Genomic DNA, 144179 nt, shown 5'->3' on the forward strand with positions numbered 1-144179 from the left:
TATTCACAATAAAAAACGACGAGAGGGTGGACCAGTGCTCACACAAAGCCTACTCACAGGCGAATGACGCAACCGACAGGCGTGAAAAAACTCACGCATGCGCCGAAGGTTCAAGCTTGTCTGATGCAATCACACGTGATTCAAATCCATATGGTTTTTGAAAAATAAAAAGGTCGGATACTTTCTAAGAGACCTCGTATGAAGGGATTATTAGACATATGAGGTCTGTTAGAAAAGTAACGGACCTTTTTATTTTTTGCAATCACCTTATGGATTTGAATCATGTGTGATTGCATCAGCCAAGTTTGAACCTTCGTGCGCATGCGTGAGTTTTTTAACGCCTGTCGGTTGCATCATTCGCCTGTGAGCACGCCTTGTGGGAGGAGTGGTCCAGTCCCCTCGGCAGATTTTCATTGTGAGGGAAATGTCTGAACGGCTGGAGCAGCGGTGCATCAAATTTTTCCAGAAACTGTGAGAGACAGCCAGGTGGACACCATTCGGAAAATTCAGATGGCTTTCAGGGACGATTTTATGGGGATCACACAGATTAAGGAGCATTACAACCGGATTAAAGACGGCCCACAGCGGCTGAGCGTGCGCTGCGCTCTGAGCGGCCATCAACAGGCTGAAACGACCAGATCATTTCCAAACTGAATGCTGTGTTGATCCGGGACGTCGTCTGACTACCAGAGAAATGGCAGAAAAGGTGGACATCAACACTTTCCCGGCACATTCCACTGTTAAAGGAGATTTTGTCATGAAAACAGGAGTGGAGGAATTCGCCACGGAGCTGCTAATGGCGCGGAACGAAAGCACCTCTGTGTTGGTCTCACAGGACATGTTGTAACATGCCCAGCTCTTCGACAATTTCTCGGATACTCACTCGACTGAAAAGCCACCCAAAGCCGTCTGAATCTTCCGAATGGTGGAAGACCTGAGCATGTCCCGTGAGACTTCCAACACGGAGGTGCCTTTTGTTCTGCGCCATTAGTGGCTCCGTCCTGACGTGCGAATTTCGCTGCACGTCTTTCATTACAAAATCTTCTGTAACAGTGTAATGTGCCAAAAAAGTGCTATATCCACCTCTCTTGCCATTTCTCTGGTAGTCAGATGACATCCCGGATCAACACAGCCTTCACTTTGGAAATGATCTGGTCGTTTCAGTCTGTCGAGGCCCGCGTCGAAGCGCGGGCACACCCTCAGCCGCTGTGGGCCGTCTTTAATCCGGTTTGTAATGCCTCCTTAATCTGTGTGATCCCCATAAGATCTTCACCGAAACCCATCTGAACCTTTCCAAAATGGTTTCCACCTGGCTGTCTCTCACAGTGTTCTGAAAAAATGTGATGGAGCAAAGCGGCAGTCGCTCCACCATTTTCCTGACAATGAAAAATCCGCCGAGGGGGCTGGACCAGTGCTCCACTCAAAGCCTGCTCACAGCGAATGACGCAAACGACCAGGCATGAAAAAAAACTCACTCATTCGCAAGAAGGTTAAGATTGGTCTGATAGCAATCAATGATGATTTCAAATCCATACATTATTGCAAAAAATAAAAAGTTGTTCTTTTCTAACAGACCTGTACAAACATATTGATGAGCATTCAACATCCAAACTGCATACGTTTTTCTCTGGGGAAACAATGCTTCCTCAGAAACATCAGTGACTTTTTGAGCTATCTTTACTGCTTATCAGTGGACTTTCCTCACTCTCACTCGGTTTATCTTTAAAAGCTTGCCATACTGGGTCCTTAAAGATTGTGGCCCGCATCTTTACTTGTTCCACTGAAATGAACAAACAAAGCAAAACACACATCTCTCTTTATCTTGCTCATACAGTAGTGTTCAGAATAATAGTGGTGCTATGTGACTAAAACGATTAATCCAGGTTTTGAGTATATTTGTTATTGTTACATGGGAAACAAGGTACCAGTAGATTCAGTAGATTCTCACAAATCCAACAAGACCAAGCATTCATGATATGCATACTCTTAAGGCTATGAAAAAATTAGTTTTCCTGTACCTAAATTATTAAACTTAAAGCCGTACGGCATTTCAAGTTTCACAAAACTGACAAAATTTAGTTCTACCAAATCCAAGCATGTGGGCTTATTTTTGCAATATAGGGCAGCCTAGTCTCGTTTGACCCCAGCGTGATATGTGATATGGTCATCTCCCTGACTAAGGCCCTTCTCCCCCAATCGCTCAGTTTAAATGCGTAGACAGTGCTAGGTGAGTCTGGTGGATCTGAACCTCTTCTATTTACAGATGATGGAGGCCACTGTGCTCATTGGGGACCTTCAAAGCAGCAGAAATATTTTTATACCTTTCCCCCTTTGTGCCTCGAGACAATCCTGTCCCGGAGGTCTACAGATAATTCCTTTGATTTCATGCTTGGTTTGTGCTGTGACATGCACTGTCAACTGTGGGACCTTATAGATGTGTATCTTTCCAAATCATGTCCAATCAATGAAATTTAACCCTAGGTTGACTCCAATTAAGCTATAGAAACATGTCAAGAATGATTAGTGGAAAATGGATGCACCTGAGCTCAATTTTGTGCTTCATGGCAAATGCTGTAAAGATTGACTGAAAGGACTAGCTGTTCTATATCCCTCTTTTTTTCACCTACTTCCTTCAGGGATGGCCTGTACAAAGTTTACCAATGGGACACATCATCAGTTGTGTACCTCAGCATCATTGGGTGTTTTGGCCATTATCAACAGACACCCTCTGCTGAGGCGGGCCCACCACAGGTTGATCAAGCCTGGGTGTGTTTCCTATGGTTAGCTGTTAGCTTTAGGAGCCCAGATGGTGTCATTCCTCTTTAGCCACAACCAATGGCTTGTCCTCTCAGCAGTATCGGCCAGCTTTTTAATGGCCTGTGTATGAGCCTGCCCCTGACTCCAGTCTCCCTGAGGAACTTTGATGTGGTGCTGGCCACGAAGGCCCTGCATCCCACCTCTACTGGGCACAACTTTATCCTCCAGCCTCTGTCTTCGGCCTCGGCTGCTAAATCACAGTATCGCAACATCTTCTGCTCGTAAGCTTCCTAGATGGTGTCCTCCCAGGGAACTGTTAGTTTGACGATGTTGGCAAGCCAGCAGGACTCAGACCAGAGACCAGAGAGGGGAAAATAAGCTTCTGATCCAGATCGGCTCGCATCTGCCAGTCTCTGGCTGACTGTAGTGGACCGAGTATACTGTATACTTCAGTATGAATACTTACGTACACGTGATTCCTTAGTTGTTTTTAAAAAAATAAATTTTCAAAAAACAAAACAAAACAAAAAAAAAACAAACTTTTTTCACATTGTCATTATGGGGTATTGTGTGTAGAAATTTGAGGGGAAAAAAAGAATTTCATTCATTTTGGAATAAGGCAGTAACATAACAAGTGCTGTGAAAACCAGAGGTGGGACAAAGTCACTGTCAAATGATTCTCAAGTCATCGGTCTGCAAGTCTCAAGTCAAATCTCAAGTCAACTTTCAAACAATTGGTGGTCATTATGACTTGAGACTTGACTTGGGACTTGACTTGCAAATTCATGACTTGAGAGTGACTTGCTGGTGACTTCTTCCCACCTCTGGAATACTTTCTGGATGCATTGTATGATTCTCTGCACGGCCTTTTTATCTTCTGCAGAGCTGCTGCCACACCAGACCAGGGTGCCTTGTGTGAGGATGCTAATTGAACTGCGGTAGAATGACACCAGGAACTGTTGTGACAGCTTTATGTCAGTGAGAGTTCTCAGGAACTCTCACTTACTATCTCACAGATCTCATCTCTTTTTGTGCCTTCTTGACAAGTGCTATGATGTTTGTCATCCATGAGTGACCCTCCGAAACAGGGGCGTAGGTTTGCATATGGACCATAGGGACAAGTCACAACCAATATTTTGGGATGGCAAAATAGTCCCTACCAATATTTAGCATTTTTGTTTATATAACAAAATCATTCATTTTTTGCGAACTCGATACTATAATTTTAGTCGTCACGTTTTGTGTTTTCGACGTGCCAGAGTGACAGGGTTACCCATGTTGCAATTTCATTGGCTCACGTTCTTCTCACATGGACGTAAACAAAGCGCATCTCGTGGCAGGCAGTGCTTCATTTGTAAAGTGGGAGGTCCCGGAGCGCAGAGGATGGGTAGCTCCGGTGCAGTGTTGCCAGATGTACGATAATTATCGTATTTGTACGATAGTTTTGCCATCTGTACGATGTACGATCTATAATGGGAAAAAACCCAATATGTACGATAATTTCAGTTGGTTGCCCAAACACGCATCTCTCTCTGACACCCAAGAATCATTTTGCAGGCGTTGCACTCAGGCGGCATCAAAGACACAACACACACAGCCCGCACCCTCTCTATACAAAGTAATGAGTTCCCATCCAATCTCTGCAGGACAGGACAGGAAGATTCCCCAACCAACATCTTTTTTTTTTTTTCGAAACTGTATTTCAACAAATGCAATAACAAACGAACAAAACACAAGAGCAAAGAGATATACAAGAAAAATAAAAAAAGTTCAAGTTCCTTATGGAGGTGTCAACATTTTTTCTGTGTTCAACAAAATCTGCACAAGTGGCCATGGCGTCGGATGACGACAGCGACCTCAAGGTTGAATTCGACTCTTTCTAGTCTGGTAATTAACACGTTTGTGTTACTTCACAGTCTGGTAGTGCATTTGCTTGTGCATTTGCGTTCTTTTTGTGCCATAGTTTCCCTATTAATATAATTACTGTTTAAAAATGTGACATAAAATTCTTTGTAAATTTAAAAAAAAAAAACGCTAAAATAGCTACGTTGTATGCGTTTTGTTTGTGTACGATAATTTCTCCCAAAATACGATCATTTTGAGGTTTTGGTACGATAGTTTCATATTTCATATCTGGCAACACTGCTCCGGTGCAGAAAAACAAGAAGGGCGGGGGGGAGGGGTTGCGAACAAAGCTGTGCGCCACACTTAAAATAAACTGCACACCCACACAAACACGCACACACACCTTCACAAATGACACTAACATCCTGCCTTTTCCTTAAAAAATACATTTATGTTTGCTGTCTGTCTATGTACTTTTCTGTCACTTTTGCGCTCTTTTTTCATACTTTTCCCTCGTTTCAAAAGTCACCGAACGCACTTTACCGTAATATATGCAACATATAGCATACTGTTGGAAAGCACGGGTTCTTGGCTTGCTGTCAGTGTTGAAATTTTTCAGAGTGAGGGCTTACATGAGAACTTACGGTAATGAGAATCAGCGGCGCACTAGTGTGAAACTTCCGTGTTTTTCCTCTGCGTTATGACATCACAGGCTTACGTTTACCGTAATACACCATATATATAATTGGAAATCCCCTTTTTTTTTGGCAAATTAGGTTGCCAGATACCTACAACTGCATTATTGATGAAGAGAATAGATGAATGAATGAATGAATGAATGAATGAATGAATGAATGAAAACTGTTTATTTCGAACATTTGATACAACAACAATTACAAGATAGATCAGTAAAGACAACAACAAAAAAGTTCCTACTGTGTACCCAACATGTCCGAAAAGGGGTAGGGTGAAGCATCAGCTTATTTATCCCTACCCCTTCTTCCCCACAACCAGTAATACCCTTTGCCACATATACACATAGATTCCTACACAACTAAACCGATATCAATATATATATATATACATATACATACACACATCAACATACATACACATATACATACACATATATACACATGTACATATACACATATATATACACAAACATAAATATACACCTACACATACCTACTTACATACAAATACTATATATTTACAAGCCGAAGCAAAAAACAAAAACACCCTAACCCTCATTACCCTTCCTCCTCCCTATACCAGAAAAAAACATATTTTTGTACCGCTGTTTGAACTGGTTCATGCTTGGACATTGCTTGAGCCCCACTCCCAATCTGTTCCACATCCTCACCCCACAGACAGAAATACAGAAACCTTTTAATGTTGTTCGTGCCCACTGATGCTTTAAATTAAATTTCCCCCTCAGACTGTAATCCCCTGATCTGTTAAAAAACATATTTTTAATATTTGCTGGAAGTAAATTGTTTATTGCTTTATACACAATTTGTACTGTTTGAAAATGAACCAAGTCTGTGAATTTTAAGAATTTGGATTGTAAAAATAGTGGATTTGTATGATCTCTATAGCCAGTATTATGAATAATTCTTATAGCTCTTTTCTGCATTACTGATAGTGATTGTGTTGTACCTTTATAAGTATTACCCCATACCTCTGCACAGTACTGTAAATATGGTAAAACCAGTGAGCAGTAAGAATGCGGAGTGAGTTGTGGTCCAGAATATGTTTCGCTTTGTTTAGAACTGAAATGCTTCTTGACAGTTTACTTTGTATATGTTTTATATGAGTCTTCCAGTTTATCTTATCATCTATTATCACCCCCAGAAACTTATTTTCATGTACCCTTTCAATATCTACCCCCTCGACTTGTAACTGAACCTGTATGTCTGTATTACAATAGCCAAATAACATGTATTTTGTTTTACTTAAGTTTAATGATAATTTGTTTCTGTCAAACCATATTTTCAATTTTCCCATTTCTATACTGATCCTTCTCAGTAACTTCTGCAAATCCCCCCCTGAACAAAAAATGCTTGTGTCATCTGCAAATAATACTAATTTTAATATTTTGGAAACATTGACAATATCATTTATATAAATTAGAAACAGTTTTGGACCCAATACTGACCCCTGTGGGACGCCACAAGCATTGTCCAAGCATGATGATGTATATTCCCCCAACTTCACAAACTGTTTTCTGTTACTTAAGTAGCTTCTCACCCAGTGCAACACCAACCCCCTAATCCCATACTGTTCAAGTTAAGTTTATTGATTAATATGTCATGATTGATTGTATCAAAAGCCTTTTTAAGGTCTATAAATATTCCAACTGAATGTAATTTGTGGTCTATGGCGTTTGTAATCTCCTCAACTGATTCTATTAATGCAAGTGATGTTGAACTATGTGCTCTGAATCCATATTGACTATCAGTAAGTAATTTATGTTTATTTATGAATTTGTCTAATCTATTATTGAATAACTTTTCTAATAATTTGGAAAATTGTGGAAGCAAAGAAACAGGTCTATAATTTGTGAAGTGGTGTCTATCCCCAGTCTTATACAGCGGCACAACCTTAGCTATTTTCATTTGATTGGGAAATTTACCGGTTTGAAATGATAAGTTACAGATGTATGTTAATGGTTCTACAATCCATTCAATGACCTGTTTTACCACCACCATATCAATTTCATTTAAATCGGTAGATGTTTTATATTTACAATTATTCACAATGTCTATAATTTCATTTCCATCCACTGCTGTGAGGAACATTGAACAGGGATTTCTGTCTATGAGATTATTATCCCAATCCTCAGATTGGGAATCGGGAATTTCTTCTGCCAAGCTTGGTCCAATATTTACAAAAAAATTATTAAAACCGTTGACTACCTCATCCTTATTTTCCTTCTTGACATTATTATCATGAAATACTGAGGGTAACTCTGTTTTTATTACCATTTTTGATAATGCTATTTAATATATCCCATATTCCTTTAATATTGTTTTTGTTATTATATAATATGTTACTATAATATTCCTTCCTACATACCCGTATAATATTAGTTAATCTATTTTTGTATTTCTTATATCTATTTTCTGCCTCTTTAGTCTTTAGTTTTATGAATTCTCTATACAGTGTATTTTTCTTATTACATGGATTTCGTAACCCTTTCGTCATCCATGGTCGAGCTTGGATTTTTTGTTTTCTGTAGTCTTGTTTAATTGGACAATTTTTATCATATAATGATGTAAATATTTGTAAAAAAGTTTCATATGCACTATCAACATCACTTTCACTGTAGACCTTTTCCCAGTTTTGCTCCTGTAAATCCTTCTTTAGTGTGTTCATGTTTTCCTCTGTCTGCACTCGCCTGTATTTTATTTTCTCCTCTGGCTGATTCCGCCGATGGTTTCTATTATAAACGATGAAAACTGGTAGATGATCACTAATGTCATTGATTAATAATCCACTCACAGTGTTATTCTCAATATCATTGCTGAATATATTATCAATTAAGGGTGGCACTATGGGATGTAATTCTGCTTGGCCTGGTGATTTTTGGATATAAACTCATACTGTACATTATACTGATAAATTCATCTGTTATTTTATGCTTATTTGGATTGAACAGATCAATATTTAAGTCACCACAAATGAACACAGTTTTTTGATTAGTTTTTGAGACATTTTTCCCATACAGTCAGTGAATGTTTCAATACTAGATCCTGGTGCTCTATATATACAGCTGACTAATACATTTTTGCTTTTTTCTTCACATATTTCAATAGTTATACATTCTAATAAGTTATCAATCACAGTTGTCATATTGTCTACTATTTTATAATCATGTTCTTATCCACATACACAGCCACTCCTCCTCCACTCTATTTTTTCTGTTTACACAATTAAATTCATATCCATACCAGTTCAAAATCCATTCCTTTATCTTCATTGATCCATGTTTCTGATATAGCAATTATGTTAAATATTTTTTAAACTGACTTAAATATTCTTTAATGTTGTTAAAGTTTGCATATAGACTTCTGCTGTTGAAATGGATTATTGATAATTTGTTATCCGTTCTAATGATCCGATTAAACTGTTCATCTGTATAATAGCAACAACTGTCATTGATATTTGAGAAGAAATTATTGTCCGGGTCTATATCGTGCTCCAAGTCCAGTACATTGTGGTCTGTGTATTTAAATATTCTCAGTTCTACTTTTCCATGATCAGCAATCCTTTGAGTTATATCCTTCTTGTCTCCAGATGTAGATGAATAGGTAGTAGATGAATAGGTTCCTCTGGTCTGTGTCATGGTGTTGTGATGTGTTTGTGTCCTCATACCTTATTGGTCATATTTGTCCAGATCCTCGCTTTAAGAAACACTATTGTTCATATTTGTCCAGCTCCTCGATGTTCCTTATTGCCATGACTTTTGCTTGTTCTTGTTATACATCTTGTTTGCAAAAACCTTTTGCAAAAACCTTTTTTTTTTTTTTTTTTGTTAGCTCCACAAGTATTTTTTTTTTGTTGTCTTGTTCTCTCAGGTGTAGGCCTATAGAATAGATTCGTGATTTTGGGTGCAATTTTGTTATTTAAGCTATTTGTTTGTTTGCCTACACACTTAATATTGTAAATAAAGTGTTAAATTATTCAGCATTATGTCGTCATATGTTATGTATTATGCTGTACTTGTGCATCTAATGGTATGAGTGGGTTAGGGGGTGATGGTGGTGAGCAGGGGGGCCGGGGGTGGTATTGTCCCTACCAAAGCTGAGACCAAACCTACGCCCTTGCTCCGAAATATATGTATGCTCTGCTATTTCAAACTGGGCAGTTAACCCATTGATGTGCAGTGTTACTAGTCACAATTTTGAGTTTGTATTGTTGATGTTCAGTATCAGATTATTCTATGTACACCACTCTGTCAGTCTCTGTAGGCAGACTCATTGCCCTTGGTGATCATCCCCACCATGGCCATGTTGTCTTGTGAATTTAACCCTCACCAGTCCACATAGTGAAACTAAAATGTATGTCTGAGCAAAATGTGGACCCAGCAGACCTACTTGTTTTTTTATTTATTTATTTATTTTTTATAGTGTTAACATTTTTTGTTAAATTTATTTTAGGTCACTCTTACAGATATCTAATGAGATACGGTCCACTTTGCAACTATTTTGGGACAAAAAAGAATATTGTGTCTTGCAACTAAACCACACGTCATTTTGAAAGAACTTAAATATTTTTTTCTCTTCTTTGAAAACAATTTTCCAATACAACAATTCAATACACACCCCTACACACCAGCTCTGATGAAAGCATTCTGGCTGAAAACTGCTCTGGCAGTTCAGTAGTTATGAAAAATTGACAGAAAGGTCAAAATTCTGAAATGAAGTCCAACCAAATCCCATTATATCAAACTGGAGTCCAAGTGGGCTCCATAAGAAAACATATTATGGAGCCACAGTATTTAAAAAAAATGAATCAAAACAAGTGAAATTACAACTATAGTAAAAGTAAGTCCCTTCGGCTCCTCCCTTGTTTTGCTGTCGGGGTTGCCACAGCAAATCCGAGATGGACCTGCATGTTAATTGGCACAAGTTTTAACGCCGGATGCCCTTCTGACGCAACTCCGTGTTAGGTGGAGAAATGTGGCAGGGGGTGAGATTTGAACCGGGAACCTTCGGCACCAAAACCAAGTGCACTAGCCACTTGGCCACCACCCCTACTAGTGAAGTTACAATATAGTTGACAATTACATAAAATTTCAGCTGTATACATTTAACAGTTCAGAAAATATATCACAAAATACATCCTTGGAGTCCACTTGGACCTCATGTGCACTGAATAGAGTTACCTGTAATGTTGGTGTTATGAAATGAATCACAGCTGTGGATGTACAGAAAGTATAGGAACGGGCTCAGTACGCAGCCTTGTGGGGCTCCTGTGCTCCGGGCTCAAAGTGGAGGCGTGGTGCAGGCCCATCCTGACTGACTGTGGCTGGTTTGTCAAGACAACCCTTATCCACAGACAGATATTTTTCTGTCACAATCTCAGTGTGCTGGGTAAGACGGTGCTAAGCACAGAACTGTAACCCACAAGCAGCAGCTGTGTATACGCCTCTTACTATCCCAGTGTGTATTCCATGCATATTTATGAATGTTCTAAATTTTCACTAAATGGTGTTTGTCACTTGTCTTAAGCTGCTGTCAACACGAGAGATTATTAGGGAGCCAAAAGGTTAATACTTTTAAAACAAACTTAAGACTTGTTTTTCTTTAATTTATCAGTAATATATTTTATATTAGGTTCAGTTTACATTGACATCTGATGGTATTCAGTTGACCACAGCTATGGTTCGTTTTGTGAAGTATGAGAACGTGCAGTGTGGCACACATCACCACATCCACCACAAAACAGAACAATCACAGGCAATCATGGCAACCACCCAGGCACACAACTGATCCACCACCACCTCACTGTTTACTTTAAAAAAGAAGACTTGCTGAAATATTTATGTGTAATATGGGCTTGCTTTTCATTTTTGCACTTTAATTTATTTATTAATGGGGGGGCTATAAGAAACCCCACAATTGATTTTAGTTCTGTCATATGCAACTTCTTTAATAGAATCAAAAATAAGATTTAATTTGTTTTGTATTTTTTTTCTGAAATAGGATTGTTTACACTTTTTCTTGTTGACCATTAAGGAAAAAAATCAAATAATATGTAAACAAATTACAAACATTCAGCATTTTTGCAGCAACACACACACACACACACACACACACACACACACACACACACACACACACACACACACACACGCACACACACTTTCTTTCAGCTCCTTCTGCTCTGGGTTTCAGTAAAGGAATACAGCTTTTTGTTTTTGTTTTGTTTCTGAGGCGTGTACATAAAGGTGTGTTGGACACACCCACTGAGCCCTGGCGTTGCCACACAGAGAAAAAAAAAGTATATCACGCTCTAAATTCAAATATTTGTGTATGACACATTATTGTTCCCACCGTTTGATTAAATTTTGCACATGAGATAAATAATTAAATAATTGAAATGGTGCATATTTTCAAAATCTGTAAAACCAAACTCTGATCTGTTGTACTCTCTACATGCACATAGACATCTCTCTGAGCAAACAAAATCTATTCTGTGCTCCATAAGTGTATTTCTGTGTTTGCTGTTGTCTACATAAACACACAAGATTAATGCCTCTCACTCAGTGTGTTGTTTGCTGTTTTCATTTCGAACACACTGTGCACACCAGCTTCTCACAATGCACAGTACAGACTCTGTATTATTTTGTGTGTATGGACTTATCACAGTGTGGTAACAAACTGTATATTGTGCACACACAGTAACATATTGAGCGCTCATGCTGCGTTCATGTTGGTGGCAGAAAAATCTTCACAACGTTTATTATAGCAGAATTCCTGTTGTCTGAGAGTTGTTTGTCTGAGACAGACAAACCCAAGCAGAAAAACCCAGCCAGAGAAATCACACCCTAAAGAAACACTAAAACCTAACTAAGCATAGCAAAACAGAAACACATGATAAAAAGTCCAGATCATGACAGATACAATAGAGTTTTAGCATTTTGCACAGCATTACATTAAAGCAGGAAACCCTGACTCTGCTGGAAGCTAAAATAGTTAACTTTTTGTGAGATTATAAATTAACGCCTTTCTGTAATATCATACAAATTATTCACCTTTACTTGTTTAAACTCAGCCACATTCTGAGTGCCGGTCCCAAGCCCAGATAAATGAGGAGGGTTGCGTCAGGAAGGGCATCCGGCGTAAAACAAGCCAACCAACTATGCAGACTAAGAATCGAATTTCCATACCGGCCCGGGTTAACAACGTTCGCCACCGGTGCTGTTGCCCAACAGGGTGCCGGTGGAACCGATGCACTCACAGCAAAAGGTGGCGATATTTTTCCATCAATCTCTTATTGACAACAATGGAACACTCGGTTTTCTGTCTGCAGATCAGATCTTTGGTGCTAGATCTCTCGCACATCCTTGAATATTGATGATTGTGAGTTTGGTTCAAATGAGTGGTTTCTCAGGGAGATCAGAAGGGGACATCACGCTTGTGATCCAAGACGGTGTCGTGGATGTGTCGAAAACACAAGCTCCCACACCTGACCTGACTCCATGTGAGTTGACTCTCAATCACCAATTCAATAACCAATCAGCATCTGTCTGCAAAATGCTGCAGCCAGACTTTTGACACGAAGCAGAAAGTTTCGACCACATTATGCCCATTTTGGCATCCCTTCACTGGCTTCCTGTCCCAGTGAGATCAGAGTTTAAGGTTCTGCAACTAGTCTCCAAAATTGTTCACGGACTGGCACCTCCCTACCTAGCTGACCTAATTAAACCTTACGTACCGGCCCGTGCTTTGCATTCTCAGGGTGCAGGACTACTTTGTGTCCCTAGGGTGAATAAAAATCTGCAGGTCATAGAGCTTTCTCTTATCGTGCCCCTGTTCTGTGGAATGATCTCCCTGTGTCAATTAAACAGTCAGATTCTGTGGAGACTTTCAAATCCAGACTTAAGACGCACTTATTGTCCCATTCATATGGCTAGCATACTGGTATAGTTTTGTTTTCCGCTTTTTACTCTTTTAATTCATTTTATTAGGAAACGGTGCGTGCCGCGGCCTCAACTTTACCTAAATTCTGGGTCTTTCAGTGAAGCTTAGGGCTAGTGGCCAGCGATCACCTTAGCATTTCTTTTGTTTTTCTTGTTGATTCATGCTGGCAAATTATACAGTATTTCTTGTCTTTCTGATGCCTGATTCTGTTTTTTTTTTTCTCTCTCTGTTTAAGGTGCAGCTCCATCCAGAGATGGGAGTTGTATTTGTGCTGGCGATCCTCCTGTCCTGTGCACCAACAGCATTTCCTGTATATTTGTTTTGTGAATTGTTCTGTAATTTATGTCTGTAGCATGGCCCAAGCAGAGAGTCACCCTTTTGAACCTGGTCTGCTTGAGGTTTCTTCCTCAGAGGGAGTTTTTCCTTACCACTGTTGCTCTGGGGTTAGTAAGGTTAGACCTTACTTGTGTGAAGCGTCTTGAGGCAACTTTGTTGCGATTTGGCGCTATATAAATGAAAATAAATTGAAATTGAAAAATTGCATTCCCACATAATAAAAGCAAAACTAGGAGTACGAGGTCTGTCAATAAAGTAACGGTCCTTTTTATTTTTTTCAAAAACTATATGGATTTCATTCATATGTTTTTACGTCAGACATGCGTGAACCCTCGTGCGCATGTGTGAGTTTTTCCACGCCTGTCGGTGATGTCATTCGCCTGTGAGCACGCCTTGGGAGGAGTGGTCCCGCCCCCTCGTCGTATTTTCATTGTCTGGAAATGGCGGAATGAAAAGGACTTTTTTTCCATCAGAATTTTTTCAGAAGCTGTTAGAGACTGGCACCTGGAAACCTAATCGAAAAATTTATCTGGCTTTCGTGAAAATTTTACGGGCTTCACAGAGAATAAGGTCTGTTACTGCAGCTTTAAGAACCCCTTTAAGGACGCTCGGCGCGCCACTCTCCGAGCTGCGACGACGCGGCACAAGCCACCGACCATTTCTAATGGATGGCTCTGTGGATACGAGACCGTTGTGTGCTCTTTCTCTGGTTATCACAAGAGCTGGACATCAGCCATTTTCCGGCAGATTTCACTTTTAACAAGAGATTTTGTCATGGAAAGCCGTGCGGAAGGCTTCGCGCGTAAAGACCAATTCGCTTTGGAAGCGAGACAAAGGAACACCTCCGTTTCGGCGTGTCAGAGGACAAGTTTGGACATGTCCAGCTCTCCACAATTTCACTGATACTTACTGGACTGGTAAGCATTGAAAGCCGTGATAGACATCAATCAATCAGTCAATCAATCAATTTTTTTATATAGCGCCAAATCACAACAAACAGTTGCCCCAAGGCGTTTTATATTGTAAGGTAAGGCCATACAATAATTATGTAAAACCCCAACGGTCAAAACGACCCCCTGTGAGCAAGCACTTGGCTACAGTGGGAAGGAAAAACTCCCTTTTAACAGGAAGAAACCTCCAGCAGAACCAGGCTCAGGGAGGGGCAGTCTTCTGCTGGGACTGGTTGGGGCTGAGGGAGAGAACCAGGAAAAAGACATGCTGTGGAGGGGAGCAGAGATCGATCACTAATGATTAAATGCAGAGTGGTGCATACAGAGCAAAAAGAGAAAGAAACAATGCATCATGGGAACCCCCCAGCAGTCTACGTCTATAGCAGCATAACTAAGGGATGGTTCAGGGTCACCTGATCCAGCCCTAACTATAAGCTTTAGCAAAAAGGAAAGTTTTAAGCCTAATCTTAAAAGTAGAGAGGGTGTCTGTCTCCCTGATCTGAATTGGGAGCTGGTTCCACAGGAGAGGAGCCTGAAAGCTGAAGGCTCTGCCTCCCATTCTACTCTTACAAACCCTAGGAACTACAAGTAAGCCTGCAGTCTGAGAGCGAAGCGCTGTATTGGGGTGATATGGTACTACGAGGTCCCTAAGATAAGATGGGACCTGATTATTCAAAACCTTATAAGTAAGAAGAAGAATTTTAAATTCTATTCTAGAATTAACAGGAAGCCAATGAAGAGAGGCCAATATGGGTGAGATATGCTCTCTCCTTCTAGTCCCCGTCAGTACTCTAGCTGCAGCATTTTGAATTAACTGAAGGCTTTTTAGGGAACTTTAGGACAACCTGATAATAATGAATTACAATAGTCCAGCCTAGAGGAAATAAATGCATGAATTAGTTTTTCAGCATCACTCTGAGACAAGACCTTTCTGATTTTAGAGATATTGCGTAAATGCAAAAAAGCAGTCCTACATATTTGTTTAATATGCGCTTTGAATGACATATCCTGATCAAAAATGACTCCAAGATTCTCACAGTATTACTAGAGCTCAGGGTAATGCCATCCAGAGTAAGGATCTGGTTAGACACCATGTTTCTAAGATTTGTGGGGCCAAGTACAATAACTTCAGTTTTATCTGAGTTTAAAAGCAGGAAATTAGAGGTCATCCATGTCTTTATGTCTGTAAGACAATCCTGCAGTTTAGCTAATTGGTGTGTGTCCTCTGGCTTCATGGATAGATAAAGCTGGGTATCATCTGCGTAACAATGAAAATTTAAGCAATACCGTCTAATAATACTGCCTAAGGGAAGCATGTATAAAGTGAATAAAATTGGTCCTAGCACAGAACCTTGTGGAACTCCATAATTAACTTTAGTCTGTGAAGAAGATTCCCCATTTACATGAACAAATTGTAATCTATTAGACAAATATGATTCAAACCACCGCAATGCAGTGCCTTTAATACCTATGGCATGCTCTAATCTCTGTAATAAAATTTTATGGTCAACAGTATCAAAAGCAGCACTGAGGTCTAACTGAACAAGCACAGAGATGAGTCCACTGTCCGAGGCCATAAGAAGATCATTTGTAACCTTCACTAATGCTGTTTCTGTACTATGATGAATTCTAAAACCTGACTGAAACTCTTCAAATAGACCATTCCTCTGCAGATGATCAGTTAGCTGTTTTACAACTACCCTTTCAAGAATTTTTGAGAGAAAAGGAAGGTTGGAGATTGGCCTATAATTAGCTAAGATAGCTGGGTCAAGTGATGGCTTTTTAAGTAATGGTTTAATTACTGCCACCTTAAAAGCCTGTGGTACATAGCCAACTAACAAAGATAGACTGATCATATTTAAGATCGAAGCATTAAATAATGGTAGGGGCTTCCTTGAGCAGCCTGGTAGGAATGGGGTCTAATAAACATGTTGATGGTTTGGATGAAGTAACTAATGAAAATAACTCAGACAGAACAATCGGAGAGAAAGAGTCTAACCAAAAAACCGGCATCACTGAAAGCAGCCAAAGATAACGATACGTCTTTGGGATGGTTATGAGTAATTTTTTCTCTAATAGTTAAAATTTTGTTAGCAAAGAAGTCATGAAGTCATTACTAGTTAAAGTTAATGGAATACTCAGCTCAATAGAGCTCTGACTCTTTGTCAGCCTGGCTACAGTGCTGAAAAGAAACCTGGGGTTGTTCTTATTTTCTTCAATTAGTGATGAGTAGAAAGATGTCCTAGCTTTACGGAGGGCTTTTTCATAGAGCAACAGACTCTTTTTCCAGGCTAAGTGAAGATCTTCTAAATTAGTGAGACGCCATTTCCTCTCCAACTTACGGGTTATCTGCTTTAAGCTACGAGTTTGTGAGTTATACCACGGAGTCAGGCACTTCTGATTTAAATCTCTCTTTTTCAGAGGAGCTACAGCATCCAAAGTTGTCTTCAATGAGGATGTAAAACTATGACGAGATACTCTATCTCACTTACAGAGTTTAGGTAGCTACTCTGCACTGTGTTGGTATATGGCATTAGAGAACATAAAGAAGGAATCATATCCTTAAACCTAGTTACAGCGCTTTCTGAAAGACTTCTAGTGTAATGAAACTTATTCCCCACTGCTGGGTAGTCCATCAGAGTAAATGTAAATGTTATTAAGAAATGATCAGACAGAAGGGAGTTTTCAGGGAATACTGTTAAGTCTTCTATTTCCATACCATAAGTCAGAACAAGATCTAAGATATGATTAAAGTGGTGGGTGGACTCATTTACTTTTTGAGCAAAGCCAATAGAGTCTAATAATAGATTAAATGCAGTGTTTGAGGCTGTCATTCTCAGCATCTGTGTGGTGTTAAAAATCGCCCACTATAATTATCTTATCTGAGCTAAGCACTAAGTCAGACAAAAGGTCTGAAATTCACAGAGAAACTCACAGTAACGACCAGGTGGACGATAGATAATAACAAATAAAACTGGTTTTTGGGACTTCCAATTTGGATGGACAAGACTAAGAGTCAAGCTTTCAAATGAATTAAAGCTCTGTCTGGGTTTCTGATTAATTAATAAGCTGGAATGGAAGATTGCTGCTAATCCTCCGCCCCGGCCCGTGCTACGAGCATTCTGACAGTTAGTGTGACTCGGGGGTGTTGACTCATTTAAACTAACATATTCATCCTGCTGTAACCAGGTTTCTGTAAGGCAGAATAAATCAATATGTTGATCAATTATTATATCATTTACCAACAGGGACTTAGAAGAGAGAGACCTAATGTTTAATAGACCACATTTAACTGTTTTTAGGTCTGTGGTGCAGTTGAAGGTGCTATATTATTTTTTCTTTTTGAATTTTTATGCTTAAATAGATTTTGCTGGTTGTTGGTGGTCTGGGAGCAGGCACCGGTCTCTACGGGAGTGGGGTAATGAGGGGATGGCAGGGGAGAGAAGCTGCAGAGAGGTGTGTAAGACTACAACTCTGCTTCTCTGTCCCAACCCTGGATAGTCACAGTTTGGAGGATTTAAGAAAATTGGCCAGATTTCTAGAAATGAGAGCTGCTCCATCCAAAGTGGGATGGATGCCGTCTCTCCTAACAGACCAGGTTTCCCCAGAAGCTTTGCCAATTATCTATGAAGCCCACCTCATTTTTTGGACACCACTCAGACAGCCAGCAATTCAAGGAGAACATGCGGCTAAACATGTCACTCCCGGTCTGATTGGGCAGGGGCCCAGAGAAAACTACAGAGTCCGACATTGTTTTTGCAAAGTTACACACCGATTTAATGTTAATTTTAGTGACCTCCGATTGGCGTAACCGGGTGTCATTACTGCTGACGTGAATTACAATCTTACCAAATTTACGCTTAGCCTTAGCCAGCAGTTTCAAATTTCCTTCAATGTCGCCTGCTCTGGCCCCCGGAAGACAATTGACTATGGTTGCTGGTGTCGCTAACTTCACATTTCTCAAAACAGAGTCGCCAATAACCAGAGTTTGATCCTCGGCGGGTGTGTCGTCGAGTGGGGAAAAACGGTTAGAGATGTGAACGGGTTGGCGGTATACACGGGGCTTCTGTTTAGGGCTACGCTTCCTCCTCACAGTCACCCAGTCGGCCTGCTTTCCCGGCTGCTCGGGATCTGCCAGGGGGTAACTACGGCGGCTAAGCTACCTTGGTCCGCACCGACTACAGGGGCCTGGCTAGCTGTAGAATTTTCCACGGTGCGGAGCCGAGTCTCCAATTCGCCCAGCCTGGCCTCCAAAGCTACGAATAAGCTACACTTATTACAAGTACCGTTACTGCTAAAGGAGGCCGAGGAATAACTAAACATTTCACACCCAGAGCAGAAAAGTGCGGGAGGAGACAGGAGAAGCCGCCATGCTAAATCGGCTAAGAGCTAGTAGCTACGCTAAGCTAGCGGATTCCTAAAAACACGCAAAGTGAATAATGTGTAAATAATTTAGAGGTGATTCAGCAGAAGGAGTGCTTTAGTTAAGGCACGTAAAGATTACACTGGGAAACAAATCGACATGTCCAAACTTGTCCTCTGGCACTCCGAAATGGAGGTATTTGCGCGTAAAGACCGATTCGCTTTGGAAGCGAGACAAAGGAACACCTCCGTTTCGGAGTCTATCTCGGCTTTCAATGCTTACCAGTCGCAGCTCGGAGCGTGGCGCGCTGAACGTCCTTAAAGGGGTCCTTAAAGCTGTACTAACAGACCTTATTCTCTGTGAAGCCCGTAAAATTTTCACCGAAAGCCAGATAAATTTTTCGAATGGTTTCCAGGTGCCAGTCTCTAACAGCTTCTGAAAAAAGTCTGATGGAAAAAAGTCCTTTTCATTCCGCCATTTCCAGACAATGAAAATCCGATGAGGGGGCGGGACCACTCCTTCCCAAGGCGTGCTCACAGGCGAATGACATCACCGACAGGCGTGGAAGAACTCACACATGTGCACGAGGGTTCAAGCATGTCTGACGTAAAAACATATGAATGAAATCCATATAGTTTTTGAAAAAAAAAATAAAAAGGACCGTTACTTTATTGACAGACCTCGTAAGTTTAAATCTTCCTGTTTATTTCTCTGACTGCATTTAAAAAACAAAACAAACACATGACCCAAATAAATAAAGAAGAAATGTGTAATTCACAATCAAAGTGAGAGTAGTCAGAACTTAAGTTTTTAATTTTTCAAACACAGTGATAAAACACTTATTTCAACCTCCACCAACTGACAGGAGGAGTTTCAACACATCAGTGACATCATAAACATATGTGTTGATATTTGTGATGTCATTAGGTTGGCTCTTAAAATACATGGAGAGTGATAAAAGCGTCACATAACTCATATTGTCATAAAAGACAGATAAACTTTGATTGAAATCCAGAAATGTAAAAAGTACTACCCCAGTCTCAACAACATCTGGAAAATTTTATTAAAAATCAGTCATCTGCATTAGAGTTATCATACACATTAGACAGACAGGTAGAGTTGATCACATAACCTACTCACTTCATTGTTCGTGATAAATTTAAAAATGAAAAATGCCAACATTATCCAACTGTATGTGAATATTTTTTATATGATTGAAAGGTTCAGCTTCTATATTCTATTTGGACAAATAGTTTGTCTATTTCAACACAGGCAAACCAGCAGTGTGTATGTGAAAAATGTTTAATTCATCAAAGGTGTTTTTAATTGGCAAAAAAAACAAAACATGACAGACTGGGAAATATGATGGCTTCAGGATTGTTTTCTTTAGCTGATGAAACTGAACAAAAGGAAAAACATTAACAGGTGATACTTCACATAGAAAGCACAGTAACAGAATTATTTTTTTCATCTGTACTATTTTCATTCCTTTTTAAAAGTGCAAACAGTCTTTAATAAAAAATAAAAAAATAAAAATACTGAGGTTGCATTCAGAGAAGTTGCAGTGAAATGGAGAAAGGGCACTGGTGTAGTTTCTCTGTGCGTATACTGCCATCTAGTGTTGGGTAACAAAACAGCATTTTGCTGCAGATTCAATTTTTGCTTCATTTTTGAAACATGAATGCAGAAAACTGCACCTTGCTTCGTTAAGATGCCTCAGCTGTTCCCTGTGTAGAAACTCATGAAATTTTAGCAGAATCTCCCATGACATCACAGGGAACTGCTCCAACAAGAACAAATGTGGCTCCTCTTGGTGATGTACTTTGGTGGCGAGAAGACTTAAAATGTGCCCATTTATAACATAAAACACTATACAGTGCATCTGGAAAGTATTACATTGCTTCACTTTTTCTACATTTTGTTATGTTGCAGCCTTATCCAAAAATGGAAGAATTTTTTTTTTCAAAATTCTGCACACAATACCCCACAATGACAAAGTAAAAATGAGGTTGTTGTTTTTGTTTGTTTTTTCAGATTTTTGTAAATTTATGAAAAAACAAAACAAAAAACTAAGAAATGTTTCTACAGCTTAATTGGAGTCCACCTGCGGTAAATTCAGTTGATTGGACATGATTTGGAAAGGGGCACACCTGTCTATATATAAGGTCCCACAGTTGACAGTGCATGTCAGAGCATAAACCAAGCATGAAGTCAAAGGCACATGGCAGCTGAAGGACTCTCATACCATGAGAAACAAAATTCTCTGGTCTGTTGAGACAAAAATTTAACTCATTGGCATGATTGCCAGGTGCTATGGTTGGAGGAAACATGAAGCATGGTGGTGGCAGCATCATGCTGTGGGGGTGTTTTTCAATGGCAGGAACTGGGAAACTAGTCAGGATTGAGAGAAAGATGAATACAGCAATGTACAGAGACATCCTGGATGGAAACCTGGTCCAGACCAATCTTGACCTCAGACTGGGGCAACAGCTCATCTTTCAGAAGGACAATGACCCGATGCACACAGCCAAGATCTCAAAGGAGTGTCTTCAAGACAATTTTGAACTTGAGTGGCCCAGTCAGAGCCCAGACCTGAATCCGATTGAACATCTTTGGAGAGATCAGAAAATGGCTGTGCACCGACGCTCCCCATCCAACCTGATGGAGCTTGAGAGCTTCTGCAAAGAGGAATGGGAAAAACTGCCACAAGATAAGTGTGCCAAGCTTGTGATATATTCAAGAAGACTTGAGGCTGTAATTGCTGCCAAAGGTGCATCAACAAAGTAGTGAGAAAAGGGTGTGAATACTTATGTATACGTGATTTCTTAGTTTTTTGTTTTTAATAAATTTGCAAAAATGTTTTATGTTGTCATTATGGGATGTTGTGTGTTCAATTTTGAGGGGAAAAATGAATTTACTCCATTTTGGAATAAGGCTGTAACATAACAAAATGTGGAAAAAGTGACGTGCTGTGAATACTTTCCAGACATGCTGCATATCATGGCAATTTTGAGGCAAAATGGAAACCTTGGAATTTTTTCTTAATATTTGTTAGTTTTATTCAGGGACAGAGAATTCTTAGAGAGAATGGCAAAATTCTGTGACCCTTGTGTTCAGTCAAATTCAGCACCAGTGACCCAGGCAGCTTCTTTCCTTCCAGCATCTGCACTAATTGTCTATGGGTCGTCAACATTTGGAAGTTGACCAGGTTTCTCAACCTAAACAGGAATAAAATAATTGTTTACGTCACTGGTTTATCAATACAATTCAAATGATTTATATAACACCAAATCTAAAAATAAGTCACCCCAAGGCACTTCACAAGGGTAAAGTCTAACCTTACCAACCCCCCTGAGCAAGCATGTAGATGACAGTAGTAAGGAAAAACACCCTCCAGCGTGTTTTTTTTTCTTTTTCTGAGGAAGAAACCTCAAGCAGACCAGACTCAGGGGGGGTGACCTACTGATTAGGCCATTCTAACGGTAACAGGGATCAAAGAAAGTAGAACAAAGAATTTTCAACCATGAAAAACAGGATCTGAAACAAAAACTCCAGAAGTCCAGTTATAGATTATTTTAAGTGCCATCCTCTAGGCTTATGGTCTACACTTTCCAAAATCTACTCTGAATATTTCCATTGAGAGTTGCCTGGGTCACAGCTCCTCTTCAAATCAAAGCCTCTGTGTCATACTGATAACTGTTCTTTCTTTTGGCCCTCATATCAGTAACATCTCACGTACTGTCTTTCCATTCCTACCCCAGTCACATACTGCACCGTCTACTGTAACACCATTCTCACGGAATTCCAAATAAGCTCCTACGACGGCTTCAAATCCTCTTCTGCTGCTAGAGTCATTAAATGCACTAAATCCATTGATCATATCGCACCACGTTTCATTCAGCTCCACTTGCTTCCAGTTTTGCAAAATTCTACTGCTTACTTTTAAGTCCTCTAAACTGGCTCCCTCATATCTGTTGGACCTTATCCATTCCTACACTGCTTCTTGTGCCTTACACTCTTCCTTAACTGTTCTACTGTACATCCCCACATTTAAACTCGGTGCTTTTGATGCGGGATCCTTCAGCTGCTCAGCATCATGACTTTGGAGTTCTTTACAGCCACAGACAGGATTTGAACAGTGTTCAAATCCCGTCTTAAAACACATCTGCTGCTCCTCATCACACTATATTTTGTCTATGCCTCTCCACTTGATTTTAACTTTTAGTCTTAACTCTGAATTATATCTGTCTTTTATATTATGTATTTTAGAGTGTCCTTGGGTGCTCAGAAAGGTACCAATAAATACATTTATTTATTATTATATCTGCCAAGGATGAAAGAAAATCATTCGTGTTTATCTATTTATTTGTCTGCCTTAGTGTTGTGAAAGTGTAGTGACATGGACCCACAACAGGGGGCGCAAATGACCGGCCAATAGATGAGCCAAAAAGGTAACAATTTAATGTTGTGAAATGTGCACAACGAACATACAGACAATCTCAGAATATAATTACAGTCCAATCACAAAGGTGACGTGTGGGCAGGCTCGAGGATAGAAGACGTCTGTCCTGAGAAGAGCCGGAACCACACGATTTCCGCAGCCACAGAACCTGGTGAATACTGGAGCCGCCAAGTCCCGAATTCCCAGGTGATCACCGTCCCCGACTGTCGGATCTGGTACTGCTGGCGAGAACAAAGACAGTTAAGTGTGGGTGTGTGTACACCCAGTAACAACAGCGGTGGGAATGCCACCTCCACCTCTCACTCAATACTTGCAGTGCGTCCTCAGAGGAAAAAGAGTGCAGTATTGCACAGCCTCCACAAAAGGACCGGTACTCCTGCAAACACTCACAATAAACAGATTTTCAATATTACCACAAAGGCTGAGGATATTACCTCCAATGAAGTATGATATCTCGGCGATGAGGTGGAGATGACGTCTGGGTTTTATGGAGTGAGATGATGAAGAATGAGTGACAGCTGTCAGGAAGTAATGAGTAACAGCTGTCACTCCCGGCTGTGTCCGTGGCGGCAGTGCCCTCTCGTGCCTGAAGCCCGCACTTCAGGCAGGGCGCCCACTGGTGGTGGGCCAGCAGTACCTCCTCTTCTGGCGGCCCACACACAACAGTTAGCAGCATTACGTCAAAACTATTGCATAGATTCTGATGAAATTTTTATCACAGATAGATTTTAGGCCATGGAAGACTTCATTAAATTTTGGTGTCATGTTTCGGCCCCAGTCTGGCCCAGTCATGTTTTGTCTCCTATTGTTTTTATCTGGTCATTAGATTTTAGTTATTTCTCTAGTCTCGTCATACTTTGGTTCTGATTATCTAGCTCCTGTGTGTAATACTTTTGTCAGTGGTTTTATTTTCTGTTTATCAGTTATTTCCTGTTTATCTTACCTTAGTCATGTGTCTACACTGAAAAAAAGAGAATGTTTGAACCAACTTTAAAAAGTGTTACAATTTGTAAAAACCTGAATGAATTAAGTTGTTTGCACTTAAGTTTGTAAGTGAGAGTTGATTTAACTTTCAAACTTAAGTTCAAACAACTTAATTCATTCTTTGAATGAATTAAACAACTTAATTCATTGTTTGAACTTAAGTTTGAAAGTTAAGTTTTGAGTCTGCATTTGAATTCAACCTCCTTCTGTGCCACGCCTACCCAGTTTATAACATTTGTGTTATGTTTCGGACGCGGTCGGAGCACCGACCCAGCGTAAAATAAGCAGAGCACGGTTCAAAGGATAACAGAATTTAATAAACATAACAGTGAGTGACGTGCTAAACAACTAAACAGTCCGCGGTCTGGTGAGGTGAAAACACGGCGCGCTCTCAGCAGCGCAAACGGTCCGGAGCCACAGCAGTTCGGACCCAGGGACCCCGCCGACACCCCCCCAGGTGGCCGCGATAAACCGAGTCTGTGAAGAAAGAAAACATGGAGGTGAGTCCAACTCCACACAGAGAGACACAACTCAAAGGTGCACGCAATCAGCAAACACTTCCTGGCTTAAATCTATACATCAGCTTCTTACCCTGTAGGCACGGAACAACACAGTACAAATCTCCACTGCAGCAGAAGCTGATTAGACAATTAGCATAACGTGACAGCTCACTAACACAAGGTGTGAGGGACACCAAATCCACTGTCATTACTTCATAAAAGTCATCAAAACCTAATTACCTCAGGAAGTGTGCTGAAGAGCGTGAGACCTCACCCAATCCTCCTTCACAGACTGTGGCGTCAAACCTGGAGCGGTCTCTGCGTCCGTGATGGTGAGATTGTTCTCCTGACGTCGATCTCACACGTCTGCTCACAAGGTCGAGTCTCTGGCAATCACACACTGTGCATTCACGGTTTAAATGCAGCAATCTCTGATTATAACAAAATACACCACAGCTGTGAGTCCTGATGACCTGCACGTGATAACAAGCCTCAGGTGTTCAGGGTGAGATCCTGATGCTCAGCCACTCAGTCCTGAATGCATACCACCTGGTGGGAGAAACAGAAAACAAAAACCAAACCAGCCAAACACCCCAGCCCACAACAATTTGGGGGTGATCCAGATTCTGGATCAAGATTTCACTTTTAGTGAAGCAGATAAGTATGATTTCTGGCCAGAATTGTTCACTTGGTGATGCAAGCATCAAATTTGATATGAATGTTCTTCATAAATCAGTGTTTGAGAAAAAAGTGCTGGCCACTTGAAAATCCAATATGGCGGCCAGGTAGGGGTCAATGAAGAATTACACAGGGATCAAAATCTAAAAACACTCCAATCATATTGAAAAGTATAACACATTATTTGTCTGATCATAAATATTCCAAAAAGGTATAGTTTGGACTATCTATGTCTGACTGTTATGGAGTTATGGGGTAAAAACAGCAAGAATGGTGACAAAGGTCAGTTTCAGTTTGTATAGGGGTCAAAAGATAAAGTTGCATCAGTTTTTGTAAAATGTGATGCAAATTATTCGTTGAGTTAATAGGGTTTCACATCTGTCACATGCCATAGAATCCAGTGGACGTCGACATTGTTTGACATTTACTTTGCAAACCAAGCATTCAGCACAGTCAAAACTATTCCATTTATTAATCCTATTAGTTCAACCAATAATTTGCACCACGTTTTACCAAAATTGGGGCAACTTTAACTTTTGACTGCTGTACAAACTGAAATTGACCTTTGTCACCATTGTTGCTGTTTTTATCCCATAACTCCAGAACATTCAGTCATAGATCATCCAAACTATACCTTTTTGCAATCTTTGTGACCAGACACATAATGTGGTATAGCTTTCAATATGATTGGAGCATTTTTATATTTTGACCCCTGTGCAATTCTTCATTGACTCCTACCTGGCCGCCAAATTGGATTTTCAAGTGGCCAGCACATTTTCCTCAAACACTGATTTATGAAGAACGTTCATGTCAAATCTGATGCTTGCATCACCAAGTGAAGGATTGTTTCAGTTATCTGCTGCACTATTTATATAGGCTTTGAAGGATTACAACAAAGCTACTTCACGGATTTTCGCCAAATTTTCACCACAGATGGATATTAGGGCATGGAAGAGTCCACTGAATTTTGGAGGTGATCGGGATCTGGATTCTGGCTTGGGATTTCATTTTACAGGCTTTTCAGGATTATGTCAAAACTATTTCATGGAGTCTCACCAAATTTGCACCACAGAAAATACTGTTGTGCTCAAAGGTTTACATACTCTGGCAGAATTTTTTTTTCTTTTTTTTTGGACATTCTGCAGAGAAAATGAATGATAACACAAAAACTTTTTGTCACTCATGGTTAGTGGTTGGGTGAAGCAGTTTATTGTCAGACAACTGTGTTTAGCCTTTTTAAATCATAATGACATCAAAAACTACCCAAATGCCCCTGATCAAAAGTTTGCATACCCCTGTTCTTAATACTGTGTGTTGCCCCCTTTCAATGACAGCGTGGAGTCTTTTGTGGATGAGGATCTCTGATGGTAAAGCTGCCACTGAATATGTCTTGGACTTTATTTACATCAATTATGAAGAAATACAAACAGTATGGCACTCTATGGTAAATCTACATGGAGTAGACAGTTCTCAAAACTGAGTGACTGTGCAAGAAGTTGAAGAGTGAGGAAAGCCACCAAGACAACCCACAAGAACTTATAGGCTTATGGCCCAGTCACACGGCACTTAACGAAGGGTGACGAAGCCCTGACGAAGGAAAAAAAATAAACAATTTGTCAGAAAACGTTGACGAATGAGCCGACGAATTCCAATCACCGAATATCCAACGAATCATGAGCGCAAAACGAACAAAGTATAAACGAGACAAAACGTTAACGTTGATGCTTTGAACGACAGGTGAAACCGAAGCTTCGACGCTTTGAACGACAGCTAAAAACAGCGATCACTCACCAGCCCGGTAGGTGGTGGTAAATGGTTCCGCCATTGAATACGAATGAAGAAGAAGAAGACCGACGAAGGCCACGCCCACACAAAGGCGAAATGATTGAAACGTCTGTACATAGTTGATGAAACGTTCTTAACACTATATTTACTGTATGAAAACGTTTAGGTCGTCGAGGCGTTGTTACATATTTGTTAATTACTCGTTCAGCTGTCGTCATGTTCATTCAACCGAGGTGAATGAAGAGTGAACGAAAGGCTAACGTTACAAAAACTAACCAAACGATAACAAACCGTCACAAACGACGGCGAAATGAAATACGGACGAATTGAGGTTTTCGGTGGTGTTCGTTGAAGATTTTCGACAGTTTAAAAATCCTGATGAAGTGACCGCTGCCAGAACGAAGCTGACGAGGGTTAAACGATCAATCAATCAATCAATCAATCAATTTTTTTATATAGCGCCAAATCACAACAAACAGTTGCCCCAAGGCGCTTTATATTGTAAGGCAAGGCCATACAATAATTATGTAAAACCCCAACGGTCAAAACGACCCCCTGTGAGCAAGCACTTGGCTACAGTGGGAAGGAAAAACTCCCTTTTAACAGGAAGAAACCTCCAGCAGAACCAGGCTCAGGGAGGGGCAGTCTTCTGCTGGGACTGGTTGGGGCTGAGGGAGAGAACCAGGAAAAAGACATGCTGTGGAGGGGAGCAGAGATCGATCACTAATGATTAAATGCAGAGTGGTGCATACAGAGCAAAAAGAGAAAGAAACAGTGCATCATGGGAACCCCCCAGCAGTCTACGTCTATAGCAGCATAACTAAGGGATGGTTCAGGGTCACCTGATCCAGCCCTAACTATAAGCTTTAGCAAAAAGGAAAGTTTAAAGCCTAATCTTAAAAGTAGAGAGGGTGTCTGTCTCCCTGATCTGAATTGGGAGCTGGTTCCACAGGAGAGGAGCCTGAAAGCTGAAGGCTCTGCCTCCCATTCTACTCTTACAAACCCTAGGAACTACAAGTAAGCCTGCAGTCTGAGAGCGAAGCGCTCTATTGGGGTGATATGCTGTGCCCAGTGCATTATGGGTATTCACGTCAGAAGAAATGCATTTGAGACGCTCTGATCAGGCTCCACAGGGACAGCAACATTAAACTCTTTGTATATTGTGCCTAAAACTCTCGTGAATACATTCTCTGGATTTATAGATGTTGTTATTGTGTTTGTTTTATGTAAAAATGCCAGAAGAAGCCCAGGTTGCTTCTCCAAAAGCCGAAAAGTTTGTTAAATTGTGATTCAGGCTGTGCGATATAACCAGCATCAAAATGCATAGAACACTGCCACCTACTGGCTACCGGTTATATCACAGTGTTGTCGACCGCAGGATTTTAAAATTATCTGTAGGTTTCCAAAACCTGAGACACCACACACCTGAAGATAAAAAAAATCATAAATCTGACAGGTTTAGTTGTACAGTGTGTGCTGTCAGCCACACGGTATAAACAACACACACAGATTTCACACACAAACATTCCCAGGTCAAACCACCTTGCTTTCTGATTGGCTGCATGTCACATTTAGCTCCTCATGTCCTTCTGTGAGGAGGTGTGTGGTGTGTTAACACCACACATGGCAGGAATATCTGATAAGATTATATTTAGCGTCATCACAATTGTCGGGGCATCCTTAAGATTGTCAGAAGGGGAAGATCGGCCTAATTATCTTGCCATGTGAACCAGGCTTGATGTTATGATGCCTCACAGAGTGACTGATTGATCTGTTATAACATCACACCGAGCCACTAACCGGATATTATGATGCCTCACGGAGCGACTAATTGATGTGTTATGACACTGCACCGAACATGTTTTCACTATTATTTGATTTCTTTGTGCGACTGACATCATTATTCAAGTATTCAAACAGCGATTCCTATCGCCACGCAACTCCAGCAACCACACACGAGAAAGTTTTTTGACAGTTTTTGTTATTGAAAGAAACCTTGTCTCCCTAACCAGATAGAGTTGTGATGTCATCACGTGGCTTGATGTTATGACACCTCACGGAGCGACTGATCTGTTATAACACCGCACCGAGCCGCGGACCGATCGAATGTTATGACGCCTCACGGAGCAAGTGATTGATCTGTTATAACAGCGCACCGAATGTTTTCACGATTATTTGATTTCTTTGTGCGACTAACATTGTTATTCAAGCATATCGCCACACAATTCCAACACACGAGAAAGTTTTTTGACAGTTCTTGTTATTGAACGATACCTCGTCTCCCTATCCGGATAGAGTTGTGATGTCATCACGTGTGCGCTTAGGTGCTATCTAGCGGGATGTTGAAAATTTCTTTCTTTTTTTATACAAATGAGAACAATTACATATTTTACAAAAGCACATTTATTTGTAAATACCAGCACGTTACATTGATTCACTTGTGTTGGTTTTTACATAGAATGAATGAATCAACCAATCAGTATGAGTGGAGGCTTAGTTTACCCATAATCCCTTTGGTGTGTTAATGTTCAAATCTTCAGAATTAGTGCATTATTTTAAAATTAACAGATATGTGTTATATATCACTTTGTACATTTTAAGAGTTTACATTAATGCAGTTATTCTATCCGGAATAATTTTATTTATAAAGCAAAACCATAATTCAAACCTGCTTTCCATATCAAGACCTCTGCCTCATCGCTGGACCACTGTATCCTGTCAAGGTAAATGATGCTTTCCTACAGCAGGGGGCAGAGCACACAAAGACAGAAGCGCTGGCTGTTTGGGTTTGTGATTGCCGTTGGTTAGAGGTGGGTGATTCCGGGAATTTTGGTACTGATCCGATACCAAGTAAATACAGGCCCAGTATTGCCAATACCGATACTTTGTCATATTTTAAGCTTCATAGATCCAAAGGATCTAATAGACCTAGGATAGAATTTCTCCAAACATTGTATGTGACAACAAAATACTTTATTATCACAAGCAACATTTTTGTTTAAAAAAATATCACTCAACACAACTTAAAACAAAATCTCCTGAGGTAGAGGGCTGACAAACCATAATACAAGGGTGCGCTACTCCGTGTTGTGTGATGCAGCACGGAGACTTTGATGAATCTGTGTGCGCAGCAGTCAGTGCGTGCGGGAGAGAAAAAAAGCTTGAGTATCGATCTTTTTACACGAGGATCGTTCAATATCAATACCAGCGTTGTTATCGATATTATTGATATTAGGATCGATCCGCCCACCTCTACCGTTGGTTCTATTAGAAGATTCGGTGGTGTTTAAACTAAAAAATCATCTTCTTAGTAGCTGAGAGTGTATGGGAGGCAAAATTGAAAGTTATTGGTTATCTGTAGCTTCCAATAAGTTTTTAGACAGTTTATCAGTTTAGCGTTAAAAAAGATAACTTTTCAGTTAGCTGATTACCAGTTATCGAAGCTAACTTTTTGGTTAGCTGTGCCCACCACTGGGTAAGGCACACTGTTTGGCCACATCCTTATTCTGGTGTTTTCCCCACACCTGCTCCTATTCTGTAGCTCATCACCAGGGTGTATATAAGCTTCACTGGTTGCACTGTTTCCTCGGCAGATCGTTGTGCCTTGTGCCATTGCTTCCAGCTCTGTTCCTTGTGTTTCCTCACGTTGCCTGCTTCCTCGTGTTTTTTTGACCTTCTACCTGTTTTTTCGACAATGCCTTCTCGCCTGATGTTCCTGATTTGTTTACTTATTTTTTGACTGCCTTTCTCTGTACCAACCCAGCATATGCCTCAAGTCTCTGACTACCAAGCCTGATAGAATGATCTGGTCACGATGGACACAGCAAACTCTAATGCTTTCCAGCTGTCTGTATGCCATCATAGCCGTCAGTTAGCTTGGCAGGAAGACCGTCTTGCCGCTCTAAACTCAGGGTGTAGCGACCTAGCTAAACGAAAGACTCATTCATGTCTTCTGTAAGCTCACAGATGGAGCAACTACAAACCCCCATTTCTGTGATTAAAAGCCTGACCGTTTATTTTTTCAAACTGTGTTCAGACTCGGACCTGAAGCCTGATGTGCACCTGTTAAATCAGACACAAACCACCGTAATTTCACACTTTTCTGCTTTTACTCCTTCGTCTGCCATCATATTTGAATAGTTTTTACAGCGCACACACTGAAAAATTGATCAGAAAAGGTCGCACATTTACAGCGCAAAGTTGTAAAAGAGGAAAATGTACAGCGTACCTTTGATTTGGAGGTGATGATTGTAGATGAAAGCTTGTTAAGGGTCATAGTAGTCCAGAACAAAGCATAATCCAGAGATGGAGAACTATAAAACTGTCTGTAACTCTGTGTCATTGCATGACACAGAGTTACAGAGCTGCAGCTGCATAAATCAGGCATTAAATTAATTAAATAAATCATCATAAATTGTAAATTTATGTAAATTTTATAGCTTAACTATTTTTACATTTATTTTGATAGTACCTGTACCTGGATGTGTTGTCTCTGGATTATGCTTTATTCTGGACTAATTTGACCCTCAACAAGCTTTCTATCTACAATCATCACCTCCAAATCAAAGTGTCTGATTTAACAAGTGCACGTCAGGCTTCAGGTCCCAGTCTGAAAACGGTTTGAAAAAATAAATGGTCTGACTTTTAAACACAGAAATGACTCCTCTCCCACTTTCCACAAATCGCGGCCTCATTAATGACCGGGTCAAAATTTTGGGATTTTTTTTTTTCTGCCAAATGTATTTGCTTGAACTGCTGCCCCCGCGACCCGACTCCGGATAAAGCGGAAGAAAATGGATGGATGGATGGATGTATTTGATCCATTATCAAAGTGTTATTTGCGTGCGCACTGTAAAAACCATTAAAATATGATGAGAGACGAAGGATTGAAAACAGCAAAGTGTGAAATCACAGCCTTTTGCTCAAATTCAAATTTCAAATTTATTAATTTATATAGCGGCAATTCACAAGAGATCATCTCAAGGCACTTCACACAACTTAATAAAAACAGAAAAAACTGAATTAAAAATTTAAAAACACAATAAAAAGACAAAACCATAAAAGAATACAAGAATAAAAACACATCATTACACTAATGATAAAACAAGGAAAATAAATGAGTCTTTAAACGTGATTTAAAAGTCTCCACAGTATCCGACTGTGTGCCTGGAGATCGTTCCACAGAGCTGGGGCATGGTAGGAGAAAGCTCTGTGGCCGGCAGACTTTTTATTCACCCTGGGAACACATAAAATGCAGGGCCCGAGGTGGTACATAGGGGCTTACCAGGTCAGCCAGATAGGGGGGTGCAAGTCCATGAACAATTTTATAAACTAATAACAGTACCTTACAATCTGATCTTGGAGCGACTGGAAGCCAGTGCAGGGATGCCAAAACTTTTTGCTTTGTGTCAAGGCAGCAGCATTTTGAACCAGTTGAAGACCCCTAATGCTGGACTGTGGTAAACCAGAAAATAGATCATTACAATAGTCCAATCTAGAAGAGACAAATGCATGAATCAAAGTCTCAGCATCAGCCATAGACAGGATGGGACGAATCTTCGCTATATTTCACAAATGGAAGAAAGCAGTCCTCGTAATGTCTCTAATGTGGAGGTCAAAAGACAACATAGGATGAAAAATTACCCCAAGATTCCTCACGTTAGCCGTATGGTGTATAACACACAAACCTAAGCTAAGTGCTAGCTGATCAAATTGATGCCAATACCTTGCTGGACCAAGAACCATAACTTCAGTCTTATCAGAATTTAGAAGAAGGAAGTTACTAGACATCCAACTTCTCACTGACGCAAGGCAATCTTTCAAAGATTTTATGTGAATGAGATTACCAGAGGTTATCGGCATGTACAGTTGGGTGTGATCAGCATAGCAATGAAAGGGAATCCCAAAACGCCACAGTATATTCCCAAGGGGTGCTACATAAAGGGAAAAAAGCAGGGGGCATAAACGGATCCCTGCAGAACCCCAAACTTCATGTCCGTAAGATCAGAGGAAGTGCCATTGCGCAACTCACAGTAAGAACGACTGGACAGGTATGACGTCAACCATGCAAAGGCAGTTCCAGTCATCCCAAAATGATTCTCCAGCCTACTGAGTAAAATATGATGATCCACAGTATCAAACACAGCACTAAGAGTGTAGTGGTATCCGAGTCCATTGCTCGCAAAAGGTCATTCACAACTTTAGTAAGTGCTGTCTCTGTGGAGTGATATTTTCTAAAAGCAGACTGCAATGGCTCAAAAAGATTGTTCCCAGTAAGGTAGTCCTCACTTTTACCAGGATTTTAGAACAAAATGATAGATTTGATATTGGTCTATAATTTTCAGTACACGTCGAGATTGGATTTCTTAAGTAATGGTTTAATCACTGCAGACAAAACATTTAGGAACAGCTTCAGAAGTTAATGAGAGATTTATAATTTCCAGCACAGTCGGCCCAAGAGTGGACCACAGGTCCTTAAACAGTTTTGTTGCTATGGGATCAAATAAGCAGGTTGTGCTTTTAGTAGACGTCACGAGCTTCGTCAGCAGCGCGCCTAGCGAAATACCATCAAAATCTGTAAATCTGGGTAACACCTGAGTGGGAGCATCCACCTCCATAGCAGTATGCGGTGGTTGGACCAAGCCCTGCTAAGATATGCTCAACCTAATATCCTCAATTTTCTTCTCGAAATACTCCAAGACGTCCTGTGCTGAAAAGGGAGAGTGAATAACAGGTGGCCGTCCATGAATGAGAAATGCTACAGTTTCAAACAAAAACTTTGAGTTATACTTGTTTTTCTTGATCAAATCAGAATAATAGACCTGTCATGTAGCCAGTAGCACATGCTTATAAGATAGCATCACGCCATGCAAGGTGGAACACCTCTAATTTGGAACTACGCTCTATCTATTTTGCTCTATCTGAGGATTTAACAAGTGCACGTCAGGCTGCAGCTCTGAGTCTGAACACGGTGTGAAAAAAAATAAACGGTCGGACTTTTAATAATGTAAATGTCTCCGGTCCCACATGCGAGGAGTTTAATGGAAATACCTTGCGATTGGACGGGACATTTTATTGGATGTGAGCGAAAAATCCGCTGTACAAAATCAGTTATATGCAATGTTTCTTACATGGAAGACAGTACAAAAACTTTGGGACTTTTTTGTCCAGTGACTGCAAATATCTGGTTTATACGACGGTTTAGGTGAGTTTTACTGTACAAGGGACTGAACAATAAATTTACCTCTCAAAGCTTTGACAATGAAGTCATCTAATATCCCACACGGCTGACTTTATTTTCCCAAATTTTTCTTCTGTTCAAATCTGAATGGAATCTGTACATCTTGAAGCCCTTGTTGTGTCTATTTGTGCATCCAAATGCACAACAACCCGCCATTTTCAGTGAATAAATAGATAAAATAGCTGCATTTTCATGCAGACACATTAACAGTCAACTCTATTTTGAACCCAAGATGGCACCATGAGTCACGTGACCGATTTTTTTTCGACTCGTCATGTCGCTATTCTATTTAATCAAGGCACTCTACTAAAAATTAGTCCACCCTGCCTTCACTGCGCATGCGTCATCAGCCGTGGTTCACAGATTATCACCTTGTTTCTGCGTAAAACTGCACTCCAGTCATCATCTATCTCAGCGACAGATATCTGAAGTTTTTGTACAACAGTCATTTCCACATAAATTCATCATTATTTCATCATAAAAGACAGATGAAGCATCACAGCGCCATGGCTACACGAGCTGCTAGCTGATGCGTTCACTGCGCATTGGTCATTTCAAAGTGTCACTGAGTATTGCCTCGTTTCTGCTTAAAACTGACTTCACAGTGGTTTAAGATGTTTTACCTTGTCATTTGATGGTTAATAATCCTATTAATGCATATGATCGCTTTTGCTGAAGAGACTGTCTTAGACCAGTGGCATATCTCCGAAACAACGCATGCGCAGTGGAGGCAGGGTGGATCAATTTTTAGGGGCGGACCATTCAGTCTGCGACACCGGCATTCTCCGCTGCCAAAAGAAAAGTGATCAGCCTTCAGACTGGTAAATCTGAGAAAGTTTTGTCACAGTATCAAACAAGCACCTACGACTTTTCTTATTGTTTTCTCTCTCTCTCTCTGTCTCTCAATATACCCACTACTTTACAAAAAAGATTAAATTAGAAGAATAAATATTTAATAACCCAGTAAATAAATTACAATCCCTGTAAACACCTTGTAATTGCCGATTTGATTTATTAATTATTGAAATTATACCACATAAACCAAGAAAAGTTCATTATTATAAATAGCTAATGCATAAAAGTGCTAACACATATTACTATTGTGGTTCATAAGACCTCTTTGGAACACCAGTGGCTGTGTGTGTGTTTCTCCAGGTAAAACTGGAGTTGCATCAGAAAGGGCATCCCGCATAAACCTTGTGCCAACTACCAATGCGGATCTGGCTGTATCTGCTGTGGCGACCCCGAACACAAAACCGGAGCATCCGAATGGACAACAACTATTGTTGTTCATAACAAGATAACATAATCAACATGCTCTACAAGGATACGATAACTATAAAAAGGTATATACAATGATACAAGTAATAAAATATTCTTTTTACAGCAATAAAAGTTAGTCATTATTATAAAATACATAAATGGATGTATTTTGCCCTCCACCTTGTTGTTGAGTTACACGTCTCTTCCTGCAGAGGGCGGTAAGAAGCCCAGCAGCGATCCAGCTCTTAAAACGAAGAAGCCAACTGTGTCCGCTTGTGACGTGTGTGGTAGTTGTGATATTAGCAATAGTGAGCTTTGTCCTTACATTTAGGAGGCGAGTATGTATTTCAGAATTAGGTAGTCGCTATTAATGTGCGCTGAGTGTAAACATATCGTTATTTTTTATTTCACATATCCACAGTCTGGACGGCAATGACCGAATTAACAGAGAGTCTGACCAAAGAGGGCTGGTAGGTAGCGCTGTAGTTAACCACACTCAGCTAGCTAAGTTTGTGTCGGGTAACAATAGTGCTATTTATTACGTTACTGTGATAAGAGCTAGGTTCCAAAATGCAAGAGACCACTTTTGGGCGCCTATTTGTAGTAATATTTCTTGTCAGGACCAAGTATTGAGCAGTAGATAACTGGCTTGTCACCCGTAGCTCTGTGCTAGCATCTGTACTGTTAAACAGTGTAAACAAACACCAACCGATTTTATACGATCAGATACAATAAAGACAGCTGAAGAGGCTAATGCAGACCTCAGTTAGATTCAGCTATTATATTACTCTTCAATCTCTAAACGTGCCAGTAGTAGACATTATGAACATGATTGTGCAATAAAAAACAAAACAAAAACAAAAAACGACTACTAAACTACTTTAACCACAACCACTAACTCTAATCATAACCATGTCAAGGCTGAGCTACATAAATAGAATTTGGGGTTATTAATCTGGCTTCATACAAATAGCTACTTCTTATATAACACACTGAATTAATTCCTCTACGCCTAAAGTTTAGTAATGCTTCACTGCACACTCCACGTCTCTAAAAAGTGTCCCAGAATAAGATTATTTTAAACACCAAAGAGGGACAAGGTTGGGCTATAAGTATTTTTACAGAGGCACAAGTTAATATCTTGCCTATATGTGCACTACATGAAATGAACTGAAATAAGACCTGTAGACATGAATCTTTAAGGGGTTCAACACAAACTTTACATTAACCATTTTGGAAACGGGTAGCATTAGTTCCATTCTTTCATTTTTCAGATGCAATAATAATGGACAAACACAGAATTCTGAACATAAGAACTAAAGGTGTATTCCCTTTTCAAATTTTCACAAGCTTCTTGGTAAAATCTTGCTGTTATTAGCTACCTTCATGTCTGAGGTATATGGCAAAACTATAGCTAATTTTATTTCTGGTAAGGTATTTGTTTTGGGGGATTCCTTGGCAGGAAAAGTGACCTTGCTTTGAGATCTTGCAGGCAACACTGGGGAAGTGCAGGTGCAAGCTGTTAAGCATTTGATGGATGGATGGATGAAAGAAAGAAAGATCACAGCAAAAAATTCATTCATTCATTCATTAATATGTTGATTGAACTGGTCGCACTTGGAAGCTAAGGCACTTATGATGTCTTGTATCTCAGATCATATATCATGGGGAATTACCTGAACTTTTGGCAATCATTTTAGCAGAGTTGAACCGAAGCCTAATACATTTATAAATTCTATATTTCTTGAATTGGTCATTTTGACAGAGTCCTTGATTTTAAAAACTGGTGTCATGGTCAGGCTGAGATGTCCCTCACAATGTCAGCTACAGAATGATATATACATATATATTCTTTTTTATGTAAAAAAAAATGTGCCTATCTCCCCATGTGACATGTTTTTCTGTGTAACGAATATGCAGCGAGCATGTCTTTTAAGTTTAATTGCTAGACACGTGCAGAGCACTTCTTTAACCAGATCTAATATACGTGGACTGAGTGTTTGGAAAAAGTGTGCTCAGCTAGTGAAGTACTAACAGACACCTGATTGAGCTAATCAGCTTGTGACAAAGCAGGGAGAGATGGAAAATGTATATGAGGTCCTTGAGGACCAAGTTTGGGAAACACTGGTGGAAATGATCCATTTCTGCATGATTGCTCCTATAAAATGCGGCATCAAGATGTCTAATAGTTTTTAATAAATTGATAGCTGACTGCCAGTGATCACGGGTGCTAATGATCTTGTACTCTATTTTACAGATGTAATAAATGACAGAATTTAAAATGTCATCATCATTTGGCTCAGTGACACTGTAGACTTGTCTGCTAGTCATACCTTTTGTTTTAGTTTTGGTTGACTGATACAGTGCATCAGGAAAATATTCCCAGTGCTGCACTTCTGCCACATTTTATGTTACAGCCTTATTCCAAAATGAATGAAATTATTTTTCCCCTCAAAATTCTACACTCAATACCCCATAATGACACACACACACACACACACACACACACACACACACACACACACACACACACACACACACACACACACACACACACACACACACACACACACACACACAGAGTAAGTCACTTGTACGTAAGTATTCACAGCCTTTGCTATGAGGCTCAAAATTGAGCTCAGGTACATCCTCTTTCCACTGATCATCCTTAATTGGAGTCCACCTGGGGTAGATTGAGTTGATTGGACATTATTTGGAAAGACACACACCTGTCTACATATAAGGTTCTACAGTTGACAGTGCATGTCAGAGCATAAACCAAGCATGAAGTCAAAGGAATTATCTGTAGACCTCTGAGACAGGATTGTCTCGAGGCACAAATGTAGGGAAGGGTACAGAAACATTTCTGCTGCTTTGAAGGTCGCAGTGAGCACAGTGACCTTGATCATCCGTAAATGGAAGTACTTCGGGTCCACCAGGACTCTTCCTAGAGCTGGTCGCCATCAAAACTGAGCGGTTGGGGGAGAAGGGCCTTAGTCAGGGAGGTTACCAAGAACCCGTTGGTCACTCTGCCAGAGCTCCAGCATTCCTCTGTGGAGAGAGGAGAACCCACCAGAAGGACAACCATCTCTGCAGCATTCCACCAATCAGGCATGTATGGTAGAGTGGCCAGACGGAAGCCACTCCTTAGTAAAAGGTACATGGCAACCTGCCTGAAGTTTGCCAAAGTCATGAGAAACAAAATTCTCTGGTCTGATGAGACAACGATTAACTCTTGTCAGACACCATGTTTGGAGGAAACCAGGCAGTATCACTACAGTGAAGCATGGTGGTGGCAGCATCATGCCATGGGGATGTTTTTCAGAGGTAGGAACTGGGAGACTAGTCAGGATTGAGGGAAAGATAAATGCAGCAATGTCCAGAGACACCCTGGATGAAAACCTGATCAAGAGCGCTCTTGACCTCAGACTGGGGCAGAGGTTCATTTTTCAGCAGGACAGTGACCCGAAGCACACAGCCAAGATATCGAAGGAGTGGCTTCAGGATGACTCTGTGAATGTCCTTGAGTGGCACAGCCAGAGCCCAGACCTGAATCCAATTGAACATCTCTGGAGAGATCTGAAAATTGCAGTGCATCGACACTTCTCATACAACCTGATGGAGCTTGAGAGGTGCTGCAAAGAGGAATGGACAACACTGCCCAAAGAAAGTTAAAACTTGAGGCTGTAATTGCTGCTGAAGGTGCATCAACAAAGTATTGAGCAAAGGGTCTAAATATTTAGATAATTGTGATTTCTTATTTTTTATTTTTAATAAATTTGCAAAAAAAACAAAAACAGTTTTTCACATTGTCATTGTGGGGTGTTGTGAGTAGAAATTTGAGGGGCAAATAAATTTAGTTCATTGTGGAATATCAAAATGTGAAAAAGGTGAAGTGCTGTGAATACTTTTCCGGATGCACCGTAAACATTTTATGTATGGGCTGTATCTACTCAGCTGTTTAATATATCTTTTTGAATACCTTTTCTAATGTAGCAATTTCTGTTTGCCTCTTATCTGGCAGGTACCTCAGTGAAGAGGGAATTGCAGAACTAAAAGGAGCTGTTGAGAAAGTAACACACAGTGATATTATTCGTATTGCTCTTGATGTAAGTTTGACTTTCCACTTAATTTGAAGTGTTTTTCAACTTTAGCCGATGTTTTCTTATTTTTCACTTTAGATAAAAAAATTAAAAAAATCAGATTTTGTGTGTCAAAATACAACATTACACCAACATTTGGAAACACTGAAATGCTGCTGTAATGCATTATGTTCTTAAAGATGCAGTGCTCTTGTGCATGGTCACCATATCTACTGATGTACAAAGCTACACGGTTTAAAATTAGGGATGGAAATTGAGAAGATTTTATCAACATCAATGCCATTATTGATTTCTGACCAATTTTCAGTAACAATACAGCTGTTTTCCTTTTTGCTGGACACAGAATTTGGCATCATGGCATTCTGTCTTATGTCATGACCAAGCCCCAACCTTTGGCTCTGTGCAAAGGCGCAAGTGGAGAATTGCCTCCAAAAGGGAGTCACTCCCCTTAGACCCTATTTTAAAATGTCCAACTTAGAGCAGAAATAAACAGACCTTACAGCCTGGTACAAAAAACGTTTTGGTTTCTGTAGGCAGTTTTCCCCTTTGTGCTACATTCAGGGTGGGGTGGGTTGGACGGGTAGGTATGGTACGTAATTAATTTATATATATATCTAAGGTCATCAGTTAAAGAGGTTTTAGCCATAATTAGGGTGTGGTTATTTTGGGAGTCAGGTCATGTGTGCTGAGTCTGTTGTGGACTGACTGTCATATTCTGTCTGTGCATTTTATTACAAATATCTGAGGTAATACAGCTTGCTGCAGAGTTAATTGACTATCATGCCATGTAAAAAGTTTGTGGCTCCAGTGTTCTGTTGAGTGAAATTTTTATTTAGTTTGTAAGTTAGCACTGTTAGCAGGTATTATTCCTTAGTGAAGTTGTCTCCACTGTTATTCCACAGTTACTGAGGCAGTACCCAGGTCATAATTGTAAATGCGTGCACGCAAGCAATCCGTTTTGGAAAACTTACGTCACTTTTTAGAAATCTTACATCACTTTTTCACCAATAGCTCCCACACACCCACACCCACCCCCTTTCACACATGCCCCTTCAAAATTAATTATTCATAAGGTTGTGCCCACCCATTCGTAACACTCGAAGAGAAGCAATGGCGAGCTACAGGTGTGCTTTCCCAGGCTGTTTTAGCGGACTACGATCTTCCCACGGAAAGCAATGTACGCGATCATTGGCTTTTATTCATTTTTAACCGCATCCCCAGTACATACAACCGCTGACTATTTCTTTGCTCTGCGCATTTCACGGAGGACTGTTTCACAAACCTTGCACAATTTCGAGCTGGCTTCAGTCGGCATTTAATACTCAGTAGAGGTTCAGTTCCGACTCTGCAACAAAATCAACCTCAGCAATCAGTACAGCCTGTGAGTATCACATTTTCTTTTGTTTTAAATTTGTGTTGCGCCATATTCCTGTTGTAAGAATTGCACGTTAGCTCTGGTTTGTTCCTCTAAAGGGAATGAGCTAACCCCTTAGCAGCTAGGGATGTGTATCGAGAACCGGTTCCTTTTGGGTATCGTTAAGAAATGACTCGATCCACCGACATCAATAAGCTTTGTGCTTAACGATTATGTTATTGGTCCTTCAGAGTGGCCGTTGTTTTGGGGGGTGTTTGTCAGGAAAATTAGAATTTCTGTATTGATTACAGACCCTGCAGCGGGTCCGTAAACAACTTTTCTGCAGCGCGGCTTTGCTTTGAACCTTGAACCAATCGAAGCAGTGCTTCGCATATTGAAGCAATGCTTCGATTATTCTTTCTTTCTTTTGCTTAATTTTCTCCTGCTAAAACCCTAAAGAGCATACGTCTGTGAGTATTATTTACCTTTTCTATGTTAAACCGACCTGTAATGTTCTTCTGAAACAGTTGATAGATGTATTTTATAACTTAAAAACGGGAGTGATGCTAACGCGTTAACATGTCTATGGCATTTTCAGTGTTAAAAGTTAGCATTGCAGCTGTCATCACGTTCGGGTGCATTTGTTTTCAAATTGTATTATTTCTTAAATTTATTTTTGTTATATATTAATAATCTAATGATTATTATATACAATTTTAGAGAAAGAGGCAAAAAAAAACCTGAATATAAACACAACAGAAATATAAAAGCAATGAAAATAAATAAATAATGCTTTCTTTTCAGTGAGAGCAAAGGCAGCCAATCAAACAACGGCAACCGATCAGCGCCACCTACTTGCATTTCATAATGAGGTTGCCAAATAAGCTCCGAAACAACGCCATTAAAGGCAAACGAGGAATTCTAAACCCAGCATAGTAAAATAGCTGTTTCAGAGAGCCTTTTAGGAAGGTTCTGAGGCATTACAGACCCAACCAATTTTTTTTGGGCTACATATCACATCACAGAACAAGGATTAATGCCCCATTCAACCTCTCTCTATCACCTTTAATGCTTCGATCTTAAATATGATCAATCTATCTTTATTAGTTGTCTATGTACCACAGGCTTTTAAGGTGGCAGTAATTAAACCATTACTTAAAAAGCCATCACTTGACCCAGCTATCTTAGTTAATTATAGCCAATCTCCAACCTTCCTTTTCTCTCAAAAATTCTTGAAAGGGTAGTTGTAAAACAGCTAACTGATCATCTGCAGAGGAATGGTCTATTTGAAGAGTTTCAGTCAGGTTTCAGAATTCATCATAGTACAGAAACAGCATTAGTGAAGGTTACAAATGATCTTCTTATGGCCTCAGACAGTGGACTCATCTCTGTGCTCGTCCTGTTAGACCTCAGTGCAGCTTTTGATACTGTTGACCATAAAATTTTATTACAGAGATTAGAGCATGCCATAGGTATTAAAGGCACTGCGCTGCAGTGGTTTGAATCATATTTATCTAATAGATTACAATTTGTTCATGTAAATGGGGAGTCTTCTTCACAGACTAAGGTTAATTATGGAGTTCCACAAGGTTCTGTGCTAGGACCGATTTTATTCACTTTATACATGCTCCCCTTAGGCAGTATTATTAGAAAGCATTGCTTAAATTTTCATTGTTACGCAGATGATACCCAGCTTTATCTATCCATGAAGCCAGAGGACACACACCAATTAGTTAAACTGCAGGATTGTCTTTCAGACATAAAGACATGGATGACCTCTAATTTCCTGCTTTTAAATTCAGATAAAACTGAAGTTATTGTCATTGGCCCCACAAATCTTAGAAACATGGTGTCTAACCAGATCCTTACTCTGGATGGCATTACCCTGACCTCCAGTAATACTGTGAGAAATCTTGGAGTCATTTTTCATCAGGATATGTCCTTCAATGCGCATATTAAGCAAATATGTAGGACTGCTTTTTTGCATTTGCGCAATATCTCTAAAATTAGAAAGGTCTTGTCTCAGAGTGATGCTGAAAAGCTAATTCATGCATTTATTTCTTCTAGGCTGGACTATTGTAATTCATTATTATCAGGTTGTCCTAAAAGTTCCCTGAAAAGCCTTCAGGTAATTCAAATGCTGCAGCTAGAGTACTGACAGGGACTAGAAGGAGAGAGCATATTTCACCCATATTGGCTTCTCTTCATTGGCTCCCTGTTATTCCAGTATAGAATTTAAAATTCTTCTTTTACTTATAAGGTTTTGAATAATCAGGTCCCATCTTAGGGACCTCATAGTACCATATCACCCCAATAGAGCGCTTCGCTCTCAGACTGCAGGCTTGTAGTTCCTAGGGTTTGTAAGAGTAGAATGGGAGGCAGAGCCTTCAGCTTTCAGGCTCCTCTCCTGTGGAACCAGCTCCCAATTCGGATTAGGGAGACAGACACCCTCTCTAATTTTAAGATTAATCTTAAAACTTTCCTTTTTGCTAAAGCTTATAGTTAGGGTTGGATCAGGTGACCCTGAACCATCCCTTGGTTATGCTGCTATAGACTTAGACTGCTGGGGGTTCCCATGAGCACTGAGTTTCTTTTTATTCACCTCTTTTTGCTCTGTATGCACCACTCTGCATTTAATCATTAGTGATTGATCTCTGCTCTCTTCCACAGCATGTCTTTTTCCTGATTCTCTCCCCTCAGCCCCATCCAGTTCCAGCAGAAGACTGCCCCTCCCTGAGCCTGGTTCTTCTGGAGGTTTCTTCCTGTTAAAAGGGAGTTTTTCCTTCCCACTGTCGCCAAGTGCTTGCTCATAGGGGCTCGTTTTGACCGTTGGGGTTTTTCTGTAATTATTGTATGGCTTTTGCCTTACAATATAAAGCGCCTTGGGGCAACTGTTTGTTGTGATTTGGCCCTATATAAATAAAATTGATTTGATTTGCACAGGCCCATTGATGTCTGAAAAGGGTCCATCATATGGAGAAAAAGACCAATTACTTCAGACACTGTGCTTTCTTTTTTTGTTTTTGCTCTCCCCTGAGCTCTGTGGTCTCTCAGCCACTGATCGGAGGACAACCCAGCACATGCTCACTGATCAGAAAGACCACAGTGAGACCAGTGCATACATTTTGTCCCCATCTTTCTGAGATTTCTTAGTAATGATTGTTGTGCATATCAGACTGTGAGCAGAGTGAGGTGGCAGACTTGGTCTACTTTTAATTGACTCTGTTCACATGAAAGCACAGCTGTTTTCTCCTCTCACTTTTTCACTGACATCTGCATCATGATGTTGACAGATATTACTTTAAAAAATAACCCACCGTGAAAATAAATCTGTGCTTCATACTATTATTAAACTCTGCAATAATGTGCAGATCGTATGTTTGCCAAACGTAAGGGGCAGTCTGTATAGATCAGCTATGATCTGTAACTTTTGAGGATCCACCCTGTTGTAGACAGAATGTTAGGGCCGGGCAATATAAGCATTTTAAATACTGTATTAGAAAATAAATCATTCATGTAATTTGTGAGAGCTGCAGCTCTTTCTGACAGATCACCTGGCCGAGTTGAGAATGGCCTCAGTAGCAGCACTAACTGGTGTTGCATGCAGACAGCTGCTAAAACTGTAGCAAAGAAAGCAGTGGCTCAGTTGTCATAATTGCCAACACCGCTGTGAAAGTGATCAGGCCCACAAAGCTCCCACTGGCTCCCATTATAAGTGAACATTCAAGAAATGTCAGGTCAGATGCGTGACCTGATACAAAAGGTTCTATATATACCGTATTTTCCGCACCATAAGGCGCAACTAAAAGCCTTAAATTTTCACAAAACTCAGCCGTGAGCCCTGTAATCTGGTGCGCCTTATGTGCACACTGAATTCCAAAATCTGTAAAAACGACCACTGTTGTCTTTGACCGTCGGAATATCGGACCATTTCCCGCTGACACAAGGACGTAATACGTAAAGTACGTACGCTAGCAGCGATAAACCAATCGGAGAACCTTACGTAATACGTAAAGTACGTACGCTGGCAGCGTAGAGTACGTACGCTGCCAGCGATAAACCAATCGGAGAAGAGACCGTGAGTCCGTGGTACGTACACTTACCTCCGCCACTCTTCCGGTAGTTACCGTATACTACAGGTATCCTGCAAAACAACATTTGTTTGTCTAAGGACCCCCGAAAATGGCGCCAGCGAAGAGACATGCTTATGAGGCACAATTCAAACTGCAGGCTATCAGTTACGTGGTTGTTCATGGGAATAGAGCAGCTGCGAGAGGAAACAAGAAAATGAACTGCGCCAAGTTAAAAATACCAAACGGAGTTTCCGCAGAAACAAAGCAAGGTGGCCACAGCTAGAAGACCAGCTGTCAATTCAGACACAGAAGATGAAGACTTTGATGGATTTGTGACAGAACCATAATAAAACATTATGTGAGTACCATATTATTAAATACTGGTAGTTCAAAGTTGTTAAAAAGTTCAAATAAACTCACCGTTTTGCTTCTGTGACCTTTTTTTTTTTTTGTAGACTATATGTTTTAGCGTGCGCCTTTTGTAAGGGTTAAGTACCCGCTAATTGAGGGCATGCCTTATAATCCGGTGCACCTTATGGTGCAGAAAATACGGTATGTTGTTAGATACAGCTCGATGTAAACACCAAGAAATAATAGCTGATGTTCTAAACTGTCTTCTCATATTCATCTTTTCATCTCAAACTCAAAGATGTTCACTGTTGAACAACATACAGATAAATTGGCCTTGTCATTCCAATACTTTTGGAGTAGACTTTATAAAACGATGTTTCGCTGTAATGCTGATGTTTCATCATCAGCCATAGTAACTTTCACAATAAATATAGATTAGCTTTTTCCTGTTGTAGGTGTGTAGTTCACTAATGGGTAGAAAATCATGTTTACTTCCCAGAGTGCCTTGTTAGTGCTGTAAAGTGTGAATTTGGTCATATGGAGGACACTGTGTGTGTTCACAAAGCTGATTAGAAACAGGTGTAAATTGACTTTTCTACTGCTGTGGATTTCATCACCGTGGTTGACCTCAATAATTCCTCCTACTGCAAAATGAAATTACTGCACACACAAATACCTGTACAAAATCTTATTTGGACTTGGTAATAAGTGAGACAACAGAAGTGATAGACTTTTTAGCGAGGTGCTGTCAAATGATTATTGACCATAGCATTTGGGTATTCTTACTTTGTTCAACCTTCATGTAGCTTTGGGCTACACTACTACACCTTTTGCTGGTTTGGACAAGCTGAAATAAGAAAATAATTGAATTCAGTTCTGAAATGAGTTGGACGTGCAAGTAAACACAGATGGTGACATCATTGTGTGGCATTAGGTTGTAACCTGTCCTTTATTGCTGCAGAGCATAGGAAAGCATATTTAAAAGAAAAAGACACTTCATTTTGCCTCAGTATGTATAGACACATGTCCATAGGTATTTGATGGTAACAGTCTTTGTTATTTTGCTCCTGTACATCATAGAGATGAACTTAAATGCTTACAGTGCATCTGGAACGTTTTCACAGCGCTTCACATTTTCCACATTTTATGTTACAGCCTTATTGCAAAATGGAGTAAAATAATTTTTCCCCCTCAAAATTGTGTTCGCAGCATCCCATAATGACAATATGAAAAAAAGGTTGTTGTTTTTTTGCAGTTTTATTAAAAATAAAAAGTAAGACATCGCATAGTATTCACATTCTTTGCTCAGTACTTTGTTGATGCATCCTTGGCTGCAGTTACAGTCTCAAGTCTTATTGAATATGATGCCACAACCTTGGTGCACCTTTCTTTGGGCAGTTTTGCACATTCTTCTTTGTAGCACCTCTCAAGCTCCATCAGGTCATTTTCAGATCTCTCCAGACATGGCAGGTGGGGAGTTGGACTGGAGCGGTACACCTGTCAAGCGGTAATGCAGGTGTCCGGCAAGTTCAGGGAGGACAGAAACCTCCTGTGGAGCAGAACAAGAGCTCGCTTGATCTTGATTTTCGGTATAAATTCAAATCATGAAAGCGGGGGCTCACGATGTTTGTGACTCTTGAGTTTTAAGCAGGGGGTGTTAGAACAGTTACCACAGGGATAACTAGCTTGTGGTGGCCAAGAGTTCATAGCAACATCACTCTTTGATCCTTCGATGTCAACTTTTAATGTCATCATGAAGCAGAATTCAACAAGCGTCGCATTGTTCACCCACTATAGGGAACGTGATCTTGACACTGGCACAAATTTGATCTCCGCACTGCCATGCAGTTGGTCATCCCAATGCATCCCACTTTGTCACGCTTGACGCTACGCTATATAAAATAATAATTTTGTAGCTGATGACACATTTGCTCAGATCATCTACAGCTACAGGTTATCTCGTGCGCGTCGTGTGGTGGGGAACGCATTTGGAATCTTTTCTCAAAGGTAATTATTTATAATATTTATGTAGTAATGGATTGGTAAAAATACAAAATAAAGAAAAAAAAATTAAAATTTTTAATAAATTTGTGAAAATCTCAAAAGCCAAAAGAAAAAACCTTTATTCACATAGTCATTTTAGGGTACTGTGTTGTCGAATTTTGAGAATAAATAATTAAATTTAGTAAATTTTTAAACAAGTCTGTATCATGAAATGTGGAAAAAGTGAAGAGCTGTGAATAATTTCCATATATATATATATATATATATATATATATATATATATATATGCTGCGGCCTTCACCCACTTTACCTCAATTCGGATGACGGACTGCTTCAAGTTTAGTGCACATAAACAATGTCAAATGTTTGTGTTGTCTTTCATTCTGATGTGTGCCATTATTACGGTAAACAAGTAATAATTGTGGATTAATTGCTGTATCTCGTCTGAGGTAATTGGAGTGTAAACGTAATTTCGTTGTTGTTGCACTCGTGTAATGACAATGAGAATAAATCTCACCTCACATGGTGTCCTGTTGTTTAAATTAGTTTTTAATGTAGCAGTGTCTGTTTTACAGAGTGATCTTAGGCCTATTGGGAAGAAATTTTTACCACCTGAAATCAATAGTGGACGAATTGAGGAGGTGAGTGGGATTTGTTTTATTTTTATGGTTACTGTAATAAGAAACACATGCAATTAATAGCACATTGACATTACTGTTTTGAAGTTTATTGTTCTCTTGCTCAAGTAATTCTAAGATGAAAGGTAATTCTTGTGAGTACCACTAGATGGCACTGAGACACTGTTTTTCCTCTGTGAGATTAGAGGCGAGCAGTAGCAAAAGAGTTTCAGGATAAATACGTATAATTTTATGAGCTTAACTCCCTGCTCCCCTGTTCAGAATTAGACCTGCTGTTATATTCTACAGGTCATATGCACTGTTTTAAATTTCTATTAAGTTGTCTTGCGTATCTGATGGGTTTTCAGCATGCATTTTGTGTATTGATAGTGCTCACATTGCTTTTACAATTGTACTGTACATCTGCACTGGGAAATGAAAACCATACTTTAAGAGCTTTGTTAAACATGTGGAAACTTAGTCTCTTGAAACTGAAGGTAAGACATGAAGGAATAAATACACCTGTACCGAGAGCCTTGTTTGCTATGACAAACAGCTTGCCAGAGCCAAGTACACATTAAGTTTTCTGTTTTGTTTTTGTTTTTTTTTTTTTCTTTTTTTTGTGTGTTGTAGCTCTACACCTGCTTGGTACTGCTTTGCATTTTTTTTTTTTTTTTTTTAAACAATAATTCTTCTGTTGTTTCTTGCATGCTATCAGTTGGAGGGTCCATGTGTTCTCCAAGTGCAGAAAGTGAGAAACATCTCAGCCCCGAAAGATCATGAGGAGTCCCAGGGTGCGCCAAGAATGCTGCGTCTGCAAATGACAGATGGGCATACTAACTGTGTGGGACTGGAGTTTAAACCGCTCTCCAAGATCAGGTAGTAAGAAAAAAAAAAGCATTGTTTTTTTAATTTAAATCAGGTGACAAGTGTGGTTATCTTGGAGGTGAAATGCTGTGTGTGTATAGTTGCCTTTGTTTGAGTATATTTATCTTTGTTTGACATAATTTGCATTTCAGAAAGTGGGTTTATTGAAATCTCAGAGATGGAGTTGAGTGAAACTTTGCGTTTTCAGTTTAAAAACCAAGTTCATCTAAACTCAGTCTGTCACCTTGGTCACATATACCATGAAGCTACCTGCCTGCGAGTAGATTTCCGTGAGTTGCCCAGCCCCTTTAGCTGAAGGCTGCAGAATGAAAGAGGAGTCAGATGGCGCATGTCCAGTTTTAGAAGAGCTGCTGGATACGCAAGTACAAAAATGCCACAGAAATCTCCGGGGTTGGGGGGCTGGGATTGATCAGACTCTGTTTAGACGTTTTGTCAGTCTCAAATGTTTATCTATTCAAATGCTTCCATTTTTCCAAACAGTTGATCATTTGTCTGAAACTTACTGCAAGCTGTCATACAGTGGGGCCAAACTGTATTTAGTCCCTGATTGTGCAAGTTCTCCTACTTAGGAAGATGAGAGAGGTCTATAATTTTCATCATAGGTACACTTCAATTATGAGAGACAAAATGAGAAAAACAAAAATCCAGGAAATCACATTGTAGGATTTTTAAAGAATTTATTTGTAAATTATGGTGGAAAATAAGTATTTGGTCACCCACAAACAAGCAAGATTTCTGGCTCTCACAGACCTGTAACTTCTTTAAGAAGCTCTTCTGTCCTCCACCTGTTACCTGTATTAATGGCGCCTGTTTGAACTCGTTATCTGGATAAAAGACACCTATCCACAGCCTCAAACAGTCAGATTCCAAACTCAACCATGGCCAAGACCAAAGAGCTGTCGTTGGACATCAAGAAGAAAATTGTAGACCTGCACCAGGCTGGGAAGAGTGAATCTACAATCGTCAAGCAGGTTGGTGTGAATAAATCAACTGTGGGAGCAATTGTAAGAAAATAGAAGACATACAAGACCATTGATAATCTCCCTTGATCTGGGGCTCCACGCAAGATGTCATCCCGTGGGGTCAAAATGATCATGAGAACAGTGAACAAAAATCCCAGAACTATACAGAGGGACCTGTTGAATGACCTGTAGAAAGCTGGGACCAAAGTAACAAAGCCTACATACTACGCAGAAAGGAACTCAAATCCTGCAGTGTCAGGCGTGTCCCCCTGCTTAATCCAGTACATGTCCAGGCCCGTCTGAAGTTTGCCAGAGAGCATATGGATGATCCAGAAGAGGATTGGGAGAATATCATGTGGTCAGATGAACACAAAATAGAATTTTTTTTAGTAGAAATTCAACTAGTCATGTTTGGAGGAAGAAGAATGCTGAGTTGCATCCCAAGAACACCATATCTACTGTGAAGCATGGGGGTGGAAACATCATGCTTTGGGGCTGTTTTTCTGCAAAGGGGACAGGGCGACTGATCTGTGTTAAGGGAAGAATGAACAGGGCCATGTATCATGAGATTTTAAGCTAAAACCTCCTTCCATCAGTGAGAGCATTAAAGATGCAACGTGGCTGGGTCTTCCAGCATGACAATGATCCCAAACACACCACTCGGGCAACAAAGGAGTGGCTCTGTAAAAAGCATTTCAAGGTCCTGGAGTGGCCTAGCCAGTCTCCAGACGTCAACCCCATAGAAAATTTGTTGAGAGAGTTGAAAGTCCATGCTGCTCGGCGACAGCCCCAAAACATCACTGCTCTAGTGGAGATCTGCATGGAGGAATGGGCCAAAATACCAGCTACATTTTGTGCAAACCTGGTGAAGACTTACAGGAAACGTTTGACCTCTGTCTTTGCCAACAAAGATTATGTTACAAAGTACTGAGTTGAACTTTTGTTATTGACCAAATACTTATTTTCCACCATAATTTACAAATAAATTATTTAAAAATCCTACAATTTGATTTCCTGGATTTTTTTTCTCATTTTGTCTCTCATAATTGAAGTGTACCTATGATGAAAATTACCTACCTCTCTCATCTTTCTAAGTTGGAGAACTTGCAAAATCAGGGGCTGACTAAATATTTTTTGGCCCCACTGTAACACATCAACATGACTTTGGTAGGGCTGGGTGGTAGGTATGGCATAACATTTGTAGTATAGGATAAGATCAAGCATGAAAGGTAACAGTGTTAGTTCACTTAAAGGAGTAGGTGTTATAATCCCTGATAGATCAGCACTGCCCGGGTATTAGTCTCTTCCCACAAACAGCATTAGTTCTAACGGGAAAATTCTGTACTGTTTTTTGTTTTCGGCTGCAATCACCGAAATAGTTGCGAAAAGTGCAGTTTTGTTTGGTTTCCAGTGGAGAAGGCAAGACGAGGCAAATGGGAGAGGTTGTGTCGGTAAGTGTTAGCCTACACAGCTAACCAAAGTAGCGGCATTCTCTCACCTGCACAACCGCCTTGATATGTTTGAGCTGGTCATAAGCAAACCGCAACACATGTCCACTTTCTAACACATGTCCACTTTCCACCGCATTGTCACTTTCTCTTTGCTTTTTCACTTTGTTTGTGTGTCATTTGCCAAAAAATTCAGAGAAAGTGCTGTATTTCTGTCCTCAGAAATAGAGAAATTGTCATATGTGTCATATTTTGCCCCTTTATCTCCCGCCCTTAAATAAGACTGCACTGCCCAATTAATTTTATTTGTACAGTGCCAAATCACAACAGTGCTGCCTCAAGGTGCTTCACATGAGTAAGGTATAACCTTAACAATGAAGTTGAACCTGCGTGTGTCCATATTCCACATTTGATTTTGCGCTGTTCTATGGATTCACACCTTATCCAACTGCCTTTCTGGGCTTGGGATACTGCCCTGGGACATCTGGCAGCTTCCTCCTGGTGGTGCACTTCCTCCACTACCAGTTGACGGCATTACATTGGTGTGGCCTTCAGCCATATGAGTGTTGTTCCGAAGCCCAATCCCCCTCTTTCATGTTGTATTCGGCTCGCGATGTCTCAGTGTTTGAGGGCAGCCTTTGCCTGTGTAACCACTGAGGCAGAGTACCACTTCAGCCCTGTTTTCAGGGTTAACCCATTGTCTCTCTCACAGGAATAAGTGTCATTCCCGTCTTGCTTTGGTGCATTTGAACTCCTCCATAAGGCTTGATGGTGGCAAGGAAAGCACTCCATAACTGTAGAGCCATATGCTACTAAGCCACCTTGTTAGGCCCAGCCAATTCCTCAGCTGTGCACTCACCAGTCTTTCCAACTGCTTGACATGGGATAAAGTGACCTCGTAGATGGTAATTGACCATATGAGGAGGGGGCATCAAGCCAAATTGGAAACACCACACTTTCAGGATCCTTTGGAGAGCAGTGCTGTTGATTTGTAGCTTAGCCGCCGTTAGTTTCCCTCTGGCAGATCCCGAGCAGCTGGGAAAGCAGGCCGACTGGGTGACTGTGAGGAGGAAGCGTAGCCCTAAACAGAAGCCCCGTGTACACCGCCAACCCGTTCACATTTCTAACCGTTTTTCCCCACTCGACGACTCACCCGCCGAGGATCAAACTCTGGTTATTGGCAACTCTGTTTTGAGAAATGTGAAGTTAGCGACACCAGCAACCATAGTCAATTGTCTTCCGGGGGCCAGAGCAGGCGACATTGAAGGAAATTTACGCCAATCGGAGGTCACTAAAATTAACATTGAATCGGTGTGTAACTTTGCAAAAACAATGTCGGACTCTGTAGTTTTCTCTGGGCCCTTCCCCAATCGGACCGGGAGTGACATGTTTAGCCGCATGTTCTCCTTGAATTGCTGGCTGTCTGAGTGGTGTCCAAAAAATGAGGTGGGCTTCATAGATAATTGGCAAAGCTTTTGGGGAAAACCTGGTCTTGTTAGGAGAGACGGCATCCATCCCACTTTGGATGGAGCAGCTCTCATTTCTAGAAATCTGGCCAATTTTCTTAAATCCTCCAAACCGTGACTATCTAGGGTTGGGACCAGGAAGCAGAGTTGTAGTCTTACACACCTCTCTGCAGCTTCTCTCCCCCTGCCATCCCCTCATTACCCCATCCCCGTAGAGACGGTGCCTGCTCCCAGACCACCAATAACCAGCAAAAATCTATTTAAGCATAAAAATTCAAAAAGAAAAAATAATATAGCACCTTCAACTGCACCACAGACTAAAACAGTTAAATGTGGTCTATTAAACATTAGGTCTCTCTCTTCTAAGTCCCTGTTAGTAAATGATATAATAATTGATCAACATATTGATTTATTCTGCCTTACAGAAACCTGGTTACAGCAGGATGAATATGTTAGTTTAAATGAGTCAACACCCCCGAGTCACACTAACTGCCAGAATGCTCGTAGCACGGGCCGAGGCGGAGGATTAGCAGCAATCTTCTATTCCAGCTTATTAATTAATCAAAAACTCAGACAGAGCTTTAATTCATTTGAAAGCTTGACTCTTAGTCTTGTCCATCCAAATTGGAAGTCCCAAAAACCAGTTTTATTTGTTATTATCTATTGTCCACCTGGTCGTTACTGTGAGTTTGAATGACAGCCTCAACACTGCATTTAATCTATTATTAGACTCAATTGGCTTTGCTCAAAATGTAAATGAGTCCACCCACCACTTTAATCATATCTTAGATCTTGTTCTGACTTATGGTATGGAAATTGAAGACTTAACAGTATTCCCTGAAAACTCCCTTCTGTCTGATCATTTCTTAATAACATTTACATTTACTCTGATGGACTACCCAGCAGTGGGGAATAAGTTTCATTACACTAGAAGTCTTTCAGAAAGCGCTGTAACTAGGTTTAAGGATATGATTCCTTCTTTATGTTCTCTAATGCCGTATACCAACACAGTGCAGAGTAGCTACCTAAACTCTGTAAGTGAGATAGAGTATCTCGTCAGTAGTTTTACATCCTCATTGAAGACAACTTTGGATGCTGTAGCTCCTCTGAAAAAGAGAGCTTTAAATCAGAAGTGCCTGACTCCGTGGTATAACTCACATACTCGCAGCTTAAAGCAGATAACCCGTAAGTTGGAGAGGAAATGGCGTCTCACTAATTTAGAAGATCTTCACTTAGCCTGGAAAAAGAGTCTGTTGCTCTATAAAAAAGCCCTCCGTAAAGCTAGGACATCTTACTACTCATCACTAATTGAAGAAAATAAGAACAACCCCAGGTTTCTTTTCAGCACTGTAGCCAGGCTGACAAAGAGACAGAGCTCTATTGAGCCGAGTATTCCTTTAACTTTAACTAGTAATGACTTCATGACTTTCTTTGCTAATAAAATTTTAACTATTAGAGAAAAAATTACTCATAACCATCCCAAAGACGTATCGTTATCTTTGGCTGCTTTCAGTGATGCCGGTATTTGGTTAGACTCTTTCTCTCAGATTGTTCTGTCTGAGTTATTTTCATTAGTTACTTCATCCAAACCATCAACATGTCTATTAGACCCCATTCCTACCAGGCTGCTCAAGGAAGCCCTACCATTATTTAATGCTTTGATCTTAAATATGATCAATCTGTCTTTATTAGTTGGCTATGTACCACAGGCTTTTAAGGTGGCAGTAATTAAACCATTACTTAAAAAGCCATCACTTGACCCAGCTATCTTAGCTAATTATAGACCAATCTCCAACCTTCCTTTTCTCTTAAAAATTCTTGAAAGGGTAGTTGTAAAACAGCTAACTGATCATCTGCAGAGGAATGGTCTATTTGAAGAGTTTCAGTCAGGTTTTAGAATTCGTCATAGTACAGAAACAGCATTAGTGAAGGTTACAAATGATCTTCTTATGGCCTCAGACAGTGGACTCATCTCTGTGCTTGTTCTGTTAGACCTCAGTGCTGCTTTTGATACTGTTGACCATACAATTTTATTACAGAGATTAGAGCATGCCATAGGTATTAAAGGCACTGCGCTGCGGTGGTTTGAATCATATTTATCTAATAGATTACAATTTGTTCATGTAAATGGGGAATCTTCTTCACAGACTAAGGTTAATTATGGAGTTCCACAAGGTTCTGTGCTAGGACCAATTTTATTCACTTTATACATGCTTCCCTTAGGCAGTATTATTAGACGGCATTGCTTAAATTTTCATTGTTACGCAGATGATACCCAGCTTTATCTATCCATGAAGCCAGAGGACACACACCAATTAGCTAAACTGCAGGATTGTCTTACAGACATAAAGACATGGATGACCTCTAATTTCCTGCTTTTAAACTCAGATAAAACTGAAGTTATTGTACTTGGCCCCACAAATCTTAGAAACATGGTGTCTAACCAGATCCTTACTCTGGATGGCACTACCCTGACCTCTAGTAATACTGTGAGAAATCTTGGAGTCATTTTTGATCAGGATATGTCATTCAAAGCGCATATTAAACAAATATGTAGGACTGCTTTTTTGCATTTACGCAATATCTCTAAAATTAGAAAGGTCTTGTCTCAGAGTGATGCTGAAAAACTAATTCATGCATTTATTTCCTCTAGGCTGGACTATTGTAATTCATTATTATCAGGTTGTCCTAAAAGTTCCCTAAAAAGCCTTCAGTTAATTCAAAATGCTGCAGCTAGAGTACTAACGGGGACTAGAAGGAGAGAGCATATCTCACCCATATTGGCCTCTCTTCATTGGCTTCCTGTTAATTCTAGAATAGAATTTAAAATTCTTCTTCTTACTTATAAGGTTTTGAATAATCAGGTCCCATCTTATCTTAGGGACCTCATAGTACCGTATCACCCCAATAGAGCGCTTCGCCCCTCCACAGCATGTCTTTTTCCTGGTTCTCTCCCTCAGCCCCAGCAGAAGACTGCCCCTCCCTCAGCCTGGTTCTGCTGGAGGTTTCTTCCTGTTAAAAGAGAGTTTTTCCTTCCCACTGTCGCCAAGTGCTTGCTCACAGGGGGTCGTTTTGACCCTTGGGGTTTTTATGTAATTATTGTATGGCCTTGCCTTACAATATAAGGCGCCTTGGAGCAACTGTTTATGATTTGGCGCTATATAAATAAAATTGATTGATTGATTGATTTTCCTGAGGCCATTGATCATGTTTTGCCTGAGTTATTCCAACTGTTCAGAGTCCTTGAGGTTTGCAGTGTACCACAGTCCAAGGCTTTTGTTGGGCTTTCCCAGGTCTGTTAGTATCGGTTCGTTGTTTATGAATAATCGGTCATTGGTGAGCTGGTCTTTGACGATGGAGATCCTGTGGGATTAGCTGGGTTTAACAAAGTGGTAAAACACATTTAAGTAGAAATTTAGGACTAAATGATACTGAAATTGGAACTAGCGCAAACTTTTTGGAGTTTTTATTGATGCTAAATTAAGCTGGAAAACTCATTAATTATGTTAAATCGAAAATGTGTGTGTGTGTGTGTATACGAGGGCTGTCAATAAAGTATAGGTCCTTTTTATTTTTTTCAAAAAACTATATGGATTTCATTCATATGTTTTTACGTCAGACATGCTTGAACCCACGTGTGCATGCGTGAGTTTTTCCACGCCTGTTGGTGACGTCATTTGCCTGTGAGCACTCCTTGTGGGAGGAGTCGTCCAGCCCCTCGTCGGAATTCCTTTGTCTGAGAAGTTGCTGAGAGACTGGCGCTTTGTTTGATCAAAATTTTTTCTAAACCTGTGAGACACATCGAAGTGGACACGGTTCGAAAAATTAAGCTGGTTTTCGGTGAAAATTTTAATGGCTGGTGAGAGATTTTGAGGTGATACTGTCGCTTTAAGGACTTCCCACGGAGCGAGACGTCGTGCAGCGCTCTCAGGCGCCGTCATCCTCCACATTTCAGGCTCTATTGATCCAGGACGTCGTGAGAGAACAGAGAAGTTTCAGAAGAAGTCGGTTTCAGCATTTTATCCGGATATTCCACTGTTAAAGGAGATTTTTTTTAATGAAAGATGTGCGGGCGGATTGCAGCGTCGGCTCGCAGCCGCCGCGACGCTCCGCCACAGGAATAACTCCTCTGTTGGAATCCTTAAGGACAAGTTGGAACATGTCCAGCTGTTAAACAATTTCTCATATACTCACTCCACTGAAAGCCATCAAAAGCCGCCTGGATTTTACAAATGGTTATCAACAGGGAGGTGTTTTTCCTGTGCCGCCGCACCGCGCTGACTGCGTCCCGACGCGCGGACCCGTCCGCACGTCTTTCATTAAAAAAATCTCCTTTAACAGTGGAATATCCGGATAAAATGCTGAAACCGACTTCTTCTGAAACTTCTCTGTTCTCTCACGACGTCCTGGATCAATAGAGCCTGAAATGTGGAGGTTTTCAGCTTGAAACAGGCTGACGACGGCGCCTGAGAGCGCTGCATGACGTGTCGCACCGTGGGAAGTCCTTAAAGCGACAGTATCACCTCAAAATCTCTCATCAGCCATTAAAATTTTCACCGAAAAACAGCTTAATTTTTCGAACCGTGTCCACTTCAATGTGTCTCACAGGTTTAGAAAAAACTTTGATCAAACAAAGTGCCATTCTCTCAGCAACTTTTCAGACAAAGGAATTCTGACGAGGGGCTGGACGACTCCTCCCACAAGGAGTGCTCACAGGCGATTGACGTCACCGACAGGCGTGGAAAAACTCACGCATGCGCACGAGGGTTCAAGCATGTCTGACGTAAAAACATATGAATGAAATCCATATAGTTTTTGAAAAAAATAAAAAGGACCTATACTTTATTGACAGACCTCGTATAGTAGATGGTAAAAAAGGTGGGTGTTTCTGAGCTTTTGCTTCTATCTACACCCTTTTGGCTGCACAAAACTGGGAAATTATTTACAAGTTTTTTGTTTTACGAGATTTTTTTTGTTCAGTGTGTGTGTGCCGAATAAATTCATTCATTCATTAATCTCCATTAGGGATGGGTATTGATAAGATTTTATCTATCAATGCCATTATTGATTCTGCTTATCGATCCGATTCCTTATTGATTCCCTTATCGATATCTCGTGAATTTTGTACTAAAAGTAGGCTTTACAGGTTTTCTATGTATTTCATTGAGTCTTAAAGTAAATAAATATGAAATTGGTCACTGTATCCTTGATCTCTGGACATAAATAAAAATAAACAAAACGGTGTTTCGCTTTGAAGTTATTAATTCCGACTGGACTCTATCGTTCTAACGTGACTCGGCAGAGAGCCGCGCAGCGTTTGGAGCTGTGTGAACAGAACGGAGGACGATTCTCGTTTCTTTCTCGCAACAAGACAGGGGTCCCAGTTAGTAACTTTAATCTGCACAAAAGTGACTCATGATTGACATATTCAGGGATGAAAGTGGTGAAAAACAAAAAAAGCTGAAACCCAAAATTACCCCCCAACACCACCTGCACGAAAATGTTTCAATTCTAGAAGCTCTGAAATGCAATCTGGGACTATTCCAGACAATAAACTGCAGTGAGTGCAGCATCCATTTAGGTGAGGGAAAAAAAAAAACAACTTTCCTTATTCAAATTTATTCCAGTAGTATTCTGCTCTTACAAGGATGCCCCAGTTTTCTAGCTTGGCAGATAGTTCTGGAGGAAGTCACTGGAAGAAATTAACACATTGAAAATATGGTTTTACCGAAACAAACTGTCATTAAACTTAAATAAGACAGGGATGAAATGGAAGTGTAAGAGTCACTAGGTGTTCACAGGAAACACTTATTTATTTCTGTATGTATGTATTTATTTATTTATGTATGTCCATTGTTAGTCGGTTTTATATTTTCTGTTGTGTTTCTATTCAGGTTCTTTTTGTCTCTTTCTCTAAAATTGTATATAATAAGCATATATTGTATATAATAATCATTAGATTATTAATATATAAAGAAAAATAAATTTAAAAAATATTACAATTTGAAAACAAATGCACCCGAACGTGATGACAGCTGCAACTGCTTAATGCTAACTTTTAACATTGAAAATGCCATAGACATGCTAATGCGTCAGCATCACTCCCGTTTTTAAGTTATAAAATACATCTATCAACTGTTTCAGAAGACCATAACAGGTCAGTTTAACATAAAAAAGGTAAATAATACTCACAGACGTATGCTCTTTAGGGTTTTAGCGAGGGAAAATTAAGCGAAAGAAAGAAAGAAACGAAGCAATAGATTGAAGCACTGCTTCAATCTCCGAACCACTGCTTTGATTGGTTCAAGGTTCAAAGCAAAGCCGCGCTGCAGAAAAGTTGATTACGGACCCACTGCAGGGTCTGTAATTAGTGTAGAGAAATGATCATTTTGACAAACACCCCCCAAAATAACGGCCACTCTGAAGGACCGATAATAGAATCGTTAAGAAAAAAGCTTATTGATGTCGGTGGATCGAATAATTTCTTAACGATACCCGAAAGGAACCGGTTCTCGATACCCATCCCAAATCTCCATTTGTGTCCACCCTATGTTTTCCTGTAGTTTACCCAGCAGGTGCTTGGAACATGCCTTTGTTGTTGTTTTGGTGCCCTTGCCCTGAGTAAGTAGTGGTCATTGTGGCCCCCCTCATTAATCTCACCATGGCAATTCTTTTTGCCCTGATGGATTTTAAGACCCTTCTCTGCTGTTATGTGGTAGTGTATCACAGTGTATTCATTTTTCATAAAATTTCAATACAAATGCGTCTGAAGGTGTTTAGGACCAGCATGGGAATTGCATATCAGCTGTGCCTGTACTGTTAACTACATTATTGCACCATATTTGACATAGTACAGTGGTCTTTTCAGAACATTTATTGTGTAAAAATGCAACACATAGAAAAAATGCAAAACCTTTTCTCAAGTAACTTCAGTATTTGAAAAATGTGAAACCCATCATTTTGGCTTTTTATGCCCCGCGCGGAGCTTGCACCGTGAGGCGGGGCATATAGCACCCGGGTTGTCCGTCCGTCCGTTCGCCTCTACTGGTGGTTGGCTCTCACTGCGGTATTGTATCACTTCCTGTTCCGGAGCACAGCAGTGTTTTGCTGTATCTGTTAGCTGTTTAATCTGCGCAGTTAGATTGATCTAGTTACCTAGATAACGATTTGTTTCACAGTGTAATCTTCACGTGCCTTAACTAAAGCACTCCCTCTGCTGAATCACCTCTAAATTATTTACACATTATTCACTTTGTGTGTCTTTAGGAATCCGCTAGCTTAGCGCAGCTACTAGCTCTTAGCCAGTTTAGCATGGCGGCTTCTCCTGTCTCTCCTGCACTTTTCTGTGCTGGGTGTGAAATGTTTAGTTCTTCCTCGGCCTCCTTTAGCAGTAATGGTACTTGTAATAAGTGTAGCTTATTCGTAGCTTTGGAGGCCAGGCTGGGAGAATTGGAGACTCAGCTCCGCACCGTGGAAAATTCTACAGCTAGCCAGGCCCCTGTAGTCGGTGCGGACCACGGTAACTTAGCCGCCGTTAGTTTCCCTCTGGCAGATCCCGAGCAGCCGGGAAAGCAGGCCGACTGGGTGACTGTGAGGATGAAGCGTAGTTCTAAACAGAAGCCCCGTGTACACCACCAACCCGTTCACATTCCTAACCGTTTTTCCCCACTCGACGACACACCCGCTGAGGATCAAACTCTGGTTATTGGCGACTCTGTTTTGAGAAATGTGACGTTAGCGACACCAGCAACCATAGTCAATTGTCTTCCGGGGGCCAGAGCAGGCGACATTGAAGGAAATTTGAAACTGCTGGCTAAGGCTAAGCGTAAATTTGGTAAGATTGTAATTCACGTCGGCAGTAATGACACCCGGTTACGCCAATCGGAGGTCACTAAAATTAAAAATGAATCGTGTGTAACTTTGCAAAAACAATGTCGGACTCTGTAGTTTTCTCTGGGCCCCTCCCCAATCGGACCGGGAGTGACATGTTTAGCCGCATGTTCTCCTTGAATTGCTAGCTGTCTGAGTGGTGTCCAAAAAATGAGGTGGGCTTCATAGATAATTGGCAAAGCTTCTGGGGAAAACCTGGTCTTGTTAGGAGAGATGGCATCCATCCCACTTTGGATGGAGCAGCTCTCATTTCTAGAAATCTGGCCAATTTTCTTAAATCCTCCAAACCGTGACTATCCAGGGTTGGGACCAGGAAGCAGAGTTGTAGTCTTACACACCACTCTGCAGCTTCTCTCCCCCTGCCATCCTCTCATTACCCCATCCCCGTAGAGACGGTGCCTGCTCCCAGACCACCAATAACCAGCAAAAATCTATTTAAGCATAAAAATTCAAAAAGAAAAAATAATATAGCACCTTCAACTGCACCACAGACTAAAACAGTTAAATGTGGTCTATTAAAAATTAGGTCTCTCTCTTCAAAGTCCCTGTTAGTAAATGATATAATAATTGATCAACATATTGATTTATTCTGCCTTACAGAAACCTGGTTACAGCAGGATGAATATGTTAGTTTAAATGAGTTAACACCCCCGAGTCACACTAACTGCCAGAATTCCTACCAGGCTGCTCAAGGAAGCCCTACCATTATTTAATGCTTCGATCTTAAATATGATCAATCTTTATTAGTTGGCTATGTACCACAGGCTTTTAAGGTGGCAGTAATTAAACCATTACTTAAAAAGCCATCACTTGACCCAGCTATCTTAGCTAATTATAGGCCAATCTCCAACCTTCCTTTTCTCTCATAAATTCTTGAAAGGGTAGTTGTAAAACAGCTAACTGATCATCTGCAGAGGAATGGTCTATTTAAAGAGTTTCAGTCAGGTTTTAGAATTCATCATAGTACAGAAACAGCATTAGTAAAGGTTACAAATGATCTTCTTATGGCCTCAGACAGTGGACTCATCTCTGTGCCTGTTCTGTTAGACCTCAGTGCTGCTTTTGATACTGTTGACCATAAAATTTTATTACAGAGATTAGAGCATGCCATAGGTATTAAAGGCACTGCGCTGCAGTGGTTTGAATCATATTTATCTAATAGATTACAATTTGTTCATGTAAATGGGGAGTCTTCTTCACAGACTAAGGTTAATTATGGAGTTCCACAAGGTTCTGTGCTAGGACCGATTTTATTCACTTTATACATGCTCCCCTTAGGCAGTATTATTAGAAAGCATTGCTTAAATTTTCATTGTTACGCAGATGATACCCAGCTTTATCTATCCATGAAGCCAGAGGACACACACCAATTAGCTAAACTGCAGGATTGTCTTACAGACATAAAGACATGGATGATCTCTAATTTCCTGCTTTTAAACTCAGATAAAACTGAAGTTATTGTACTTGGCCCCACAAATCTTAGAAACATGGTGTCTAACCAGATCCTTACTCTGGATGGCATTACCCTGACCTCTAGTAATACTGTGAGAAATCTTGGAGTCATTTTTGATCAGGATATTCATTCAAAGCGCATATTAAATATGTAGGACTGCTTTTTTGCATTTACGCAATATCTCTAAAATTAGAAAGGTCTTGTCTCAGAGTGATGCTGAAAAACTAATTCATGCATTTATTTCCTCTAGGCTGGACTATTGTAATTCATTATTATCAGGTTGTCCTAAAAGTTCCCTGAAAAGCCTTCAGTTAATTCAAAATGCTGCAGCTAGAGTACTAACGGGGACTAGAAGGAGAGAGCATATCTCACCCATATTGGCCTCTCTTCATTGGCTTCCTGTTAATTCTAGAACAGAATTTATTTACTTATAAGGTTTTGAATAATCAGGTCCCATCTTATCTTAGGGACCTCATAGTACCATATCACCCCAATAGAGCGCTTCGCTCTCAGACTGCAGGGTTACTTGTAGTTCCTAGGGTTTGTAAGAGTAGAATGGGAGGCAGAGCCTTCAGCTTTCAGGCTCCTCTCCTGTGGAACCAGCTCCCAGTTCAGATCAGGGAGACAGACACCCTCTCTACTTTTAAGATTAGGCTTAAAACTTTCCTTTTTGCTAAAGCTTATAGTTAGGGCTGGATCAGGTGACCCTGAACCATCCCTTAGTTATGCTGCTATAGACTTAGACTGCTGGGGGGTTCCCATGATGCACTGAGTGTTTCTTTCTCTTTTTGCTCTGTATGCACCACTCTATGTAATTGCAGTCCATTTAAGGGTCCACATACTTTTTTTGCTACTGTATATTAATTCTGTAGATGCTTTCATTACCTCCGCCAACAAAGTTCAGCGGAGGTTATGTCATTGTCCCTGTTTGTTTGTATGTCTGTTTGTGAACAGACCTGGAACCCACAATACATACCACTGACATTTGATAAGATCTAATTTAGCTTATGAAAAACCACTTCTAACGGGACTTTGACCTTCAAAAAATTTTTCCGAGGTAAAATTTTGTGGAATTGGAAACTAGTGTTGGCTGGGGTTTGCGCTGTATGAGCGCAAAGTTCTAGTTTTGTTTTTATTTCGCATGACATTTGGTGACAGTCTGCCTTCAAGATTTGGTCAATTTTAGCTTTGTTTTAATTTTGCATAAATGATGGCAACTCATAAAACCTCACAGTACAGATTTTAAATCATTGTATGCAGTTTGGCTATTCTGTAGGCCAGGGGTGTCCAAACGTTTTTTAGTGAGGGCCAAATACAGAAAAATAAACAAAGGGCCGGGCCACACACTAGGTGACATATTGACACATGAATACTGTGTGTATTTCTAACTCACCTATAACGTGAAGAACATTGCACTCAGTGGGAGCAGTGATGCTGTCCTTTGGATTGAAGGATGGCTGACATGTCAGGAGAAAGTTTGGTGGTTGAGACACGAAGGACTTCACAGAGATGGCTATCAGTCATTCTGGTTCTCAGTCTGCTTTTGTTCTGATTTAACAGAGAAAATGTTTGTTCACATATGTATGTTGAGCCGAACAGGCTCATCATTCTTTTTGCGTGGCGTCTCATCAGAGGAAACTTGGCATTATCCAAACTCTGATAGAATTCAGGGAGGGAGAGAAGCTGATGTTGACTCTTCAGAGAATCATCACATTGCATTTCAATCAGTTCTAACTGCAGACTCTCTTCCACTTCTTCTGCTTCCACCAGGAAGGGGGTCGAGAACAGCTTGATTTGTTTTTCAATGACAGAAAAATCTTGGAAACGCTGGTTGAATTCTGTCATGAGAGATGCAATCACATACACATATTTCTCCTTTTTAGCAGAAAGGTCGGCCTTTGGAAAAGCAGACTTGATTTCAGACAGTGCAGGGAAGTGTGCAGCATTAAAGCCTCGTAGTTGTGTCGCAAACAGGCGGCGCTTTACGCAGAAGGCTTTCATGTGCGCATACAGGTGTGGCACCAGCTGTTCTCTGCCTTGTTTGTAGGTTCTTGTTCAGTGAATTCAGATGATGTGTAAGATCAACTAAAAATGCCAGGTCTGCCAGCCACAGAGGGTCACTTAGTTCATGAAGAGGTTGGCCCTTCTCTTTTAAAAACTGGTCGATTTCTGATCTCAGCGAATAAAACCGGTTCAGCACAGAGCCGGCTGAGCCAGCGCACATCAGAGTGGTAGAGTACATCCCCGTATTCAGCATCCACATCAGATAGGAAAGCCTGAAATTCTCTGTGGTACAGTCCTCTAGCTCGAATTATGTTGACAGTTTTTACAACAGTGTTCATCACATCACCCAGCTGGACAGTCTTGGCACACAGTGCTTCTTGGTGGATTATACAGTGCATCCTAACAGCCTCACCTCCGCTCTCTTTTACCTTGGCGCACACTAACGATGCCATTCCTTTGCGCTCACCCGCCATGGCCGGAGCTCCATCAGTTGTTACTCCACAGAGCTTGTCCCATTTAAGCCCCATCTTTTCAACTGCCTCTGACACAGCTTCAAAAATATCTTTTCCTGTCGTTGTGCCTTTTAGGCTCATCATATCAAGCAGCTCCTCCGTACAGCAAAAATGATCATCTACTCCCCGCAAAATAATTAACAGTTGCGCGGTGTCTGTGGCATCTGTGCTCTCATCGCATGCTATCGAGTAAAAATCAAAAGCACAAGCTTTATCTCTCAGCTGAAGTTTCAAGTTAGCGGACAAGTCCTCGATTCTCCGCACCACTGTATTTCTGGATAAGCTCACATTGTTGAAATCCGGCACTTTTTCTGGGCACATTATTTCTGTGACTTTGATGAGGCACTGCTTTATGAAATCACCGTCTGAAAACGGTTTGCCGTGCTGGGCAATAAGTTTAGCGACTTCATAACTTGCTGTTGTGGCGTTTTCCTGTATTTTGTTAGCACGAAAAAAAAACTGCTGTTGAGCTTGCAGGCTAGCTGCCATTTGCTTGACTTTCTGTGTTCGTTCGGCACCGGTGTACGATGTGTAGCTCTGATGTTTGGTCTCATAGTGCCGACGGACATTATACTCTTTCATCACAGCAACATCTTCGTTACAAATCAAACAGACACACTTTCCGTTGATTTCTTTGAAAAAATACTCGTTTTCCCACCGTGTTTGAAATCTTCTACATTCACTTAATATTTTGCATTTCTTCGGTGCTGCCATTTCTTCTTCTTCGGTGCTGTAAAAGTTTTCTTCGCTTAATTTCGTTTCTGTGGCTGGCTAGATGGAGCCAGCCGCTGTCTCCATCTAGTGTTGAAACTGAGAAGTGCAACAAAGTTGACCTCAAGCTTCTTGTGCGGGCCATATTTAATTATATTTTCAGAATTTGCTGCGGGCCAATAAAAACTGAACTGCGGCCCGCGGGCCGTAGTTTGGACACCCCTGCTGTAGGCCATCTCATTTGTGAGATTTTACATCAATTCATATAAAAGGTTAACTTTTGTTATAAATTGGTGGTGGTGTTTGTATAAACTCAAATATGTAACAGGGGCAGTGCTTCAGCAACAAATACCTGACCAAGATACTTTCGCTTTTAAGTTCATATTTTTGAACAAAAGCACAAATTAACCAATTCCATTTATGTTTCCAAAATTTCTGGAATAATCTGGTAGCCTGCTTCAACTGGTTTACCCGCTGTTTCCCTTTGTTTGACTCACACACAGACTAAGGGGTTGGCCCCGCCTCCTGTACTGAAGGGGAAGAAAAACCCCACCTTCCTGCACAGATCGGGAAACTAGAGTGATACACAGTCTGTGGAAATGAGCTGAATCATCTATGACTTATTGAAACAAATATGCGTGTATATAATCATAATGTGCAGAGTTGTACTATGTATTCTGCATGCAGTTCTGTGCACCGGACACACTTTCCCAGATTAACTGAAGCATTGAATACACACCAACACCACCCAGTACAATTTATGTATTTTTTTTTTTTTAAGTATATAAGCAGTATTAAGCACATGCATGTATCGATGTTGTGATGCTTGTCCAGGTCTAGTGATACGTATTGTGTTGGGGTTTGAGAAAGGATATAGAGCCCTAGTTCTAAAACTGTACAAATTCAGCTGCTTCTGTGCATGTGAACTCTTTAGCACCTGCACAAAAAATGTGCTTGAAGACAATTTTGATGAACTGGGCTTGTTTGTTTATTTATTTATTTTTTTTGGAGGGTCATATTTCTAACTAATTTGTGTCTGAGATTGCACATAATGCACACTAATGTGTTCATGTGACAATTACGGAATATAACCAGAAATGTTTATCTGTACTGAAAAGCACCACAGGGTAATTTCAGAGAATGAGATATGTTCTGTTAGTTCTAGGCAAAGCACATGAAAAATACTCGGTGTTTAAATGTGTCTCAAATGCCTTGCTTTACTGGATGTATTGGCATGAAAGTGTGGGACAGAATGTCGGGGACAGAATGAATCACTAATCTGGTTTTTATTCATTTATTTTTGGTCTTGACTGATATGGGAAATTTTGGTGTAGCACTAAAGTTATGTTGTTTGAACAGCAGATTGATGCTGCAGTGAATAAGCATCACACAAAATTCAAAAATCCTAAAATGCCAATGTTATTTCTGGCCGTTCCAATTCAGCAGATTCCTGGTTTATAAAATGCAGATATCCAAGATTCAGCATCTAGTTTCTTCACCTCTGTGAACACTCACCCCGCCACATGCCTCAGTTTTCCCTTTATCTGCAATTTCCACACAGTGGCAGCTGATCTAACATTTCTCAAGCTTAATTACATCTCCATCTCTGCAGCCGTGGCCTTGGTGACTGCTGCCATGGTGACTAGCCAGTCTGTACAGGTGGAGTGCCCAGAATGTGCCTTGACTTCCTGTTGGAAAGAGTGGGGAGAACAGAACAAATCCCTTCTTTATGAGCAGCACATACAGGCTCACTACCCACAGCAGTGCTTAGTGGTTCTTATGAAAGTGTCTCCTTTAGTACGCATGATCCGCGCGCGAGTGGCAAAGAAGGATGAGATGGATTACAGACAGGATGATGTTCTTCTCAGTGTGTGACAGAGTACAATTACAGTAAGCACAAGTAACAACTTTGATCACAGAGTGAATATTGTTTGTGGGATTGTGTGCTTGTCATTGAACGAGAGAGAGAGAGACGCACTTCTGCATTGGCCATTCTCATGAGAAAGCCCTATCCATCCCAACAGTCTGCAGTGAAATCCCTAATTGTTGCTTTGGCATCTGGCATCAGTAACTGAAAATCCTTCTAAGTCCCTGTGCTTTCCTAATGAGAGAAGCAGAGTCCTTATGAGATAGAGGGGCTTTTAATTTACCATGAGGATGGGTGAGCAGCTGGGATTATTAATAGTCTCTCCGAGCCTTGCCACCCTTGGCAGTGCTCCGTGTCATTTATAAAGTGGTGTGTAAGGCGATAGGGTATGGGGCTCTTTACATGTAGTTATGATGCATTAAACATTCAAAGGTATTTCCCATTTAGCTCATTGTTTTAGAAACCTTGACGGCAGTTTTTTTCCTATTTGACTTTGCATTATTAATATTAAATTTATTTATTTTTTGTTTTCAGTCTGAACACTCCCCCTGGAACAAAGGTGAAACTACTTGGTACAGTCCAAATTAAAAATGGTCTTCTTCTGCTCGATGATTCCAAAATCTCTGTCCTTGGAGGAGAAGTTGATCACATGGTGGAGAAATGGGAATTACAGAGGGTAAGGCTTTATTTTTGTCATTCTTGTGTGCCCACCCTACATTACAAGCATCATACAGATCCTGCACCGAATGCAGCCTGTAAATTTGAAATTTGTAATTTGATATGGATGGACATTTATGGACCATCCACCAGGTACCACTGTTTAACATGTCATTTTTATATTGCACCAACATTGTATAAAGTAATAATACTTAATGGATAGTCAGTACTAATTTTGTCGGCGAGAGGAGCTCCAAGTTACATATGCGATGAAGCTCAGTTTTGTGTAAAACAAACAAAAGCTGGAATTTACTGCTTTGATCTTTTGCTGTGTGTGTGTGTGTGTGTGTGTGTGTGTGTGTGTGTGTGTGTGTGTGTGTGTGTGTGTGTGTGTGTGTGTGTGTGTGCACGCGCACTAAGAGGCGCATTTGTGGGGCTTTTCTGAGAAACCAATTGGAGTCTCCAAGGTAAAAAAAAAAAGTTGGGTGCCACTGATCTACATTGTTGTCCTACACAAGCAGTGGACCGTTACCAACACAAGAGAACTTGGAATAAAAAACAAAAGAAGAAAATAGTGCATATGTTTTTTTCAGTTTGGCTTTCGGTGAGGTTCAGTGCACCATGAGATTTTCAGTACTATTGTTTTGTGTTTTTGTCTACACATTTTTAATAATAATTTTGCAGAGTCTGGCGAAACACAGCAGGAATAACATTGGAGCAGAAGGTGGACCACCTCCGTTTGTGCCATTTGGTCAGGTAAGGATGATGACAAAAGAACATGAAATTTTTTTCTTAAGAAAAAAACAAACCAAAAAAAAAGTTGAGCATGACTTTAAACAGATTGCAGATTGATCTCAACATGCAGTTAAAAATAATATACAAATAATGAATGTTTATGAGTTCAGTGGTACAGATATTTCATGAGGTGAAAGATGGAATGTTCCATTCAACTTTGCTTTGCCTTGTTGAATGGAACATTCCATCTTTCACCTCATTAAATATTCGTTCCATTGAAAGAATAAAAAATCATTCATTATTTGTTTTATATAATGGATAAAATAGATCCTTGCCATTTGATATTTTATTAATTTATAAACAACAGAAAAGAGACTTACATTTTGGTGTTCCACTGGTGCTTAACAGTCCAACACGAACTTTAAACTGGAGTCCAAAATTGTTCTCATCAACTTCAAAACAGTTAGATGTAATTCGTGATGCCGTCCACTGACTTTGTAGTTCCCAAAAAAAAAAACTGTGTAGTTCCTCAGTCTTGTGAAAAATCACGTCAGAAATTTGTCTCATCCTAACAGCTTATCATGCCTCCAGACGGCTTACAGCGTAGTGGATTTGTGTTTTTTTTATTTTTTTGTGTGTGTTCGAAGAATTAGCAGCGTCAGTTAGCTACTTCAAATCGTCATCCGCCAGCAAAACAAACTCCGCTATGTTTATCTAAACACTACCCCCGGTAGTGTGAGCATGCACGGTGGTCGGCCGTGCAATAGCGCATTTCATATAGCACCAAAATTGCACGCTAAAAAGAACTATTGCATGGTCAATGAAACAGTGGCAAATGGTATGGGTATGAATAATCCATGTCACGTGACATACAACCCACCAATCAAATGACAAGGATCCACTCAGTCATTATATAATGCATGATAATTGAAGTAACTGAGACATATCTAGATCTACAGTCAAGTTCATAAATAATTTGACAGTGACACAATTTTTGTAATTTTGCCTGTGTACACCACAACAATGGAGATGAAATAAACCAATCAAGATATTCTAGTAGACTTTCAATTTAGTTCAAGGGGTTGAGCACAAAAAAAAAAAAAATCACATTAGCTATTTAACGGTTACAGCCATTTTTATATGTAGCCCCTTTATTTTTAGAGGCCATAAGTAATAGGGCACTGCAATCTCGTTTGAACCCTGCATGATATCATGGGATTTGACCACTTACGGGAACCTCCTCTGCCATTGTGCAATATACACAGCACACTTCACACAGATAAATGGTGTACTGTTTTGTTATCGGCTGCAGTCACCGAAGCAGTTGCGAAAAGTGTTTTTTTTTTTTTGTTTTTTTTTTTACGGTCCCAGTGGAGGAGGGAAGACGAAACGAGTGGGAGACGTCCTGTCAGTAAGTGTTAGCCTATACAGCTAACCAGAGTGGCTGCTTTCTCTCATCTGCAAAACTACCTCGACACATTTGTGCTCCTGAGTCATGAACAAGCTGCAACACATGTCCACTTTCACACCGCATCATCACTTTTTCTTTGCATTTTCACTTTGTTTGAAAGTAATTTCCTCAAAAATGAAAATGCCGTGGTTGGTACCCTGGAAGTAGAGAAAATATGTCATATGCATCATATTTTACTCCTTTAGCGCCTGCCCTCAAACGAGACTGTGGTACCCAATTGGGCAGGCTAAATATAAATAGTATTGTTTATACAAATCTTCACAGGAGATGGATACTTGAATATTTCCAGGTCACTGAATATGTCTTGGACTTCATTTACATCAGTCATGAAGAAATACAAATGGTATGTTACTGTACCGTAAATCTGTCTGGAGCAGGCAGTTCTGAAAAACTGAGTGACCGTACGAGAAAGAGACTAGTGAGGGAGACTGAGGCATCTTTGGAGCTGTTACAGCCTTCTGTTGGTATGACTGGAGAAAGTGTACCAAATGCAACTGTTGTATCTTGCCTCACCAGTTACACAGTTTCATGGTGGAGTGGTACACAGAAATGTTTTCTAAACAAATAAATTTTCCTTGCAGTTTGCTCGAAGACACATGGGAAACTCAAACCTAGATGTGATCGGTTTCCTTGTATGGAAGTCTTTCTCTGCTCAGTACATGATTGATATGATATGAACTGGGATAGAAATTTCAGCAGTGGGCAGGAGTGTGGCTGTGCTCTCACTTTTTAGTAAAAAAAAAAAAGGAAACACGCTAACGTGATTCCTCACATCCTGTCATTTTGAATTGAATAATTCAAAGTGGAGTTTCAAACAATCATGATCTGGGATAATTTTTTGGTGCTATGTAACCAGTCGATGTAATTTTAAAGCTACAGGTGAAGCCACAGCTCTGATATGAGATCATATAGCAAGAAAAAAATTCATGTTCTTTCTTCTAAAAGCACTTTATGTGAAAGAAAGGCTCTTTCAAAACATGTTTTGAATCCTTTGTTCTACTTTCTGTAGAAATGCACAAAGAAGGAGGACATGGATAGTAAAGAACTAGACCAGAGAAAGACCCTACAGAGTCAGAGTGTGGTGAAAACTACTGATGAAAATGAGTTTGAAAAGCAAAGGATAGCAGCAATTGCTGAAGTGGCCAAGACCAAAGAGGTATGGAATTCTCTCTGTGGGTGTGTATCTTAATTTTGTGTTATGGTAAAAGTAGTACATGATGATAAGGTAATTTTTTTTTACCTGCATTGATCTTTGTGGTCTTTCCTTTATTAAGGCTCCACGTACATTTGGTGGTGGTGGAAACGCAGGCAGCAATTTATGCAGTACGACGTCCTCGTGTCGGAGCCGTGACTCATACCAACAACGAAAACGAGATGATGGGGGAGAAAGAATTGAAGGCAGACAAGAAGGAAACTATCGAGAGCTGGTGAGACAAAAATGGACAAAATCTGTAAAATAGTTGTATAATCTCTCTAAAATTTTATTGCAAAACCCTATAATCTGTCACTTAACCATCATTTAATTTCAACAAAATAATTTATTGGTCTCCCCCTCTAGCTGCCACCTTATCGTGGTGGGGGAGTTTGCGTACCCGGATGATCCTAGGAGCTATGTTGTCGGGGGCTTTGTGCTCCCTGTAGGGTCTCCCAAGGCAAACAGGTCCTAGGTGACGGGTCAGACTAAGGGCAGTTCAGAACCTCCATGACCAGTAAAAGATCAAGGACTGAGACGTCACCCGGTTTGGCAGAGCCGAGGTCCCACCCTGGAGCCAGGCCTGGGGTTGGGGCTCGCGCGCAAGCGCCTGGTGGTCGGGCCTTAGCCCATGGGGCCCGGCCGGGCTCAGCCCGAAAGAGTGACGTGGGCCCGCCCTCCTGTGGGTTCACCACCTGCAGAGGGGGCCATGGGGGTCGGGTGCAGAGAGGATTGGGTGGCGGTCGAGGGCGGGTGGCCCGGCGGCCCGGTCCATGCTCACAGCCCCTGGCTGTTGGGACGTGGAATGTCAACTCGCTAGGGGGGAAGGAGCCTGAGCTTGTACGGGAGGTTGAGAGATACCGACTAGAGATAGTCGGGCTCACTTCCACGCACAGCTTGGGCTCTGGTACCCAACTCCTGGAGAGGGGCTGGACGCTTCATTTTTCTGGCGTCGCCCACGGGGAGAGGCGGAGAGCTGGGGTTGCATTGCTTATTGCTCCCCAGCTGAGTCGCCAAGTGTTGGCGTTCACTCCGGTGAACGAGAGGGTCGGGGACAGGTCTCTCACCGTTGTCTCGGCCTACGGGCCGAGCAGCAGTGCAGAGTACCCGACCTTCTTGGAGTCCCTGGGAGGGGTACTAGATAGCGCTCCGACTGGGGACTCCATTGTTCTCCTGGGGGATTTCAACGCCCACGTGGGCGGCGACAGTAAAACCTGGAGGGGGGTGATCGGGAAGCACGGCCTCCCCGATCTGAACCCGAGTGGTGTTCAGTTGTTGGACTTCTGTGCTAGTCACAGTTTGTCCATTCCGAACACCATGTTGGAGCACAAGGGTGTCCATAAGTGCATGTGGCACCAGGACACCCTGAGCCGGAGGTCGATGATCGACTTTGTAATCGTATCATCTGACCTTTGGCCACGTGTCTCGGACACTCGAGTGAAGAGAGGGGCAGAGCTGTCGACTGATCACCACCTGGTGGTGAGTTGGATCCGCTGGGAGGGTAGGAAGCCGGTCAGACCTGGCAGGCCCAAACGTATCATGAGGGTCTGCTGGGAACGACTGGCGGAACCCTCTGTCAGCGAGGTCTTCAACTCCCACCTCCGGGAGAGCTTCTCCCAGATCCCGGGGGAGGTTGGAGACATGGAGTCCGAGTGGACCATGTTCTCCACCTCCATTGTCGATGCGGCTGCTCGTAGCTGTGGTCGCAAGGTCTCTGGTGCCTGTTGCGGCGGCAATCCCCGAACCCGGTGGTGGACACCGGAAGTAAGGGATGCCATCAAGCTGAAGAAGGAGTCCTACTTATCTTTGTTGGTACGTGGGACCCCAGAGGCAGCTGACAGGTACCGGCAGGCCAAGCGTGCCACGGCCCGTGCGGTCGCAGAGGCAAAAACTCCGGTCTGGGAGGAGTTCGGGGAGGCTATGGAGGAGGACTATTGGTCGGTCTCGAAGAGATTCTGGCAAACCGTCCGACGCCTCGGGAGGCGGAAGCAGCTCTCCACCAGCACTGTTTACGGTGCGAGTGGGGAGCTGTTGACCCTGACTGGGGATGTTGTCGGGCGGTGGGAGGAGTACTTCGAGGATCTCCTCAATCCCATCGTCACGTCTTCCGAAGAGGAAGCAGAGACTGGGGACTCAGAGGCGGACTCATCCATTACCCGGGCCGAAGTCACCGAGGTGATTAGAAAGCTCCTCGGTGGCAAGGCTCCTGTGGTGGATGAAATCCGTCCTGAGTACCTTAAGTCTCTGGATGTTGTGGGGCTGTCTTGGCTGACACGCCTCTGCAACATCGTGTGGCGATCGGTGACAGTGCCTCTGGATTGGCAGACCGGGGTGGTGGTCCCTCTGTTTAAGAAGGGGGACCGGAGGGTGTGTTCCAACTATAGGGGGATCACACTCCTCAGCCTCCCCGGTAAGGTTTATTCCAGAGTACTGGAGAGGAGAATTCGACTGATGGTCGAACCTCGGATTCAGGAGGAGCAGTGTGGTTTTCGTCCTGGTCGCGGCACACTGGACCAGCTCTACACGCTCCATCGGGTGCTCGAGGGTTCATGGGAGTTTGCCCAACCAGTCCACATGTGTTTTGTGGATCTGGAGAAGGCGTTCAACCGTGTCCCTCGGGGCACCCTGTGGGGGGTGCTCCAGGAGTACGGGTCCTTTGCTAAAGGCTATCCGGTCCCTGTACGACCGCAGCAGGAGCTTGGTTTGCATTGCCGGTAGTAAGTCAAACCTGTTTCCAGTGCACGTTGGCCTCCGCCAGGGCTGCCCTTTGTCACCGGTTCTGTTTATTATTTTTATGGACAGAATTTCTAGGCGCAGCCAGGGTGTAGAGGGGTCTGGTTTGGGAACCACAGAATCTCATCTCTGCTGTTTGCGGACGATGTGGTTCTGTTGGCTTCGTCAAATCAGGACCTTCAGCGTGCACTGGGGCGGTTTGCAGCCGAGTGTGAAGCGTCCGGGATGAAAATCAGCACCTCCAAATCCGAGGCCATGGTTCTCAACCGGAAAAAGGTGCTTTGCCCTCTTCAGGTCGGTGGAGTGTCCTTGCCTCAAGTGGAGGAGTTTAAGTATCTCGGGGTCTTGCTCACGAGTGAGGGATGGATGGAGCGTGAGATCGACAGACGGATCGGTGCAGCATCTGCAGTGATGCGGTCGCTGTATCGGACCGTCGTGGTGAAGAGAGAGCTGAGCTCTTGATTTACCGATCGATCTACGTTCCGATCCTCACCTATGGTCATGAGATTTGGCTCATGACCAAAAGAACGAGATCGCGAGTACAAGCGGCCGAGATGAGCTTCCTCCGCAGGGTGGCTGGGCGCTCCCTTAGAGATAGGGTGAGGAGCTCGGTCACTCGGGAGGAGCTCAGAGTCGAGCCGCTGTTAATCCACATCGAAAGGAGTCAGTTGAGGTGGCTCGGGCATCTTTTCCGGATGCCCCCTGGACGCCTCGCTGGAGAGGTATTCCGGGCACGTCCCACTGGGAGGAGGCCCCGGGGAAGACCCAGGACACGCTGGAGGGACTACATCTCTTGGCTGGCTTGGGAACGCCTTCGGGTTCCCCCGGAGGAGCTGGGGGAGGTGTGTGTGGATCGGGAGGTCTGGGCGGCTTTGCTTGAGCTGCTGCCCCTGCGACCTGACTCCGGATAAATCGGAAGAAAATGGATGGATTGAATTTATTGGTTGGAGCTTGTTCTGTGTTCTTCTTGGCATTCCTGAAGTCTAATTTCATTGCTCAGAGACTGAGTAAAGCAAGGACTTAAAAATGTAGAACTTTACAGTAGCTTGCAAAAGTATTCAGCTTCTTGGTATTTCATACATTTTAATTTATTTATGCCATTTCAAATACAAAAGTAAAATCAGGTTTCTCAATATAAAAATGTGGAAAATTATGTTCCTTAAACTCAAACTGAAAACAAATCTCTGCAACTTGATATAAATTAATACAAAATATAAAAGCCAAGATGATGGTTGCATAAGTAATGGGCTCCTTTGGTATAATACCTTCAAATAATCAGTTTTATTGCCAGTTTTCTTCAGACACGTCGATACATGAACATTTCCAAGTCACTGAATAGGTCTTGGAATTTATTTACATAAATTATGAAGAAATACAAACAGTATGACACTCTATGGTAAATCTGTGTGGAGCAGACAGTTCTCAAAAATTGAGTGACTTCTCTGGCTCTGATTGGAGAAATTGCGCATAGTGCAAGTTTTCCATTTTGCATCACCAGTTATACCAGTTCATCATGAAACTATATAGAGGAGTATTTTCTTTCACCAAAACATCAAATTTTATGAGGGACCCTGAGATATTGCCAAGGCAGTTGAGACATATAATCCCTCCGGTGAGTTCTGGGTCTTCCCTGGAGCATCCTCCCAGTTGGATTTCTCTGGAAGACACACCGAAGGACACAACCAGGGAGGGGCATCCTCACTAGATGCCCGAAACACCACAGCTGTTTGTTTGTTTTTTGTTTTTTTTTGATGTGAAAAGGCAGTGGCTCTACTCAGAGTCCCTCCCAGATATTTGCGCTTCTGACCCTGTCCCGGAATGTAAGCCCAGTTACCCGACGGAGGAACCACAACGTTTTTTTTTTTTTTTTTGGTCATTAAGTTCATGACCACTGGTGAGAATAGGAACATCAGTTGACTGACAAACAAATTATCTGACTCCTTTTTAAGCAATTCTGCTATGATAGTAATAAACAGACATGAGTGAAAACAACCCCATTATGAAAGTAATATACCAGCCTTGATGAATTCCCTAACATATTTAGTATTGTAATTCTTATTAATGGATCTTTTTTAAATTCTTTTTTATTTCTCTACAATCTTACATATTTTTGTCAGACTGACACTTTAACTCTATCTCAATATTACCAAGTAACTATCATCCATCCATGTTTCTGTACATTCTCTAACATCTCCAGAATACCTTTTTCACCTTTTGTGTTATCTTTGGTTGTGTCTTGTGTGCAGGTGGATGAACGTGCTCTGAGAGACATCATGGAGATGGGCTTTAACAGGGAGGCTGCTCGGCAGGCTCTGATGGACAACAACAACAACCTCGAAGTGGCACTAAACAGCCTGTTAACTGGGTCTTCTGGTTGCAGACCTACTCAGGTTTTAGCTGAATCCAACAAAGTGCAATCAAGAGGTTAAGGAAGATACACACATACCCTACTTACACCTTGTTTGAGTGTTAAATGGGTCTTATTTGATCACCCCCCCTTTTCTTTTCCCTTGTGGTTCTTCTCAGCAAGAGGACGGGGAAGAGGTAGATCCAGAAACAAGGATGACGTGGAGGGAGCAGGAGGAAGGCCTTCTGCTCCGAGCACCCTGTTTGACTTTCTGGAATCCAAGATGGGCGTTTTCTCCATTGAGGGTGGGCTAACCTGTCTGGATTTATACTGGTCTGTCATTGTCATCTTCAAGTTTATTTCATTCATACTTTAACTTTCATCTCAAAAAAAATTTTTTTGTTGTTAATTCTCAAGTCAGTTGTACTGATTATATGATTGTTCGAAAGCCAGTTGTCTACTAGCTTGATAACTGAGTAAGTAAAATGATGAGTAACAATTTGAAGATTGAAGTAATTGGAAATTGAACATCATTTGATTTTACTTCTAGGCTGTACATAAAGATAGGCATTGTGGGTCTAAGTCGCATTTAAATTGGTGCTGACATCTTATGCTCTTAAGTTAATTTCAAACCAGAATTTATGCAGTTGATATGTGTGTGAGTTTTTTGTGTGTCTATGGTTAACCACTACAAATAATCAGGTATGGATGTAGAAAATATGGTATGGAAATAGAAAAGAAGGGTACTTTTTTGCATTGTGGGAAAGGGCAAGTGTACATTCATAGTTTAAAGTGATCAAATTCTTGATTTAGTCTGCATTGTTAGCACAGAGTTCAGCTATCCAAATGACACCGTTTGCGACTGTGTAACTTTGTATATGACTTTCTTTGAGTCTCTCCTTTAGTGGACCAAGATGAATCAATCAATCAATCAATCAACTTTTTTCTTATATAGCGCCAAATCACAACAAACAGTTGCCCCAAGGCGCTCCATATTGTAAGGCAAGGCCATACAATAATTATGAAAAACCCCAACGGTCAAAACGACCCCCTATGAGCAAGCACTTGGCCACAGTGGGAAGGAAAAACTCCCTTTTAACAGGAAGAAACCTCCAGCAGAACCAGGCTCAGGGAGGGGCAGTCTTCTGCTGAGACTGGTTGGGGCTGAGGGAAAGAACCAGGAAAAAGACATGCAGAGAAGGGGGGCAGAGATCGATCACTAATGATTAAATGCAGAGTGATGCATACGGAGCAAAAAGAGAAAGAAACAGTGCATCATGGGAACCCCCCCACAGTCTACGTCTAAAGCAACATAACCAAGGGATGGTCCAGGGTCACCCGATCCAGCCCTAACTATAAGCCTTAGCGAAAAGGAAAGTTTTAAGCCTAATCTTAAAAGTAGAGAGGGTATCTGTCTCCCTGATCTGAATTGGGAGCTGGTTCCACAGGAGAGGAGCCTGAAAGCTGAAGGCTCTGCCTCCCATTCTACTCTTACAAACCCTAGGAACCACAAGTAAGCCCGCAGTCTGAGAGCGAAGCGCTCTAATGGGGTAATATGGTACTACGAGGTCCCTAAGATAAGATGGGACCTGATTATTCAAAACCTTATAAGTAAGAAGAAGAATTTTAAATTCTATTCTAGAATTAACAGGAAGCCAATGAAGAGAGGCCAACACGGGTGAGATATGCTCTCTCCTGCTAGTCCCTGTCAGTACTCTAGCTGCAGCATTCTGAACCAACTGAAGGCTTTTTAGGGAACTTTTAGGACAACCTGATAATAATGAATTACAATAGTCCAGCCTAGAGGAAATAAATGCATGAATTAGTTTTTCAGCATCACTCTGAGACAAGACCTTTCTGATTTTAGAGATATTGCGTAAATGCAAAAAGGCAGTCCTACATATTTGTTTAATATGCGCTTTGAATGACATATCCTGATCAAAAATGACTCCAAGATTTCTCACAGTATTACTAGAGATCAGGGAAATGCCATCCAGAGTAACGATCTGGTTAGACACCATGCTTCTAAGATTTGTGGGGCCAAGTACAATAACTTCAGTTTTATCTGAGTTTAAAAGCAGGAAATTAGAGGTCATCCATGTCTTTATGTCTGTAAGACAATCCTGCAGTTTAGCTAATTGGTGTGTATCCTCTGGCTTCATGGATAGATAAAGCTGGGTATCATCTGCGTAACAATGAAAATTTAAGCAATACCGTCTAATAATACTGCCTAAGGGAAGCATGTATAAAGTGAATAAAATTGGTCCTAGCACAGACCCTTGTGGAACTCCATAATTAACTTTAGTCTGTGAAGAAGATTCCCCATTTACATGAACAAACTGTAATCTATTAGACAAATATGATTCAAACCACCGCAGCGCAGTGCCCTTAATACCTATGACATGCTCTAATCTCTGTAATAAAATTTTATGGTCAACAGTATCAAAAGCAGCACTGAGGTCCAACAGAACAAGCACAGAGATAAGTCCACTGTCCGAAGCCATAAGAAGATCATTTGTAACCTTCACTAATGCTGTTTCTGTATTATGATGAATTCTAAAACCTGACTGAAACTCTTCAAATAGACCATTCCTCTGCAGGTGATCAGTTAGCTGTTTTACAACTACCCTCTCAAGAATCTTTGAGAGAAAAGGAAGGTTGGAGATTGGCCTATAATTAGCTAAGATAGCTGGGTCAAGTGATGGCTTTTTAAGTAATGGTTTAATTACTGCCACCTTAAAGGCCTGTGGTACATAACCAACTAACAAAGATAGATTGATCATATTTAAGATTGAAGCATTAAATAATGGTAGGACTTCCTTGAGCAGCCTGGCAGGAATGGGGTCTAATAAACATGTTGATGGTTTGGATGAAGTAACTAATGAAAATAACTCAGACAGAACAATCGGAGAGAAAGAGTCTAACCAAATACCGGCGTCACTGAAAGCAGCCAAAGATAACGATACATCTTTGGGATGGTTATGAGTAATTTTTTCTCTAATAGTCAAAATTTTGTTAGCAAAGAAAGTCATGAAGTCATTACTAGTTAAAGTTAATGGAATACTCAGCTCAATAGAGCTCTGACTCTTTGTCAGTCTGGCTACAGTGCTGAAAAGAAACCTGGGGTTGTTCTTATTTTCTTCAATTAGTGATGAGTAGAAAGATGTCCTAGCTTTACGGAGGGCTTTTTTATAGAGCAACAAACTCTTTTTCCAGGCTAAGTGAAGATCTTCTAAATTAGTGAGACGCCATTTCCTCTCCAACTTACGGGTTATCTGCTTTAAGCTACGAGTTTGTGAGTTATACCTGATTTAAAGCTCTCTTTTTCAGAGGAGCTACAGCATCCAAAGTTGTCTTCAATGAGGATGTAAAACTTTTGACGAGATACTCTAACTCCCTTACAGAGTTTAGGTAGCTACTCTGCTCTGTGTTGGTATATGACATTAGAGAACATAAAGAAGGAATCATATCCTTAAACCTAGTTACAGCGCTTTCTGAAAGACTTCTAGTGTAATGAAACTTATTCCCCACTGCAGGGTAGTCCAACAGGGTAAATGTAAATGTTATTAAAAAATGATCAGACAGAAGGGAGTTTTCAGGGAATACTGTTAAGTCTTCTATTTCCATACCATAAGTCAGAACAAGATCTAAAATATGATTAAAGTGGTGGGTGGACTCATTTACTTTTTGAGCAAAGCCGATAGAGTCTAATAATAGATTAAATGCAGTGTTGAGGCTGTCATTCTCAGCATCTGTGTGGATGTTAAAATCGCCCACTATAATTATCTTATCTGAGCTAAGCACTAAGTCAGACAAAAGGTCTGAAAATTCACAGAGAAACTCACAGTAACGACCAGGTGGACGATAGATAATAACAAATAAAACTGGTTTTTGGGACTTCCAATTTGGATGGACAAGACTAAGAGACAAGCTTTCAAATGAATTAAAGCTCTGTCTAGGTTTTTGATTAATTAATAGGCTGGAATGGAAGATTGCTGCTAATCCTCCACCCCGGCCCGTGCTGCGAGCATTCTGACAGTTAGTGTGACTCGGGGGTGTTGATTCATTTAAACTAACATATTCATCCTGCTGTAACCAGGTTTCTGTTAGGCAGAATAAATCAATACGTTGATCAATTATTATATCATTTACCAACAGGGACTTAGAAGAGAGAGACCTAATGTTTAATAGACCACATTTAACTGTTTTAGTCTGTGGTGCAATTGAAGGTGCTATATTATTTTTTCTTTTTGAATTTTTATGCTTAAATAGATTTTTGCTGGTTATTGGTGGTCTGGGAGCAGGCACCGTCTCTACGGGGGTGGGGTAATGAGGGGATGGCAGGGGGAGAGAAGCTGCAGAGAGGTGTATAAGACCACAGCTCTGCCTCCTGGTCCCAACGCTAGACAGTCACAGTTTGGAGGATCCAAAAAAATTGGCCAGATTTCTAGAAATGAGAGCTGCTCCCTCTAAAGTGGGATGGATGCCGTCTCTCCTAACAAGACCAGGTTTTCCCCAGAAGCTTTGCCAATTATCAATGAAGCCCACCTCATTTTTTGGACACCACTCAGACAGCCAGCAATTCAAGGAGAACATGCGGCTAAACATGTCACTCCCGGTCTGATTGGGGAGGGGCCCAGAGAAAACAACAGAGTCCGACATTGTTTTTGCAAAGTTACAATAACACATAATATGAATAACACATACGTTTGCATATGGCATTGTTAACAAAACCGCTGATTTCTTGCACATTTGCACCATCAGAAGATGAAATTTGGGAGGACTATTTAATATAATGAACATTAAGCAACAAGGAACTTGCAGTAGCGAATGAAAGACGGTGCCTCGAGCCTCTCAGCCTATTGTTTCACCAAAGCCAAATTATTTGATGCCATTAGAGACTGCTGCCATTTACTAGTCAAATGATGTGTTGCATACTTAGAAAGCTATTACAAGCTGGAGGTCACATAGCAGAGATTTTGTCGCTATGTACCAGCAAGCAATATTAGACTTTTTATTAGGGCTGCAACAACGAATCAATAAAATCGATAAAAATCGATTACAACAGGCGTTGGCAACACATTGCTTCATTGATGCGTTGTGTCGAGCGATTATGGCGCCAGAAGCTGCTGGCCACTTCTGACGCCAGTAGTGACCACTGCACAGAGCAGATCAGACGCTGTTTCGTAGAACTACACAGTTAGAATATGGCAGATTCAAGTAGACCAAAGAAAGTTAAGACTTTAAAAGTGTGGGAGCACTTTACGTTAAACAACTCAAAGACGTTTGTTAACTGCAACAATTTTCACTGGACTGAGGAACTACACAAAGTCTTACTTTTTAGTTTTTTGGAAGTACACAAAGTCAGTGCACGGCATCACGGACTAACTGTTTTTCCAAGTTGACTGAGAACAATTTTGGACTCCAATTTAAAGTTCATGTTGGACTGTTGATGTCAAAGCGCCAGTGGAACACCAAAATGTAAGTCACTTTTCTGTTGTTTAAAATTAATAAAATATCAAATGACAAGGATCTATTTTATCTGTTATGTAAAACAAATAATGAATGATGTTTCATTCTTTCAATGGAATGAATATTTAATTCGGTGAAAGCTGGAAAAAACCATCAGCTTGGCTTCACCTCGTTGAATGGAACATTCCATATTTCACCTCATGAAATATTCATACCATTGAACTCATAAACATTCATTATACCATTGTACAACCCATTGTCAAAGTTTAAAACAACCAGTGAAAAGACAGATTACAATATTTAATCAAACCTAGTATTTCTGCTTATCAGCTGATTGGAGAGCCATAGTTGAGGTGCTAGTTGTACCTATCCATAACTGATTGCTATATGGCAAAAAAAAAAAAAAAAATCACAAAGCTGAACTATAGCAAGCTGGTTGTGACTTCTATTTTTGCATCCGCTAAGGATGTAATAAAATGACCTGCGTTTATCTGTCTTCTTTTTTTTTTAATGCAGATACATATTAGACCCTGGAATACTCCATTAAATTTTGGAGGTGATCTGGATTCGGATCCAGATTCTGCATCATGTTTCACTTTATATAGTCTTTGAAGGATTACGTCAAAACTACTTCATGGATTCTCATCAAATTTTTGCCATGGATACATATTAGGTGATGGAAGACTCCATTAAATTTTGGACGTGATCCAGATCTGAATCCAGATTCTGGATCAAGATATCACTTTATGTACGCTTTGAAGGATTAAGTCAAAACTACTTCAGGGATTTTGAACTACTTCAACACAGATACATATTAAGCCATGGAAGACTCCATTAAATTTTGGAGGTGATCTGCATCCGGTTGCTGGATCAAGCTTCACTTTATATAGCCTTTGAAGGATTATGTCAAAAATACTTCACAGATTCTCAACAAATTTTCACCACGGATACATATTAGGCCATGCAAGATTCCATTCAATTTTGGAAGTGATCTGGATCCGAATCCGGATTCTGGATCAAGATTTCACTTTATATTTGCTTTAAAGGATTATGTCAGAACTACTTCACGAATTTTGATGAACGTTTTAACACAGATACCTGTTAGGCCATGGAAAACTCCATAAAAGTTTGGAGGTGATCTGGGTCCGGATTCTGGATCAAGTTTCACTTTATATATTCTTTGAAGGATTACATCAGAACTACTTCAAGGATTCTCACCAGATTTTCACCACAGATACATATTACGCCATGAAAGACTCCATTAACTTTTGGAGGTGATCCGGATCCAAAACTGGATTCTGGATCAAGATTTCTCTTGATATACGCTTTGAAGGATAACGTCAAAACTATTTCATGGATTCTCACCAAATTTGCACCATAGATAGATATTAGGGCATGGAAGACTCCACTGAATATTTGAGGTGATCTGGATACGGATCTGGATTCTGGATAAAGATTTCACTTTATATATGCTCAGGTACAATCAGAACATTTCAGCAGGATCAACACGTATAGACAGACGACCATTCATCCTCGCGCCTGTGGTTAATTGAGACTCCACAAAGACAGATGCTTGGATTTTGTCTGTTTAAGGAAGCCAGAGTACCTGGAGTGACTCCACACAGATATGAGGAACACTGTCTTCTCACATTGGCCCCGTCTCTGATTTAAAACCCCAAAACGTTTTGCTATCAGGCAACAGTATTATCCATTGCACCTTTGTGGTACACCTACTACACATTAACAACAGTGTTTCCATTGTGCACACACCTTTTAAATAAATACAGCATCTCTATCTGTGAGGTAGCATTTAGATTTCTATATGCTCTGTTGTCACCTCAAAATGAGTAACTATGTAGTGGAGGACATGTTTCATAATCACAGTTTTATTTTCATTGCTCCATCTTAAATGATTAAGTTTTGGCTCTTTGTGCTTTGTTTTTTTAGACTCAAAGAGTCATACACCTCAGATCCATCATGAGAGCAAAGTGAATTTGTCCAACTCAGGCTATTACTCCAAAGATGCGTCGCAAACAAAGTCCTTCCATAATGGGAACAGACAACAAAAGAATGACAGACCACCTCGCTTCCACAGGAACACAGATTTTCCGAAACCTGGTCAGGAACTTCTCTCTGACCGTACGGCTTCACAAACATTGTCCCAAACCCAGCAGTGGAGGGGCCAGGAGCGATGGACACGTGACGCACCTGACAGATTGCAAAATGACAGGAGAGAAATGCGAAATGAGCAGAATTTACCTTGTACAGTCACTGCTACTTTCACACGTTCAAAAGAACCAACACAGCAGTTTGGTGGATCTTTACACCAGCGATCCAAAAATGGAGATGGTGCTGGTGGTAACATGGCAGGGCCTTCTGCCAGGAAAGGGGCAAAAGACAACCCACCTGCATCAAAACTTTCTACAAGCACTAACACAGAGGCAAAAGGAAGTAATAAATCGACTGATGGCAGACTTGAGGAATCCAACAGTAATAGGAGAAAGGGGAGGATTGATCGTCCTAATTCAGAACATTTTGGTCGTCAAATGGAAAGTGGCCCATTTAACTTGAATTCTACGGGAGCAAACTCAGTGCTGAGCCAGCAAGTGCAGTTCGTCCAAGGTTATCAATTTACACCAGGCGATTCTTCTAATTTCCACAATGGACATTTGTCATACAGAAGAACTGGGCCAATTAAGCCAACAAACTTATCTGGTCCTCCCAACAGGGAGCCACCACCCAAGAAAAATCCTTCTAATAATCCAGGACCTAAAAGAAAGTCAGGACAAAAAGGCCAAGGTCCTCGAGGGCCAGACAAAGGCCAGATTCTGGGACACATGTGGAAACCTGGAGACCAGTGCCTGGCACTGTATTGGGAAGACAGCAAGGTAAATCGTTATTACCCCTAGTAACATGTCACTAGTTTCAAAATAATTAAGGCTTTGTATTCAAAATATGGCAAAGAACAAATTTGAGACAGTGCACTGAAATGTAAAAAAGTACACGAATACAACAGTAGAGTAGGCAGCTCAGTGGATAAGGAGCTGTGCCTGCCAATATGTAGACCTAGGTTCGAATCCTGCTCACGCTACATGTCTGTTTCCTTGGACAGGGCACTTAATTTATATTGTCTCTGTCCACCCAGCTGTAAATACCATATTAGGCTCGGGAAATAACCACTCCGTGGGAAGTGGTAAACTCTTATCCCTTTGACGCTATGAAATCCAGTGATAAAGCATTGGCACCAACGGGTCTCAGGGCCTATATAGGACTTACTTCACAAATTCAACACTAAATCGGACTGTGCCATACCGTCAGATACACTTGTAATGGTCGGAGTAGTACTTTGATCCTCTTTAAATACAGTGCAGCCTCTGGTAACATCTGTAGCTACCAACCTAATTTATGACAAAAGTTACAAATTGCAGTGAAAATTAGAGCTGCAATGATAAACCGTTTAACCAGTTAGTAATTGGGTATTAAATTAGTTTACAGTTATTATGAGAAAGAGGGGGGAAAAAAAGGTCCAAATTCTGTGATTCAAGCTTCTTAAACATGAGTATTTTTGATTTATTTTACTATTTTCTTTATTCTTCTCTGGCAGTAATATCTCTCTGGGTTGTAGACAAAACAAGGTCATTGAAGGCATCATTGTGGGTCTGGGAAACGTTGATATTTTGTGCCATTTCACAGCATTTTATGGACCAAACAACACATCAGTCAGTTAAAGTCAGTAAGTCAAATTAATTGAATATGGAAAATAATCACTTTTTGCAGCCCAATTGAAAATACAAACTGATTATAAAATTAAATGCCTTTTCTTTGTCGGTCAGAACATCACAACCTATTTGTGTGTCAGTTGGTGGAGAATTCATTGCTTCTGCAGTTGTAGTTGATGACATGAACAAATTTATAAAAAAAATAACTAGGTTTCTCTTTGTCTGCTGTCTGCGTTTGTGTGTCCTTGTACAAGTTTTACCACGCAAGTATAGATGCTGTCCATCCATCAGGCTCCACAGCAGTTGTTGTGTTTAGTGATTATGGAAACTGTGAAGAAGTTCTGCTCCATAACATCAAACCTGTTACTGCTGAGATCTTGGTGAGAGCAAACAACTACATTAATTTGATGAATGACCCATTTTTTTTTTTTTATTAAGACCACAAGCTGTTTGTAAGTCATAAGTGCAGACATTTATGATGAAAAAGGCACATCTGTGATGTGCCTTTTTCATCATAGATTTGTTTGAAAAAGGCACATCAGTTGGAGGAGAACAGAATTTGACTTTATTGGAGAAACAGATTTCATTTTTTCTAATCTGTATGGAAAACATGAAATAAAATGGTATTTTTATCAATCCTGTACTGTGTGAAATGCACTGCTCATCTGCCCCCCCCCACACAAAAAATTTGTGCGTATAAGCCCATTTTTTAATTCATATATATATATATATATATATATGAGAGAGGGAGTTTAACTATAGGAAATATTTACATTTTAGATTACTGCTTATAGCTACATTTCTGAAAGATAATCTGTTTCATGTAGGACACCCTTCTTTTAAGAGGTCCAGAGCTGTTCACAAAAGTCAGATCATTAAATGTAACGGATAACATAGCTAGAAGAATAAATGATTACATTTCATTTATAAGCTGTTTCTCCGAAGCTCCTTACCAATACATCCTGTGATGCAACTTTTGGGCCAATTATTAGCAGCTAGAAATGTGTTTTGCCCCCATTTTAGTTGAGCCAAACCTGTGACAAAGATGTACATGAGGAATCAGTGTTTAAAATGAATCTCTGGTTACCCACAGTAACATCACAACCAATATCAAATGTACAATGGCAGGAGGAAGATGACGGTTACTATGACAGCTCGCTAGAGTTTCGTCGTGGAGGAGATGGGCAGCCAAGACGCACACGACCCACCCAGCAGTATTACCAGCCTCCGCGGGCGAGAGATTGAATGGATGTTGTACTGGTAGGTAAATAAGCATGAAATGATTTATTTTTGAATTTTGTAATTTTCACCATAAGCATCAGCACAACCATTGTGAGGACTGGCGTTTGTATAGGCTCGTAGTATGGGAAGACACACAGATTCTGGCCATCATAGGGTAGAAAATGAAGTACCTTGAAATATGTAATGTAATTTACCATTTTAAAGGGTACCTGTGAAGTTTCAGAGATTAATATCTGCTCAGTGTGGAGGCACAGCTGAATCAACATTAGGATCACCTTGCCACGGGCAAAAAACAATGCATTTTTGAAGATTCCTGGACCATACTTTGACTATTCTACTTACTTAAAACTATATGCTTCCTACGGCGTGTCCCTATTTCCGGTCCAATACGTGATACGCAAACATGTGACATACACCAAAATGTGACATACAGCAAGTGAGAGAGATTTGTTGTGAGTACCAAACAACAATGCACTCTAACTCGTGACATAGTTCCAGGCTGGTTCTGTTAAATCTAGAATGCTATAGAGCGTGACCTGCATAAATTGTGACGTCCGTGTATCATTAATGGACCTGGTATCAAATACATTCAAAGAAATACTGACTAAATAGTAACTAAATCTTAACTATACCTTAACAGTTAGTGACATTCCATAAACAGCTGCGTCATTGGTTTTGTGACGTACAAAAATGTGACGAACTCTGTTACAGGAAACAATGAGTGTAGGCCTACATGTTCCCATGCAACAAGCTTATAAGATACAGAGGCATCACCATCCCAGGGCAACTTCGTCCAGTTTTTTAATTACCTCAAATCAAAAGTCAAAAAATGATAGGCGTCTTCATGCAATTTAAAAGCAGTATAGTTTCTCATGTTCAAATCGAAGCAGGTGTCAGTATGCTGTAAATTAAGTTAAAACATGGTATGTTTCTTTCATTATAGTCCCTGCAATTAAAAAAAAAAAAAACAGGGTTGTGGGGTGTTATATTGTAATGGTAATATTGTAATTATCCACCGTAACTTTTGGAAATTAATGAAATGAAATTGACAATGTCTGTATTTTTCAGCCTGTTAGCTCATTTCATTGCTTTAAATTAGTTTATTTGATATTTGCTGTAACCATAAACTCCCAAATTTTATTTTCTCATGGTTCACGCTCACTGCGTAGCAGAGATTACATGCTGTTATGAGGCAGTGGTGCACGTTAGTGTTTCAGAAAGCTTCTGCATTGTTTAATGAGCCATAATCCTCACTGCGTCAGCCAGGAGAAACACAAAACCTGTAGCATGGCAGGAGGAAAAACACTCCTTCAACAGGCACTTAAATGGCTTGTCTCAGTCTGAACCCATAAACCAGTGTAGAAATAAAGTTCAAACCAGTTCAGGTGATAGACCTCTCACCACTAGGTTGGTAATTTTGAGGAAAGTGAAGCAGTTTATCAACTTTTCCAGTAAATTCAACATGTTAAATTTACCGTGTGTGTGCATTTTGTAATGACATCAAATTTAAAAGCAGAAACAACTCTGGCTTATCTTTATCTAAATTTTAAAAGGATGCCCTGTAAACTCACGGCAGAAACAAATCAAATCTCTACAACATTCATTCATTTTCTACACCACCTCATTCTAATTTAGGGTCACAATGGAGCTGGAGCATTTTCCAACAGTCACTGAGCGAGAGGCCAGGTACACGCTCGACAGAACAGCATTCTGTCGCAGAGCTGCATAACATACACACAAGAACACATTCACATGCTCACTCATACCTGTGGTCAGTTTAGAGTCACCATTTCACCTTACCTGCATGTTTTTGCAAGTTAGAGGAAGCTGAAGCACCTGGAGGGAGCCCACACAAGGAGAACACACACATTCCACACAGAAAGGACCAGGTGGGAAGTGAACCCAGGACCTTTTGCTGTGAAGCATCAGTGCCGCCCTCTCTACAACATGACATAAATGGATTTTTTCAAAAACTATATGGATTTGAATCATGTGCGCTTGCATCAGACAAGCTTGAACCTTCGTGCGCATGCATGAGTTTTTTCACGCCTGTCGGTTGCGTCATTCGCCTGTGGGCAGGCTTTGAGTGAGCACTGGTCCACCCCCCTCGTCGGATTTTTATTGTTTAGGAATGGCGGAGCGACTGCCGCTTTGGTCCATGAAAATTTTTTCAGAAGCTCTGTCAGACAGCCAGATGGAAACCATTTGGAAGATTCAGATGGCTTTCGGTGAAGATTCTATCGGTATCACACAGATTAAGGACAATTAAAACTGGATTAAAAACGGCCCACGGCAGCGGAGGGCGCACTGCGCCCCGAGTGGCCATCGACAGGCTGGAACGAGCAGATCACTTCCAAATTTAAGGCTCTGTTGATGCAGGACGTCGTGTGACTAGCAGAGAAGTTTCAGAAGAGGTCGGGATCAGCAATTTATCGGCACATTCCACTGTTAAAGGAGATTTTGTTATGAAAGACGTGCATACGGATTCGTGCGTCGGGACGCAGCCGCTCATGCCGCTGGACAACAGCACCTCCGTGTTGGAAGTCTCACAGGACAAGTTGGAACATGCCCAGCTGTTAAACAATTTCTCGGATACTCACTCGACTGAAAAGCCACCGAAGCCGTCTGAATCACACAGAGGCGTTTTTTTTTGTTGAGCATTTTTTTTATTCGGCTCCGTGCCGACACGCGAAATCCTCCACACGTCTTTCATTACAAAATCTCCTGTAACAGTGGAATGTGCCGCAAAAGTGCTATGTCCAGCTCTCTTGCCATTTCTGTGGTAGTCACACGATGTCCCGGATCAAACAAAGCGCCAGTCTCTCAGCAACTTCTCAGACAAAGGAATTCTGACGAGGGGCTGGACGACTCCTCCCACAAGGAGTGCTCACAGGCGAATGACGTCACCGACAGGCATGGAAAAACTCACGCATGCGCACGAGGGTTCAAGCATGTCTGACGTAAAAACATATGAATGAAATCCATATAGTTTTTGAAAATAATAAAAAGGACCTATACTTTATTGACAGACCTCGTAACTACCTTAATACCAAAAGATGTACAGAAAACAAATAAAGAAAACCATAATTGAACACAAATATATCTAACATCATGATGCTTGCTCCACCATGCTTCACTGTCTTCGCAATGAACTGGGGCTTGAATTCAGTTCTTGGGGGCCCTTTGGCCAACTTTCTGTGGCCCCTTGACCCAATAAGGACAATCTTCCTTTCATCAGTCCACAAAATGCTGCACCATTTCTCTTTGGGCCAGTTAATGTGTTCTTTGGCAAAATGTAAGCTCTTCAGCACTTTTTTTTTTTCCAACAATGGAACTCAGCAGGGGCTTCTTGCTCATAGCTTGGCTTCACATAGGCGTCTTCTAATTGTTACAGTACTGACCGGTAACTTTAGATCTTTGATCACCTTGGAGCTTCTTTGATCAACATGAATAGCGATTGTCTGTTTTCTTCCACGTCTTTCTGATTTTGTTGCCATTCTAAAGTGCCTGAGATCATTTTAGCTGAGTAGCCTATCATTTTCTGTACTACTTATGTTTTTTTCCCTCTCCAATTAACTTTTTAATCAAAGTATGCTGTTGTTTTGAAAAATGTCTGGAACGACCCATTTTACTGATTGTCAGAGAAATGCACTACAACCAGCATGTACAACATTTACTGCCTTTGTTCTTAAATAAGGGCCACCTGTTTGACGCCTGTTTTTTTTTTTTTTTTTTTTTTTTTCTCAGAAAGAAAATGCAGACTGCTGTGTTTTTAACTGCTTAATGCTCCTTTTTCTTCACTTTCTGTAAAGTAATAACAAATTTGATGATTGGTTTCTTGATGTGAATAAAATGTGCAGTGTTCCCAATGCATTTGCGTGTATGGAAATAAAAGGTATAAGGATTTACTCACTTTTTTTTAAACACACTGCTAGCATTTTGAACACAACTGTAGCACAGTTATTATCTTGCATTTCAATCTAGTAGAGTAAATAATGGGAAGAGATGGAGAATGAAGAAATTGAGTCAGGAGATTATACATGATTGGATTAGTACTGTACTGACACTAGAATAAACCTAATAAAGGCCTGGGCATACAAACAAAAATGACATAATCTGAAACTGTCTGTCTTAAAAATGTTATTGTTCTGCACTAATTTGTTGGCATTCATACTAATGCTCACTCTACATATTGTTAAATTATAACTTTGTTTTTCTGTTTTTTCCCCCTTCAGTCAGTCTGCTTGTCCCATATCCTTCCACGACAGAGGTTGTCACTTTCCTGCAACAATCCTGAGTGCTTCCTAAGGGTGTAAGTGACTGCATCTTCAGGACTTACAGAACTTTTCAAAGGGCTTGGACAACATGCAAAAAAAGTAAAACAAAAACCCTGACATACATGTGTTGTAAAGGACATATCAACTGTTAAAAATTTTTGATTTATTGAATGACTGAATTATTGTATTAATAAATAGTTATTCAAATATGCAGCTGATTTATTTTAATGTGTTTAATTGTAAATTTTGAAATAAGAGTAATGCAGAAAGCAAATACAGGACTGTTTCTCTGGTAGCAGCTAATAAGGCTTCAAATAAACTTCTCAAGTTGAGACCTGCTCCACCATGTAGATTAATTCTTCTCGTCTAACTTGTCTCTGTCGTTTCCCCTCTTATGGATTGGCAGTCGTACTCCATGGAAAGGAGCTCAAGCTCATTTGTTGTGTTCTCTGAAGCAAATCCAAAACGCAAACTAATCTCTTCCCCCTGTAATTGAGATGGTTACACTGGAGAGATATCATTTTGCACATTACAAAAGCGTCTTTACCAAGCTTTTCAAACACTGTGCACACACACCAGTATGTCACCTGTGTGTGGGAGAGACACAAGTTTTATACATTGAAACAATTTCCACCTCTGCTCCAGTTTCTTTTGTAGCCACAGTAGGAGATAACTGGACAATGTGGCAGAGGTCAACAGCGGTCACCACAGCTATACTGTGTCACTGGTCAAATGGTTTTGCTTCATTTTCCAACTGATGTTCCAAGCAAGCACAGATGAATAATTAATGGGTGGCAATATGGAATCCTATCTGTTTGACAGGAACTGAAAGTGAAGCTTGTGAATGGGTTCTCGTGGACTGAAGACACTCCCTACTGCTGTGTTTTCTGGAGTATAAGTTGTATCTGTCAGAAAATGCATCATGGTAAGGGAAAAAAACATTTAAGCAGTGCGGAAGTATGTAAGTCACAAGAATTCAAGAAAGAACATTTTGTAACAATCTGGAAAGACTATTGAGCCACGCACTAGCCGATAGAACATACGCCAAATATCCTTAATGCTACACCTTGTTTCCACTCTACTGAAAAGGTACTGAACACTGATTTTTGACATGTAAGTCGCTTCGGAATACAAGTTGCTGGAACTCCCAGTGTTGTCAAAAGACCGCAACTTACATTTGTATGTACAAGTTTGGGCACCCCCAGTGGTGGGCACAGTTCCACTAATCCGCTAACCGTTAATTATTGAAGATAATGTTTTCCTTATTGGATTAGCTTTTCAGATAACTTTGAAAACCATCATCGGACCAATTATATTCCGATAAGTTTTGGTCCGATAATTTTTAGACCGCTAACATTTTTGCAGACGTAGCTTTTTTGTAGTAGATGCGCAGTTCTGTCCTCTGGTTCCAGAATAAACTGCTCTATCCTCTGCAGGCAAATGAGAACTGATCATAGAAAAGACAAAAAACTCATTTCTTTTGACCCCATACTAATACGCTGGCAATAGCACCCAAGTCATCAGAGGCATAGAGTTTTAACTTATGGTTAGAATTTGAACCAAACTAATTTCAGGCAAGTTATTTAAATATCAGATATATGTTTTAGTTTTAAAGTAATGCACTAATTTTGAAGGTTTTAGTGTGGACATGGTGTGTGTGCAGTGCATTATGGGAAACGTTCACGACAGGAGAAATGCATTTGAGACGCTCTGATCAGGCTCCACACGGACAACAGCAATATATTGATGAATGAATATATTCTCTGGGTTTATAGATGTTGTTATTGTTTGTTTTATGTAAAAATGCCAGAAGAAGCCCACATTGCTTTTCCAAAAGCTAAAATTATTCAGGCCGTGTGATCTAACCAGCGTCAAAATGCATAGAACACTGCCATCTACTGGCGACCGGTTATATCGGTGTTTTTGACTGCAGGATTTTAGAATTATCTATAGGTTTCCAAAACCTGAGAGACCCCACATGTGGAGATAAAAACAAATCATAGATCTGACAGGTTTAGTTGTACAGTGTGTGGTGTCAGCCAAATGGTAAATGGACTGCATTTATATAGCGCTTTTCCATCTGCATCAGACACTCAAAGCGCTTTACAATTATGCCTCACATTCACCCCGATGTCAGGGTGCTGCCATACAAGGCGCTCACTACACACCGGGAGCAATAGGGGATTAAAGACCTTGCCCAAGGGCCCTTAGTGATTTTCCAGTCAGGTGGGGATTTGAACCCAGGATCTTCTGGTCTCAAGCCCAACACCTCAACCACTAGACCATCACCTTCCCCACACGGTAAAAACAACACACAAACAGATTTCACACACGAACATTCCCAGGTCAAACACCTCGCTTTCTGATTGGCTGCATGTCACATTTAGCTATTCACGTCCTTCTTAACACACCACACACATTATATTTAGCGTTATCACGATTGTCGGGGCATCCTTAAGATTGCCGGAAGGGGAAGATTGGGTCCGATATCAGCCTAATTATCTTGCCATGTGAACCAGGCTTGATGTTATGACACCTCACGGAGCGACTGATCTGTTATAACACCGCACCGAGCCGTGAACCGATCGAATGTTATGACGCCTCACGGAGCAAGTGATTGATCTGTTATAACAGCGCACCGAATGTTTTCACGATTATTTGATTTCTTTGTGCGACTAACATTGTTATTCAAGCATATCGCCACACAATTCCAACACACGAGAAAGTTTTTTGACAGTTCTTGTTATTGAACGAAACCTCGTCTCCCTATCCGGATAGAGTTGTGATGTCATCACGTGTGCGCTTAGGCGCTATCTAGCGGGATGTTGAAAATTTCTTTCTTTTTTTATACAAATGAAAAAAATGACATTTTACAAAAGCACATTTATTTGCAAACACCAACATGTTACATTGATTCACTTCTGTTGGTTTTTACATAGAATGAATGAATCAACCAATCAGTATGAGCGGAGGCTTAGTTACCCATAATCCCCTCTGGGCATCTGTGTGTTAATGTTCAAATCTTGAGAATTAGTGCATTATTTTGAAATTAACAGATATGTTTTATATATCACTTTGTACATTTTAAAAGTTTACCTTAATGTAATTATTCTATCCAGAATAATTTTATTTTTAAAGCAAAACCATAACTCAAACCTGCTTTCCATTTCAAGACCTCATCGCGGGACCACTGTATCCTGTCAGGGTAAGTGACATTCTCTTACAGCAGGGGGCAGAGTGTACAAAGACAAGTGCTGGCTCATTGGCTGTTTGGGTTTGTGATTGTCATTGGTTCTGCCAGAAGCTTTGGTGGTGTTTAAACTCAAAATCAGCTTCTTAGTATAGCTGAGAAGCATATGGGAGGCAGAATTTAAAGTTATTGGTTATCTGTAGCTTCTGATAAGTTTTTAGGCAGTTTATCGGGTTAGCGTTAAAGATAACTTTTTAGTTAACTGATTACCAGTTATCGAAGCTAACCTTTTGGTTAGCTGCGCCCACCACTGGGCACCCCTGATGATTTTCATGATTTGGTTGTGTGGATCAACAATTTCAGTTAAATATGTTATATAGCAGACGAATACTGATATTTGAGAAGTGAAATGAAGTTTCTAGTATTTACAGAAAGTGTGCAATAATTAAACAAAATTAGGCCGGTGCATAAATTTGGGCACCCTTGTCATCTTATTGATTTGAATAGATTTAGCACTAATTATTGGAACACAAAATTGGTTGGGTAAGCTTATTGATCCTTGACCTCCTTACACAGGTGAAAGCAATCATGAGAAAGAGTATTTAAGGTGGCTATTTGCAAATGTTTACCCTCTTTGCATCTCTTCTAATGAGTGGCAACATGGGAGCCTCTAAACAACTCTCAAATGACCTGAAAACAAAGATTGTTAACATCATGGTTTCAGGGAAGGATACAAAAAGCTATCTCAGAGATTTCAACTGTCAGTTTCCACTGTGAGGAACATAGTGAAGAAATGGAAGCGCACAGGCACAGTATTAGTTAAGGCCCGAAGTGGCAGGCCAAGAACTATCTCAGATAAGCTGAAGCAAAGGATGGTGAGAACAGTCATAGTCAACCGGACCCGGCGCCATGAGGGGGCGTTTGGGGGCGACACTCCCTTACGTCATCAACCTCGCCCCCTCTGATGTGAGAGTTATCAAAAATAAAAATAAAAAAGAAAGAAAAAGAAACACTGGAAAATATAGCGCCTTGCAGTTTCGCAGATTTTTTTAGTCCAATTTTGCATGCTTTTTTTTTTTTTTTTTACAACGCATTATGCTCTGCATCCTCATCAAGCAGGCCGGTGTTCTGTCGAGATGACGGGACACCTGTTGCGGCACCGCGAAGGGAGAGTACGCGCATTGTGTTCTGCTTGTCTGTTCATAAGAATCTTCTCACCCAGAAGAAAAAAGAGCACCAACAACTACCCATAACTGTGTTCTTCACTCCGTAAAAGACACCTGCAGCAAGGTGTGACTCAGTGGAAAAAGACGCGGCGCCACGACGACGAGGCGCGATCAGAGGAACTGTGAAATACTGGTCAGTCACTATTAATAATTTCTTATGTGTCCAACATCGTAGGTTGATCGTTAAGTTAATTCTAAAAGCCATCATAATTATTTATAGGAAAATGTTCTATTTTTATTTCTCAAACAAATGTTTGGGCCTGAAAACAGGTTGGTCTTATTTTTCTACTAAGGTTTGAACTTTGAGAGTGTTTACACATGAAAGAAAAGTGAGAAAATGTTAATGCCTGTTTGAGAAAAGTGTATAAACTGTGTAGTGAGGGGTTTTACAGCCTTAAAACGTCTATAATAATTGTAAAAAAAATAACGCTGACTACTTCGCGGATTTTGCCTATTGCGGGCTATTTTTAGAATGTAACTCCCGCGATAAACGAGGGACCACTGTATATCTACATGAAAGGTTTATCTTTGACCCAATTGCGCTGTGTTTGCGCTTGTGATGGAGGGCTGTATGTGTGGTTAATCTACTGTCTCGTGTCATTTCTCAGATCAGTTGTTGGTTTGGTTTTGTGGTATGCAGGAGATCACTTGACCGAGGGTCTATACATTCAAATAATAATTAAAAAAACACTGTCATCACTCTTTACTCTTACTCAGTCAGTCTCTTACAACGGTGTAGCCTAAATACACGAGCTTTCTAGGAGCGCACCCAATTCATTACGCACGCTCAGAGGCAGGTAGCCTCCGGTGTGCACTTTTTTTGGGGGGGGGCGACCTGCTCCAAAGACCTACAACATGATCTTGCTGAAGATAGTGTCTCTGTGCATGGTTCAATTATACAGCACACTTTGCACAAGAAGATTCTGGATGAGAGAGTAATACAGAGGAAGACTTTTCTGTGTACACGCCACAAACAGAGTCGCTTGAGGTATGCTAAAGCACATTTGAACAAGCCAGCTTCATTTTGGAATAAAGTGCTGTGGACTGATGAAACTAAAGTTGAGTTACTTAGACATAACAAGGGGCGGTATGCATGGCTGAAAAAGAACGTAGCATTCCAAGAAAGACACTTGCTACTACCTACAATAAAAGTTGGAGGTGGATCCATGCTGTGGGGCTGTGTGGCCAGTGCAGGTATTGGGAATCTTGTTAAAGTTGAGGGTCACATGTATTCCAGTCAATATGAGCAGATTCTTGAGAACAATGTCCATGAATCGGTGACAAAGTTGAAGCTGCGCCATGGCTGGATCTTTCAACAACACAATGACCCTAAACACTGCTCAAAATCTACTAAGGCATTCGTGCAGAGGAACAAGTACAAAATTCTGGGATGGCCATCTCAGTCCCAAGGCCTGAATATTATTGAAAATCTGTGGTGTGATTTTAAGCGGGCTGTCCATGCTCGGAAGCCAACAAACCTGACTGAACTGGAGATATTTTGTAAAGAAGAATGGTCCAGAATACCTTCAACCAGAATCCACACTCTCATTGGAAGCTATAGGAAGCATTTAGCGGCTGTTATTTCTGCAAAAGGAAGATCTACTAAATATTGATGTATTTTTTCTGTTGGGTGCCCATGTTTATGCACCTGCCTAATTTTGTTCAAAGAATTATTGCACACTTTCTGTAAATCCTATAAACGTCATTTCACTTATTAACTATCACAGTGTTTGTCTGCTATATGATATAATTTAACTGAATTTGCTGATCCAAACAACCAATGAGTTATAAAGGAAAATCATTGAAATCATCAGTGGTGCCCAAACTTTTACATACAACTGTATATTCCGGAAAATATGGTGATAATAAAGAATGGATTTTCAATTCCATAAATCCTTGGGAATGTTATTTATATATTCATTATTGTTTCGTGGCCCTGTTTAATGTAATGTTTGGCACATATTAATATATTGAGGCCTGTTAAAACTTAAAGGCACAAAGCAGCATAAGGCTTATAGGTATCACCATCCAGCACCAACATTATTTGAGTAGCCAAATTGTGCTTGTGGTCATCTGTGTGCCCATCAATGGTGGCTCCTGAAAAATTTCTCCGGGGGGGCAGGTTGTCTAATATTGACTAAGATGACCAATTCAGTAGGAACATTAAGCAAGACAATTGTATCAGTTTGTGGTTGGCTGATTAACTCAAACAGCAATATCTCCACTTGACGGGAGCACACAACAGAAAGATGTCCCCTCTATCGTCATAACTTACAGGTGAAAAGCTATGGAAGTAAGTTGCATCCAGGAAATTTCACAAGCAAAATGTTAATCAAAATCATAGTGATGCGGCCCCACAATAAATTAACCCATTTATTCATGATTGATATTAATCTATATAAAATAGCTTGTAGTGGATCTTCAATGTGTATTGGACATAATTCACCATACCGACGTTGTTTCCTGTTTGATATGTGGTAAAATGCCCAGATGTGCAAAGCACATACCAAAGTGTCACCACCAGTGATTAGAGTGTGTCCTCTTCTGCAGGTGTTAACATACCGAGGTGCGCATACTGATGTTTCCTGTCTTGGCCTTTGCATTGGTAACTGTCAATGTGTGTTCCTGCTATGCATATAACAAGCTATCTCGGATATTGCTGTTTACTGTATCATCCCGTGTGGGTTATTGGCAGTGTGTATTCCTGCTGAGCATACAACAAGCTGTCTCAACCCCCTGTGGTGTTTCTCAAGGGAGAAACAAAGTGACACACCGATGTGTTGTCAAAATGGGAAATTGTTGCTCCTTCTTAAAGTCATAGCAATTCCCACACTGGTGACCCCGACATCTGTCTTTTGAACATTTTTGAAGGACATTCTGGTGTGATCATGACAGCGAATGCTTCGCCATTGAAGCTCCCCAAATTTTGGAAGTTGTCGGCTTTGGCTTGGTTTGTGCAAATCGAGGCGCAGTTTGCGCTTCGGGAGATCACAGCGGACAGCAAAAAGTACTATTATGTCGTGTTGGCCCTCAGCAGTTCCACAGTGACAAGGCTAGTTACTCTCCTGCAAAATCCCCCTGCAAGGAATAAATACACAGCTCTCAAGGCTCAGGCTTGATTTTCTTTTTGTCCATCTCTTCTTGTGGCAACATCCCCCCTCGGGTACATGCAGCTTTGGCCAGCACCACCATCACGGACTGCCGTGCACTGGCAAACGAAGTGGACTAGATTTTTTTTCTGGCTGGGCAACCATGGCACAGCTGCTGCAGCACTCATCCCTGCCCACACCGCCACAACTGCACCAGCCCACACCTTTCATACACCTGTACCGCTTACAGATGATGCAGCGGTACCAGCAGCATCCTGAACCTGGCTTGTTTTGGGAGGCAGAGATTTAGAGGGGACTTCATCATTGCTAAAATCGCTGTCCCTCTCCTGGGTGCGGATTTGATTTTCTGTGTGCCTATGGACAACTGGTGGATGTCATAAATTGGCGCTTGATTGATGCCACCACCTTTTGTTCAAACGGCTGCACCCTCAGTGGTGTGGACTCCATCAGACTGTCTAGTGTGATGTTGCACGCTGATGTGTTTCACCGTCTGCTGGGGGTATTTCCTGTGAAAGTTTGATCATGTTGTTGCGAACCTTCTGGATCCTTTACCATCCTCCCTAGGTTTCACACGCCTCCTTACATTGCTTGATAGGACCACCCGGTGGCCAGAGGCTGTTCAGTTGATGGTCGTAACAATAGCTGAGAATGTCCAGGCATTCATTGGCACCTGGGTTGCCCGTTTCAGCACTCCATTGGACATCTCGTCCGACAGAGCCTCGCAGTTTACGTTCAAACTCTGGAATGCAATCACAGACAGCCTGGGTGTGATGTTCCACTGGACCACGGTATATTACCCTCAGACTAATGGACTGTGTGAGTCCTTTCATCGCTCTATGAAAAACTCTCTGCGGGCCAGCTTAACAGACAGCAGTTGGATGGACAGACTCCTGGCGGTCATGCTGGGCCTACAAACGGCCCCCAAGGAGGACCTCCAGTCCTCATTGGTGGAGTTGGTTGGTTTCCAGCCAACCACTGCATCTCAGAGGAGATTTCATTCCCGACACTACCACCCCCTGGTCAGCTGCCCACCAGTGGAGCGAGCTTCAGGACAATGTAAAGCTGTTTGCGTCCGTGCCTACATCACAGCGCTCACTCTTTCGTCTTCCTATACTCCCGCACGCCTGCAATCAGTGGAATATGTCTTTAATCGCCATGACACTCACAGGGGACCGCAGCAGCCCCTTATGATGGCCCATTTTGTGTATTGAAAACGAGGGTCAAAAACTTTGGGGTCAACATAGGCAGTAAAGCTGAGCATGTTTCAGTGGACCGCTTCAAACCACCCCACCTGGATCTGTACAGACCCACAAAGCTTGCCCGTCTACCACCATGGGGGTGCTGCCCGACTTGGCCCGGACCCCCACGGGGTAGGCCTATGGTTTCCTTACGCCATGGTGCCTCCAGCTCGCCGGTGAGGAGCCGTTGCATCTGGATAAGTCGCCTGTCTCCTCAATGACATTTATTTTTTTGTGATGGTGAATTATTGGGGGGGGGGGTCACGTATGCAACGGGCATTCAACACATAATGGACATAATTCACCATACCAAGTGTGTTTCCTGTTTGATATGTGGTAACACGCCCAGATCTGCAAAGCACATACCAAAGTCGCCACCACTGGTTAGAGTATGTCCTCTGTTCTGCAGGTGTTAACACCTCAAGGTGCGCATATTGATGTTTCTTGTCTTGGGCCCCTGCGTGGGTAATTGCCCATGTGTATTCCTGCTATGCATATAAATGCTGTCTTGGATATTGTTTCCTGTGTCGGCTCCTACGCAGGTTATTGGCAATGTGTGTTCCTGCTGTGCATACAACAAGCTGTCTCGGCCCCCTGTGGTGTTTTTCCTGTCAGAACTCCTGTGAAATTAACGGGCGGGCTGAGCTCTTATAAAAGGTCTGTGAATTGTATGAAAAGGGAGAAATAAAGTGGCATGCTGGTGTGTTGTCAAAATGGGAAATTGTTCCTTTTTTCAGCCATTGCAGTTTCCACAAGCTTAACATTTTATGTCCAGTAACAAAACAAAGAAGGTGGCAGCATAGTCAAACAACAATATTGATTGAGTGAAAGTATTGTTTGCAAAAGCAAAATTTGGTCTCCGAGGTCTGAATTGTTTCATTGCCAATTTATTACACAATCTTACGCAATCTTCTCGTGGCGAAAATCAATCCCATTAATGATCCACTAAGACAATAAATAAATAAAAGTTAAATTACACTGTGTGGATTCCGTGTGGAGGAAGTGAGGCCGTGTGACAGCTTACATGCCCTTCATGCATGTCGACATCTCCCATGCTCCACCTACCAAACAAAATGCTACTGCTGGCAGCGGAAACACAAGCCAAGTCGTGCTTAACCGTTCTGAACCTTGCCATACCACCCCGGACCGCTTGATAGAAACAAGGCTTCAGTGATTTTTTTTTTTTTTTTTTTTTTCCCAGCCTGAAGGGGGATTGAATAATGGATCCTATGAGCTCAAGCCCATTGCATAACCACTAAACTGTCACGTTCCAACAGTCTATCAACTTTGCAAAAATGGGGCATCATAATCATATTGAGCATTACAAAATATAATATAAAACAATTTATCACCTAATTAAGGTGTGTGTGTGTGTGTGTGTGTGTGTGTGTGTGTGTGTGTGTGTGTGTGTGTGTGTGTGTGTGTGTGTGTGTGTGTGTGTGTGTGTTTAAGGTGGGGACACTTGTATTCTGAGGTACAATTAGAGGATCCTGGTTATTTCTGTTACATATATCACAGAGGTGTTAAACAAGGTGTGACATAAATTCATCTTAAATCAGGAAAATATCTGTGAAAAGACTATGGAATTGTGGGATTCAAGACAATTTTCAATTTATTTGAATTTATTTTCATTTATATAGCGCCAAATCACAACAAAGTTGCCTCAATGCGCTTCACACAAGTAAGGTCTAACCTTGCCAACCCCTAGAGCAAGCACACAGGAGAGTGAGGGGTGACCCTTTGCTTGGGCCATGATACCTACACAATTGACAATACAGGAAATTTTGGGAGTCTTTTTCAGTAGGCGGCCAGGTAAGATAAACTTTACTGATCTCACAGAAGAGAAATTCACATGTTACATCAGCTCTTAAGAAAACACACAAGGTGGGTGCAAGTAGAGGAAAATGTTCATCAAACAGCGTGTGCAAGATAAGCAATGATAATACTTGTAACAGTACAAGACATAAGAAATGAGGTAGAAATATATATATATATATATATATATATATATATATATATATATATATACGAGGTCTATTAGAAAAGAAACCGACAGTTTTATTTAAAAAAAAACTATACAGATTTGAATCACGTGTGATTACATCAGCCAGGCTTGAACCCTCGTGTGCATGCGTGAGTTTTTTCACTCCTGTCAGTGACGTCATTCACCTGTGAGTGTTGTTTGGGCTCCAGAAGAGGAGGTACTGCTGGCCCACCACCAGAGGGCGCCCTGCCTGAAGTGCAGGCTTCAGGCACGAGAGGGCGCTGCTGCCATGGACACAGCCGGGGGTGACAGCTGTCACTCATTATCTCATGACAGCTGTCAACCATCTACACTTCATCATACTACTCCATAAAACCCGGACGTCATCTCCACCTCATTGCTGAGATATCATCTACCTGTGAAGGTAATTCTCTGCTAAACTGAAAACACTGACTAATAGTCTGAACTTCTTTGCAGCCGTTTTCCTGTAAGTGTTTCCTTATCTGTGGGATTGGCGTTTGGTGTGATCAGCGACGGCTTCGCTTCACACTCCAACCAGATAAGTGGTTAACAGGAGTTGCACGAGTGTGTGATTAGAGGTGGAGGTGACTTTCCACCTTCTGACTGTTTTTGTTACTGGGTGTGTACACCCTTACCAAAAAGTAGCATATGCAAGTATGTTTCAAGTATACTTCGAGTTTACTTTTTATATACTTATCAGTACTATTTTTTGGTAAGGGCACACCCACATCTCACTGTTTGTGCTCCTCACCAGCAGTACCAGATCCGACAGTCGGGGACGGTGATCACCTGGGAATTCGGGACTTGGCGGCTCCAGTATTCACCGGGTTCGGTGGCGGCGGAAATCATGTGGTTCCGACTCTTCTCAGGACAGACGTCTTCTATCCTCGAGCCTGCTCACACGTCACCTTTGTGTATTGACTGCTATCATATTCTGAGATTGTCTGTATAGTTGTTGTGCACATTCACAACATTAAATTGTTACCTTTTGGCTCATCTATTGACCGTTCATTTGCGCCCCTGTTGTGGGTCCGTGTCACTACATTTTCCCCAACAGTGAGCACGCCTTGTGGAAGGAGTGGTCCAGCCCCCCTCGTCGGATTTTCATTGAGAAGTTGCTGAGAGACTGGCGCTGTGCTTGATCAAAATTTTTTCAGAAACTGTGAGGCACATCCGAGTGGACACCATTTGAGAAATTCAGCTGGTTTTCTGTGAAAAGTTTAACGGCTGATGAGAAATTTTGGATTGTTTCTATCGCTGTAAGGACTTCCCACGGAGCGGGACGTCGTGCAGCGCTCTGAGGCGACATCGTCATCCTGTTTCAAGCTGAAAACCTCCAAATTTAAGCCTCTGTAGACCCAGGACGTCGTGAGAGAACAGAGAACTTTCAGAAGAGGTCGGAATCAGCAGTTTATCCGGACATTCCACTGTTAAAGGAGATTTTTTTAATGAAAGATGTGTGGATGGATTGGGGAGCTGGCGCGGCGCGCCCGCCACAGGAAAAACACCTCTGTGTTGATAACCATTTGTAAAATCCAGGCGGCTTTTTGTGGCTTTCAGTTGAGTGAGTATCTGAGAAATTGTTTAACAGCAGGGCATGTTCCAACTTGTCCTTAAGGCTTCCAACGGAGGTGTTTTTCCTGTGACGCGCCAATCCGTCCGCACATCTTTCATTAAAAACATCAAGCACAGCGCCAGTCTCTCAGCAACTTCTCAGACAAAGGAATTCCGACGAGGGGGGTGGACCACTCCTTCCACAAGGCGTGCTCACAGGCGAATGACGTCACCGACAGACGTGAAAAAACTCTTGCACGCCCACGAGGGTTCAAGCTTGGCTGATGTAATCCAATGTGATTCAAATCCATATGGTTTTTTAAAAAATAATAAGGTTGGATACTTTTCTAACAGACCTCGTATATACACGCATACCCATATGCATGTATGGATAGGGGTAGGTAGGTAGGGGTCAAGTGAAGAATTACACAGGTCAAAATTAAAAATGCTCCAATCAAATTGAAAACTACATTATTTGATCATAACAATTCCAAGGTTCCAGGTTTCCAGGTTTAATAAATGGAATAGTTTTGACTGTGTTAAATGCTTGGTCTCCAAAGCAAAGGTCAAATAAGGTCAACGTCCATTGTATTCTATGACATGTGACGTTACCCTGTAATATGATCACTAAGCATTATACATGGTCCAAACTATTCCTTTTTAAAACCCTGTTAACTAAGGTGGAAGAAAGCAGTGCTTGTAATACCTCCTCTAATGTGGAGGTCAAATGACAACATAGTATCAAAAATTACCCCAAGGTTCCTCACTTTGTCAGTGTGATGTATGATGCATGTGCCAAGGATACACATTAGCTGGTCAAATTGATGCCGATGTCTCACTGGACCAAGAACCATCATTTCAGTCTTATCAGAGTTTAAAAGTAGTAAGTTTCTAGACTTCCAAATTTTCACTGATGGAAGGCAATCGTCAAAGGATTTTATGTTAATGAGATTACCAGCAGTTATCGGCATGTAATAACTGAGTATCATCAGCATAACAATGAAAGGTAATCCCAAAACGCCACAATATGTGCCCAAGGGGTGCTATATAATGGGAGAAAAGCAGGGGGCCTAAGACCGACCCCTGTGGAACCCCAAATTTCATGTCACTAAGGTTAGAGGTAGTGTTATTGTACAAACACAGTGAGAATGACTGGTCAGGTATGATGTCAACCATGCAAGGGCACTCCCAGTAACCCTAAAATGCCTATCCAGTAGAATATGGTGATCCACGGTATCAAACTCAACATTAAGATCTAACAGCACCAGAACCATAGTGGTGTCTGAATCCATTACAAGCAGAAGAGCATTCACTACTTTAGTTAGAGCTGTCTGTGGAATGATATTTTCTAAAAGCAGACTGCAGTGGCTCAAAAAGATTATTCTCAGTAAGGTGGTCTACAAGATGCTGTGAAACCGCCTTTTCCAGAATTTTAGAACAAAATGATAGATTTAATATTGGCCTATAGTTTTTGAACATGCTAGGGTCAAGATTAGATTTCTTAAGTAATGTTTAATCACGCAGATTTGAATCATTTAGGAACAGATCCAGAGGTTAATGAGAGATTAATAATTTCCAGCACAGTCGGCCCAAGAATGGGCCAGAGGTCCTTAAACAGTTTTGTTGGTATTGGATCAAATAAACAGGTTGTGCTTTTTGTTGACATTACGAGTTTCGGCAGCATGCCTAGTGAGATACTATCAAATTCTGTAAATCTAGATAAAAACCTCAGTGATGTCACCCACCTTAATAGTAGGGTGTAGTGGCTGGTTTAAGGCATGCTGGGATATGTTTAACCTAATGTCATCTATTTTCTTCTTGAAGTAATCCAAGAAATCTTGTGCTATAAAAGGAGAGCAACTTATAGGTGGTTATCCATGACTAACCATGTCAAACAAGAACCTTGAGTTATGCTTGTTTCAGAGTAATAGGTCCGTTTTGTAGCCAGTAATGCACGCTTATAGTTTAAGATAGCACTGCGCCACGCGAGGTGGAATACTTCTAATTTTGAACGACGCCATTTTCGTTGTAGACCTCTAGCCTTATGCTTGAGGTCATGCAAATAATCATTGAACCAAGGTGACTGTGGTTTTTTTTTGGGGGGGGGGGGGGGGGTGTTAATATAAGTGGTGCAATCATATTGAGTGTAGTTTTGAGCACTGAGTTTGAACTGTCCACAAGACTGTCTACTGATTGGGCATGTTCCAAATGTGAAGCTGAGATATCACACACTCTAGCTTTGAGTTCAGTTGGAGTTGAGCAGTTGATGTGTAGCCACAGTAATAAATGAGGTTGTTGTTCCACTAAACATGGCGGCAAAACTGTAAACCTTATTGAGTGATCAGAAACCACTGATGCAAGAGGCATGATGGCAATATTTGTGACAGCAATACCACATGCGAGAACCAAATCCATAATGTGTGTCAATTCCTGAATGTATTGCTGGAATCCTAATACAGCCATAATTTCCATAAATTACTTGCAGAGGGGATCAGAAGGCTTATTTATATGAATGTTGATGTCACCAATGATCAGAATGTTATCTGCAGTAGTTCACAAGTTAGAGATAAACTCACCAAAATCATCTAAGAATTCAGAATATGGGCCAGGAGGCCTATACACAGTGACAAAGTAATACGACTGATTTTTATTCTTGTGACCTTGGCAATACGTAGCATCATGGGCACAGCAGAGAACCAGATGTTCAAAGGAATATTTATGACCTTCAACAGATAATAAACTAAACCTATATTCATAAATAAGAGCAACACCCCCACCTTGCTTCGCATCACAAAAGACGTGATTAAATGTATATGCTAGTGGGCAGGCCTCATTTAAGGGAAGGACAGCTGTCGGTTTAAGCCAGGTTTCACATAACCCAATCATATCTAAGTGATAATCAATAATTAGATCATTAATCAACAGTGATTTTGAGGACAGTGATGTTATGTTAATAAGACCCAGACTAAGGACCTCAGTGGGGTTGACAGTTGGACTGTTTGGATTTAGGGGTGGTTCCAGAGTAGCATACATAAGATACCTGGAAATAGGTTTAGGTTTGAGACCTTCCACACGGGTTGTAGGTAGCAGATACAAAATATTTGATATTGCTGGAACAGTCAGCGGGCCATCCTCAATTTCAACATCATCCACTCTAGTAATGGGTGTTAAGTTTGCAAAGCATATCCCCAGTGGTGGGCACAGCTAACCAAAAAATTAGCTTTGATAACAGATAATTAGCTAACTGAAAAGTTATCTTTTATAAAGCTAAACCGATAAACCACCCAAAAATTTATCTGAAGCTACAGATAACCGATAAATTCCAGTATTGTCTCCGGTACACTTGCAACTACTAACAAGCTGATTTTGAGTTTTAACACCACGATGGCTTTTGGGAGCATCAAAGGCAGCCACAGACCCAAACAATGAGTCAGCACTTCTGTCTTTGACCGCCCTGCCCCCTGCTGGAAGTTCCTGTTTACTACATTGCTTCCAGCAGTGAAGCAGTTGAGAGGAGCAGCAAAGCTCAACTCTCTACTCAATAACAGCGCTACCGTCAGGTGGAGGTCTTGGAAAATTATGTCGAAGCAGATGCAGTGTCGGTGTGGGATTTCAGTCCATTCACAGGCTTGTATCGGAAATACATGTTTGTAAGTGCTTGGACGACACCGGTGATACATGAAGTAGATCTGGACGATTGAAATTTAACAACATCTGTGTTGTTGACACAGGAAGATGAGACTTTATTGGCCAAACTGCCTCCTCATCTCTGGGTGAATGCACCCACAGATGTAGGACTGTTGAAAAATATTCCGCCAGTCAAAATTAAGCCACGATCTGATTGGAGACCACGGATTAAACAATATCCGTTAAAACCTGAAGCAGAAAAAGGAATTGAACCGGTTATTGCAGAATTATTGGAAGCAGGAGTCATCAGGGAATGTTTAGATGCATCCTGTAACACTCCAATATATCCTGTGAAAAAAGCAGACAATCAGAATTGGCGAATGGTACAAGACCTACGTGCAGTAAATGCTGCAGTAGAAACTAGTGCCCCTCTGGTACCAGACCCACATTCGCTGCTAAACAGATTAAGTCCTGGAAACATGTACTTCTCTGTCATAGACATCAGTAATGCATTTTTCTCAGTACCTGTTCATCCAGACTCTCAATTTTGGTTTGCTTTTACATTCAAAGGGAAAAGATATACATATACAAGACTCCCTCAAGGTTTTTCTGACAGTCCGACCATTTTTACACAAGCAATAAATTGTTGCTTATCTTCATTTACTCCACCAGAAGATTCACAAATCTTGTTGTATGTAGATGACATTTTGGTGGCAGGAAAGACAAAAGACAGCTATACAAAATGTACTATGATGCTTTTGCAACATTTGGCAGAAACGGGAAGTAAAATTAAAAAGCAAAAGTTGCAGTTCGTGCAACCACAAGTGACTTATTTAAATGCACTAATTCTGAAGTTTTGTAACAAACACCGACAGATGGAAAAGGATTATGGGTAAAATGTCCCTCCACTAACACTGATTAGTTGACTCATTCATTCTATGTAAACACCAACACGTTAATGTGAGGTGTGTTGTGTTGGTGTTTACAGATAAATGTGCTTTTGTAAAATATGCCATTTTTATTTGTAAAAAAAAAAAAAAGCATTTTCAAAAAAAAGCCAAGTTGTAATTACATAACCGTCTGATATAACCGGTGTCAAAAATAAATAGAACATTGCCATGATCTACTGGTGCCAGACACTCGGTACTTAAGCTGGGCTTACACTGTGTGAGTTTTGGCCCTTTTTCAGCCAATTTTTCACTTGTGCGAGAATTTTTTGGATTTCACTGAATTTCAGATTAATCACGCGTCTTGCATCGTGCAATATACATGGAGTAACTGCATTTAACCTCTCACGACCACCTCCTGATCAGCAGTCGTATGGTCGGATGAAAATCAAACCTGATTGATATTCTGGTCGGCCGTCGTGAGGGTATCCCGCTGCAGAAGCGCGACAAGCATCCAACCTTTCGCACTTGTCCATGTGCAAACACCAGAGAGAGCATAAACAGTGATCATCTCTTTGGGAGAGCAACTTCTGTCTCTTTTTGTTGGGAAAGTGTAGGAACACGGACCCACAACAGGGGGCGCAAATGAACGGACAATGGAGTAAGTCAAATAACAAAGCTTTACTGTTGTGAAACTCGCACAACGAATACAACCAATTACAGAAATGGACAAAAGTCAATACACAAAGGTGTCGTGTGGGCAGGCTCGAAGATAGGAGACGCCTCTCCAAGGTAAGACCGGAACCACACGGCTTCCTCCGCCACAGGACCCCGGGAATACTGGAGCCGCCAAGTCCCGAACTCCCAGGTGGCCACTGCCTCCGCGTGTCGGACCTGGTACTGCTGGCGAGGGAAAAAGAACAGTTAGATGGGGGCGCGTTTGCACCCAGAACTCCGAACGGCAGGAAAGGTACCTCCACCTCTCGTTGGAACAGTAAACCAATAACTAGCTCAGTCAAAACTGTGTACTCAGTAGGCTTTGATCTGTTACCTCTCTGGTAGAAACGATATCTCGGCAATGAGGTGGAGATGCCGTCCTGCTGATATACCCCACTGATGATTGCCGTCAGCTGTCTCAGGTGATGGGTGACAGCTGTCACCGAGGCTGCTCCCGTGAGGCGGCGGCGCCCTCTGGTGCCTGGAGCCCGCACTCCAGGCAGGGCGCCCTCTGGTGATGGTGGGCCAGCAGTACCTCCTCTTCAGCGGCCCACACAACACTTTTCCCCCCTTTCTTCAAGTCATGTAAAGTCTTGTAATTTTTTTTTAAACTTTGATGTCTCCCATCAAGCGTTTTTGTAAAAATAAGAAATGTAAATGAAGTTTGAAAAAAAAAAAAAGCTTCTGTTTACATTTTGCTTCTGGAAATGCGAGTCTGACGTGTGGTTTTTGAACGTACAATGTGTGTGAAGACATAAATCATGTGCTCTGAACTTTTACACCGTGTGGGTTTGTCGTACAGTTTGAGCTGTAGCCGAGTACAGTGATTGAAAATATTGTACACTGTCTGCCCAGCTTTAGGGCGAATTCTACCATTAACACTACTGGCCAGTAGATGACAATAGAGACTGTGAAAACTTGCCAAAACAAAATTCCATATAATCTGTGTCTGCTATGTTTAAGATGCGTGGAATTTAAAGTAGACCTGCATTGAAATAAATGCAGTCAGATCTTTGGACCAAAAAATGACTTATATTTACACATAAGATCCTTCTGAATGTAGTAAAGTAAATCTGCAAGCCCAGATCTGTCATTCAATGGAGAAATCTTTGTTTAAAAATGACAAATTTACAGCCAAAATCTAGCCGTCCGCAAAACTGTCAGCACATCCGAGAAGTTGCTGAGACGCCAGAGAGAAGACCCTATCCCAGCATGCATTGCGCGCCAACTGTAATTTGCGGATTTACGTCAGTTTGCATCTCTTACAAAAGCACCCTTTTATTTTCTTATACGGAAGGATCGACTTTTTTTAAAACTTCATATTGTCTTGCGGTACGTTTGGTGAGTATATATTTATTTTTGCTCGAAAATTATTTTGGGGGAATTTTTCATACGCCCATTTGATTGAGTGGTGTTGCAATGAAAATCTACTGTCTTTAGCCTCCGGTGTTACGGATGCGGGACCCGCAAAGAATCCAAGTCATTAAAAAGATACGAATCTCTCTTAGCGGCCACGGAGTTCTGCGGCTGCGTTTACCGAGACCGTGCAGCGCTATGGATTTTTCCGCAACAAGTCTGTCCTTGCGGGCGGCTGGAGTGTTCCGCATCAAAACAGCGAGAGTAGTCTCTGGACTTGTTGCCAAGTTGGCTGCACCAGTTTTTTCAATGTGGGATTGGACTGAAGGCGCTAGCGCTCCGTTTTCTGCCGCACGCCACTGCAATGTCCCGGATGTACAAACAGTTTTCGCGGAGGGCCAAATTTTAGATGCAAATTTATCATTTTTAAACAAAGATTTCTCCACTGAATTACAAATTTATGTTTGCAGATTTACTTACTGCATTCATAAGGGTCTTATGAATACATATTAGCCATTTTTTTCTGAGATCTGACCAAATTTATTTCAGTGCAGGTCTACTTTAAGAAACACAAACGCAATAACAACGTCTATAAACTTAGTCAGAGAATATATTCACGAGAGTTTTAGGCACAATATACAAAGAGTTTAATGCTGTTGTCCGTGTGGAACCTGATCACAGCGTCTCAAATGCATTTCTTCTCTCGTGAATGTACTGAGATACCCATAATGCACCTGGGCACACCTGGGCATCTCCACCCTAAAACCTTCAAAATTAGCGCAGTACTTTAAAACTAAAACATAGATCTGATATTTTCACTTTATAAACCTCAGACGTGACGTTAATTTAAATAATTTGTCTGAAATTAGTTTGGTTAAAATTTTAACCAGAAGTTAAACCTGTATGCCTCTGGATGACTTGGTTGCTATTGCCAGCATATTAGTATAGGGTTAAAAGAAATGATTTTTTTTTTTTTTTTTTTTTTTTGTGACCAGTTTTCCTTTGTCTGCAGAGGATAGAGCGGTTTCTTCTGGAACCAGTTCTCCTCTGTTTACGGAGGGTAGAACTACACATCTGCTACAAAACATTTAACAGGTAGGTGCTCAACTGATTTTAAATTTTATAAATGTTTGTAGTTATTCAGCTTTCTATACCACATAAGTTAGCGGTCTAAAAATTATCGAACCAAAACTTATTGGAAGATAATTAGCCCGATAATGGTTTTCAAAGTTATCTGAAAAGCTAATCCGATAATGAAAACATTATCTTCGATAATTAGTGGGTTAGCAGAACTGTGCCCACCACTGCATATCCGTCTGTGATTTTTATGGACACGTCTGCGGAGACAGGCCACAGTCTCAACTGGACGAATTTCCCTCCCTACCACATAAACTGCGCTATCACCATAGTGCATGGATTAAAGTTCTCCATCACCACGACAGATTTCCTTCATTTGGAAAATTTAGCCACACATGTTGGTGTCATGCCTGTTTTGGGGCCGAAATATGATAGTCTCACTGTCAAAGCAACATCCTATTCTGCGTGAATCAAAGCAGCAGCAGTAATGTCAGCGTGGATTGTGGAGGAAGGGACTGTGTGAATTTTCCTTCCTGTCCACTCTGTTTGCTGCTTGCCATGAGCCACGGTCTTTCTCCTCCCTGTCTTTGTGGGAACACTGGCAGACCTTCCCCAAGTAGAGCGGGGTGTGGCTTTGGTTTGAACCACTGAAGCATTGATCCATCTCACTGCTTCGATGGTTTGTTGTATTATTTCGCTTTATCTTAATTTTCCTCCGCTAAAACCCTAAAGAGCATATGTCTGTGAGTAATATTTGCCTTTTTTATATTAAACTGACCTGCTATGGTCTTCTAAAACAGTTGATAAATGTATTTTATAACTTCAAAACAGGACTGATGCTAACACGTTAGCATGTCGCTGGCGTTTTCAATGTTAAAGTTAGCATTAAGCTGTTCGCATCTCAGCACAGTTTGTGTGCATGTTTTCTGTATATTAATTAATGACTTAGTGTTTGTTGTCATAAGAGTCAATTGTAATTTTTTAATTTATTTTTATTTATATAGCAACAACCACAAAAGTAATAACTAATATTGCTACAAAACAATTTTAGAAAAACAGACAAAAAGAACCTGATAAAACAAAGTACAACAGAAAAGATAAAACCAACTGACAATGAACATGAATAAATACATATAGAAATAAATAACTGTTAACTGTGAACACCTAGTGACTCCATCCCTGTTTTATTTAAGTTTAATGACAAATTTGTTTCGGTCAAACCACATCTAATCTGTGTTTTTACACAAGAAAAAATAAAATGCAGTAAACTGCACATTTGTGTCTTTTTTCATGAAAATATCTTATTAAAGATCACATATTACACTTTAGTCAGGCCTTTAAAATACTTTTGTGGACTCTTGCTGTAATATGTTGTCAGTGGTTGAGATAGTTGCATATTAGGCATCTAAAAATGCTCATAATTGGGTGAAACCTGATGGAAATCTCTCTGTGGTGTGTCGGTGATGTATGTATGTGCAAAATAAAACAAAAAATTACTCGAGGTATGTTTTTGATGAGAATATAACATAACTTTATTACAAGCTCAAACGTTGATGTTGCATGATAAAGGCCTTTTAATAATAACTCCAAGAAATAATGGCAAAACTCACATGTAAGTAAAAAAAACAAACAAAAAAAAACAAAAAAGATTAATCGATTACTAAAATAATCGTTAGTTGAAGCCCTAGATTGTTTTAGGAGTGAGAGCATTTTACAGATTAAATGTGAATAAGCCAGTTTTGAGTTTCTCAGTACGCATGCATTTTCAAAACTGGTGACAGTGTTACTTTGTGCACAGCAGAACAACATTGTCAGTTGCTTTAGGCCCTAATTTTGTATTTTATTGACTGTACAGCCAGCAACACAGCACCCGTTTGGTGCATTCACCGGATTAGAACAGATCAAAATACTACAGAAGACATAGAATTTTTACTTGACAGTTTGAAGTGAGTTTTCTTTGTTCAGAGGACTTCATACCCATTAAAATTCACCAGAATATACAAAATTTGACTTGCACTTTTAAAAAACTTCTGGGGGAGCATCCCCAGACCCCCCATAATCAATAGTGTGTTTTTACTTCATAGATTGAAGTGACTTTTATTTCTTTCAGAGGGCTTCATACTCATTAAAATTCACCAGAATATACAAAATTTGACTTGCTCTTTTAAAAAATTTTGTGGGAGATCCCCCAGACCCCCATAGTTTGAAGTGAGTTTTCTTTGTTTCAGAGGGCTTCATACGCATTAAAATTCACCAGAATATACAAAATTTAACTTGCTCTTTTAAAAAATTTCTGGGGGAGCACCCCCAGACCCCCATAATCAATACTGTGTTTTTAATTCACAGATTGAAGTGAGTTTTATTTGTTTCAGAGGGCTTCATATCTGTTAAAATTCACCAGAATACACAAAATTTGACTTGGTCTTTAAAAAATGTTCTGGGGGAGCACCCCCAGATCCCCCCAGAATCAAGACTAAACCCCACCACCCTTATATGTACCTTTATGTTCACGTTTTGCATTCTTTTTATGCTTTGTCTGTCTTTCCTTAGAGGCTATTTAGAATAGATTTGTATGCTGTATAATGTGTTTATTGTATTTATTGAGTAAAAAAGAGTGTGTGCCCCCACTACACCACATTTTAGGGAATTGCTGGCATTGATTTTTGCCAGGACAAAATTTCAGTCAGATGAAAATTTATTGCTTTAACCCATGCCATAGTGTTATAGGTGCTGTAATTAATTTTTCTAAAATTAACACGTTGACAGCCATAAGAATAACATAACGTAGTAAGATAAATAATAATAAACAGAAACGTCCACCATAGCGAACAACTCCCCCACTCCCGCCGCCCGGCTAGTTGGTAAATCCACTTTCCTCTGATAAAAATCCCTCCTTTTTCCATTTGGCAGTACGTTGCCCAAATCGCCCCTATGAACACACCGCCCATGGGTGTGCTGGTGGTAAAGATGCTATTAATGGCATTTTGAACACGTATATAGTAATGGCATCCTTTTGCAGAGAATGAAACAGCACTCACCTCTGTGTGTTGTCATCACAGCTTTTCTGTTGGTTTATTGAATTGAATTTTATTTTGAACAAAGAAAAAAAAAAATCCACAAGAAAAATATGTCAACCAAGAAAAGGAGTAGGAAGAAGTAAACACTTGTAAACTCGTACCCCTCGTCACTATTCATATATTAAAATAAATGACAACTTAATTACATCACCACGTAAATCCAAAATATTTACAGTCCAATACCCACCCGGTGCCTAAAAAATAAATAAAAGCTAGATGTCACTGGACTGCGACGTGTTTCAGTGTTCAAGTGAGCCTGATTTCCAGGGGCATCGCAACCTGCCCTTGTCCTCCTATACCTTGCTGTCCATGCCCCAGCCCCACCCAATTTTTGCTCCCCTTTCCCCAAAACAAGCGGCATGATCTGTGGTTCTGTAATTATAGCTGTAGCCAGATGTAATGCTGTTGTGTATTTGGCTGCACAATTAACTGCATCCCACTGTGTGATTAATCGTGAAGAGGTGAGTCTAAATAAATAAACAAATCACACACCACACTGAGAGTGGTGTTGTTGGCAGTGTGTGCCAGCATTAATGCACTTTTTTTTATCACCCCCCCAGACTCCAGTATTTGTTACAACATGTGAACCCGAAGGAAAAAAAAACCCTGAATTAATCATTGATATGTTTGTTGTCATTCAGATTTTTAATTCTAGGATCAATATGTTCCTGTTAGTTTCCAGGTGGGCTCCAGATAGAAATCGGGAATCAAACAGCATCTGAAGCTGCAAAAAGGGGCGGAGCTGAAGCTGGCAGTGACCTTGCCACTAGTGTCACCTATTCACGGGATGGAGTATTTCGCCGTCTGCTTGCCGCGCCGACCTTTAGGATGACAGATCAGGTGCAGAGCTGCATCACTGTGTGGTACAAGTCTAATGCCATCAGCTTGCAGCAGGGGTTCCTGGGACTTTCCAGATGCCCCGGTTAAGTTGCCGCAACCTTGCCGTTGACACAGGTGGGTTCCTGATGATTTTTGTCGGTGTGGAAATTTTGAATAGTCCAAAATTTTGTTCCTGGTTATCCTGACACTCCAGATGGTGGCGGACATGCTCCAGGATGACCATGTATGCTTGCAGATTGCGGTGGGGCTGTCATTTTGCTTTATTAAAAGGGAATCCAACCGCAACCTAACAGGACGGGTCTGGATAGAAAGTTGTACTTGCTAGGAGCATATTTGTAAATAAAATAATACAGATTTAAATATAAGTCAGATTATGAAAAAAACACCCCAATAAATAACCCAAACTTGCCAATTGCATTTAAAAAGAAAGAAAAAAAAAAACTAGCGCATTGCCCGTGGGGATCCACGGGATCTAGATTGGGTAGTGTTTACAAAATAGGTAGCTGAAAGTGGTAGCTTTCAAGGGTGGTAATAAAATATGCAAAATTTCTATAATGATTTGGAATGGTGAGTCCAGAATGTAATTATCAACTTCCACTGTTCACTGCTGTTACATAACATTCCTAATTTGTCTAAAAATATTAGTCCTATCAACGTTCCTCGACCCAAAATACCACAAGCATACCACACAGCAAATGTCAACTCGCTCTAGTTTCTCCATGTTCGAAGATACACGTGCACACGCACGCATACACATACACATACACAGAGGCCACTTTGCTTTTAATATATACATGATTTTCTGCCCCCTGCTGGAATGGCGTGTGAGTCCAGAATGTAATTCTCAACATCCATTGTTCACTGTTGTTAGGCAATATCTGTAGTTTCTCCAAAAATATTAGTCCTATCGACATTCCAATTTGGCGGCATTCCTCCTTGACCCAAAATACATAAGCATACCAAATGTCAAATGTCAGCTCTTCCCAGTTTGTCCGTGATCAAAGTTAACACACATATACATGCATGCACACACAGAGGTCACTTGGCTTTTAATATATAGATACAGTGAGGAAAATAAGTATTTGAACACCCTGCGATTTTGCAAGATCTCCCACTTAGAAATCATGGAGGGGTCTGAAATTTTCATCTTAGGTGCATGTCCACTGTGAGAGACATAATCTAAAAAAAAAAAAAAAAATCCGGAAATCACAATGTATGATTTTTTTACAATAATTTATTTGTATTTTACTGCTGCAAATAAGTATTTGAACACCTACCAACCAGCAAGAATTCTGGCTCACACAGACCGGTTAATTTTTCTTTAAGAAGCCCTCTTATTCTGCACTCTTTACCTGTATTAATTGCACCTGTTTGAACTTGTTACCTGTATAAAAAACAACTGTTCACACACTCAATCAATCACACTCCAACCTGTCCACAATAGCCAAGACCAAAGAGCTGTCTAAGGACACCAGGGACAAAACTGTAGGCCTGCAAAATGCTGGGATGGACTACAAGAAAACAGGCAAGGAGTTTGGTAAAATACAACAATTGTTATGATTTATTTATTAGAAAGAGACTTAGACAAGATGACTGTCAATCTCCCTCGGCCTGGGATTCCATACAAGATCTCACTTTGTGGGGTAAGGATGATTCTGAGAAAGCTCAGAACTACACAGGAGAACCTGGTCAATGACCTGAAGAGAGCTGGGACCACAGTCACAAAGATTACATTAGTAACACATGATGCTGTCATGGTTTGAAATCCTGCAAGGCAGCAAGGTCCCCCTGCTCAAGCCAGCACATGTCCAGGCCCGTTTAAAGTTCACCAGTGACCATCTGGATGATCCAGAGGAGGCATGGGAGAAGGTCATGTGGTCAGATGAGAGCAGAATAGAGCTTTTTGGAATCAACTCCACTTACCATGTTTAGAGGATGAGAACAACCCCAAGAAAACCGTCCCAACTGTGAAGCATGGGGGTGGAAACATCATACTCTGGGGGTGCTCTTCTGCAAAGGAGACAGGACGACTGCACCGTATTGAAGGGAGGATGGATGGGGTCATGTATTGCGAGATTTTGGCAAACAACCTCCTTCCCTCAGTAAGAGCTTTGAAGATGGGTCATGGCTGGGTCTTCCAGCATGACCCCAAACACAAAAACAGAATGACAATGACCCCAAACACACAGCCAGGGCAACTCAGGAGGGGCTCCGTAAGAAGCATTTCAAGGTCCTGGAGTGGCCTGGCCAGTCTCCAGACCTGAATTCAATAGAAAATCTTTGGAGGGAGCTTAAACTCCAAACCTGAAAGATCTAGAGAAGATCTGTATGGAGGAATGGACCAAAATCCCCGCTGCAGTGTGTGCAAACCTGGTGAAAAACTACAGGAAACGTTTGACCTCTGTAATTGCAAACAAAGGCTACTGTGCCAAATATTAACATTGATTTTCACAGGTGTTCAAATACTTAGGAGTGGTTGACATGATCCAGGTGCCTGTCACACTGGTGCAAGTGTGACATCGAGTGCCACTTAATCATTTATAGCACTTTTTAAAATGAAATGCAGCAGAAAGCGAATGCTTAACACACCAATAGCAATCTGGTGTAAAGTCAGGTACAGACATTTTCAATTTATAACTGTATTCAGAAAGGCTTTACGTAGAATGGTTCACAATGCATCAACACTCTGCTCATACACACGCGGCATTCATGCTCACTATCTGTCATCAAATGATCTGCAATATGGTTTGTACAATATTGCTTTTGCTTTTTCCCTCCCCCTGAGTCCACTAGATGGCAGTTTATTTTGAAAAAAAAAGGGTTCAGAGCACATTTGCTTTGAATCTTTTTTTAATGAGATGCCATCAGGTGTCTCACTAAAACAGCAAATGCTTCATGAGGCTTTGTTTTGCAATCACTGGTGATCAGAGGAGTGTAGGAGTGACTGCTGCTCACATAAATAATCTATTTACATGTGATCCGTTTACTGATGTGGATACATCACAGTTATGTCACCAACTGATTCTGAGATTAAAATAGACCCGGCTGCTTCTATAGCCCAGTTCCATCTGATATAGAAGTTCAGTGTACTTTACAATGATCCCTCACTTTCATGCATACACCTGTGTCAGGGTGTTGCCATGCAAGGTGCTCAGAAGTACACCAAGAGCAATTTGTAGTTTGAGGACCTTGCCCAAGGGACCTTAGTGTTTTTTTTTCTTATTGTTGTTTTTTGTTTGTTTGTTTTTTGTCTTTGGAGCCCTGCTCCTTGTATCTAAGAGAGACTGAGGTTAATGTCAGTCAGTTTTATTTATATAGCATATTTACAACAACAGCAGCTGCCCAAAGTGCTTCACAGTAAAAACAATATCAAAAATCATACCACAAACAAAAAAAAAGTTAGTACAGCAGATAAGTGAAACAATCATGCAAATGGTGATAAAAGCATCAAATTCAGCAGAAATACTCCTGAGACACTCCTCTTTTGAAAAAAACCAATTGGCCACTTAACTTTTCAATCAGTGGTGAGGTAGGGGTCAATTGAGGAATTGTCAAAATTAAAAGATGCTCCAATCATATTGAAAAATATTTCACACTATTTGCCTGATAATAAAGATTCCAAAAAGGTATAGTTTGGACTATCTGTGACTGAATTCTATGGAGTTACGGGATTAAAAACAGCAAGAATGGTGATAAAGGTCAGTGTTATTTTGTACAGGGGTCAAAAGTTAAAGTTGCCCCAATTTTGGTAAAAAGTGATGCAAATTATTGGTTGAACTAATAGGATTAATAAATGGAATAGTGTTGACAGTGTGGAACGCTTGGTCTCCAAAGTAAAGGTCAAACAAGGTCTATGTCTGTTGGATTCTGTGACATGTGACATATGTTACCCCATAACGTGATAAGTAAGGATGATACATGGTCCAAACTATTCCTTTTTAGAACCGTGTTAACTCAGTATTTCTGCCAAATTTGATGCTTTTATCACCATTTGCAGGATTCCCGTCTAAATATTCTATTATCCGCTGCACTAGGTTGGGAACCAGGGTTTTAGGAAATCACCTTCATGTATGGAGGAGGGGAGGTGGTGGGGATGACAGATGGTAATCTGATTGGTGTAATTCATGTTACTTCCAAGTCCACTTAAAAATAATAGTTGACAAAATACCACTCATTATCAATACCACCACTCATCAACTTTCAGTCCGATAACATTTTTTTTTTTTTTTTTTTTTGCTGGTAAAGTGAGCAAAGTTACATTTTAGTCCATCTGTTGTGTGTTTGTAGCAGACTGGCTACCTGTCGGTTGCTGATGACATCATCATTAAGCGCAAAACGTGATTGGCGGGCCGACGCAGGGAGCACTGTGGGTAGTGTAGTTCAGGTTCACTTTGAATGTTACAGTGAGTGAGTCTGCTCGACACAAAAACAAAATGGACTAATTTTAGCATTATTTTATCTTATTTCTTTGTGGCTGTAATTTAATCGCCAAGACTCTGTGAGGGAGAGGAGCTCTCACGGCGCAGCTGTGTGTACAGAGGGGCTTTTCTTCACATTAAGACACTGTTTTGGATTTAAAAAAGGACGCTTTATGTGGATTATTTATTTAGACAAATACCACTGAAACTAACAGGTAAGAATTTATATTTACTATGTGTATTTTACTTTGCCAATCAATGCATTAATGGATGTATTTTGGTTGTTTAAGCCGCAGGGTTGAAAGCGTGTAAATGACGGTGTATCTAATACTGAGATAAACTGTGACTTTTAATACTGTGTTTTACTACTTTTGAAAGATGATGACAGTGTTTTGTTTTTTTTTTGTTTTTTTTTATTGATTCATTTTTCGTCCGTTATCTGATGTGGCTGCGTCCGAATCAATACTAAAAGTTATCAGTTATATGTAATAAACATAATTTTTTTAGCAGTTTATCGGTTTAGCATCATAAAAGATAACTTTTCAGTTATTGGATTAATGGTTATCGAAAGGAACTTTTTGGCTAGCTGTGCCCACCACTGTTGGACTGTCACGTGGTACAAATCAAACCAAATCAATTTTATTTATATAGCACCAAATCACAACAAACAGTTGCCCCAAGGCGCTTTATATTGTAAGGCAAAGCCATACAATAATTACGGAAAAACCCCAACGGTCAAAACGACCCCCTGTGAGCAAGCACTTGGCGACAGTGGGAAGGAAAAACTCCCTTTTAACAGGAAGAAACCTCCAGCAGAACCAGACTCAGGGAAGGGCAGTCTTCTGCTGGGACTGGTTGGGGCTGAGGGAGAGAACCAGGAAAAAGACATGCTGTGGAGGGGAGCAGAGATCAATCACTAATGATTAAATGCAGAGTGGTGCATACAGAGCAAAAAGAGAAAGAAACACTCAGTGCATCATGGGAACCCCCCAGCAGTCTAAGTCTATAGCAGCATAACTAAGGGATGGTTCAGGATCACCTGATCCAGCCCTAACTATAAGATTTAGCAAAAAGGAAAGTAGAGAGGGTGTCTGTCTCCCTGATCCAAATTCGGAGCTGGTTCCAGAGGAGAGGAGCCTGAAAGCTGAAGGCTCTGCCTCCCATTCTACTCTTACAAACCCTAGGAACTACAAGTAAGCCTGCAGTCTGAGAGCGAAGCGCTCTATTGGGGTGATATGGTACTATGAGGTCCCTAAGATAAGATGGGACCTGATTATTCAAAACCTTATAAGTTAGAAGAAGAATTTTAAATTCTATTCTAGAATTAACAGGAAGCCAATGAAGAGAGGCCAATATGGGTGAGATATGCTCTCTCCTTCTAGTCCCTGTCAGTACTCTAACTGCAGCATTTTGAATTAACTGAAGGCTTTTCAGGGAACTTTTAGGACAACCTGATAATAATGAATTACAATAGTCCAGCCTAGAGGAAATAAATGCATGAATTAGTTTTTCAGCATCACTGTGAGACAAGACCTTTCTAATTTTAGAGATATTGCGCAAATGCAAAAAAGCAGTCCTACATATTTAATATGCGCATTGAATGACATATCCTGATCAAAAATGACTCCAAGATTTCTCACAGTATTACTAGAGGTCAGGGTAATGCCATCCAGAGTAAGGATTTGGTTAGACACCATGTTTCTAAGATTTGTGGGGCCAAGTACAATAAGTTCAGTTTTATCTGAGTTTAAAAGCAGGAAATTAGAGGTCATCCATGTCTTTATGTCTGTAAGACAATCCTGCAGTTTAGCTAATTGGTGTGTGTCCTCTGGCTTCATGGATAGATAAAGCTGGGTATCATCTGCGTAACAATGACAATTTAAGCAATGCTGTCTAATAATACTGCCTAAGGGAAGCATGTATAAAGAGAATGAAATTGGTCCTAGCACAGAACCTTGTGGAACTCCATAATTAACCTTAGTCTGTGAAGAAGATTCCCCATTTACATGAACAAATTGTAATCTATTAGATAAATATGATTCAAACCACCGCAGCGCAGTGCCTTTAATACCTATGACAGTACAGTATAAAGATATATGGTCTTTCAGTTTGCGAGCATGATTTATTAATACATATTGTACAGTAACAGCCTTTGACATGTGTAGACTGTGCCATGTTGTGGCCATAGAGGACAATGCAGTATTTTTTTTCATATATAAATCACTTCAAAATATAACTTGCAGGATGAGCCAAACTACTGTAGTATTCAAAAAATAAACAGTGACTTATCAGGGTGTGCTTGTGCTTCACAGGAAAATTTGGGTCATCTTAGCAGTGGTAATAAATGCAGTATTTACAAAAATGCAAAGCAGTCTGTCAAAACAAAAGTGTTGCAAATTTATAATAATGATCCAGGGGGAAAATGGGATTAACCCCTGGTTCACAAGAAAAAGTGATTTAAAACATTGCTGCTACTGTTAGAAGTAGCAGATTGTTCATTTAACTGTCCAGTCGTGGACTGACATCCACATTTAATATTTTGGATGTTATTATCAAGTCCAAATTAAATCATTCTTTCAGCAAATGGTGTTTGATTTTGTGTGCTAAACAGGTGTGTATTACAATTATCATTTCACTCTGACGAGCTATGATGAAGATAATTTGTCCCGTGTTGCTCATAAAGCATAAGTGATTGGGAAACTGTAGAAAAATATCTTTAATTAAACAATTTGGTTATTAAATGATACCGATGGCAACTCTAGGGATGCACGCAAATAAACAGTATGAATTGAAATTCCTGTCTGCATGTGGCATTATTTTATATTTAAGTGTGGGAACAAGAAGAAGAAAGGCCTTTACTGTCTTTGTACACACAAGAGAATTTGACACAAAACAACCCCTAAGAGCAGTGGGCAGCCACAGTGCAGCACCCGGGGGCCAACTCCAGATGGAGAGACGCTGCTTTGATCGAGGGAAGAGAAAGGTGCAGACCCAGCATTTGATAAAAATTATTAAACGTACTGTTCAACAACACAAGTCTATCCGTACACGTGGTCACGATTAGTGGTCACTGACGTACTTTATTGCTAATTAAGCCTGTTACTCTGCGAGTCAGTAGGTGCATTTCTGGATCACGGTTTACACTGGATCTCTGTGGGTGACGTCCATTCCAGCAAACGTAGAAACAGCACAACAGTGTACAGACATAGTGAAACGAAAGTTGCAACATAAGATCATGAAACTACTGACACCTGGAAAACATCGGGAATATGTTATTTTCAGGAGCTATGGACTTTCTACCGGCTTGCAGTGCTGCGAAAGCGTCTTGCGCGCTGCCCGGTTCAGTGCTAAGTACAGAGAGGAGGCAGACACTTTGCTCTCTTTTCATTTTTGAGCGAGTCTGTCGAATTTAGGATCCAGATCCAGGTGTATCACAGCAGGATGGTGTTTTAATCCCGCTATAACTGGTCAACCGCCATAACTGCACATAGTGGAACTCTACACAATGCTCTTTTAACCCGGCTGCCTGAAAATGCAGCTGTATTTCTGACACTGGAAAAAGTTGGGAAAACTATTTTTAGGAGATAAGGACTTTCTACCAGCTGGCAAGTGTACACAGAGAGGAGAAGACACACTTCACCCCAAACAATTTATATATATAATATGTGTGTGTATTACCACTACTGCATCAAAATGAACACAGTTATCACTTTAAAAAGGAGTCATTATGACAGGACATCACACTTATGCAAACTTTGCAATTAATCTGCAACATTGAAGCAGCAGTCTGTCTACATTATCATCCAAAGGCTCGTGCTGGGACGTTTGCGCGGAGTGATGTAAACACGGTTGGAAACACTTTGAAAAGCAAGCACTAAGGACTACTTTGTTTTCAGCAGTCTCTATAGCTGTTTTTTTTTTTTAAATGGCTGTATACTTACAGACTGTTCACAGAAATGCACAAATTGATACAGGTATATCATCCAAAATCTTACTTATGAATTCTGTGCAACATGTCCTTTAACTTGTCAAATGAATAAACAACACATTGTCACACGTTTGAGCGGCTTTTGTCGCTATCTAGAGGGTACATACATTCACTTATCTCGGCAGTGACATACATGTCTTTGGCCGCCTGGAAAGAGCTTATGGAGTCATGAGGTCACTGGACAGAGGTGTTTGGCGATGTCCATATTTTTGCAAGCGAACAACTGTCCAAGTCTTTAGGGTCCTGGTGCTGACTGTCTTTCTGTATGGTTGTGAGACATGGACACTAACCAGTGACCTAAGGTGAGAACTGGATGTCTGGGACGGTCTTCGAAGAATCCTGGGGTACTGCTGAAATGACTTTGTTTCAAACGAGCGGTTACTGAGAGAGACTAGGATGAGGAGCATCACTTGCATTGTGAGGGAGAGTCAGAGTTGATATTTTGGCCAACTTCTCTCAGTATGATCCAGCATTCAGGTACCTGAGGGCTGAGGACCCCAGTAGCTGGAGAAGACGAAGTGGATGTCCATGTTTCACCTGGTTGTGGCAGATCGATGGTTATTTTAGAGATGTGGGAGTGGGCTGGTTGTCTGGGCTGAAATGTCAGAAATGCATGTTTTGTTTTTTTTGGCACACGAGCTTTGGCCTTCCATTAATTATGAGCGAAGCGTCGCGCAGCGGGGCGAAGCTCACTCATGGTACAGGGCGTCCTAAACAGGAAGTGCCAATTTTCAAATCCACAGTAAAACAGGAAATGTTCAAATGTCAAACACTTCCTGGATTGACAGACGAGATCCCATGGAATCTCGCAGGAACTCAGTGGCAAGCTCACACTCAAACAGGAAGTGCCAAATTCTCAGTCACAGTGAAACAGGAAATGTTCAAATGTCAAACACTTCCTGCCATGGGTGGAGCTAGAGCAGAGGCCAGGGTTTCATTGGACTCCCCTGAAATCTGACTGGACACAGATGATTGACATGTCATGGCACCACACATCTGTTTGAAAGAGCTGCATTTTCAAATCAGTGAGTCACATTGACTTCTAGGTTCCTCCTATCCAGTAGTTTGTGCTGTGTACCACAAAAAGTTCGAATCCACCTTAGAAGAAAAATGTTTGCTCCAGATTTGAACTGAACACGTCGTTTGAACTATGGACTTCTAATCACACCAAACTTATATTGGTGAGTAAGCGATCATATTTTATGACAGAAATGAGGTCCAGGTTGTTAAAAGCACCATTTCTCCTTTAATTCGGGTGGCTTATTGTTCTTGGCTTATTAGTGCAACAAATAACTGAAACAATCCTTCAAATGGTGATACAAGCATCAAATTCAGCACAAATACAGCTGGAGCAAAACTAATGGAGCAACTTTAACTTTTGACCCCTGTACAAACTGAAACTGCCCTTTGTCACCTTTCTTGCTGCTTTTACCTCATAACTCCATAACATTCAGTCACAGATTGTCCAAACTATACCTTTTTTGGAATCTTTATGATCAGGCAAATAATGTGGTGTAGTTTTCTAATATGATTGGAGCATCTTTTAATTTAGACCAGGGGTGAGCAACTTGTTCCAGAAAGGGCCAAGAGGGTGCAGGTTTTCTTTGCAGCCACTGATTCCACCAGGTGATTTCACTGATTAACTGATTCCATCTGCTCAAAGTGATATTAATCAGTGAAATCACGTGGTGGAGTCAGTGGCTGCAAAGAAAACCTGCACCCTCTTGGCCCTTTCTGGAACAAGTTGCCCACCCCTGATTTAGACCCCTGTGTAATTCTTCAATTGACCCCTACCTGGCTGCCTATTGAAAATTCAAGTGGCCAATAAGTTTTTTTAAAGAGTTCATGTCTATGGATTATTTGTGCCAAATTTGATGCTTGTATCACCATTTGCAGGATTCCACTCTAAAAATTCTCCTCTGCTGCACTATATATGAGAAGTAAAATGCTGCTCCTCAGTGTTTCTCAATTGCCCTCAAAAGTATTGGAACACTTGGTATTTCACACATTTTAATTTATTTTATTTCAAATACATTTTTTTTTTCTAAAATTATCTTCCTTAACTCAAACTGAAAGCAAATTTCTACAACTTGATATAAATTAAATAAAAATATAAAATTCAGCTTCCTCATGAAGTGGTGTAGAGGAGGATTTTCTTAAAAAGAAGACCTGAAAGTTCAGCTACAATTTGACAGAAAGTACATTTCAGATGAAAGCCTAGATTTGATGTTTTGGTGAAAGAAACTTTTGTAATTCTTCATAATTGATCTAAATAAAGTCCAAGAAATATTCAGTGACTTGGAAATGTTCATGTTTCCATTCCCTGACCTATCTAAAGAAAACTGGCAATAAAACTAATTATTTTTTACAGGTTTTATAAAGTTTTAGAGATTTGCTTTCAGTTTGAGTTTGAGGAAGATAATTTTAGAATTTTTAATTCTTTTTTTTTTATTATTTATCATATTTTATTATGATGAGTGCAAAATGAGTGTGGTATTATTACTGTTTTGTGTCAAATCATAGTCATATCGTATATCGTATTGATATTAAAATTCAGTAAGGTATATTTTCTATTATACATTCCAAATCTAAGGTGGAACTCTACTAGTGTTTACTAAGGTACACCAAATTATCTTTTAAACCATCCCTGGTCTTGAGAAATTTTGCTCATTCATGTCTGTGACATATGCATATTAATGTATAAAAATTTTGATTTTGAGAGTTACGGTTCTTGAGTTTTAAGATACAAATGTTTGCCAGAAGGATGGAATTTCTTGTGACAAGCATAACTTATAGTTGTGAAAAAAAATCTGAGATAATAAAAATAACAGGACACAACACTGCATCACATTCTTCAGATTTCTGTGTAACTGACAAATGAGTTGCTCAATAAAACATTGAATTCTGTTCTTCTGTTTTCCTTCTGTTGTGCTGAAATTAGCTGCCTGTTGAATTGACCATCTTAAACACTTTCTGTGATTGCAGAATATTTGTAAGATGAGAAGATTAGAATTCCTTTGTCATTGTACAGTGGAGCACAGCAGCACCTCAGCAGGATGTGCTCCCTGAGGACCATGCCCTCCAGGATATGGTCCTCAGGGAGAAGGGTGAGCCTGTCCAGCATCCCCCAGAAATGTCTGAGCTCGTAGTTGCTGCAGTAGAGGTTAGTCAGCACCAGGACCTCCATGTGCTCTGGGTGATGTGGTACAACTCCAATTCCAATGAAGTTGGGACGTTGTGTAAAATGTAAATAAAAACACAATACAATGATTTGACAACAGTCAGTAAGTGTTTGGGAACTGAGGACACTAATTGTTGACGCTTTGTTGGTGGAATTCTTTCCCATTCTTGCTCGATGTACGACTTCAGTTGTTCAACAGTCCGGGGTCTCCATTGTCGTATTTTGCGCTTCATAATGCGCCACATATTTCAATGGGCGACAGGTCTGGACTGCAGGTAGGCCAGTCTAGTACCTGCACTCTTTTATTACGAAGCAACGCTGTTGTAACACGTGCAGAATGTGGCTTGGCATTGTCTTGCTGAAATAAGCAGGGACATCCCTGAAAAAGATGTTGCTTGGATGGCAGCATGTGTTGCTCCAAAACCTGGATGTACCTTTCAACATTGATGGTGCCATCACAGATGTGTAAGTTGTCCATGCCATGGGCACTAACACACCCCCATACCATCACAGATGCTGGCTTTTGAACTTTGCGCTGGTAACAATCTGGATGGTCTTTTCCTCTTTTGTCCAGAGGACACAACGTCCATGATTTCCAAAAACAATTTGAAATGTGGACTCATCAGACCACAGCACACTTTTCCACTTTGAGTCTGTCCATTTCAAATGAGCTCGGGCCCAGAGAAGGCGGCGTTTCTGGATGTTGTAGATGTATGGCTTTCGCTTTGCATGGTAGAGTTTTGGTAGAGTAGCGACGAACTGTGTTAACTGGCAATGGTTTTCTGAAGTGTTCCTGAGCCCACGCGGTAAGATCCTTTACACAATGATGTCGGTTTTTAATGCAGTGCCCTCTGAGGTATCAAAGGTCACGGGCATTCAGTGCTGGTTTTCAGCCTTGCCACTTACGTGTCGAAAGTTCTCCAGATTCTCTGAATCTTCTGATTATATTATGGACTGTAGAAGATGGAAGTCCTTGTAATTGAATGTTGAGAAACATTGTTCTTCAACTGTTGGACTATTTCTTTCATGCAATTGTTCACAAAGTGATGATCCTCGCCCCATCTTTGCTTGTGAATGGCTGAGCCTTTTGTGGATGCTCCTTTTATACCCAATCATGACACTCACCTGTTTCCAATTAACCTGTTCACCTGTGGAATGTTCCAAACAGGTGTTCTTGAGCATTCATCAACTTTCCCGGTGTTTTGTTGCCACTGTCCCAACTTTTTTGAAACGTGTTGCAGACATCCATTTCAAAATGAGCAAATATTTGCACAAAAACAAAAAAGTTTATCAGTTTGAACATGAAATATCTTGTCTCTGTGGTGTATTCAAATGAATATAGGTCGAAGAGGATTTCCAAATCACTGTATTCTGTTTTTATTTACATTTCACACAACGTCTCAACTTCATTTGAATTGGGGTTGTAAAAGCAGCCCTGTGTAGTCACTTGGAGCCCAGCACTAATGACAGTGCCTGGATGGCTGCTAACTCAAAGTCAGATGACAACATGTGGGTCATGATTCGGGATGGGTATTGATAAAATTTTTATCAATATTGATGCCATTGTCGATTCTGCTTATCAATAATTCCCTTATCAATACCTCCTGTGAATTTTCCGTGTACAACCCCAAATCATTGCAAATCACTGTATTCTATTTTTTATTTACATTTTACACAACGTCCCAACTTGATTGGAATTGGGTTTGTACTAAAAGTAGGCTTTACAGGTTTTCTATGTCAACAACATTGTAGTGAGTCTTAAAGTAAATAAATATGAAATTAGTCACTGGATCCTTGATCTGTGGACATAAATAGAAATCAACAAAATCTGTACTTTTTCTCAAAAGCATTTCCTTTCAGATATTAATGACACAAATGTAACTCCATACGCACTGCACATCAACGTCAATGTAATTCATAAAGAACAGAAGACGTCTTATTTTGGGAGGAAAAAAAAAATTGATCTGTTGTAGTTTGTTGTCTGTATTACAACATTTGGAAAGAGGTGTCATTTGATTTGAAACAAGGATTCGCTTTCAAGTTATTAATTACAACCGGACTCTATCTTTCTATCTTTCTTTGACTTGGCAGAGAGTGGTGCAGAGTTTGGAGCTGTGCGAACAGAATGGAGGACGAATCTCTTTTCTTGCCCGCAACATGACAAGACTCCCAGTTAGTGACTTTAATCAGCACAAAAGTGACTCATGATTGACATCTTTAAATGGCTTTGAGAGGGGTTAAGAAGCAGACTAGTTGCTTCTGAGAAGCAGAGAACCAACGAAGTAGCGGGTCTGATTCATTGCTTCAAGCAGAGCCGCTGCAGAAGTGGGTGACTGTAGACCTGCTGCAGGGTCTGCGGTCACCGTCAAGAAATGATCATTTTCCCTCAAAAACAACAACCGCTCTGAAGCACCAATAAGGTAATTGTTAAGCAACAATGCTAATGATGTCGTGGATTGAATCATTTCTTAACGATTCTTGAAAAGAACCGACTCCATCTTGCTGAGGATGATTTGAAGGAGTTCCTGGTAGACCTGTGCACTCTTCACAGGCAGGAAATTGCATACACAGGAAACTGCAGAATCACCCAGAGGAGCACGGGTAACTTTAGAGCTGCTCAAAGACACCAAGTGTCTGTGCGCCGTAGGTTGTGAAGCTGCTGCTAGCTCTGTACTATAGCCTTCATGGTGGTTCAAAGCTTGGTCACCTCCACTCCAGTCCTGTCTGCTAGGTGGTTATGGCTGACAAAGGACCGTGTTTTGAAAAAGGAGTCATCACTCACTAGTGCACCCTTGCACCCTGAGGATTGTTGCTGGGTGCACTGCCATTGGATCCAGTTTCGGTAGGTCCTCTTTTTGACATACATGTATCCATCAAGACACAGCTTGTCTCCACCTTGATTAGTCTTGATGATCTCAATGCTGAGTGACGTCTGAGTAACTCTCAACCTGACAGACACTATTCACAGCGGTTCACTTTTTGTCACATTTTATGTTACAGCCTTATTCCGAAATGGAGGAAATTCATTTTTCCCTCAAAATTCTACTCACAACGCTCCATAATGACAACATGAAAAAACGTTTTTATTTTTGCAAATTTATTAAAAATAAAAAACCTAATAAATCACACGTACATAAGTATTCACACCCTTTGCTCAATACTTTGTTGATGGACCTTTGGCAGCAATTAGTTTATGCTCTGATGTGTGCTGTCAACTTTGGGATCTTATATGTAGACAGGTGTGTGCCTTTCCAAATTATGTCCAATCAACTGAATTTAACCCAGGTGCACCCCAGTTAATCTGTAGCAACATCTCAAGGATAATCAGTGGAAACAGGATGCACCTGAGCAGAATTTTGAGCTTCATGGCAAAAGGTGTGAATACTTATGTGCATGTGATTTCTTTTTTTTTTTAAATAAATTTGCAAATATCTAAAACTTTTTCACATTGTCATTATGGGGTATTGTGTGTAGAATTTGAATATGCTGTGAATACTTTCCAGATGCACTGTATGTAACAGAAATAATGCAGTGGTAATAATCCGCAACAGTGTTCTCTGTGATGATGCGTTCACTTCACTAATTGTACACTGAACAGAAGCACTGCATGAAATAGCCGATGGTGCTTATGAGGTGTGATAAAGCGTGATATTGAAGCCCAAAATACACAACGAAATGGGAAAGTAACCACTACTAGCTAATCTCAGGCTCCATAGTCTATCAAACAACTTCTGTGTTACTAAAGCGATGTCGCAACAATGACGTATTGCTGCATCCCATCGCTGGCAGTTGGTGTTACTGTACTGATTGCCAAAAGACATGGATTCACTGTTGAAACTACTCTGCCAGCTTAGTTTTGATCCATTCTGGAGGCGTTTTTCCAACAGCCCTGTTTTGGGGTGGGGGAAATGGTGGATTAGTGTGGATGGAAGGCCAAAACACATTGAAAATTAGTGTTTTTTCTGTGAAAATGTAGCAGTGTGATGAGTCACCAGTTTCTGTGGCGGTGGGATAAATAGCCATTGCCAGGAATGTGCATTCAGAAATGAGGGTGGCAGACTCATTGTCTGCAGGCCATCTGTTCTCCAAGCTTATAATCCTTCAATAAACATCCTTGTGTAAGACATTTGGGTTTTCTGAGCAGGGTCCAGTTTTTCCTGAACAGCCCCCTTATCTAATATTTGGAAGCAGAACATTTGGTAACTGTCACCATTTCTTGTCTCCACCTAGAAGCTTCTTGCATCCATCTGCTGGTCGATGCTGCCAATCTTTTACTGATTTGCAGGTCTTCTTTTGCAATGGCAGATTTCAGCTCTCTCCAAAGGTTTTCAGCAACCAATTTGGCACCCTAGGCAAGATTTTTAATGGCACCCCCATAAAGAGTACAACACAGACAACATGAACTGTAACACAAATACGCTTATACCTATGTTATAACATTTTTAGCTATTAGAAGCTTTGCTTAACCACGTGGTCAGTTTAGGTGAACCGGTCCACCTACAAAGTTTCAACAATTAGTGTCCTCAGTTCCCAAATGCTTATTGAGTGTTCTTAGAAGGAAAGATGATCTAACACAGTGGTAAACATACCACTGTCCCAGCTTTTTTGAAATTTGTTGCAGGCATCCATTTCAAAATGAGCAAATATTTGCACAAAAACAATAAAGCCTATCAGTTTGAACATTAAATATCTTGTCTTTGTGGTATATTCAATTGACTAGAAGTTGAAGAGGATTTGCAAATCATTGTATTCTGTTTTTATTTACATTTTACACAACGTCCCAACTTCAATGGAATTGGGGTGTTTTGCGTGTAATTATACAGGTGGATATAAAAGCATTTGCAAAGTGATGAAGAAAATGGCATTAACAATGGCTGCGTTTAAGATTCCAGTAAAGTACCTTTAACACCAGGCCAATGTAGAGTTGCGTAATGCTGCGTATCCACTATGCTAAGTTTATGCAGCCCTACATGGCAATACGCTGAGGGACACAAAGGGGTCCACAAAATGGATGCAAAAAATTAAACGTTAAATTTTTTTCACAGACCATCAGCGTAGAACATGGACACAGTGTTCCACACAAGTCTACACAACACTCTGCTACTGTATGTAAATCTACACAACACTGCGCTACTGTACATCAAGCCTCCGCAATTGTACACAACCCTACACCAGGGCGAAAAATCCTTTTCTGTTTTTTATCAGTACATACCTGCATTGCCAGAGTTTATTCATCCGCTGGACTTTGCAGGCAGTGAAGCTTCAAAACCATGGAAGAGGAAGCGGCGGGCCGGCCAAGCTTCCGCATTCACTAACTCTTCATGGACAGATTGCCAGCAAGAGGACACGTACACGTCCACTCCTCATGGATGGATCGCCAGTGAAAGGACATCTCCACGTCCACTCACGGACAGATTGCATGTGTGACCGCCGGCAGCAGCGCTGCTGTGCTTTCACCTCCTCTTGTTGTTCACCTTCTCTCAGATGGATAACAAGGTGTGACACACCGTGGAAGTGTCAAGCCCGCGATGTGGCACTCTGTGTTGTGTTGGACAGGAATTGTAAAATAAAGTCCATTAACTCCTGCTCACGGACCGATCGCCAGTGAGAGGACATGTCCACGTCCACTTACTCCTCACGGATGTATCGCGCTGTCGCCAGCTGCAACTTCTTTCACCTCCTCAAGTTCTCTCACTATTGTGGCACGTTAAATAAAGTCCATTAACTCCTGGAAAGAATGTATTCTGACTTTTTCCAATGTATCAAATCTGTCTGCGTGTCCAGGCAGTCTGTAAAAACAGCCTCATGGAGCCAAGCTTCGTGACGCTCAACTTTTTTTTTTCTTTTTTTTTTCAGCCCGTCTTTTGACTGGATCGCGGAAGTGTGACCATATTTCACCCGTTCTTTCTTCCCTTCACTGGCTGCCAGTTCGTTATCATATTGATTTAAAAATTTTATTGTTTGTTTTTAAATGTCTCAATGATCTTGCCCCACGGCATCTGTCTGAACTGCTCGTGTCTTATTCCTCATCACGTTCTCTTAAGTCACGAGATCAAGCTCTGCTTGTAGTTCCTCAGACCAAGTTCAAACTTAGAGGTGATAGAGCTTTTTCTGCTGTTGGTCCCAGATTGTGGAATGACCTGCCTCTCTGTATTAGGCAGGCGGATTCACCTCTAGTCTTTAAATCTTGCCTTAAAACATATTTGTTTTCTTTGGCTTTTGACTAGAGGGTTGATGATTTTACTGTTTTAAAAACTTATATTGTTGCCACTGTTATTTACCATGTGATTATTTATTTATTATTTATTTATTTATGTCTTTGTACAGCACTTTGGTCAACCTTGTTTTTAAATGTGCGCTACAAATAAACTGGATGGGATTGGATTTTCCCTGCGTGCACAACACACAGTATAATGCAACTCTACGCAGGCTGGTGTGACAGGGGCTTAAATATAAAAGAAATAAGTGAAATCATTGAACATAAGTTTGAGCTGTGCTTTATTTCCTTTTCTAGCCCTCACAGTCACTCTACCTTGTAACCTGAGAAGCATCAGCCGTAGGAGGAATGTTCTCCACTCACGAAGCAGCAGTCTGCTTTCCCACATTTTTTTTTTTTTTTTTTTTTTTGCTCTGGCAGCCTCTCCTCCACATTCACAGCTGCAGGCCATTGTATTTCCACTTACCTGACCCTACAACCTCCATCTCTCCACCACGCCACCTTTGTGTCCTTGACATCCGAACCCTCTGATCCATCACATGCATGCTTTCTTACATCATTCCTCCATCGGCCTCCTCAGCTGTCTCCTTTCTCTTCTCATTGATGGGGAAAAAGGAAACCACAAAGGAGATTACCTTTATAAAAAAAGAAAAAAAAAAAAAGAGAGTGATTTTTCCTTGCAAACATTTTATTTAGTCCTCATGTTAGAGCTGCAGGAATGAAATTCACTGTGTTGTCTTTCTAAGAAAATAACTTTGTACTGTATTTGTTGTATCACAGAGATACAACAGATGATTAAATTTTGGGTTTGCACATTCTGTTCACGCTCCAGCTGACTGCCGCACTTATGATATACAATGACATCAGTGCAGTTCTTTACGATGGACAAAGTCAGATCAGAAACCACGACTTTCTTGATTCTGCTGCATGGTTGTGTATTGCAGAAACACACAATGCGGAAATGGCAGCTTTAACTGCTTTACAAAAGATTAAGATTCCAGATAATTATCAGCACAGGATATTGAGGGGCTTCAAATCTCCAGGATGGTGCGTTTGCACTGTGTCGGGTTATTCGTGCGCCGTCTTATTCGAAGTTGATGAAGAATCTGTGTTGTTGTTTGCATGTGAATCAAGGCAAATAAATTGCAGACCTGCCATCTGGTACACGGTGACACCACTAACATGCAAAACACCTTTGTGTGTACGCTCAGTTGGAATCTCCAGGCAAATGGAATTTGTATTGCAAAGCCCATCACTTCCACACATGAGTGAATCTTTACAGTTTACACAATAAGTTTGCATACACCTTGGCTATAAACTTTCAAACTCATTTCTCCCCAGCTGTGCATGTTCCACTTGATCAAACAATACATGTGAAGTCAGTAAAACAGGCCACTTTCATTCTATATAAAGTTATTTCAAAATAATCGTGATTGTATGACAGATTTATTTCAGTTTTTATTAATCACCATGTCAGATTTTCGATGGGTGGATTTACATACACAAAGACGACTGTCTTTGTGAACAAAATGGAAGATTCCAGAAATGTATATAATTAATTTTAAAAGCTGATTGACCCATTGGCATAATTTAAGGTTACTTTGGGTACGTCTGGTTATATTCAAGTGCCTACTTGTCAGTAAGAATTTAGTGATGGGCGGATGAATTAAATTGATCTAATATAGCTGTGTTTTGTAATCGTTACGTTTTCAAAATGTACAAGACGGTGCTTAGCACAATATTAATTAATCATAAGCTTTCCTTCCGTCCATTCACTTATGTTGCTCTAGGTGCAAAACAAACTAATGGCCCAGTCACACGGCGATTCCTGAATGAAGGGAAAAAAGTAAAAAAGTAATTTGTTGAAAAAAGGTGGGCGAATGAGCTTTATCACTGAACAGCCTGCAAAGCAAAAGCGCAAAAAGGACGAAAGAGGAACTAAATGAAACCGAAGCTAACGTTAATCTCGACACTTTAAATGAAACGCGCCTGGATCCACTGCTGGAGCAGTGTGTGTCTGCATCTCTGTGTTCCTGGACTTGTGCTGGGATGGAGCTCATAGCACCTGAGTCCTGCTCCAGCAGTGGATCCAGGCGCGTTTCATTTAAAGGAGAAACTGCAAACAGAAGCTGTGGAGATCTGTGCACACGTCGGTGGACTCACCTGCTCTGGTTCCTCATCCAGAACAAAAGCGGGATCATCTCATCATCAGAATCTTCACTGTCTGACGACATGCCGGACACTACATCTTGCTCCAATTAAAACAAACAACAAAAAAACAACAAAAAAAACTGGTGTGCCGTGGTCACTGCTGTATCACTGTATTACGTTACTAAGCCATATATATTGATTCATAACAGAAAACTGTCAAAAGGGGCAATAAATATAAGTGTAAAGATGACTGAATATATCAGAGCAGTAAATTGATCAGTCTGTGTGAACACGCATTGAGTCCCCGTGTGCAGTTATTCCACGAGCTGCCCCTGATCCACAATGTGAATTCTGCCTTGCACAACAGCTCTTTATATAATCATTTGAATTATCTACCTGTTCCCACATGTACATAAGGGCTGGATTGTCATTCCTACACTCATATTGTTATATTTATTAAAAAATAATAAGCGCAGGCAGGAGCTGCTGCTGATGCTGCGTTCAAGTACCGTCGAAAATTACACAACTTTTTTGTTGTTTCAAATTCAGCAGTTGCTTGTGGCAAAATAATTAATTGTAGCCACGCAAAAGATTACTTCTGGCTTATATAAGGTGCCTGAGCCCAGTGAAGCTGACACAATTTAACATGTTTAATTTTTTTGGCGGACTTCGGCATAGAGCAGTGTTCCACGCAAATTTAAACAATATCCCGCTAATGTATGTAAGTCTATGCAACACTGTGCTACTGTACACCAAGCCTCCGCAATTGTAAACAACCCTACGCCAGTCCGATAAAATCTTTTAAAGTTTTTTATCAGTACATACTTGCATTCCTAGATTTTATTCATCCCGCTGAACTTTGCTAGAAGTGAAGCTTCAAAACCATGGAAGAAGAGGAGGTGGACCAAGCTTCCACGTCCACTATAACTCCTCATGGATGGATCCTGCGCACTATTGCCGGCTGCAGCTCCACCTTCAGCTCCTCAAGTTCTCTCATGATTGTTGCACATTAAATGAAGTCCATTAACTCCTGGAAATAATGTATTCTGACTTTTTCCAATAAATAAATCCATCTGCGTGTCCAGGCAGTCTGTAAAAACAGCGTCATGGAGTCAAGCTTCTCCCCATGTGTACAACTTATTTTTTTTCCCCTCCCTGCACACAGCCAGCCATTCCTGGGTACTAAATATGCATGGAATGAGGAACATCATCACTGGAGTGCTTTGATTCCTCTGTAAGCAAATTGAAGTTTACTGGATGAAAGATGATGTTGCCTGCTCATAGATTCCTCGAACATATGCCTCTTTGTCTACCTTTAGGCTTCCTGAGTTCACTGTGCAGCCCAGAATTTCCACCAAGCTGTGCACTACGACTCTTCAGCAACAGATTTCAGAGTGCTGTCATGGAAGGAGTTCCACATTCCATTGAGGTCATTTGTGGTACCCGTATTTGTCATCCTTCCACTCACATGTGCACTGCCTGAAGTTTAGGAAAATTAAAAATTAAATATGGAACTCCAAGCAGGTGGCAGTCTACACACAAACACTTTGTGTACAGATCCGTTCCCTTGCCAGAAAAAGCCTCACCTCTGTTTCTGACTTAGTCACCAACTCCGTAGCAATGCACCTCGTCCCATCGTACAGGACTTCTCCAGGTGTTTACAGATGACAATCTCATCATTCATACTACATCCAAAATGTACCCATGATTCATTAAGATGTGAGAAAAATATGTTTTGTTTAATCATTATGGGGTTATGACAAACTCAGAAAAGTGTCTGCCTTTCATTTTTGGTGTAAGTTCTTCGAATATATCGTATTTTATGCTTGCTTTTGGACAACACCGTTATTGCTAAAAGCTTGTGTAAGAATGTAAACTTTGCCATCTTAGAAGACCGAGGCCAACCTTGAGTTAGATAGGTCTGGCAGCTGTGTTGGAAATGGTGGGGTGAGTTATGACTGGAAAGCATTGTTAGTTAACCCTAGGGCTGGATCTTAGGGCTGTTCATGTTATATAGTGAAAAAATAAAGGTTGTGAGAGACGTCGGGCCACATGCTGTTTTTGTTCCGATTGGGGTTTTATAGGTGTAGACCAAATTTGAACTCAATCAGATAAGATTTATAGGTCCCCCAGAGTGACACATTTTCCTCTCCCTCTGCTGGCAAGGCAACGTCACCCTAACGGTAGAAGACTCTGATGCCATTATTTTTCTTTTACAGGTACATGTGTGACTGGTCACCCACAGGAGAACATTACTGGAATTACTGGATTACTACATTGCTTGTTTGTGAAAAATTGGTGCTTTGTGGGGGACCCCGAAACAATGTCAGATTACAATAAAATTTGTTAAAAGATCTTTTATTTTATTAGTGAAACAAGAACAACATGTGGCCCAAAAGATTTTGTAACATTTGACATTTTGAACAGGTCTACTGGATATATTCTGAGGTTTTGTTAATGTGCTTCAGTGATGACACTCCCACGGTAATAAAGACTTCAAATTGAAGCAAGACATCTGTCTTCCTCTTCCTCCGCTGCGAGTCAGGGCGGTTATTATTATTAATATATTTTTTTCTAACAAAGGTCCAAATAAAACCCATTTCTACCCATTTTTAAAATGGGTAAAAATGCTCAGATTTTGCACCATGCCAGTAGAAAAGTGGCATTGGACACATGCATGAACTTGCACTATGTGCTTCAGACAACGCACAACAGATCATCAAGCTACGGCCCTTAATAAAAGCCACAATGTCAGCTAATTTACCTCACCAGATTTAGTCCATGAAAGCACTCAATGCAGTATCATTTAACACTGCTCCAGCAGTTATTACGTCTTTAGAGTGAACAATACACATGTATTTATTTTGTTCCACACTTCCCTAAGAACAAGTATCATTTTATTCCACTTAAAACATTTCAGTTCATTGGTGCCACCAGTCACAATGCTCATTTTAATTAGTCTGACACATTCATAAAACACTTAGGAAAAGTTTGACCAACTCTCAAACTTTAGTATAGTTCCTGGAACCACAGGCGAGAGTTTTGAGTCTTAATGAGTGAGACAGGTGTTGCTTGTCAGTGGTAATGGCTGTTTGCGATGTGCAGCAGACCATGGATTACACGGGTCATTCTTCTAACATCCTGCCAACATTTGTTGCCGAACACGTCTTGTGTTACTCATAACACATGGCAATTTAATGGTTGAATGGCGCCTGTTAGTTGGACCTAAGACAGTGTGGATTAAGGGTGAATGATGAATCAGCAGTTGGGTATTGATCTTAACGGTTTACCGTGTAAGTCAGTGCAGCAGTGTAAACATGAAGTAAAGTGCCTCTCACTCACCTTTATTGGTTGTGTCCTGCTGCACCTAATGACCACATGAAGTACTACTGAGTCCACACAGGCATCTTTGTATTGTACTTGGACATGTGATAAGTTGAAATCTTCATCACATGACCACTTGTGCTGCATTCATCTTATTTTATTTATTGATACATTGGTTGTTGAAAGTTTTAACAGGGTGCGTTTGTTTTTGCACGTGGATAGGAAGCTGACTGCGGTGGTGTTACCTGTGAGTCTCATCGAGCCTCATTCAAGAACCACTTGTACTAACACGTGTGCAGGATCTCCATCTACAGACGAATTTCTGTCAACTTATAATTATTCTCTGTCAAGTCTGTCTCTTGAAACATATAAACGTGTAAATATTTGTTTTCTACGGAACATGAGAGGTCACTTAAAGTGATATTTTGTGAGCACATTTTCCTTGCAATTGAGCCCTCTGATTAATAAAATGTGTGCACATTTCACAAATTGTGCCCTCATTTTACTCAATTGTGCATTCATTTTACATTGCTTTAAATAAGAACACACTATAGTAAAATGTGCACACAATATAGTAAAACAAGGGCACAATTTAGCAAGAGAGCACAATGTAGTAAAACGTGCACACAATTTAGCAAAAGAGCACAATGTAGTAAAACCTGCACAATTTAGCAAAATGAGCACACAGTGTAGTAAAACCTGCACAGTTTAGCACGAGTGCACAGTGTAAAACGTGCACAATGTAGCAAAATGAGCACACAATGTACTAAAACATGCACAATTTAGCAAAATGAGAGCACAATGTAGTAAAATGTGCACAATTTAGCAAAATGAGCACACACTGTAGTAAAACATGCACAATTTAGCAGTGTAAAATGTGTGCACAATTTAGCACAATGAGTGCACAGTGTAAAACGTATGCACAATTTAGCAAAATGAGAGCACAATGTAGTAAAACCTACACACAATTTAGTATGAGTGCACAGTGGAAAACGTATGCACAATTTAGCACAATGTAGTAAAACGTGTGTACAATTTAGCAAAATGAGAGCACAATGTAGTAAAACATGCACAATTTAGCACAATGAGTGCACAGTGTAGTAAAAGTTGTGCACAATTTAGCAAAATGAGAGCACAATGTAGTAAAACGTGCACAATTTAGCACAGTGAGTGCACAGTGTAAAACGTGTGCACAATTTAGCAAAAAGACAGCACAATGTAGTAAAATGTGCACAATTTAGCACGAGTGCAGAGTGGAAAACTTGTGCACAATTTAGCAAAATGAGCACACAATGTAGTAAAACATGCACAATTTAGCAGTGTAAAACATGTGCACAATTTAGCAAAATGAGTGCACAATGTAGTAAAATGTGTGCACAATTTAGCAAAATGAGAGCACAATCTAGTAAAACGTGCACAGTGGAAAACTTGTGCACAATTTAGCACAATGAGAGCACAATCTAATAAAACGTGCACAATTTAGCACAGTGAGTGCACAGTGTAAAACGTGTGCACAATTTAGCAAAATGAGAGCAGTGTAGTAAAACCTACACACAATTTAGCACAAGTACACAGTGGAAAACCTGTGCACAATTTAGCACAATGTAGTAAAACGTGTGTACAATTTAGCAAAATGAGAGCACAATGTAGTAAAACCTACACACAATTTAGTATGAGTGCACAGTGGAAAACGTATGCACAATTTAGCACAATGTAGTAAAACGTGTGTACAATTTAGCAAAATGAGAGCACAATGTAGTAAAACATGCACAATTTAGCACAATGAGTGCACAGTGTAGTAAAAGTTGTGCACAATTTAGCAAAATGAGAGCACAATGTAGTAAAACGTGCACAATTTAGCACAGTGAGTGCACAGTGTAAAACGTGTGCACAATTTAGCAAAAAGACAGCACAATGTAGTAAAATGTGCACAATTTAGCACGAGTGCAGAGTGGAAAACTTGTGCACAATTTAGCAAAATGAGAGCACAATGTAGTAAAATGTGCACAATTTAGCAAAATGAGCACACAATGTAGTAAAACATGCACAATTTAGCAGTGTAAAACGTGTGCACAATTTAGCAAAATGAGTGCACAATGTAGTAAAATGTGTGCACAATTTAGCAAAATGAGAGCACAATCTAGTAAAACGTGCGCAATTTAGCACAATGAGTGCACAGTGGAAAACTTGTGCACAATTTAGCACAATGAGAGCACAATCTAATAAAACGTGCACAATTTAGCACAATGAGTGCACAGTGTAAAACGTGTGCACAATTTAGCAAAATGAGAGCAGTGTAGTAAAACCTACACACAATTTAGCACAAGTACACAGTGGAAAACCTGTGCACAATTTAGCACAATGTAGTAAAACATGTGTACAATTTAACAAAATGAGAGCACAATGTAGTAAAACATGCACAATTTAGCACAATGAGTATGTAGTAAAAGTTGTGCACAATTTAGCAAAATGAGAGAACAATGTAGCAAAACATGCACAATCTAGCACAATGAGTGCACAGTGTAAAACGTGTGCACAATTTAGCAAAATGAGAGCACAATGTAATAAAACGTGCACAATTTAGCACAATGAGTGCACAGTGGAAAACGTCTGCACAATTTAGCACAATGAGCGCACAATGTAGTAAAACGTGTGTACAATTTAAAATGAGAGCATAATGTAGCAAAACATGCACAATTTAGCACAATGAGTGCACAGTGTAAAACGTGCACAATTGAGCAAAATGAGCGCCCAATGTAGTAAAAGGTGTGCACAATTTAGCAAAATGAGAGCACAATGTAGTAAAACGTGCACAGTGTAAAACGTGTGCACAGTGTAGCAAAATGAGCACACAATGTAGAAAAACGTGCACAATTTAGCAAAATGAGAGCACAAAGTAGCACAATGAGTGCACAGTGTAAAACGTGTGCACAATGTAGCAAAATGAGCGCACAATGTAGTAAAACGTGTGTACAATTTAGCAAAATGAGAGCACAATGTAGTAAAACGTGCACTTTTTAGCACGAGTGCACAGTGTAAAACGTGTGCACAATTTAGTAAAATTGGGGTACAATTAGGGTTGCCAACTCTCTGAAAAATAAATAAGGGACACCTCACTGGCAGGGCTGACCGGCCCATGGAAATATAGACTGGAATGGACATGCGCGCCTCTATCTATTAGCGTCACTCAGGACAGGAAGGCGCCATTACTAAGGGTGGAAATGTGCAGCTCATCAATAATAAACTGACTGCTTTTTTTGCACTAACGTCACTATTTCTTAATGGATTTTAATAAATGTAGGCTTGTTTCAAAGCCCTTTGAAAGCTCTTTCCAATGCACCTATGCATGTGTGGGTGAACAAAAAAAACTTTTATGTAAAATGCAGAAATCTGGGGAAATTACAACAAACTGTGCTGCTTTTCTCACTTTATTGTCGCTATTTGTTAACAGATTTTAATAAAAGTAGGCTTGTTTTAAAGCCTTTTAATTGCTGTTTCTAATGAACCCATACATGTCTACGTAGAAAAAAATGTTTTATGTAAAGTGTGGAAATTTGTGGAAAATATTCCATTCTGTTCATTTACTGTGATTTTTTTTTCCTGTCATAATTCTCGATGGATTTTTATAAATGATGCTTGTAAGTTGTATTCATGCTAATTAAAAGGTCTAATGGACCCATACATGTCTGGATAAAAAATCCTTATGTATTAAAATATTAATCTGAAGTATGCCTTGCTATTGTGCTCATTTATCTTGCTGCTTTTTCAACTGTAATATTACTGCTAGACTTTTAATGACAACAACATATATATGATTTTTACTAACATTTTATTACAAGTAGATATAAAGCCATTCAGAATTTATGACTTTTGACCCTCAGTCAGGGTAAAAAGTACCTCCTCCATCCCCTCCAACCACACTGTTAAAATTTAAATGCCTCCTGTGACCACATGTACATATTACATTAAACAACAGCTGCAAGTATATATATAGACATAAATATATTTAAACATTTTTGTTTCCGCATGTGAACGCAGCTTAATGAAAAGAACTTATGGCGTTGAGTTATAGTCTCAGTATACTGACATTAAATTGCAGCATAACAACTTTAAAATAGACATTTGTTTTACATAATTACATTAAGGCTCTTTTACAGTTCATTTTAGTATTGGAGAATTTGTTTTTGTGGTTCGTGCAGTTGATGGTGAAGCACTGGCTGCCTTTTTTCTCCTCATATCGCTTCTGTTTAACAGGATCAAGGTCTCTCTCCACCCTCAGTAACGGCCGCCGTGGGGCACGCCGCTAGTCACGTGACGTCCATTCCAGTCTCTATTTCCATGGACCGGCCAACTGACCATTGCCTTCACCCTTCCCAGCGTGTGTGTGAAACAATTTTTAACCATTTGACTACCAGTGATGCCGGTAACGCGTTACTCTAATCTGACCACTTTTTTTTAGTAACGAGTAATCTAACGCGTTAATCTTTCCAAATCAGTAATCAGATTAAAGTTACTTCTCCATGTCACTGTGCGTTACTATTATTTTTCATTGTGGGTCGATAGAAGCATTAAACTTGGTCTGTGGGCAGGGGGTCGGGGTTCGACTGAACTGCCCACTTTAAGCGAGCTGTGAGCTTTTCATCCGCGTTTTTTTGCAGCTGCTCGACTCGTCCTCACCTCTTAAAGCACGGTGATCAGCACACCTGCACTGAGCTTTACAAAGACATTTTTATACTGTTTTTCCTCCTTTATTTAGAATTCTGAGCTGAGCCGCTCTGTATCTGGTCGTTAAAAACAGCTGATCCTCCGCTACGCGTCAACAATTAACACTATTAAAAGTGTTAATGCACCTAAACTCTCTTTCTGAGGACCACATGATGTGAAAACGCAATAAAACTTTCTTACCTGTAAATCTGGTCATGTTTTCTGCATAAATAAATGTTATCCATTCTTTGTGCTCAAACGCCACAGCAGGGGCGAATCCAGATGGAATGTGGGCGTGGGGCAAGGATGTGCCCCCCCTCACAACACCCCTAGATTAAAGGTCCAGTTTTGAAGCCGTTTTTTTAGTACAACTACTAATATTGCTTAAAATAATAATAATTTTGACAAGTAAAATGTTTAGAGAGAATTTAAATGTTAGAAAAATGTTAGAATTTAATAGTTACATTTATAAACAATGTAGGTTTGAAATTGCAAGTTTTACTGTTACAGTGCTGTCAACAGTTAAATATGAGGTCAAGAAAGAGGTCTTTATTTTACTTTTTATAGAACAAGTATTTATTTTCATTGAAGTCAAGAAAGGGTGACTATAAAGTGAGTTTTGGCAAAACAGGTATCATTGTCATGTTGACGTGGGTTGTTGTCGGCAGCTGGGGAAAGTAACTAAAAAAGTAACTAGTAATCTAACTTAGTTACTTTTACAATTGAGTAATCAGTAAAGTAACTAAGTTACTTTTTCAAGGAGTAATCAGTAATTGGATTACTTTTTCAAAGTAACTGTGGCAACACTGTTGGCTACTGACTTGACCCTGAATTTAAGTAGATGCACACATGCATTTGTTATGATATGAACATGCAGAAAACAAATTATTATTTAGCAATTTATTTTTAGTGCAAAATAAATTTTCA

General features: G+C 40.7%; 1 protein-coding gene across 3 annotated transcripts; it reads left to right on the top strand.

Moving 5' to 3' along the window:
- Positions 1-36080: 36080 nt before the first annotated feature.
- On the top strand, positions 36081-91704 carry tdrd3 (tudor domain containing 3). 3 transcript variants are annotated; one of them, XM_034192956.1, is made up of 15 exons: positions 36090-36151; positions 36239-36287; positions 39842-39926; positions 48278-48343; positions 49038-49198; positions 68055-68196; positions 68862-68933; positions 71393-71539; positions 71658-71810; positions 76555-76732; positions 76835-76960; positions 84075-85015; positions 86101-86226; positions 86975-87106; positions 91328-91704. In XM_034192956.1, the coding sequence occupies exons 2-14, from the start codon at positions 36250-36252 to the stop codon at positions 87089-87091; spliced, it is 2352 nt and encodes a 783-aa protein (XP_034048847.1). In that variant the 5' UTR covers positions 36090-36151; positions 36239-36249; the 3' UTR covers positions 87092-87106; positions 91328-91704. The 3 variants fall into 3 exon arrangements, with proteins under 3 accessions (XP_034048837.1, XP_034048854.1, XP_034048847.1); XM_034192946.1 differs by having other exon boundaries at positions 36081-36287; positions 91324-91704; XM_034192963.1 differs by lacking the exon at positions 91328-91704 and having other exon boundaries at positions 36081-36287; positions 86940-87106.
- The last annotated feature ends 52475 nt before the right edge of the window (positions 91705-144179 follow it).

This window comes from Thalassophryne amazonica, chromosome 2 (assembly GCF_902500255.1).
Source record: "Thalassophryne amazonica chromosome 2, fThaAma1.1, whole genome shotgun sequence".
NCBI lineage: Eukaryota > Metazoa > Chordata > Actinopteri > Batrachoidiformes > Batrachoididae > Thalassophryne > Thalassophryne amazonica.

Bases quoted from the DNA above. Each gene is read 5' to 3' on its own strand.
- tdrd3 (XM_034192946.1), top strand. From the start codon at position 36,250: ATGACCGAATTAACAGAGAGTCTGACCAAAGAGGGCTG. The intron at 76,733-76,834 runs GTTAAGGAAGAT...GGTTCTTCTCAG, and splicing joins CAACAAAGTGCAATCAAGAG to CAAGAGGACGGGGAAGAGGT. The intron at 76,961-84,074 runs GTGGGCTAACCT...TTGTTTTTTTAG, and splicing joins GGGCGTTTTCTCCATTGAGG to ACTCAAAGAGTCATACACCT.